Source organism: Myotis nattereri (genome assembly GCF_964212035.1).
Source record: "Myotis nattereri genome assembly, chromosome: 12".
Classification (NCBI taxonomy): domain Eukaryota; kingdom Metazoa; phylum Chordata; class Mammalia; order Chiroptera; family Vespertilionidae; genus Myotis; species Myotis nattereri.
In genome coordinates this window covers 16,715,630-16,847,445 of record NC_138087.1, presented here as the reverse complement: position 1 = coordinate 16,847,445, position 131,816 = coordinate 16,715,630, and the positions used below count along the sequence as shown (strand labels likewise).

The 131,816-nt window shown below is 42.8% G+C and overlaps 1 protein-coding gene and 1 pseudogene across 3 annotated transcripts; one reads left to right on the top strand and one right to left on the bottom strand.

Annotated features, from left to right (window-relative positions):
- Positions 1-19,907: 19,907 nt before the first annotated feature.
- Positions 19,908-129,220, top strand: TEK (TEK receptor tyrosine kinase). Of its 2 annotated transcripts, none has more exons than XM_081103018.1 (23): positions 19,908-20,136; positions 60,925-61,236; positions 69,455-69,565; positions 70,394-70,546; positions 73,995-74,126; positions 74,582-74,722; positions 84,767-84,895; positions 87,541-87,692; positions 90,999-91,143; positions 96,029-96,190; positions 97,985-98,119; positions 102,930-103,217; positions 108,826-109,125; positions 111,099-111,250; positions 112,768-112,978; positions 114,639-114,749; positions 117,318-117,508; positions 118,042-118,155; positions 122,704-122,774; positions 123,690-123,730; positions 124,575-124,671; positions 127,242-127,341; positions 128,170-129,220. In XM_081103018.1, exons 1-23 carry the CDS (start codon positions 20,085-20,087, stop codon positions 128,242-128,244), a joined length of 3,375 nt encoding a protein of 1,124 aa, XP_080959144.1. In that variant the 5' UTR covers positions 19,908-20,084; the 3' UTR covers positions 128,245-129,220. The 2 variants fall into 2 exon arrangements, with proteins under 2 accessions (XP_080959144.1, XP_080959143.1); XM_081103017.1 differs by having other exon boundaries at positions 111,099-111,253.
- LOC308528172 (small ribosomal subunit protein eS17-like) lies at positions 78,820-79,237 on the bottom strand (annotated as a pseudogene). Its single transcript has one exon. The product of its transcript is annotated as a small ribosomal subunit protein eS17-like (transcript).
- Positions 129,221-131,816: the final 2,596 nt, after the last annotated feature.

The following is a 131,816-nucleotide window of genomic DNA, read 5'->3' as shown; positions in this document are numbered from 1 at the left end:
CCTCCAACTAGTCAAAAATATTTTGCAGCCTATATTATATGGTATAACTATTTTATATGATACCATTATAATATTTTCTTTATTTATCCATGCACCTAAATAGTAAACTTTAATTGTCAGAGATTTAAAGAAAATCTCTGGATTATGGGGCTATTCTAAGAAAATCTCTAAACTGAGTCCCCCTGTGGAAAAAAAATCTGTACAGGGGAGAGATTTTTTCCTAGTCTCTCCTTTAGTGCACCTACTTCCCCTGTCAATAAATAGTACATTGAAAAATCTATTTGACTAAGCTCACCTATTATTTAAAATATTTCCATTGGGAACAAATATAAGATTAATGAAGTTCAGACACTTCTTAATAGGGACTGTTTTAACAATGCAATTTTTTTGACCCAGCGAATTATCAAGAATTATTAGTTAACAGTTTTGCTATAGGTTGAATCAGATAGACTTACATGGCAGTCTGCTGCCCCTTGAGCTCTACATGGAGCTCTCCCTGCCCCCTTCCCAGCCACACTCTGGCTTCCCAGGCCTTCCTCTTAACCTCACAGATCTCTGGCACTAACATCAGCAGAGGAAGGAGTGGGGATGGAGGCAAGTGGGTTAAAACAATGGGGAGGGGAAGAAGACAGAGAAGGCAGAGTACCTTGTGACCTTAAAATAACGAGCTGTGTTTTCCTGTGTGTCTGGTGAACTGTCTCCAAAGACAGTTCCAAAAAAGAAGCTGTAAAAATGTTTACAATAAAGGCAACATCCTTGGGCTAGCAGCCTGCCCTACCAGGTTTGCTACTTTGAAGCTCCACACACACTTGAATGTGACAAAAGCAGATTTCATTATATTTGAAAGGTAGGAATGGGGGTGAGATGAGAATCAGATTTACTACTTGAAAACATTGTTTATAACTCATTTTACAATATTTTGAAGTGATTGATAAAAGAGTAGTGTTCCTCCTGATCCCATTTATTACCAAAATTAATCAGGACTTCTCAGTTGAGATAGAAATAAATTTCCAGTTTTGTTGATTCAGAGTGGAATCAACAAATTCTGCTGTGTAGCTCTAGATTTTCCTAAATTTTACACTGAAGCCACAACATAGTGAATAACAAAGAGTGAAAACTTCAATGCAAGCAAGATTTTTAAATGGCCATAGTACATAGAGCAATACCCTCCAAAGATGTCCACATCTCAATCCCCAGAACCTGTGAGTGTTACCTTACAGGCAAAAGAGACATTGCAGATGTATTAAGGATCTTGAGATGGGAAGATTATTCTGGATTATCTGAGTTGGCCCAATGTAATCACCAACACTCCTTTAAAAGGAAGGCAAGAAAGTCAAAGTCAGATAAAATGTGCCAATTAGAAGCACATGTTGGAATGATGCACTTTGAAGATGGAGGAAGGGGCGAGGAGCCAAGAAATGCAGGTGGCCTCTGGACTCTGGGAGAGGAAAGGAAACAGAATCTCCCCTAGAACCTCCAGGAGGATGTTAGCCTAAGGCCGCTCAGAATTCTGACCTCCACAACTACAAGATAATTCATTTGTGTTGCTTTAATCCACTAAATTTGTGGTAACTTACAGTAATGATATATGCAACATATGCCACAACCCTCTGCAATTACATTTTCAGCAATTATAGTTTGTACCTTCAGACTTATTTATCATAATTTCATTGCCAATAACAGGAACTACTAATGGTGTGAAGGCCATGATATGGGGAAAGCAAAATATATCTATATATACACAAGCAACCATACCAGCAAGGAAGGCTGCCTATTTCTACTTATCAAATGTATTCAGCTAATACTTACTGAATAAATAAGTGACCAAAATCAACACAATGCCTGCCCACATGGAGCTTACATTCTAAAGGAGAAGATAGACAAACAAGCAGTACAAATTCACAGGATCATCACTCTTCGTGGTAAATGCAAATACTGACTGATTCTGAAAAATTAAACCAAGTGTCCCTTTGTAAGCCCAACTGTCAAGTTCATGAACCCTTTGCTACTAGATTTTATTTCCAGAGAAGAAGGCAATGAATATTATAGCCTCAATCTAATGGTCTACCTCTAGCCTAATGCCATGTTCTGGCCTACATCCTTGAATAACCTAAGACTGCTGAGTCTTACATTGGCTTCAGCATCTTTATATGAAAGGGTTTTAGGGAATGGTGCTCTCACTGAAAACGTGGCTAGGAGACTTTATCTTAAAGCTCTATTTGAATAGCAAGCACACTATTTATGGAATAGTGATATAGATTAAGGGGTGGAATTCAAAAGCTGCCGCGGGACCACTCTTTGGTACTACCACTTTAAGACAGGTAACTAGAGAGTTGAAGATCTAGTCACTCTCAGGAGAAGCTTGGGAGAAAGTCTAATCCAAATGAAGAGGAAGGTTGAACTCAAGTGAATCAAAAAGCCTAGTTCACTAGAAATATGGAAGGTACAAAGGAAGCTCTATTAGTGAGCCTTTGCATGACTTGGGAGGAGAGCACCTCCCAACAAGATGCGGAAGTATAATCTGTATGCCTGAACCGATTAACCAGTAATTTCCCCAAGAGACATTTAATGGAGCTGTACAGGAAGTTTCATACCACCCATGATCTGGCTGGACAAATTCAAACTCCAAGCAGGAAGTAAGCCTGCATGCAAAAAACAGATTTAAAATTAAGAAACATCCTTTATTCCTTCCTTTCCCTTAATGCTTATATTCAATTCAACAGCAACTTCTAAAACTTTACCTCCAAAATATCACCTGATTAGTCTTTTTAAAAATATTTTATTGATTTTTTACAGAGAGGAAGGGAGAGGGATAGAGAGTTAGAAACATCGATCAGCTGCCTCCTGCACACCCCCTACTGGGCATGTGCCCGCAACCCAGGTACATGCCCTTGACCGGAATCGAACCCGGGACCCTTCAGTCTGCAGGCTGACGCTCTATCCACTGAGCCAAACCAGTCAGGGCTTAGTCTTTTTTTTTTTTCTCATTTCTATTATAATCCCAGTTCAAGCCACCGTTGTATTTTGCTTGGACCTTAACCGAATTCTTGCCTCTCTATAATTCATTCCTTAATACTTTTGATTTTATTGAAAAATATGAAAAGTTCAGTAAATTCAAAGAATTTTACAACACAAGTACTCTCACCACCTGGAATTAGCAGGTTGTTAATGTTTTGTCATTACAGATATGAATGTCACTTCCTATATGATATAAACAGATATTGCAAGTATGGTGATATCTTTGACCCTTTTCTGGTTCCTGTAGCCAAACCTATACCTTAAATTGGTGTTTATCCTTTCAGACTGTTTTTACACTTTTACTCCAGACATGTATTTATAGACAACATATGGGATTGTTTTGTGTCCTTTAAAATTTACATAAATGGTATCATTCTGTACCTTTTTTTCCCACTGAACACTACTTTGTTAAGTTATCCATGTTGATTCTTACAGATCTTTTTTATTCATTTTAATTGCTGCATGGTATTTCACTGGATGAATAAACTACAATTGACTTTTTGCAATTTTCCTACTGACTGACACTTAGGTTGCTTGCACAGACAGAAGCCCCAGTGTGATCTGCAGATCATTTGAGGTACTTTTTACACTGGGGATCCCTTCCCCGTATTCTGCTGTTTGCCCTGAAAACATGGGCTCTGAATGGCCAGGGAACTGTCATCATTCGGGAATACCGCGGGATGTGGTGCAGTGCCCTGGACAGGACCAAACGCTGGAGAGACGGGTCCAATCAGCCTCTCCCTGCAAGAAGAGCATTTGGTTCATCCTCAGAAGTTCCCATTTCCGACCGCTTCCTGAGGCATGTAGCCCTGACCCCCAAGGCTCTCCTGTGCGTCAGGTCCTCTGGGCCCTGCTCCCAGCCAGTCCCTCCAAGGACCTCTGGACACCCCAGGACACCACAGCAAAAACCCTCCTCTGCAGGAGCAAAGAACAGATGCAGTCTTGCCCTGAGCCCCTGTGGAAGCTGAATTTCTTCTTACTGATTTTTTCAAATATGGAATCACCCTGGTGCCATTGTGGAGCAAGAGGTTGGCCTCACTCAGATCACTTTTTGTTTCCAACCAAAACATCTCCTTTTGTGAATTTCCATGGACATCCCCCAGGCTAAGTCCCCCAGGAAGGCACACCTGCTTGGAGCTGGGGGAGCGAGGGAGGCGGGCCGGCCGCCATAAATCTGCCCACTTATAGCAACAAAAATTGCAACATTTTATGTCAGTTTTATAGAAACGACACTTGTACATTACAGTCATGTAGCAATAAGTGTGACATCTTAAAAAAAACACAAACACACACAGAAAACTTCTGGGTAAGTGTTTCAAACAGACACATTCCATTGGGATATGTCCTCTTTTTCAATGATCCTAATTGGCAAGTGGGGTTGGGCAGGGGGTGGGGCAGGGGGGCAGGAGCCTGGGAGAAGAAAGACACTGGAATAGAACTCTGGATCCAAGTTTACTTTCATCAGCAGGCGACTTTCCCCTCCGGAGTGTGCTGTCCCCAAACAGGATGTCTGAGCATCCGGGTGGCACACAAACTGGCTGTCACACTGTTTCTTGCAGTTTCATCGGCTTCTTATTCTTTTGGCTGTTTTGGTGTGCAGCTTGCTGATGTTTGCCAGTTAAACGTTTTCCACTGGTTCTCTGGCAAGGGCTGGAGGAAAGGGGGAGAATCCTGAGGAGAAAAAGGCTAGATGAAAGTGTAGATGATGCTGAGTCCTCCGGCAAGTCCAAATGAAGTCTTGGAAGAATTATTAATTGCTCAATTCACCAAGTTTATAGTGAGCAGAATAAAACACCATCATTTATATAGGCATAAAAAACTTCATAAAACAAATCTCTCAGACATTTATGTTAACAAGCAAACTAATAGAGGCTAGTTAGCATTTAAAAAATTTCTTAATCAGTAATTTCCGTAAGAAATAGGAGCTCTGTACATAGTAGATATATAATAAGATTGACATACTTAAATCTGCACACACTTTAAAAATATGATGAAAGATAAAAATTAGCTAAAAGGAAACTTCAAAATGGTAAAAACCTTAACCATAATGCCTCTTTTCTACAGATTAACAGAAAAAGAGCCTGATTAACTCATGGCCAAGTGAACTCATTAAAAAGGACACTCGTCAAGGGCGGGGGGAAAAAAGGAGACATATGTAATACCCTTTGTAATACTTTAAGCAATAAAACTAAAAAACAAAACAAAACAAAACACTCGTTGGAGCATAATATGCATACCAAAATGTTGTATGTTTGAAATTACTTCAAGAATAAGTCAAACTCTCCTATAAACATGTTTAATTAAACATGAAAATATTTGTTAACATAAGTTTGTCTAGCTATTCTTATTAGCTTGCTTTCACAACACATTGAGAAGCAGAGGTAATGAGAATAGTACCTTGATTTGTTATCAGTTTTATTTTCTTCTTCTATCACAATTACTCTGCTCAAGATGAGAGCATTCTGGGAAAATTGATATATATTTTACTGAAAAATTTGTCATCTTTTTAAAGCACTAAATAGACTTAATTTCGTTTTTAAAAATGTAACAACTCAAACTGAGTGGGTAATGTGTTCATGGAAAGGGAGAGGGGTTCTTCCTCAGTTGCTGGGAGAAATCGGGGGGTGGGGTGGGGAATATAATATTTTTGCAGTAACATTGGGATTGTCTGTCTTCATGAGCTCTCAGTTTGTATAAGCACCAGGCCTGGTCTTTATCAGGTTTCCACTGAAGAGATGGGGATGAAGGTACAGACCAGGCATATCTCCCGGCGTGGGAGTGACTAAGAAGTACCATATCTCTTCTTTTAAGTCTAAATCTTCAAAGGGGTAATGATTAGAGGTTAATTTAAACCATGGAGCCAAGGAAACCCACATACCTAATACCTGCCTGTGAAAGGGACAACTCACAACTTGGTTGCATAATTGGAGGAGAAATAGAATCGTTAGTATCAGAATGAACAAACATCTATACAAACAGTTATACAAGAGCTGCCAAAACTCCAAATGGTTCTTCCCATCATTTGGAGAATTTGTGGAGAAGGGAACCCTGGAAACCCAAAGCTTATCTACCAGCCAAGGAAAGTCAGCACACGCCAGATAGTCATTCCCCCTAACCTGTCCTCTGCTTTCGACTCCATGACGGGGCCTGTGAGTTGTGTACTGTCTATGTTTTGTATTCTGTTATTCCTTCTGTATTTATAGAGAAAACAGAAAAGGAATGCCCCACTGAATTAACTGTTTGATAAATACTATGTAATGTAACCAATCCAGACTTTAGTTCCTCACTTGAACCAAACCACGTAAATAGAAAGACTATAGAACTCAACAACGGAGGCGCCTCTGTTCATAACCCAGCTCTACCACTTACCGTGTGTGTGTTGTCCTGAAAAATGGAACAACTTATCTGCCCCAAATCTCCTTGTTCTTACATTCTTTAACTTAATGATTTCTCTGATGATCTTTCCATGTTTGTTATTTTATTGAAGATATTAGCTTTAAGAGAGCCATGAAATTATTAGACATAGATGGTAGCACTTGTATATATGTGGTTTTAAAACATTAGAGTTGAAAAGCTCCTAGGAAAGTGCTTCAATCCACTTGAGTACACAGCCAGGCATCTGCCTGACCACTGCCTTGAGCTGTGCCGAACTCCCCCCTCCCCCCAAAATGTCCTCCTGCCACGCCCATTTACCTATGTTCTATCACACTTAAAAGCCCGCTTACCTCTCGTCCTCTCTCTGAAGCCTTTTCTGAAAATTTCAGTGATCATTGAACATTCCTAGTAAACAGGACTTAAATTCGCTACGCATTTCCACCCTTAGCCATGTGCTGTATAATATACTGTTTGTTTTACATGCATAACTTATGCTTAAATTATTCATTCTTTTATTTAAATCCTGTAAATATTCATTGACAATCTACCACACACTCTGTGATAGAGGACTTTACTTGAGGAATGTTTCTTTGTAAAATGGAAATTCCTCTTTCAATGTTGTGGGAGATTGAGTAAGATAACATATGTAAGTGTCTGGCTATGTTTTAACATAAATGTCTGTGTTTCTTTCTCTTTTGTAAAAACGTACTTTTTAAAAAAATAAAGTAAGAAAAGGACTGCTTAACTTGTTGTAAAAAAATTAAAGATATCATATCTGTCTCACAAGAATATAACAAAACAAAACAAAACAAAAAAAAGAAAAAAACATATTGTAACTAGCCCTGCCATCTTTATTAGAGTATTGTGGGATCTACTGGGAGATGTCAGCTGAAAAAGTTTTCTAACTTTACAACATTAATATAATTTCATGATCAAATGCTTAGAATACTGGGATAAAAACAGTAAGTAGGCTAATTACCCCCCCCCATCAGTGAACTTGTTTCATATATTTGTTTGTTACATTCTGTATGACATCCTGAGATCACTGTGGCCTTCTAAATAATTTTTAAATATTTGCATACATTAAGATTCACTCTTTGTGCTGTGAAGTTCTATGGGTTTGACAAATAAATGCCTAGTGTCATACATCTAACCGTTACAGTATCACACCGAATTGCTCCCCTGCCCTAAAGATTCCCTGTGCTCCACCTCTCAACAGGCCCTCCAAAACTCCGGACACCACCGATCTTCCCACAGGCTGTAGTTTTGTCTTTTCCAGAATGTCGTATTATTGGAATCATACAGTATGTAGCTGTTTAAGACTGCCATTTTTCATTTTTATTTTTTAAATTATTATTATTATTATTTATTCTTTTTGCAGGGAGGAAGTTTATTTTACTTTCCAAGAGAGGAAAGGGCCGGTGCATTGCTAATCAATAGAGGGCAAGAAACTAAAAGGGGCTCTACTATTGTGTGTGTGTGTGTGTGTGCGCCACAGAATTTTATTATTTTTTTTTTTTTTAATTAAATCTTTATTGTTCAGATTATTACATTTGTTCCTCTTTTTTCCCCCCATAACTCCCCTCCTCCCAGTTCCCACCCCACCATCCGCAATCACTCCCCACCCACTGTCCTCATCCATAGGTGCACGATTTTTGTCCAGTCTCTTCCCGCATCTCCGACACCCCTTTCCCCCCCAAGAATAGTCAGTCCATTCCCTTTCTATGTCCCTGATTCTATTATAATCACCAGTTCATTCTGTTCATCGGATTATTTATTCACTTGATTCTTAGATTCACTTGTTGATAGATGCATATTTGTTGTTCATAATTTGTATCTTTACCTTTTTCTTCCTCTTCCTCTTCTTAAAGGATACCTTTCAGCATTTCATATAATCCTGATTTGGTGGTGATGAACTCCTTTAGCTTTTCCTTATCCGTGAAGCTCTTTATCTGACCTTCAATTCTGAATGATAGCTTTGCTGGATAAAGTAATCTTGGTTGTAGGTTCTTGGCATTCATCACTTTGAATATTTCTTGCCACTCCCTTCTGGCCTGCAAAGTTTCTGTTGAGAAATCAGCTGACAGTCGTATGGGTATTCCCTTGTAGGTAACTGAGTTTCTTTCTCTTGCTGTTTTTAAGATTCTCTCTTTATCTTTTGCTCTTGGCATTTTAATTATGATGTGTCTTGGTGTGGTCCTCTTTGGATTCCTTTTGTTTGGGGTTCTCCGCGCTTCTTGGACCTGTAAGTCCATTTCTTTCACCAGGTGAGGGAAGTTTTCTGTCATTATTTCTTCAAATAGGTTTTTAATATCTTGCTCTCTCTCATCTTCTGGCACCCCTATAATTCTGATGTTGGTACGCCTGAAGCTGTCCCAGAGGCTCCTTACACTATCCTCGCATTTTTGGATTCTTTTTTCATTTTGCTTTTCCGGTTGGGTGTTTTTTGCTTCCTCGCATTTCAAATCATTGACTTGATTCTTGCGCTCCTCTGGTCTGCTGTCGGGAGTCTGTATAATATTCTTTATTTCAGTCAGTGTATGCTTAATTTCTAGTTGATTCCCCAATATAACATCGAGGGTCTCATTAGTTTTCTTGTAGATCTCATTAAGTTTATCGGCGGCTTCTAAACAGTTCTTGAGAGACCTTAAAAGTGTGGTTCTGAACTCTAGATCTTCCATTGACAATTTTGTCCTGTTTCTTTGTCTCCGCATTTTGTTATGCTTCCTTGGTGCACCCCCTAGTGGTCTTTGTTCGTGGTTTTATAGTTAAATCTTGATTGTTGTAGCTAATTCCAGGGAGGGTTTGACCTCCAGGCCAAGTGGCTATGAGAATCAGCTGTGTCTGCAGTGAGAGAACTTCTGTCCTCTAGGGAGGTGCTAATCTGGCGTTTGCCTGAGGCTATCCGGCAAATGCCTCTGTGCAGGGCTTGGGCGGGGCGGGTCGCACAGGATCAATAGGGTGGGCCGGAGAGAGCAGTGATGGCGGCTCTCAGTCCTGTCCCCAGGGGCTCTGCCTCTCTGAGTCCCAGCACCCGCTGCAAAGCTCGGAGAGAAAGCTGCACTCGCTCTGACCGAAGCCAGGCAGTCCCGCTTCTCCCGTTTGAGTCTGGGTCCCTAAAGACTCGCCCGGATCTGGAGCTCAGAGTCTGCGACTCCCTCCCGATTGAAAACGCCAACCGCGCCCTCCGCCGCCAGCCCGCTCCGCGCGCGCACTCCGCACCTCAGAATTTGACTTCAGCACTGCGCCTCCTCTGAGTGTCCGTATGCGTTTCTCTTTCCTCCTAGTTGTAGGACTTCCATTCAGCCAGCGTTCCAGTGGTTTTGGGTGATGTCCGTTCTGTCTTTTAGTTTCACTTTTGAAGTAGTTGTTCAAAGCAGCAAACTCCGGAGTTAACCTATGCCGCCATCTTGGTTCTCCCAGAATTTTATTATTATTATTTTAGTTTTTTTCTTTATTGATTAAGGTATTACATATGTGTCCTTATCCCCCCATTGCCCCCCACCCCACCCCCACACCCACTCATGCACTCACCCCCCTGGTGTCTGTGTCCATTGGTTAGGATTATATGCATGCATACAAGTCCTTTGTTTGATCTCTCCCCCTTACCCCCATAAATTTAAGATTCATCAATATCTATGCGTAGCTTGATAGCTCATCCTCTTTTACTGTTCCATTGTATGGGAGTATCTGAAATACTTTAAAAGTACTGTCCTGTTCTTGTTTCCTGCTTGTAGACTCTTCTCACGTATGTCTGATATTAAAATTAGTCCTTTTTATTTTGACATCTCCTTCTTCCTTAGTAGTCTCTATTTTCTCCAGGTTGCTTTTTTTCTGGCTCTTTTTGTAGACCTCTGTTTTTACATTAAAAGTTTCTCTCAAATATCTGTTTGTTTTGGCTTCTGTGTAAATGCGGGGAACAAAGAAGAAAAAACTACTCACCCATGCAAAAACATGAATGTTTCCAGGGATTTACGCTAAATGAAAGAACCCAGATTCAAAACGCTGTAGATTATATAATTATTTTATATGACATTTAAACAAAGTCCAAACAATAGGGATAGAAAAACACACCAGTGATTGCCAGGGGCTGTTGGTTAAGGGAGGAGATTTACTGCAATGGGGCCCAAGGGAACTCCCGGGTGATGCAAATTGTGGTGATTGGAGTGGTGTTTACACAAAGGTATGCGTTTGTCAAAACTCAAAGGACCTCCTTCCTCTCAAGGATGAGAAAAGGATGAGAAGCCTCCGAGGTCGGAGGAGGTAGACAGCCATCTGAAGACATCAACAAGGCCTGTATGCTCACAAAAAAAATGCTACTCAGAACTTGTTCTTATATCACCTAATTGTCATTGATTAAATGAATATAAAATGATTTTTATATTGTTAAAAAATAACTCATAGGCATTAATGCTGTAAATTTAGAAAACTTTTTCAACGGACATCTCCCAGGAGATCCCACAATACTCTAATAAAGATGGCAGGGCTAGTTACAATATGTTTCTTTTTTTTGTTTTTTGTTATATTCTTGTACACTTAAAAGAGATGCATTTTTGCTTAACCCCTATTACTCCATTAGGGTGGCCACTATTTTTTTAAAAAAAGGAAAATAAGTTTGGTGTGGATGTGGAGAAATTTAAACCCTTGTATACACTATTGGTGGGAATGTAAAACAGTGCAGCTGATAAGTAAAACAGTATGGAGGTTCCTCAAAAAATTCAAAATAGAATTATCATCCAGCAATCTCACTTTTGAAAGCAGTATCTCAATGAGCTATGTGCGTGCCCATGTTTGTTTACAGCAGCTTTATTTTCAATAGCCAAGAGGTGGAAGCAACGCACATGCCCATCAAGTGATGAGTGTACAAAGAAATGGGGTAGATGCACACAATGGAATATTAGGTGGCCTTTAAAAGAATGAAATTCTGTTACAGGCTACCACATGGATGAACCTTAAGGACATTTGCTATGTGAAATCAGCCAGTCACAAATAGACAAATACTGTATGCTATATGATTCCACTTATATGAGGTATGTCAAATAGTCAAACTCATAGAAACATGAAGAAGAATTATGGTTGCCAGAACCAGAGAGGAAGGGTAAATGAGTTGTTCAATCTGTATAGAATTTCAGGTTTGCAAGATAAAAAAGTTCTGGAGATCTGTTGCACAACACTGTGAATATATAGTGTGTCCCCCAAAAATGTATATGCACACTTAGAATAATTATAAAGGCAGTGTTTATTAAAATACATTTCATTTTCAAAATTGGGTTACAGTGTGTATACATTTCTGGGGACAGCCTGTAGCTAACAATACGGAAACATACATTTAAAAATGGTTATGATGGTTAATTTTATGTTATGTGTTTTATACCATAATTTTTAAAGAAGTGGCAGGTTAATTTTACTGGATATAAATTATAGCTCAATAAATCTGACTTTTAACAAAAATGATCAAAACCTTTGTTTTTTAAATTCTTGCTTTTTGCATTAGGACTTTGTAACTCTTTGTATCGAAAGGTGAAGTCTAAAATTAAAAAGCTTTCACTGTCTACAATGTTGTATCAGTTTACCTCAAATGCCATGGAAACTAATTTTGTGCTGTTTCCTTCCTAAAGTTCTTTCACTCAGTAGGTTATTGCTGCTATAAAATTGACGTTATTAATAGCCTCTTCAATCAATTAAAAAATGGAGGCTTGAAGGGTATAGATTTCTTATTTTTGACTTAGTCTTTTCCAAACAAAACGACCTTAATTTTTATACTTTTCCTTCAACCAACATATTTATTAAAATAAAATAAAAAAGGTGAAGTCTATATTTCTACCTTATGGATCTAGTCTTAGCGATGTGACTTAATTTGGTGACCGGAATGTGGAGAAATAATGATGTGCCAGGCTTAGGCCTTGTTAAAACTTAAAGACATTAAAAATGTTGAGTTTATTTGAGCAAAAATCAATTGGAATCAGTCAGCACCAAAGTGATTCAGGATACTTCACCCACAGGAGCTGGGGAGAGGCCTTTATGGGGAAAAGGTGAAAGCAAAGTAAAGAAATTGATTGGCTATAGCTTTAAAGCCCACTTGGCTGTTTGTAGTTGGTTAATCTTAGTGTTTTGCTTTCCTCGCCTTGGGGCAGGTACAGGCTTAGATTTGGGTTGGCTATGTAGGCTGCCAGGGTTTCAGAGCTACGTGAAGCTAGTGGCCTCCACGTTTAATTAGTTTAACAGCCTCAAGAGAACGTGCTCTCTTGGATTTCTGAGCCTGCCATATTAACAAGCCAGGCTAGTTTGCCAGAGGATGAGAAATCTGCGGCTCCTTCAATCTTGTTGCCTCAGAGCCCGAGGCTGAACTCTGTAATGATTGACATGTGAGTGCAGACACATGAGGGAGGCCCGGTGAGATCAGAACTGTGAAGGTGAGCCTGAGCTGCTGGCCCGCAGAGTCCCGAGCTACATACATGTTTGTTGTCTTAGCCACTAAGTTATGGGTTGGTTTGTTGGTCCTGAAAGCTACCTATTGAGAAAAGTTTTCACAGGTAAGTGACATCTGAAATGTATTTTGAAGGATGAATAGGAGTTTCTTTTTTTGCTATTTTTATCTTTTTTTTTTTTTTGAAGGTTTCTTTGGGAGAATGGAGTAGAAATATCCTGAGTCTATTCTGTCTGCACGTTGGTCTCATAGTGATTTTGAGGCAACCTAGTTACTCTTTCCGGTAAGCCATTGAGAGAATAGCACAGGACCAGCTGAAATAAAGTACAGTCCCTGCCTTACAGGGCTTGAGCCAGTCTAAATGGAAAGATGCAGCATGTGCAGAGGAGAAGGAGGAAAGGCATGAGACGTGGTGCCTCCGGGCATAAAGGATCCCAAAGCAGAGACAACTGAAAGTTGCAATGCCAGTACCACCCTTTGGTGTTTAACCACGCAGTGCCCGATTTTATTATTTAACCATCCCTGTTTTGATGCAGTGTTGCCATGCTGGGACTGTGTTATTGTGAGCTTCGAAAGCAGAGACCACATCTTCTATATCTATATCTCTTCCTACTAGAGGCCAGGTGCACGAATTCGTGCATTGGTGGGGTGGTTGGAGGACTGATTGGGGGTGGAGCCAGCCAGAGGGAGTGGACACAGGTGGTTGGCTGGCCAGCCCCGCCCCCTCGGTCAAACTCCTGGTCGAACTCCCGTTCAAACTCCCGGTCGAGGGGAAAATTTGCATATTAGCATCTTATATACTAGAGGCCTGGTGCATGAAATTCGTGCGGGGGGGGGGGGGCGGTCACCTCAGCCCAGCCTGCACCCTATCCAATCTGGGACCCCTTGGGGGAAGTCTGACTGCCAGTTCAGGCCCAATCCGGCAGTCGGACTTCCCTCTCAGAATCTGGGACCACTGGCTTCTAACTGCCCCCCGCTCACCCCCCGCCGGCCTGGTCGCCCCTTACTGTCCCCCCTGCCGGACTAGTTGCCCCCAGCTGCCCCACCCCGCCAGCCTGGTCGCCTCTCACTGTCCTCCTCTGCCGGCCTGGTTGCCCCTCACTGCCCCCCTGCCAGCCTGGTCACCCCCAACTGGTCCCCCCTGAAAGCCTGGTGGCTCCACGCAGCCTGCTGTTCAGTCATTTGGTCGCCCCTCACTAAGCCCCCTGCTGGCCTGGTCGCCCCACACAACCTGTTTGGTCATCTGTTTGGTTGCGATGGTCACTTAGGCTTTTATATAGAGAGATGATAGCTACTAGCACAGTGCTTGTCATTTAGGTGCTAAAAAAAAATGTTTACAGTGAATGGGGTTCAGAGGGGTCAGGTATTTTCTATAGCCCTCAGCTCCACTCCAGATCAGAGTGGGTGTTGCCATTTTCACTGTGATGTCCTGGCTGAAGGCCAAGCCTTAATTTTTGATGACCCTTTCTGCTAGCCACTGTTAAGGACAGCAGGTTGCCAGAAAAGTCCATGCAAGTCCTGGAGAAGCCAGGTATGGTGGCTCTGGGGGTTCAGTGCCCACGGCCATGCAAAAGGCAGAATGCCAGGGCTGCACTGTGGGAAGGCCCACCCCCATCTGTGTGCCTCACCCCCTGGAGACTGAGGATTCTTGGAGTCTGTGTCTTATTGGCCAATGGTGTTTTAAGGTACATCCTACTGCTCTGGGTCAACTGTCTCAAGAATTCCCCTCCCCCCTTGCCCTAACCAGTTTGGCTCAGTGGATAGAGCATTGGCCTGCGGACTGAAGGGTCCCAGGTTTTATTCCGGTCAAGGGCGTGTACCTTGGTTGCGGGCACATCCCCAGTAGGGGGTGTGTAGGAGGCAGCTGATCAATGTTTCTCTCTCATCGATGTTGCTAACTCTCTATCCCTCTCCCTTCCTCTCTGTAAAAAAATCAATAAAATATATTAAAAAAAGAATTTCCCCCAATCTTCTTAAAGTTGTATATATATGCTCATAATTTTTAAAATGTTAATATTTTAGAAAATTATAAAGAAGAAAATAAAATGTAGTCTTCCAACAATCCAGAAATAGTAACTTTAACATTTTGGTGTATATTTGTCATATGTGTGTGTGTGTGTGTGTGTGTGTGTGTATAAGTTTCACTCTATTCAAATGGCATTTTTTTCCAGTCAACAATCTACCATAAACACCTTCTACATCTCCAATGTCAATATGCTTCTAACACGATATTCTGACACTTGACTGTTATTTCATTGTGAACCAGAATATATAGAAAGAATTAATTTTGTTGGCTATTTAGATTGTTTCCACATTTTGATAATTACCCACAATGCTTCTATAAATGTAGACACATCTTTGATTTTGGATTGGAGTGTAACATAAAAGTGGATTTTCTGAGCCAAAGGATGTACATCTCAGACACCAATTATAATAACACTAAAGGCCTGCTGCACAGATTCGTGCACCAGTGGGGTCCCTTGGCCTGGTCTGTGCCCTCTCGCAATCCAGGACCCCTAGGGGGATGTCAGAGGCCTAGTGCATGGATTTGGCCCTATCCCTGCAGGCCAGGCTGAGGGACCCCACCAGTGCACGAATCTGTGCACCGGGCCTCTAGTATACATATAAAATCTTTGGTTAATCTCTTCCCCATCCCCCCTTCCCTCTGAGATTCATCAGTCTGTTCCATGTTTCCATGCCTGTGCATTGGGTGTCTACCCCCGATGGTCAGTACGTGTCATAGTTACTGGTCAAATGGTCAAACGGTTGCACACTTAGCATATTAGCCTTTTATATATATCTATATCGATATCAATAGATATAGATATATAGATTGTGCAAGTTATTTTCCACATCTCTTTACACACATTATTTTCTTATCCACTGAAAATTTTATCAATCCGTTTCCAAAATGTTTGCTTTCTATAGATTGTTTTCATATATAAAGTGTAAGAAAGTAGAGAAAAAAATGAGATATCAGGCAAATGTCTTGCTTGTTTTGTTTGCTTGTTGTTTTTTGTTGTTGTTCTGGTCTCAGTGTGTCCGGCTTCATCGAATTAAACTGAGTAAGCTTGACTCATGAGAAAGCCCTTTGACTTCCCTGCGGGCAAGGCCATGGGGACACCAGAGAGCCGGAGAGTAGCTTTTACTATTTTGGAAGCACATGAGAACTAGTGGCATTTCTCAGTGTCATCAGACTTTTCCATTACCTGTCTAAGTTTCACTTCAAGTACTTTCCTAAGGTCTGGGTACACCCTGTTGGTGTTTATGATTAGTTTCCTGTATTTCTTTTTGTTTACTTTTCTGCATAACATGGTTCAAAGGTAAACTATGAAAAAAAAGAGCCATAAATTAAACTTGTAAAAATTGGAGGCAAAGAGACCAGGGTACTGACACTGCCTCTGCAAGGCACAGCTGGGTGAATCGTTAGTTGTGTGGGGCCTCCTTTCCTTCTTGCAGAGGGGAGATGGGGTTGTGAATGGGGAGGAACGCCAGAGAGCTTTTACTCCATATTTACTTTTGCCAGATACTGTGTATATATTACCTCACTAAGTATCATTTGTCTGCATTTTAAAGATGAGGAATTTGAGGTTCCTAATGTGCATTAAATTGCCAAGGTCATACAGGGAATTAATGACAGCTATAACATGTACTTGGGGTTTGCTTGACTCCAAAGCCTATTCTAGATATGAGTATATGAGTAAGAGTGGGAGTATCTGTATTTACTAGTTTATTAAGCATTTATTTAAGATGTATGTTCCAGACACTGCGCTCAGGTCTGGGAGTTCAGCAGTGACTAAATTAGATATGGTCCCTGGCTCCTGAAGACTGCATCAAGTGGAGGGAAAGAGACATAAAATGATGAAGTTACCGATATATGATTACCACTTGTGATTAGTACAATGAAACAAAAGAGCAGGGTGTTGTGGGAGAAAAACAAGGGAGAACTCATTTGAAAGATGGAAGACATTTCTTAGGCTGAGAACTAGGAGATAACTGGGAGTTAATCAGACAAGGGAGAGAAGACCGTTTCATCTTTTCGAGGTGGATAGAGCAGCGGAGGGTAGAGAGCTGATCCCCCTGGGCCCCAGCAAGGCTCTTTAGGAAATGCAGATGCCCGATGATGGCCACCGCCCGCTTTCTAGAGAAGGGTTGTGGTCATGTCCAAGTATGTGGTATTTCCTTAACATGTTATGTGTTATTAGGGAGAAGTCCTAACAGATGTGGATGCAGCCTCTCCCTTCCCTTGGAAATCCTGGCATGCTATCCAGTGTTGCAACCTCCCAACCTGTTGCCAGTCGGCTCTGCGGCCCTGTGGCCCCACAGTGCATGAAGCTCATACTATTGCTCCGTGACTGGTTCTCTGCGCTCTGACATCCACAGGGCAGAAAGCAGGGCAGCGCAAGTCTGGTCACTTGTGTCCACAAGTCATCTTCACTTTATTCCTGGAAATGATGTGCCAGAGATGCAGATGTCCCAGAGAAAAGGCGCTCAGTCCTTAGACTAGCTGTATAATCCTAGGTTCAGGAAATCCAGCCGTATTTACTAAATGGAAGCAATATTCTGGGTAATAGTGGAAAGGATTACATGGAAGATGAGGTTAAATTACATAGCTCTTTTGAAGAATGGAGACATAAACCGAGCAACATTGCTGAATTACAGAGAGAATGAAACAGAGTCACTTACTCTGGGTAACAGAGAGAGAAAGAACTTGACTAACAATTTTGGGTCAGGAGAGATCTTTCTGTGTGTTGGAGGAGTAATGAAACCGGGCTGCTTTTCTGGCCAATAGGGGGAGGCATCCCAGGCTGCTTTTCTGGCCAATAGGGGGAGGCATCCCAGGCTGCTTTTCTGGCCAATGGGGAGAGGCATCCCAGAATAGGAAGCAAGGTAGTAGTATCTTCAGCCCACAGAACCAGCCAGCAGGAGGGAGTGTGAGCAATGATGACTTCCATGTGTGGACATCAAGCACTAACAGAGGGAGCTGTGCCTGGGGAGGCAGGTACCCTGGGGTTTGATCATTGCCAAGGCCTATCATTGCTGACCCCTGTGGCCTGGGGCCAGTGGACCTTACTGAGTCTCAGCCACCATGTTCTTAAAATAAAGCACACTTGACCCTCCCAGGTTCCCACAGGAACAGAGATGCAAAGCTAGCATCCTTTCTGAACTGCCCAGATGGAAGGACCTAGGAACCAGTGTGCGGATCTGAGAGCGGGACAATCTAGTCATTTAGACTGTGTGCTGTTACAATCAGAAGGGAAATTGGTCACTTCCAGTCTAAAGCCTTCATTTTACAGTTGAGCAACTGAGGCCTGGAGATGGGAAATGCCCTGTCCACAGGCAGGCAGATCGTGGCAGAGCCAGGCCTGGAACCCAGGACCTCCGACTCCCACACTGGTTGTTTACTCCGCCAAACTTAAAGCCATTCGTGGGATCAGAGAATGGCTTTCTGGCAGCAGCTCCTGGGACTGAAATCAGAAACAGACTGGAAAGAATAAAGAAAATGAATTCTGTGAATTAGGCACAGTGCCAGATGTCTTTATGCATGTTTAATTTTTCATTTAACCCTCTCGAAACCCCCACAAATAAGATATTATTGCCATTTTACACCTGCTCACTGAGACTCAAAGGGCTTAAGTATCTTGTCTCAGGCCCCACGTGTGCCTGAGCCCAGCGTTGATCCCAGTGCTGCTGGCAAACTGAGCCTGAACCTTCTACCCCAGCAGATGGGAAGCGTCGTGGGTTCTCAGGATCATTGCTGATGTGATAAAACCTGGGACAGAGATTAGGCCAGGCTAGCAGCATCTGCCTCTCCCGGGCTCAGTAGGAAAAGAGGGCAGGGTGAAGACCAGCGGATCAAGTCACAGCTCAGGTTTTGGAGACATTATCATCTGGATCAATCAAGGGTCTCTGATCTCATTTAAGGGATGGCTATACCAATAGCTCTTTTCCTTTTGGCCTATGTGCTCTCTCTGCTCTGACGAATGATATTTATATCCTGATCTGATCGCTTAGGTTTGGTTTTTACACAGTTTATTTAAAAAATGTTGTGCATAATTTTCTCCTGTCACGCCATTGGTCAATAGCCACAAAATCCCCTCCCATTACTAAAATTCTTCTATGCCAGTGGTTCTCAACCTGGGGGTCGAAGGACCCTTTCACAGGGGTCGCCTAAGACCATCGGAAAACACATATATAATTACATATTGTTTTTGTGATTCATCACTATGCTTTAATTATGTTCAATTTGTAACAATGAAAATACATCCTGCATATCAGATATTTACATTACGATTCATAACAGTAGCAAAATTACAGTTATGAAGTAGCAACGCAAATACTTTTATGGTTGGGGGTCACCACAACATGAGGAACTGTATTAAAGGGTCGTGGCATTAGGAAGGTTGAAAACCACTGTTCTATGCCAAGTTCTTCAAGAAATTAGATCACCTTCAGCTGAATTAGTAATAAAAACAAAAGCCACAGCTAGTCGCAGGGATATCTTTGGGCTCTTGCCCAACAAGTAAATCATCTGTGTGAAGAACACAGGCTAACAATTTTGGACTCTCAGCTCTGTGGCCACACGGCGACATTGACCTCACCGGTAGGTAATTAGCCAGAGTAGCTGCCTTTCGGGTTGTGTTCTCTCATCACGAAACCTTCTTTTCCCAACTCAAAGCACGTGGGCTACAAGGAGAAAACAAAAGCACAAACCGCCCCCCACACCCAGAAGCCCCTTCTGCCAGGGATCCCGAGGGGACCGGGGAGAGCGTTGGAGGCCGAGGAGGGCTGGTCTTCATCGCATACCACAAGTAGGTGGAGGGCTTGTTCTGTTTCCCGCCTATGAGAGGATACCCCTATTGTTCCTGAAAATGCTGACCAGGACCCACACTTCCAACAAAAATTCCTCTACCCCTCCGGCAGCAGCAGAAGCAGCAGCCACAGATAAGTGTTTTGATGAATTGCAAGATGGAGAGGGTTTGCCGTGCCCCCAGCCCTGCTGATACCAAATGCCTTTAAGATACAGCCTTTCCCATCCTAATCTACAAAGGAAACAGGAAAAAGGAACTTAAAACTCCCTGTGCTCAGAGACAGAAATGAGGCTGTTACAGCCTGCTTCTCTACTGTTCCTTCTTGCCTCCGACTTGTAAACAAGACCTAGGAGAACGTGAGAATGGAAAGTCACAAACCTCTGGGTGCTTGAAAGGATCCCCGGGAACCTCATGCACATCTGCGGGACCTGGATGGAGAGACTGGGGGAAGCATGGACTCTTTAGCCGGCTTAGTTCTCTATGGAGTCAGCTTGCTCCTTTCTGGTAAGATTTGGCTTGATTTTATTTTATTTTATTTTATTTTTAATTTAGTATTTTTTTAAACGGTGATTGTGGGCGCTCTCACTATTTCTTAGTGCTGGTTAACAAGAAGCAGCTGTGGCGTGGGCACCGTTTCTCTGTTTAATATGTAACACTCCGTGTAATGCGCGTGAGGACTGAAATGCAAAGTCCTTGTGGCATGAGCTGCCTTTCCCCGAGTTTCTCTTCTGCAAATTGCCTCGTGTGGCCACAGACTCCGTGAGGACAGATAAGGTCACTTTATTTGAAGAGATGTGCTTCCTTGGTACATTATTTGATGGTTCCTCATGAGGGATTGTTTTCTTAATTTAAAAAAAGCAAGAAGAAACCTGGTTTCACCTACTTTGAAGAAATGCATGCTGAGAATTACGGGACCCAGTAGGCAGTGTACACATTTGTCATTTTTAAATGAGAGCAAGAATGCTTTGTCTACAGATTTCATATCTGCATCCTCGTTTATTCAAAGCAGTCAAATTAGTCAAAAGAGCCGTATTGTTTTTTTCTAGTCGTTGGGGTCAGGGAGTTTAGGGCTATATAATTTTTGTTTTGTCTACAATATTTGGCATACAGTCTTGATTGGCCCAATGAAATCAAAGTTTAGGTAGTCACCCAGGTCCCCGGGCGCCAGAGAGCATGGCAGCCTGTTGTGGAGTTCAGGAATGGTTGGCTGGCTGTTTTTAGATTCAGTGCCTGTTGTTTGGACTCTAAATAGTGGTGTGGCCCTGTGGTTTGTGCATCTGCCTGGACAGTGGTATCAAAACTTGAAGTGAAAATAAATCACAACTGTAATCGCCATCAATCTCTCCCCTTCGATTTGGAAGCATCCTAATTATTGTAACGAAAATAGAATTGATCCTGGAAATGAATTTGACAAAATTTGCTGACTTAATGGTGCAGGCTATGTTACATTAAAGCAGGGGTCCTCAAACTACGGCCCGCAGGCCACATGCAAATACAAATATTGTATTTGTTCCCGTTCTGTTTTTTTACTTCAAAATAAGATATGTGCAGTGTGCATAGGAATTTGTTCATAGTTTTTTTTTAAACTTATAGTCCGGCCCTCCAACGGTCTGAGGGACAGTGAACTGGCCCCCTGTTTAAAAAGTTTGAGGACCCCTGCATTAATGGAACTTGATCCAAATATACATAAACATCTGTTATATTATTTTTCTGTATGTTTGAAATCTCAAATATCCAAAAATTAACCCAATAATATAACAGAATTGCATTTAAAGTCATTTGGTTATAGCTCTTCAGTTTGCTTTCAACAACCAGTTATATGGAGGATTCAATAATATTTTTAAAACTAAGAACATGTAGTACAAATTGCTGAAGATGAAAGATGATCTGAGATGGTTTCAATACTTATATAGAAATTGTTCATATTAATATAGAAAAAATGTTGATTTCTTTCTAATAATATGTACCTTTGCGCTAAATAATTATCATCATTCCATTTGGGCTTGCTTCTTCTCTGTGTAACATATTTATCAGTGATGTGAAATCTAGAACTGGTTTACACCAGAGGTTAGAGTAATCTAAGCCCAGGGGTCTACAGTTGCTCTGAGGTACTTTTTAGGTTAAATCTCAATCTCTCTCTCTCTCTCCCTCTCTCTCTCTCTCCCTCCCTCCCTCTCCCTCTCTCTCTCATGCACACGCACGCAAGCAATTGCTTTTATTTACTCTCCTCCCTACCCCCGCCTAAAGTGACCATGTATGGCAATATGGTCTTAGAAAGGCAGTCATAAAATTAAACAAAAAAGTGGCCAAAAGAGTGGCTCCATGTCTAGACCTTAGTTCCCTGAAATCATCACAGACATCAGCAGGGAGAGGCGCAACAGAAGGGTTTCATGATCTTGTTGAAAAGGGAGGGTGACACTAACAAGGCTGGCGTCTGGGGTAGGTCTGTTGTGTTGAATATATATATTTAATACTCACCCGAGGATATTTTTCCATTGATTTTTAAAGAGAGAGGGAGGAAGACAGAGAGAAACATTGATGTGAGAGAACACATTGATTGGTTGCCTCCCGCACATGCCCTGACCAGGGCCCGGGCCAGGGAGAAGCCTGCAACCAATTCCTTGACCAGAATTGAACCCGGGACCCTTTGGTTTGCAGGCTGATGCTCTATCCACTGAGCCAAACCAGCTAGGGCTGAATCTTAACTTACATTCCCAGTCTGTGCCTCAATGATCATGAACACCTAATGCTTGGAAATTATAATAACAACAATCCAGCATGATCATGTCTGTGGGCATGGAATCCATTCTCTAAGCCAAGCTCTGCTGGTAGACTACAGCAATGGGCTTATGGGCTTATCTCTCTAGTCCAGTGGGTTGTTTCTCACTTCTGTTTTTCTGAACAAATAGAACTGAAAAATGATGTCACATTTACCTCAATGAAAGTGCACTGGGTTGCAGATGCTCACCCATACGAGGGCTGGAGGAGGTGTGTCATTTTAATTTTCAGATTTCCCTCAAATCCGCGTAGATTCTGATATACTGCCCTCCCAATTGAGAAGCATGGCCAATTTCAGTTTACAGAGAAGTTCTAATAAACATATCAATTTCTCCCTACTCCCCCATCTTCACCAAACCAGGCTGCCCTCTCTAAAGAGTTGTGTATACAGACAAACAAACTAAATCACTCTTTCTGCTTATCATAGTATGTCCCATGAGATCAACACTGACCCAAGGGGAAGTCTCTGGTGCCATGCCTTCATGCCTCCTTTCTGTCTCATTGGACATTTCAAATAACAACCTGGATTCAGAGATAGTGGCTATTTTGTCTGAGATGGCAGAGGAAATTCAGTTACAGGCGTACCTTGGGGATATTGTGGGCTCATTTCCAGACCACCGCAATAATACGAGTATCGCAATAAAGCGGGTCATAATTTTTTGCTGCTGGAGGGTCTTGTACTCCATTTGTCAAATCGGAACATCTGTGAAGCACAATACAGTGAAATGCAACAAAATGACATATGCCTGTATGAGGCCAGGAAAGTGGTTCCAGATGGAACTGCCTCATTAGGGCTGGTCATGTAAGGCTAATACCAAGTGTGAGTAATCAAGGGTGGAGGTCTGAAGCTAGGATGAGAGACACACCTGGGAATTACTTTCACCGGGAGGAGTTTTGCTTCCTTCACAAATGCTTCCTCCTAAGCATTGTCTTTGTTGGGAGGTCTCTGCATTTCCTTTTCAGCCCTACCCTGGGAGAGCTTCCTGCAAAAGCCTCGCTCTTCTAAGACATCTCTCCAGGAGGAAAAGACACTTCCAAGTCCACCTCAGAAGACCATCTGTGTCCTCTACGGCATTCAGATGGGCGGCCTCCAAAGTTTTCTGACATTATCAATTCGTCTTCTGGGGCCCTTCCCCTAAAAAGACACATGTGTGTGTGTGTGTGTGCTGTGTGTGTCTTATGTCACCTGCTTATGCCCTGTAGATGGCTTATTGGTTAAAGCACAGAATCAGGATTCAAATGGATTTCTCTAGGCTAGAAGAGTGAGCCAAACAAAAAGATACCATTTCAAAATAGATAAATGTCAAGTTATGCAATTGGGTTTATTATGTTCAATGTGAGAGATGTTTGTTAAAAGTTCTAGCTTTAGCAACTTTTGGTGATACGCAAAATTCATAGGAACCAGCACATCCTCTGCTTGCTAAAAAGGTAATACAGTGGGGCCTTGACTTATGAGTGTCCCGACTAACGAGTTTTTTGAGATACCAGCTGTCTCTTGGCCAATTTTTTGCATTGAGTTGATAGAGTAATTTGAGTTAACGAGCTCCTTAACGAGCTCGGTCTCAGAACGAATTAAACTCATAAGTCAAGGCCCCACTGTACATAATCTGTAACAGTTTGCATTAGAAATATAAGGTTTAATTTAGAAATAGTCATCATTCTATCGCTCAGAGCATATCTATTAACAATGAAGACACTGAGAAATTTGACGGTAAACATAGACAAACAAGAAGGTAAGTGCTTTAGAAACCATGTTATATGGAATATTTAGTGAGGGAGAGAGCTGAGTGGCAGTGTTTTTAAGAGTTTCCATATAGAAGACACCATAAATTGACATTGTGTTTTGCCAGATCTAGGATCCAGGGGTGGAGGGAATTGCAGAAAGACAGAGTTTGGCTTTATTGATGAAAACCTTCTAAAACTTCTATTAATATCCCCCCAAGGAGTGAGCTACATACTGGAGAGTGTTCAGGCTTAGGTTGGGTGATCGCTTATTAGGAATATGAAAATATTATGTCGAGTGTGGTGGTTACTACACTGCCATTCACATTCTTTTCATTTTATTGTCTGTCTGTAGCTCTTCTATGATCACTTAGTCTTAGCAGATGGAGAAGTGTTCAGAAAAGCCACCGAGATCTTTGCCCAATTAAACCAAACTGGGTGTGTGTCCTGAATATGGACCCAAATATATAGTCACTTTACACTGAATTTTAAGTCAATATGCCTTTTGTGGAAAAAAAAAAAGCCATATGAACATGTGCTATGATGACTGTCTTTTGAAGCCACTGCTCTATGGTAGAGCTAATCAAAAATGCAGAAGGAGAGAATGGATGCTAAAGTCACAGATCTGGGGTTAAGCCCAAATTGGATGAGCATGGGCAAGTTATTTGATTTTTTCTAAGCCACAGTTTTATCATCTTTTATAGATGAGAGTATTTCCCAGAGTTGTTATAGGCATCAGGTGTGATAATGCATGTACAGTATTTAGCCAGTAGAAACTCACTTAATAAATGAAGTTAGTTTAATCAAAAGAGAAGTGTTGCTGTGAAGCCAATACTAGTTCAAGACTGATCTAATCTTTTCTAAGATGTAGGGGAATCATTTGCTACTCATAGAAGCAGTTTCCTCCTAAAAGACCTCAACAAAATCCAGTCCCTTAAATTTTGTGCTGGTCACTGCCCAGCTGACAAGTCAAAAAATTTGGCCAACTATCTAATGCTTTTCCTCATCTATCCATTCATCCCTCCTCATGGCCTTTCTGCCTCTAACAGGCCCATCTCCACAATATATGTGTTCTTTCCTCTTGGCTCTTGTTCATGCTATGCCATCCATTTGGAAATGACATCCTCCATGCCCATGTTACAAATACAGTTCAACTCAACTTGCCCAAGCCAACTCTTCCTCATGATGTTCTTTTCCTAATTCCGAGTTCTCTTACCACACTGGCTATATCTTTGAGCTCTGGGCACATACTAGTCGACTGAGCCAAATCAGCTTCTAACATCGTTGACAACACATATTACTTCTTTTTATTCTTTATAGTGCTTGTATTTGATGTTCAGTAACCTTTATTGAGTTTATGCCACAGTGAGAAACTTGGTATATGGCACAGTAGACCTGAAATAAAAAGAGAAAGTTGTAGAAAGAGTTTTAGCCACACTGAAACAATAATAATAATAATAATAATAATAACAAAACAATAATAAATCAATTCATATACATTGCAAATGGTATTCATTTATATCTTAAAAGGTTGCCTTATGTTAAGTATTTAATGTAAATAAGGTCAAAACAAAATCCTTTTTCCCCTCTTAGGTATGAAACATAAAAGATATACATATGAAAATGGGTTTAATCAGGACTTTCCTAATGTTAGGTATTGTTAAATACTACCCAAAAGATATACATACTTTTTATTCAATAGACATTTATTGAGTTATTGCCTGCCTATCATTCATTAATCAATGCATTTACTTACCTATTATTTCAGTTAATGAAGACATATTGAGGACTTCTTTGTGCTAAGTACTGTACTGGATGCCAGGAATGCTAAAAAGGAGAGCTTCTCCCTCCTCTCCACCCCCCACTAAACTCACATTTTAGCAGAAAAGATGAATATAGGCAGATGAATTAAATGACATTGTAATAAATGATATAGTAGGAATATATACAAAACCTAGCTTTTCAAGAGCTACAAAAATTTTATTGGCTTATAAAAGTGGAAACTTTTGCCCAGATAGTATGGCTCAGTGATTGAGTGTCGACCTATGAACCAGGTCAGCATTCAATTCCCAGTCAGGGCACATGCGTAGGTTTTAGGCTCAATCCCTAGTGGCATGCAGAATGTAGCTGATCAATGATTTTCCTCTCATCATTGATGTTTCTGTCTCTTCATCTTCTTCCTCTCTGAAATAAATAAAAATATATTTAAAAATTGAAACTTTTAAAATTGAAATTAGAAACTTTCAATTAAATGTCTAAAACACAATGTCAACTTCATTAATTGTTATAGATAACATTAATTTTGATAGTAATGAATATTGCCAAAAATTAGAGCAATTGTAGTATGAGCTACTCATAGACAAATGATTTTAAAACTAAGAAAATAAAAAAGAAAAGGAAGAAAGAACTTTCCATTACAGGGAGCAGGGGGTATGAAATAGGGCAGGCTCCAGGAAGTTGAGTAAGGCTAGAATGTAGGGTGGAGGTGGAGAATCAAGATTGGGGTCAGATTGGGAAGGGTTTTAAGGCCATTTTAGGCAGCTTATACTTCATGCTGTACATGTTGAAATTTGGCATCGTGTTTGTTCTAGCATACCTGATTTATGTCTTGGAACATTCACTCTGATGATAGTATGGAGGATGGATCGACATGGCAGAGACTGTAGGCCTGGGCCAATGTTGCTTCCCAGCCTTTTATTCAGGAAGGCCTGGATGAGGAGGGGGATTGGAAGTGTTTAGGAGATAAAACTCTGGAGGGGCTGGTGATTGATTGCTTGTGGAAGGTTGAGAGAAAGGGGAGAGACTAAACCTTGCTTCAGGATTCTGGTTTGTGTGATGCTGGCGCCATTTAATGTGGTGAAACATGGCAGAAGGGACTGGCTGGAGATGGGCAGAGACGGAGCAAGGACTTATTTTGTACATGTTGACCTTGAGGTTCCATGTAAAGGGAAATATTTAGCAAAATTTGGCTTTCTGGGTCTGATGCTCAGAAGAAGGGGATTGGGCAAGGAATTGAGACATGGAAATTTTGGTTTATGGTAAGTGAAGCCATGGGCATGACTATATACTCAACTTAAGTGAGGGGAAGAGAAGGAGGAGTTAGCTAGGGGTTCTATGAAGAAGCAGTCAGAAAAGTGGTAGGAGAAGCAAATCCAATCAGATTCCTTTCCTGGAATTCTTGAGAATTGTGCTGTGATAACTAAGGAAAGAGAATTTTAAGAAGGGGATAGTAAGGTGGGGGCAGCAGAGTGACAGCCCCAGGGCCTGGCGTGGGGGACCCAGACTGCAGGTGTATTGTCTTACAAACAGCTAGATGCACTGATAATATTCAGAGCCCAAACTGGAAGGGATGTCAGAGGATCAACTGGCAGTGCTCCGAGCCTACAGGAAAGGGAATGTCTAACGTTGCCTCCCTTATTTCTGGAATTTAAAACTGATAACCCAATTCCCACCAGTCTGGCCAGACTATTTCTTTTCTTTCTTTATTTTTAATCCGCACCAGAGGATATGTTTTTATTAATTTTAGAGAGAGAGGGAGAGAAAGAGAGAAATGTTAATGTGAGAGAAACATCGATCCATTGTCTCCCATATGTGCCCTGACCCAGATTGAACCCACAGCCTAGAATGTGCCCTGACTGGCAGTCAAACCCACAACCTTTTTTTTTGGTGCATGGGACAACCATGCAACCGAGCCACCTGGCCAAGGCGAGCCACACTATTCTAACTCACATCACATGTGCAGAAATGATTTTAAGAGTGAACCATCTCTACTTTTGTGTAGATCCCACCCCCACTGCCTCCTTTTGTCCCTTCAGGAATCTGACTACCCTTCTCCCTGTGTCCCTGCCCAAAGACTGCAGGGACAGGTGTGGGCATGTGGGTCAGCCAGATGGAGAGAGTCCTAACTTTTCAGAGCATCTGTTGATTAGAGGGAGCGCGTTCCCACAGCCTGGTGACACGGTGTCTAAGATGGTGTGGGTGTGACACAGAGAGGAGAACATTTCAACATGAGCCAAAGGGACCCGTCAGGCAGCCTGTTGAGGGGATGGTGTGTTGTGCTGTTTGCTCTCTGCTTGTCACAGACCCTTGCCCAGGGCTTGCCAGCGAGGTGTGTGTGTGGTCACACCCATCTCAGTAGATCTGTCAGCTTTCCCGCTTTTGTTAGAGGGTGATATCATGCTTCCTGGGGGGAGCGCTGGAAGACAATGCTCGGCCACTTTCCTCCAGATACAATAGGCGGAGTCAGGAAGGCAGTATTGACATTGCTGGGCTGGGAGGCACTCACTGCTCTGCAGCCGTCAGATGGTGAACCAGCTTAACCTTGGCACACACGGCCTGGGTTGTGCAAGGCGTCTGGCTACAGAGCCAAGGGGACTCCACCCTGCGGACAGGAGTGCGTTAGACATCTGGGAATCTGGGATGGGCTTCCAATTCCCATCCCTGTGTCAAAAACAACCACAAAACAATAATAGTACCAGTAATAACAGAAATAGCTACTACAGATGACTGCCTCTATGTACCAAGTGTTGAATATGATTTTACTCTCTCCCAACAACCTTGCACAATAGGTATTATTATTCTTGTTTTTAAAGATTTTAAAATTGATTTTTAGGGAGAGAAGAAGGGAGAGAGAGAGAGATAGAAATATTCATATGAGAGCAAAACATTGATTGACTGCCTCCTGCCTGCCCACCACTGGGGACGTGGGCATGTGTTCTGACCAGGAATGAAACTGGCAACCTTTCAATGGATGGGCCAATGCTCAACCAATTGAGCCACACCGGCCAAGGCCAAGTTTTAAAATATATGTTGACATCAAGGTTCACACAGGTTAAGTGACTTGCCCGAGGTTGAACTGCAGTAGACATCCTTTATTTTGTACTGCCTGGCACCTCAGTTTATACCTGCTGCCCTGACTCCCCTCCACGTGATTCTGATGGGACTGCGGTCACTGCTCTCACTGTGCGCCATCCATCTGACGACGGCAGTTGGTTCAGAGGGAGGATGCAGGACCCACAGGGTCAGTTAGAGCCTTTCCTGAGAATTTCTGAGCAGAATACTCTCTTTCCTCAATGAGGACACTGTACATCTGGAGCTGCCAGCTTCCGTGGGCACTTGAAGGAAGCTGGTCTTTGGTAGGAAAGACTGAAGGCAGTAGCAGAGAGAACAGGAGCAAGCCAGGCGCTCCGATGTTACTTGAGCACTGGGTTCAGTGGTTTTAGATCAGAGACCCATCCCTGTGTCTTCCAATTAAGCGAGCCAGCACCCTTATTTGCTTGTACTATTTTGAGTTGATTTCCGTCTCTTGAAAGTGAATAGTCCCGAGTGAGCCCATGGCCTCGGTAGAAAATGATGGAGAACAGAGTTGAAGTGAGAATGACCTGACCCCAAATTCTGAGGTCTTTCAAAAGCGTCACTGTGCTGTGTTCTAATTAGTATTTCATGTTCACCTCAGGCTGGTTCCTGGAAATGAGGCTGATGACAGTATTTGTTCATGTGATTACAGGGAAGATCTTAAAAGAGATACCATTTAAAAGTACTTAGTACAGGGCTGGTACATGATGAGCATGAGATAAAAATCAAATGCTCTTAATTATTTGCTTATAAACAAAGCTGGAGACGTATATTGCCTTATGCCAGTCCTATCAAATCATAGATCCATCCCTGAGGGCAGGTGACTCTATATTCTATGCCAGATGGAACTCCCCACTTCCCTTGGTGAAACTCAGCATTGGTACCCTAAGCTTGGCCCTGTCTCAGGGGCAAGGAGAGAGAAGCTTAGAGTTTTGTGTTTTGGGAATTTTGCTAAAAATCTGAAGTATCAGGTGTGTGTGTGTGTGGGGGGGGGGGTCCTACCTGTGGCTCTACCAGCTCACAAAATGGTGCTCCCTACATTTCTCCTGCCAGCCCCTCATTGCCTCTTTTCTCTGGTCCTGACTGACCTGAAGCTGTAGGGTGATTTTTCTTCTGTAGGACCCTAACTCATTTATCCCAAACCTAATTCTTAGTTTTTGACTGTTTACTATAGAATTGTCATTTCCAGGTGGAATGTGCCTCACTTCTGACTAAGCTTATAATTGGATTATTGGACCCATCTTGGAGGGAGGGAGTGTGTGTGTGTGTGTGTGTGTGTGTGTGTGTGTGTGTAACAATAGCTCTGCTCCCATTTCACCACCATCTTTCCACTAATCCCTTCTCTCAATTCCTCTTGTGTCTAGAACCTCTTGAATCCAGAAGGCACTTTCTAATCTTTTGGAGTTGGTTTAAACACCCACCTATTTACTATTTACTGCCACCATTTCAGATCAAAGAGCAGCGGGGAGGAGGTGGTTGGCCGTGGTAAGCAAATTTTCAGGAGCCAGTCTTTGTCTACCTCCCCAGCTCTTGTGATTCTTAGTCCCTCATGCTATGTTGGAGGTGTATTTCAGTCACACCAGGCTCTCTGCAGTTCCCAGACATACACTTTCAAGCCTCCTTGCCCTTGTGTATGCTGTTTCTTCTACCAGGGATGTCCTCTTTACAGTCTCTTCTCCACCTGTCTAACTTACTCATGCTTTGAGGTCTGTATCAGCTGTTATTTCTTCCAAGAAGTCTTCTTTAACCCCTTTAACTTGGGTAAGAGCCCTGCCTCAGCCTGGGTTCTATCAAAAACGTGGCCTGAGGCAAGGGCACCTGTGCAGGTAGATTGTTAGGGTAATGACCCCTGGAGCAAGACTGAGGGACTGGTGAGTAGAACTGTACCTGGATGCGTTATCACGTTGGCCACTGCTACGGATCCAGGTGCTCCAGACCTTCTGAGGAGCCTTAAGAAATGAGACTCAGAACGGTTCACCTGCAAAGGAAGAAAGGCGTTCATTCATTGCTATACTTTGCCTTTATTCAGGTGCTAAAGATGTGTAAGAAGCTAGTGGGTTACTGCTGATGTCCTGTGCCAGAGAAAGTTCTAGGGGAGGGAGTGAGATATACTCGCTGGGGCTCTGGGTGGGCTACTTGAGTTTACATCTGCTCATAGCTGGGGGAGGCCTGCACAGAAGCAACCCCTGCAGAAGCAGCTGGGGTAACAGCTGGGATGGAGAGAGTTGTATTGGTGCCCAAGAGGTGTTGGAAATAGGCACTCTTGTACTCGCCTTTCTCCCAGTACTTAGAAAACTAAATTACAATTTACAGTGTACTTGTTGGTTTTACCAATCAGCTGCATATGGCATATCAATATTCTCAGCACCAGAATAGTATACTGGCTGCTTTAATAAATGGTTTTTCCCTAGATTAAATGTTCTGACCTAGTGCTTCCCTAAGTGTGCTACATAGACTGTTGCTGGCCTGAAGGATGATTTTATGAGGTGCTTGGAAGAATATTTTTTATTATGACATGTATTAGCACATAGCTATAGATATGTGTGTATATGTATCATATCAATCACATAATTTTATGACTATTCTGGCTTAACAGGTTAGAAAAAAAAAGATGAGTGAAGGAGAATGGTTATACAATTTTACAAGTAGCATGTAGACTCAGCAAGAATCATGAAAGTGATGCATAAATCAATGTAGTTTGGGAGACATTGCTATAACTAAATTAGTTAGTCAATCTTTTAAAGACCTTCGTGTGTATGTCCAAATAAAAAATAGAAAAGTAACCTGGCATGTAATTAAAACAATCCTAGTGACATGGACAAAGAGGAAGAGAGTCTCATGGTGATCGACCTATCTCAGATGGCTATCTTCTCCCAGGAAATCTGCAAAGAGGACATTAGTTAATAAATCACAGACAAGATCTAGTTTATCCCTTGGGCATATTGGGCATCCCTCAAAAAAGGCCCAGCAGTTAGCCGGCAAACCAATGAGCAATGCCCACCAGTGGAGGAATGAGTGGGTCAGTTATAGTCATTCATTTAAGCTAACATGTATTGAGCACATTATATGCAGAATCTGCTAGGCAATGGAGTTACAAAGATGGTAAAGAGAGGGACTGACCCCGAGTGGCCTGCAATCTGGTGGTAGAGGAGCTCTGCCCCAATAGAGGCTGACAATAGACTGAGAACATGGGAACTGGAACGAGTAATCCAGGCAGAGAACAGGGTCTCCTCAGGAGGGTGACATTGGAGAAGGATAGTAGGAGTGTGCTTTGTGGAAAATCAGGAGTGGAGATGAGAAGTAGAAGCATTCTTGGCAGAGGGAAGCTTGGAAAATGAGGAACACAAAGTTTTAGGAAGCATTTGTGCAGTGGTTCTGCATGGCAACACTCTAGGCTACACTGAAGGAGGTGGCAGGGGATAAAGCCGGGAAACTGGGTTGGGAAGAAGGAAATTTGGTTGAGGATGGGCTGAGTGGACAGGGACAGAGATACTTCTGGGAGATGTTAGGAGGTGGGATGAAGCTGAGTGAGGGAATGCAATCACCCAAGGGGTAGTTCTGGGAACACCTATATCAGGGGGTAGAAGAAGAGGAAACTGAAGGCATTCAGTGAGGCAAACCAAAGGAACTTTCAACTACATCAAAAATAGCAGAGGAGCGGGTGAGGACAGGGACTAGAGAATTTGGCAATCAGGTGCTGTTGCAAAGCACTTTAGTGGATGGGCAGGGCTGGGGTTGAGTACGTAAGCAGATTTCTTTCTGAGAGATGCCCGGCCGGTTCCTGTATCCTTGTGCTTTTCTGGAAGCTTGGTTCTGGGTGATCTGGTAGGAGAAGGGGTGAGGTCCTCTCTGCTGTTGCTGACTCAGGCATGGGGAGCATGTGCAAAGTTTTGAAGGAAGTTGGGAAGGACCACTTCTACAACAGACATCTCCCCTTCTCCTGGACCTGGTCCCCAAATTCCCTGAATTAGGGCATTATTATAGTTTCACTCATACTTGGTAATGGAGGGAGATGTTTTCATTGGGGAGAGGGGCACACTGTTACCTAGAATAACAGAGTATTAGAACTGCCAGAGACTTAAAAGATGCTCTCTGAAGTGCCTTCACAGAATGCTAACTCCAGGAGAGGCATAGAATCTTTTTAATATCAGGTGCAGCTAATGCACCAGACCTTAAGAAATGCTGATATGATTCACCCTGCCTATTTTACAGAGTCGACACTGAGCCCCAGAGAGTTCAGCCCTTAGCTCAGGCTCACTCAGCTCATTAGAGACCAAGTTTCTTCACTTTAACAGAGAGTGCAGAAGGCAATGTACTAGTGCATTAGAGATGAACTCACATACTGTAGAGTCATTGTATTGGTTAGCTATTGCTCCCCAAACTCAGTGGCTGAACCAGGGTTCATGATCATGCCTTTGGGTCATTCGAGGTCTTATTGGCCTATGCTTAGCACAGTTAGGTGGTATTGCTTCAGGTTACAGCAGCTGGGGCAGCTCTGCTTTTTGCTGCAGGTGTGTGGGTTGTCTGGGTGACTCTGCTCACATGTATTTGATCCTTCCTGGGTCAACATATTACCCACAGTGTATTGTTCTCATGGCGATGTTAGATTGCAGAGGGCTAAGTAGAAACAAACAAGTGAGGTTCTTAAGGCCTAGGCTCAGGACTGCATATTGTCACTCCTAGACATATGTCATGTCCAAAGTCAAGTGCTGGGAAGTATACTCTGCCCGTAATGAGGCCAAAACAAGCGTGTAGATGCAAGGAAGGTTGAAGAATTGGGGCCGACAGTTCAATCAGGGTTAGGGTTGACTTGACACACTGGCCCAGCATCAGCCATTCTCCACCAGCAAAAGGGCTCAAAGGAGTAACCTTCCCAAGAGCCCCCAATTACTCACTTATGAATTCCTTTCTCTCTCTCATAAGTGCATAATGGCTGCAGATGTGAGGCCCCTGGCAGCGTGGCCTTGCTTTGTGCGGCCTGGCCCTCCAGCCCCTTCTCCCTGTGTATCTCACACCCAGAGTCAGCGGCGCTTTTCACACAAACCGTCTGCCAAGAGGTGCCGAACTGGAGCCAAAGCGCAACAGCTGCAGTAGCTCAGCTGCATTCAGAGGCCTCGAGTAATCTCCTCCCAGGCCCAGCTAAGCACAGCCCTGGCCACTGAGTGATTCTCGAGTGCATTAGCCATCGGCAGCGTGTGATTCCAACATGAGTAATACGTGAATTCTGCCAGCTGCTTCTGGAATCAAACAAAAAGCAGTGTTGTTGCCAGCCAGGCAGAGAAATCGCCATGAACTACACCACTGCCTTCCCACAAAAGCTGGGAAGAACCAGCCTTGCAGGCGAACTTCAGCCAGAGGCCCTCTTTTCCTCTTCCAGAGATTGCTTTCTGATGGGACTCAGGGCTGATAACCCTCCCAAGCCCACCTTTTCACTTTAACTAGGCGGTTATGCTCTCAGATGAGTCTGGGCTGGAGTCCCACTCAACAAGGTGAGAGTTGTGTGACCTTGGGCAAGTCATGCCACCTCCCTCTAGATGGGGATAAGAAAGCTGCCCACTACAGAGCTGTGGTGATTGTGTGATATAAGCAGATCAGATGCATAGCAAAGTGCAGATTCATAAAAGATGCGCAGTAAATATTAGCTATCATTATTTCTTAGGTCTCCCTATGCCACTAGAGTTATTGCTCCTACGAGCACACTATCTCCAAGAATCTGTATATGTTATCCTCTTCCACTCGTCCCATTTCAACATATCGCATTCCTCCCCAACCCATTCTATTCTATGAATATTTTTTGAGCTCCTGCCCTGTGCCCAGCCCTGGGTCAGTGGATGAAAGATGAATAAAAACCCTGGGCCGGTAGCTCTGCTGGTTAGAGCATCATCCTGTTCACCAAAACAGTTGTGGGTTCAATTCCTGGTCAGGGCACATATCTAGGTCATGGGTTCCATCCCTGATCAGGGAGCATACGGGAGGCAACTGATGACGTTTTTTTACCTCCCTCTGTCTCTCTCTCTGTGTCAGTCTGTCTCTCCCCCTTCTTCTCTAAAGATCAATAACAACAACAACAACAACATATCTTTGGGCGAGGATTAAAAAAGATGAATAAAATAAAGTCATTGCTGTTAAGTATTTGCTGTTGGAGTATGAGCTGCTGATAGACATAGTAGATTCTTGTTGTTCATAGTAGTTATGTTCTATAAGCCACCAACACAGGGTTCATTTCCTTCAAGTTGCAACATTTTTGTCAGCCGATTAATATGTAACCCACTTTTCTGTGTGTTTCAGCTTAAAGACAAATCATTAAACATAAATCGCTGATTCATTAACACACTCAAGGCTAATAGCACTGTAACTCCTGCCTGAGCAAGGCTTATAACACACATACTTCTTGTAAGGCACCCCCCGCATTCCTGTGCTTAGGAGCATCAGGTAGCCCTCCACACTATACTTGGAGGCCATCTTAAATGGTAAAATGGCCAACAGAAGGCACAGAGAGGTGAAAAAGTGGCACTGACTGTACCGGAAAAGAAGACTGGTTTGCAGCATGAGGGCTGAATAGAGCGATGCCTGGTTTCACCTCAGTTGGTAACATATGTACCTGAGGACCCAGGGCTTCTGTTGCCCGGCATGTGATCCAATGACAGGGAAGTCACCACGAGTATCAGTGTTGGGGTTATAAACAAATTGTAGGCAAATTCTCAGACATGGAATCAACAAATAATGAGGATAGACTGTTTATACAAATGAGTAAACAACTCAGACTGCAATCAAGTTTCCACAGAAGTCAGGGCAAGCACAGGAGCGGGAGAGCTCACTGGGTTCAGCCTGGGGCAATCGGGTTCCTCAGACCCGAGTCAGACTTTCCAGTGCAGGAGGGCATTTCCGACAGACCAGACAGAGGCGGAGCATGGGTGATGCCAGCCCTGCTTCAGCCAGATTAGCCAGGTTGGCGCTGGCAGGTGGAGGATGTCTGCCTCCAGCACCAGACTGGGTAGCCCAGACTCGACTGGGTGCCCTCAGCAGGCCTCTTCTCACCCACATCCATTCAAAAGCAAGACCAGCACTCTGAGATGCCAGACAGGCTTAAGGGATTGTACTCCACAATGTTAGTGAGTAACAAAGTCTTGTTGGGTCAAGGGAGAAGACGACTTGTGTTGGACCATGTGCAAAACTTAGTAAACTCACCAGTAGACACCTCTCTGTTCCTCCGGCTAAGCTCCTCCAGCCCCCAGTCTCCTCACTTCTCCCCCCCTTTCTCTTACTGCCTCTACTATTCCACTTTAATTTAACTTGTGCAAACCATTCTGCAGAACAAAGGCCAGCTCCTTACCTAACCCCCTCTCCCCTGGAATCTTAGCAGGAGCCCTGGATTACTACTCAAGCATGCCTTTCGGGAGTTTGTACTCTACCCTCTATGCCTCACTTCAAGGGGCTCATCGAAGTATTCCCCCAGTGAAACACTTTACCCAGAAGAAGTACAAGGTCCCAGATGAGTTACCACTGCCTATTGCTGCCCTGCCAGTTATTCCTCACAGAATCAGTATTTTCTCATCTTGGATGCATGCCCCATGGCAGGGGTCCTCAAACTTTTTAAACAGGGGGCCAGTGCACTGTCCCTCAGACCGTTGGAGGGTCGGACTATAGTTTAAAAAAAAACAAAACTATGAACAAATTCGTATGCACACAGCGGCGGCAAAAACACCCGGCGGGCAGGATAAATGTTTTCGGCGGGCCACATGTGGCCCGCTGGCCGTAGTTTGAGGACCCCTGCCCCATGGTTTCTGCAGTTTTTACAGAGCCAAGTCCAGGTCCTAGCCACACTAAATATTTGATAAATGAATAGATTTCTGCTAAATTGATGATTTTGGGGAAAGAGGCATCTCTAATGTTTTCCTCCACAAGCTGATGTGTAATACCAATCATTGAGTTTTCTTATATATTTCACAGCAAGGTTTTACAATTTTCATCACATTAAGTTCTAAACAGTTTTCCTAATAATTCTTAGAAAAATCCCCAAATGGTTTTGAAACTTAACAAATCATTATGAATTTTATCTTGAAGAATAAGCAGGAGGAATAGCAAAGAAAATTCTGGGAATAAAACAGTAACATCTTAGGACCAGCTCTACTAGATCTGAGGACAGAGACAATGATGTAACATAGTGGGGGGCAGTCCAAGGGTATGGACACACAGGTCAACGGACTAGAAAGTCCAGAAGCAGGCTGGAGTTTATATAAAATCTTAATATCCCATAAAGGATACAAATCAGTAGGGAAAGGAACAATAGTTCTAGGAAAAGTTATTTTTCTATTTGAAAAAAAGAGAATTGTTTGAAAAGCCTATTTGTTACCTCATACCAAAATATATTGCAAGTGGATTAAAGAGTAAATGTAAACATTTAAACCATCAAAAGAAGATGGAAGTGAATATTTATTGACTTTTCATATGGAGAAGGGCTTTTAAAGTTTAAAAACAATGGAAGAAAGCACAAAATAAAAATCAATACACTTAGCTATATAAATATTTAAACTGTTAATCCAACAATAAGCAAAATTAAAAGGCAAAGAACAAATGAGAAAATGTTGCAATAAATATAGCATGTAAGAGATTAAAGTATTTTTTGAAAGAAGCTCATTGAGATGGAAGGAAAAAAATAAAAATCTCAATAGAAAAAGAGAGGAACAAATAATGCACAAAAGGAGGAAATAAAGGTGGCTAATAAGCGTGTGAAAAAGTTCACGCTCTTCATTAAAATCAAATCAAAATAAGGTACTATTTTTCTGTATCAAACCAGCAATTATTAAAAAACAAGTGAGAATACTCAATAATGCATGGCTGGGGTTAATAAAATGTTCAGTCATATACCTCATACACTATAGCTTTTTAGAGAGAAATTTGGCAATGCAAGGTAAAATTTCTCACTTCTCACTGTGTTTGGATAGGCATGGTCTGGTGTTTAAAGAAGGATTTCATGATAAGGAGATACATTTTAAGATTATTTATATTCTGGTTATCCTAAATAGACCATTACATATAGTATTATTTTGTGTTTTTAGAGATACTTTTTGATGATTATTTTAATTCTTAAATTGTTATCACCTAACAGGATAAAAATAAATATAAAAGGACCCACATTTACCAGGACTACTGTGTAATTTGGGTACATAAAATGTTTTTGACTGTTAACATATTAATTTCTGCACTGTTGTTACAGAAAATAAAGAGATTGCAGATACAGTCTCTTCCTTAGACATATTTATTAGAACATTCGGGTGGCCTCCTGAAGTAAGACTCAGAGCGACAGTGAGAAATGTTTCTTTCACAGTATTCGGTTGATTTTTAAAGTTGGAAACTACTATATGAATTGGAACTCTGGGTAATTATTTCAAATTATGGCATTTGTGTGCTTTAGCATATTTCTCTGGTTGCAAAAATAATTTATGTTCATGTAGAAAAACTTGAATACACAGAAAAAATATTTTAAAAATTCAGTCACCAGAGTTAACCAGACATGCTTCTTAATTATATATAAATATATAACTATATAAATATAGACATTACTTTGAGATTTACTGCCTGCAAACCTGAAGTTCTATAGGTGCTTGTGGAATCAACTGAATGTGTGCAGTTATTTTCTTCTAAGTTGACATTTGAGTATTGCTCCTTTCAAACATTACAATTTTGAAGCTAGCCACACATATATCAGCCATTAGGTTTTAATTTCAAGCACACAGAATAGAGCAAAATTTTGGCTTTTTTTGAGTACATTATACAGTCTTATCACTAAAGTCCATGTAACCTAGTTTTAACACCTTTAGGAGCCAAAATTAGTGGTATGAAAAATTCTGTTTGAAAAATAGGCCTCTGGCTGATTAGTCATATTCAAAAATTCTGAGTCCAGGGATTCTGGACTTCAGTGTGTAGAGCACATGATAATCTTGTTCTCCAATTATGACCTTTGACCAGCAATTTTTAAACCTTTTCATCTCATGGCACACAAAAGCTAATTATTAAAATTTTGCAGCTCACCAAAAAAATATGTTTTTGGCCTACCTGACAAGAAAAATAGGTATAATTTTGATTCATTCACACCAGAGGGCTATTGTTGTGTTGGCTGTTGTCATTTTTTAATTTGTTAATCTAAGGGAAAAGCGGTCAGTGCCCCTGACAAAAAAGTCAGGTATTGCATGTTTTAGAAATTCTTTTGAATTAATTTTTATACATAGGGACAAGTTATAATCCAGTTTCATTCTTCTGCATGTGGCTTTCCAGTTTCCCAGCACCATTTAAGTAAAAATAGTCTTATATTTGCTCCTTTGTCAAACATCTGCCCATATACATGTGGTTTTATATCTGGGCTCTCTATTCTGTCCCACTGAACTCTGTGTCTGTTTCTCTGCCAATACCATGCTGTTTTGATTACCATAGCTCTGTAGTATAATTTGAAATTCAGGTAGCATGATACCTCCAGATTTTTTATTTTTTCTCAAGATTGCTTTGGCTCTTCAGGGTCTTTTGTGGTTTCATACAAATCTGATGATTCTATTTCTTTAAAAAATGACATAGGGAGCATTATACTAAGCAAAATAAGCCAGTCAGAGAAAGATAAATATCACATGACCTCATTTATTTGTGGAATTTAATGAAACATAAACTGATGAACAAAAATAGAGCCAGACAGAGAAGCATCGAACAGACCATAAAACTTCAAAGGGAAGACAGGAGAGGGTAGAGGGGCGGGTAAGAGATCAACCAAAGGACTTATATGCATGCATATAAGCATAACCAATGACATAGACACTAGGGGCATGTGCTAAGGGGTGAGAGTGGCCAGGGAGAGGTCAATGGGGAAAAAAAGAGACATATATAATACTCTATGTAATACTTTAAACAATAAAGAATTTAAAAAAGACATTGGTATTTTGAAGGAGATTGCATTAAATTTGTATATTTCTTTGGGTAATATAATTTTAACTATGTTGATTCTTCCAATCCATGAACATGGTATATTTTTCCATTCTGTTATTTCTTTTTGAATCTCTTTTAATAATGCTTTGTAGTTTTCAGTATATAGGTCTTTCTCAGTCTTTGTTAAGCTTATTCCTCGGTATTTTATTCTTTTGGTTGCAATTACAAAAGGAATTTTTTTTCCATTTCTTTTTCTGACGTTTTATTGATAGTATACAGGAAAGTAATGGATTTTTGTACATTGATTTTGTATCCTGCAACTGAACTGTATTTGTTTATTGTTTCTAGTAAGGCTGTCCTCGGGTTATGTCGGACTTGACACATCATTTCATGGTTACATCGCCATCTCCTATTTACAGTATTTATTAAAAAAAGTTCCGTCATTTCGACGTATGTACATATATGCTTTATGTTTTTTATTATTTATTTACCACAAGTAAAGGTCAGGAATTATCTTTCTTTTAAATATTTTTACTGTTTCATTTCATTACTGCTGTGTATGTGCTCCATGTGAGTGACGTAGGTGCTTATATAGGTGCTTATGTAGGTGGGTTTCGACTTATGATGAAAATTGCGTTACATCACACTGTAGGAATGGATCTCTGACGTAACCTGAGGACCTACTGTAGTTTTTTGGTGGAGTCTGTAGGTTTTTCTATATACAGAATCATGTCGCAAAGAGTGATAGTTTTACTTCTTTCTTCCCTATTTGGCTGCCTTTTATTTCTTTTTCTTGCCTTAATTCAAAATGAATCAAAGATCTAAATCTAATACCCAAAACAATAAGTTACACAGAGGAAAACACAGATACAAAACTTGTATCTATGGAACTTGGTCATAGAAAACATTTTATGAACTTGACCCTAGATGCAAGGGGAGTAAAGGCAAAAAGAAATGAATGGGATTATATTAAACTAAAAAGCTTCTGCATAGCAAAATGAATTGACAACAAAACAAAGAGGCAGCCAACCAAATAGGAGATGATATTTGCAAACAGTAGCTCTGACAAAGGTTTAGTTTCTAAAATGTATAAAGAACTCATAAAATGCATCACCAAAAAAACAAACAACTCAATCAAAAAATGGGCAGAAGCCCTGAACAGACACCTCTCCCAAGAAGACATACAAATAGCCAATAGACATATGAAAAAATGTTCAGTCTCACAAGAAATTAGGGAAATTCAAATCAAAACTACAATGAGATACCACCTCACACCTGTTAGAATCACTATTATTAACAAGAAGAGTAATGACAAGTGTTGAAGAGGCTATGGACGAAGGGGAACGCTCATTCACTGCTGGTGGATTTAGACTGGTACAACCACTATGGAAAACAGTCTGGTGATTCCTCAAAAAATTAGGAATAGAGCTACCATACGATCCAGCAATCCCACTCCCGGGTATATACCCCCCAAAATTGAAGATATGCATTCTCAAAGACATATGCACCCCTATGTTCATTGTAGCATTCACAGTGGACAAGACATGGAAATAACCAAAGTGTTCTGCGATAGAGGACTGGATAAAGAAGATGTGGTACATCTTGACTTTGGGTGGTGGGCACCTGGTGCAATTTACAAATCTTGTAACATAGAAACCCACACCTGAAACCTGTATGATCACATTAATGTCACCCCAATAAATTTAATTTAAATAAAAAATAAAATCAAAAATTTAAAAAAGAAAAGAAATTCTTGTGGCACACAGGTTGAAAATTGCTGCCGTAGACTATAAATGTGTGTCACCCTGAGAGGGAAACTGCCAATTAAAACTTCACAGCCCCTCCTAGAAGTCAAGTCCATCTGAAGACCTGACAGGCTAAGAGAGTGAAGCTTTAGCAACACAGCCCAGAGCGCCGGGCCTGAGAGGGAACCCACCTCTGCGCTTTCAGAAACACGCATGCCGGCTGGGCTCATTTCTTGCCCATGTTTGTGTTGCTTCTCTGGGCTCTTATAACATGAAGCAAAGGGACAGGAAGCGTGTGGAAGAAACGTTTAGAAGGACCCCGGTCCTGCCGCACCATTATTGTGCTGGGCAGTGTTCATCATTAGTTCGCTCTCTGGACCCCATTTTCTATGGGTCTGACGGAAATTCTACAAGAATGTCAGCATTTCTCTGTGATAAACTCTGCACACAGGGTCCCATCTCAGGACAGGCTAGTTGTGATGATTTTACAGGGGAACAACCCCTTTTTCTCTTCATGAGCCTCAGATCTTTAGGGAATCATAAAGCATCATCATCACTGTTTATTGACTTATTATTTGCCCCACACTCTCAACACACCATTCATAAAATTCACAAAATATTTTTTCATATGACTGTAGATCTATACATTCATCCATCTCAGGGAAATGCTTAGAGGTTGGTATCATCACCTCCACTTTCCAGATGGCCAGGCTGAGGCACCGAAGGCTAAGTAACCTGTTAGGGCCCTGTATTACATAGATAATGCGTGGCAGGCCTGGGATGTAGACCCCGGTGACTTGGTTCCCCAGCCCCTGGCCACACACTGCATCTGCTGCTGCTCACTAAGCTTGCCGGCCTTCCAGGTGCAACCTGGTCTGGGACAGGCACAGCCCCAGCTGGGCACCTGCAGACTCCGATGCTTGGACACATCGCCACGATGAAAGGCGCGACTGTAAACCCAAAGCTCAGTGTGCACAGCACAAGCCGCTTGCTTCCCTTCCCAAGAGTTCAATTTTTCAATGTTTATCTTTTTATTCTGTGTGTACAATATCGCCAACCAGAGATAGCCACTGTTAACATTTTCCAGATAAGATTGAATTTGCTATCCCTCCCTGTGGAATTCTAATGTCCTCCTCCAGGTTTCCCCTGGGAATTCCCCAGGGCACTCACATTCTCACGGGTCCGACCCACACTGAGTGCTGACCGAAGTTTTGATTTTATTCAACTTAGACACTCCCTTGCTCACTCCTGCCTGTGTGGTCTCTGTGAACTCGGTGTCACCCTAGACATTCAGCTCAGCCTTTGACGTCAATTAAAAATGAGAATGATACCGATATCTCTACACACAGACAGGCCCACAGGCACAGACAGACACGAAGACACAATCGTAAACACAGAGACACACAGATTTTTTGCAAGCCTAACACACTGAGCAGGTGAGTTGAGACAAGATGGGGTCTATGCTGTGGCAATGCAAACTTCACGTATTAGTCACGTCTGTTTGTTCAAGTGGCAGCTTTCTCTGTCTCGCCGGCTTCCCCTGGGATCATTATTAAGTAAAATAATGGTTAGGTTACTTTACCATAAGTGCTGCCGTACTGCAACAGTCTGACACCCGAGATGGCTTCTAAGTGACTAGCAGGTGTGCAGTGTATCCAGTGTGGGTATGTTGGACAAAGAGACAGTTCACGTCCAGGTGGACTGGAGTGGGATAGCGTGAGATTTCATCACACTACTCAGAGTGGCACACAATCTAATACTTAAGAATTGTTTATTTCTGGGATTTTCCACTTAATGTTTTTAGACCATGGTTAATCATGAGTAACTGAAATCATGGAAAGCAAAACCATTGGTTGGGGATGGGGTGGGGCAGTGGGCTACTGTACTTGATCTGGTTCTCACCCAAAGCAACAGGGATCTACTCCAGGGCTGGAGCAAAACCTAGCTGTTACATTTGTGGATAAATGATATAATTTTACATGATCCTTTATGGGTGATTAAAAGGATTGTCAACAGTAGTTTTGTCTAGCCTGGCTGGTGTGGCTCAGTGGTTGAACATCGACCCGTGAACCAGGAGGTCACAGTTCAATTCCAGGTCAGTGCACATGCCCAGGTTGCAGGCTCGATCCCCAGTAGGGGTCCTGTGGGAGGCAGCCAATCAGTGATTCTCTCTCATCATTGATGTTTCTCTCTTTTTCTCTTCCTTCCTCTCTCTAAAATCAATAAAAAAATTAAAAATATGGTAGTTTTGTCTATACACAATTTTTACCTTACCCACTGATTTTTAAAACCCTGACTCTTATTAAATACGTTGCTGCATTGGTTATACTAAATTTTATTAAATATTGCATGAATGAAGTGGGGAGGGGGGGAATTACATGTTAAGATATAACATTATATATACACCTAAAAGATACATAGATACATATATACATATTTCATAGATAATATATAATATGTATAATCTTATTAAATTCTGTTTGCATTTTAGACTATATCATTCAGAATTTGAGAGAGGTATGATGATATCCCTAACAACTATTGTGGTTCCTCAAAGTCTTTTTGCTTTGACCAATTTTACAAATATATTTGATTCTCTATGATTGGAGCACAATGATGCATAACCACTATTCTTTCATGGTAGAATTTATTTTCTATTAACAGAATTGATTGGCTTTGTTTCATTTCATGACTTCTATCCTGAATTCCACTTTGTCTGAAATCAATATTGTCACTTTTGTTTTCTTTTTCTTCATTCTTTTTTCTTTTTACTTCTTGATAAATTCTTTGCCCATATCTTTGTTTTTTAAGATTTTGTGATTTTGTTTGAAGTCTCCCATAAGCATTAATTAACTTGGAAGTTTTAATTTTTTCTGAGAGTATTTGTTATTCTATAGGTGATTTTAAACATTTATCTCTAAATCATAAAAAATATGTTTAAACTTATCATACTGTTTTATGCTTTGATTTTTAAAAAATGTTCCTACTGCTTCCTTTTAGTTTTTAATTTTTTCCTGCCTTTTGCTTACTTGGCTTATATTTTTATCTTTTCTATTCTTTATGTATACATCCTATTTTTTTATTTTATTAAAATAAGTAAATAAAGGTTACCCTTATGTGTTTTTTAAAAACAACCATATACTCGCCTGAGTATATGGTTTTTTTAATTTTATTAATTTTAAAGAGAGAGGAAGCGGGAGAGAGAGACAGACAGACATTGATGTGAGAGAGGAGACAACATTGATTAGGGAGAGTGGAAGAGAGGGGGTTCTGTACACACAACCTGGGTATGTGCCCTCCAACTAACTGTGCCACCTGGCCAGGGCTATCCTTATGTTTTTTAAAAACACTTTTTAACCCATACTTCTCTGATTATAATAATAAATAGTGAAATCATATTTTGAATATCCATGTACCAGTGAGGAACTCAGTGCACATTAACCTTCTCCCATTCTTCCTTAGATTTCTAAGTCTTTACTACCTCACTATAGAATATGAAATCCAAGTTACTTTTTATAGAACATATTTTCAATTAAGAGAAATTGTTGACATTAAAATATTTTAATAATGAAAATTCATTTTTTTTCCTGTCCAATTCCTTTGGTCTTTGTGGTTATTAGATGCTGATGGTAGATTGATTGGCACAGTAGTTACAGCTTTTCATTTGTTTGTTTGTTTTGTTTTCAGTGGGAAGTTGGGAGAGGCTATCCTAAAGATGTGAGTCAGATGACAATTTAAACCTGAGATACTGACTTCAGTATTAAGAGGATATATTTGCATTTCATGATGTTACTTCAGTATGACCTCACATTTGATATGTCTTAAAGTCCTTTGTTTTCTTAATTCAAAAACAAGTGTAGCCCTACCTGGTTTGGCTCAGTGGGTAGTGTGTCAGCCTGCAGACCGAAAGGTTCTGGGTTGGATTCTGGTCAAGGGCACGTAACTCAGTTTCAGGCATCTCCCCGGCCCGGGCCCTGGTCAGGGCTCGTGCAGGAGGCAACCAATCGATGTGTTTCTCTCACATTGAGGTTTCACTCTGTCTTTCCCCCTCTCTTCCACTCTCCCTAAAAATCAGTGGAAAAAATATCCTCGGGTGAGGATTAAAAAAACAACAACAAAAACCACAAATGTAGTGGGTTTACATTTTCAGTATGACAGACTGCAAATCTGAATTGTGCAAATGTGAATTTATTTTTGAATTGTGCAAAAATAATTAAACACAAATTCCTGTTATCATTGAGATTTGAGCTGGATCTTGGAAGATATTAGACTCGGACAGATAAACACACACAGTATAAGGAAGGGCGGCCTCGGCAGAGGGACCACGTCAGCAATGCCAGGAAAGGAAAGGCTGCGTAGAGCTGGGGGCTAAAGAAACTACAGGCACTAACGTTCTGCAGTTGTTCAAGGGAGAGAAAATGAGGGCGTGAAAAGGAGTTGAAATGACGGTACAGAACTAGAACGGGCAGAATATGGGGATAAATAGTGAGGGAGAGGGAGTTGTTGACAATAAGTTGGAGATTTTAACCTTCTGTTATTGAAAAGGTGAAGGTTTAAGAGACGAGAAAGGGATGATTAAGAGACGATGCTGAGTGCACTCTAGACATACAGCATTTGAGATGTTTATGTAGGTGTCCAGTGGGCATTTTTATAACGCGTGTTTATGGCTGGGAAGAGGGTGGGACTAGAGACCCAGATTTGAAACAGGTGATATCTGAAGTCCTGGGAGTTGGTGAGATCACTGGGAAAGCGGAAGTGGGGTCTTCCGTAGTACTGGTCAGGCCATAGTCACTGGGCTAAAGCCACGGCCGCTTGCTGAGTTTTGGCAAGGAGGGTGGATGGGAAATTGGATCCAAGAGAAAGCTGCTATTTTAGATTCATGGTGTTACACATCGAGGACTCATGCATTACTAGTGGGATGACCAGAATCCTAAGGTAAATGGATACCCAGTGAAACAATGCACACAGAGGATCGAACGTGCCAGCTCTCTCTCGGTCAGGGAAAAAGAAGAGCTACGACGAATTTGAACACTGTCCCGGATGTTTTACATTTAAGGTCTCATTTAGTCATCGCTGTTGCTTATTTTGTCTCAATCAGTTTCCTCATCTGTGATATGGAGATAGAAATGACTAATTCATATGGTTGTTGTGAGATTAAATAAAACAATGCATGTAAAGCATCTGGAAAGTAGTAGATATTAATAAGTTGTAGCTATTATATGACAACTAATAATTTTATTCATGTGTAATTGACACTGCTACTGAAAAACAGAACTAGCAAATACTTGTTGGTAGTGATTTGCAAACGATGCTTCTTTATAGAAACAGCAGCTCTAGGGAGATGCCCAAGGGACTGCTTCAGGGTTGGGAGAGTAGGTACAGAGCTGGGCTCCCATCTGCCTGGCAAGCCACAGAAAGTGTGGTTTTATCTATTTTAGTTATCAGACATCAGTACATATGTTACTTACATAAGGGGATCAACTAGAAAATGAGCATTGCTTGAAATGAGCATAGATCTGAAGGTGCAGGGGAAGGAGCAGTTATCAAACCCAAATAGGGCAGTGACAGGAGAGGACTACCACCAGCCCATGGCTTCTGTAGATGGCGCAGCAGGGAGGGAGCTAGGAGAATAAAAACCCTGTCTACACCCTCCTCCCACCTTATCTCCTGGGGCGTCTATTAGCTGAACCCGAGTGGACATGGACAGCCTCCCTGGACCCCAGGGCTGGGTGGAGGAGTTTGGAGAGCAGCTAGAGAGGGGGACATCTCATCAAAATGTAGAGGAAAACCCAAGAATAGCCTGGCCTTGAAACGGAGACTGTGCGGCTGTTAAATCTGTCTACTAAATTTGACTTAAAAGTGGACCTGGCCCCTGCCCAGACTGTCTCAAACATTGAATGAAATTGCCTCCTGGCTTTCATGTTTTTGGACTGCTTTCCCTCAAGTGACGGCCCAGACAGGCGCTGTTTCCTTGCTGCCGATGAGTCTGAGTAAATCTTACACTGACTACTTGGGATGATAAAGGAGCAGTTGCTCTCATAAGCCCCTGGAGTGATAAACTGCCCAGCAGCTGCTGTACATAGGACCACGGCCGGTTCCACTGCCATACCTTTTAGGTACCACATCTCTGCAGTCCAGTCCGTTGGACACAGCCCCTGACCTGTGGCACCTGGGAGGCTTCTCAGGGTGTGTGAGAGTGAGCCAGTTGAATGAACATGGACAAAGAAGTGTGGGAGGAGGACAATGTGAGATGGAGGATAGCTCATGCAGACATTCTGAGGACACTTCCTTAGGAAAAGCTCCCAACATGTTGGGAATGAGGTCATTGCCACTGGAATGAGTGTGGGGCCTGGCAAGGGCCCAAAGGGATTACAGTAACGATGGCACTCAGGGTTTCTCAAGAACCCTTTCCTAACAAGGACACATGGATTAGCTCCTCTTGGGACATTCAGGTCTGCAGTTTGATGGGGGAAACTGGGAAACTGACATAAGGTGTAGTTGGAATTCCACCTGCCAAATGTATCTGTACTTTGGAAGTAAGTATACAGAATTTTTTTAAACACAGGGGAGGGAATATGGCCAGACAATTGTTTTCCAAATGGGTGGTTTCTAATCATGGAAATAGAGCACATGAGGCCTGGAGGACAACAGGTTCCAGAATTGTGCACAAGGAATTGATGCGAGGCCTCTTCTGCTACAAAGTTAAGAGTGTAATCCCAGTGGTGAGCCAGAGGGGCTGATGCTTCTGAGCAGCTACTGTCCTATTTCAGAACAAAGAGCAGCAAAGTGTAAGAACGGTGCTTTTATAGACAACTGGAGGCCCGGTGCATGAGTTTGTGCATGGGTGGAGTCCTTCGGCCTGTGGTAGGGCCGGCCGGCTAGGGGGAGGAACTATAGAGGTTGGCCTGCCTACCCCTGATGATCAGGGCTGATGGGGGGGAAAATGGTGGGGGGAGGGGGAGGAGCCATGGGAGGTTGGCTGTGGGAGTGCACTGCCCCTTGGTGGTGAGCGTGCATCATAGCGACTGGTCAACCAGTTGTTCTGGTAATTCGGTTATAACGGTCACTTGGGCTTTTATATATATAGATGATGACAGTGTGAGGAAGGGTTCTGGCCCAGTGACACATGCGGCAGGGATGGGGCAGGATGGGGGTCAGCTTTGGGGTAGGTATGAGGTCCCCTTGAGGGTCAGCTGGCAAAGGCCTGTGGAGCAAGGGCTTATGATCATCTCTGAGGAACCCTTAACCCCCAAGGCTGCCGGCCCTCCACCACGCTCCTGTGAAACTTCTCTTCCAGAGTCAGTGCATGTGCAGGGGCAGGTTTCCTGTCAAGGTCAGTCCTGAAAGAGAGGGGGAGAAATCAAAGGACCTCGGAAGGAAACAGGGACTCTCCCTTACCTGGAGGTGGGCCTGTTTCCTGCCCATGTGGGTTTGAAGTATGAGGGCAGGTAGGCACAGAGCAGGACACAAAGCCATCAGCAGTTCTTCCTTCTGTGGGTGCCTTAGTTCCAGGACGACTTCAGAACCACCCATCCTCTGGGGCGGATGCAGACCACTGTCACATAGATTCACTTCATCCAACTGGCTCCATGCTGAGGTCATTCAAATAGTGCTTCACACACAAGTCCATGACTTAGATGTTATTCCCCCATTTTACAGATGAGGAAAGGGAGACAGAACTTCAAGACCAAAGCTCTTAACTAAGCCACTGTTGCCTTGATGGCACCAGGTGATTAGTAATTCACAAAATAGTCACCTGGGCTTAAGGTATGTTACTTTCAATGACTGTTGAATTCCTTCAGTTCGACTTAAGCATAGTGGCCACATGCACAGTCTATCAGACATGGTGCTTGGAGCTGAGGAGTTGAAGATGAATAAGGCCGAGCCTTTTTTTCAGGGAGCTCCCTGTCTAGGGAAGGAGATGGACATGTCAGTCATTAATTAGAATGCTGCCATTAGGTGGATTAGTTGTATATGCTGTTCTAAAATTTAAAAATCCATATTTTAAAATTACAAAAGAAATCCAATACTAGGTCTATAGAGCAATAAGTGAACATCACATTTTCCTTATCCATCCCGATGCCTAAGCCTGGCAATGTCATTAGCCAGAGGTACCACTGAGATCGGGTTGGTGTGCGGCTGCTGTAGTGGTTACTCATGTGGTTTTAATTAGGATTTTCCTAGTGGCTAATGATGTTGATCATTTTTCTGTGTGCTTATTTGCCATCTATATATGTATCTCTGGTGAACTGTCTCAACTCTTTTGTACATTTAAAATAATTGAGTTGTTTTTCTTACTGTTGAGTTCTGAAGGTTTTTTTTAATATTTGTAGAATACAAGTTATCACATATGTGATTTGAAAATATTTACTCCCAGTCTATAGTTTGTATTTTAATTTTAACAGTATCTTTCATAGATCAAGGTTTAAAATTTTGATAAAATATAATTTACCAATACTTTTTCTTTATGTACACTTTGATGTCATAGGTGAGAACCGCAACATTATGAAAACTGTTCTCTTATATTCCAGAAGTTTTATATTTTAACATTTTACATGATTGATTTTCAGTTAATTTTTGTATAAGGTAGAAGGTTTTAGTTCAGGATTCATTTTGTTTTTGCACATGGAGGTCCAATATCATTTGCAGAAAAGACCAACTTTCTTCACTCAATTATTGGAAGATATGTGCTTGATATGAATTGGTATAACATCAGTAATAATTTATTTGTTAAAAGAATGGGTTTAAAAAAGTCTGCCTAAATTAGAACCTCAGTCTATTACTAATTATCTATGTGACAACGCCCAAGTGCTCAACCTCTCTTTGCCTTGGTAGTTGTGGTACCTATTCCATAAGGTTGTTATGAGTATTGAGTGAGTTATTATGTGTAACACATTTGAGGCAGTGCCCAATGTATAATAAGTGATGGATTAAGGCTAGATTTTATGTAACTTCATAATTACTGTAGATATTGCAAACACGTCCTATAAATGCATCTCCAACAAATATTGTGAACATTTGCTTTTAATCTACTACAGTTGACCATTTGTATTTCTTCCTCTGTGAACTGCCACTAATAATTGATTTATAAAATTTATTTATAGCTTATACAGAATAACTCTAAGTTTTACAAATAGCAATTTGGCTATTTTACATATCTGCCAGCAATAGATATTATGACCCTCTCTATTTTTGCCAATTTGATAGACAAATACTGAGATGTCTATTTAATTTGTATTTTGGGATTTGTAGTTAGGTTAATTACCTTTTCATATGCTTACTAATGTATCAGTTAGATTTTTTTTTCTTAATCCTCACTTGAGGATATTTTTTCTATTGATTTTCAGAGAGAATGGAAGAGAGAGGGAAAGACAGATAGAAACATCGATGTAAGAGAGACACATGGATTGGTTGCCTCCTGCATGATCTCCGACCAGGACCAGGGCCAGGAAGGAGCCTGCTACTGAGGTACATGCCATTGACCAGAATCAAACCTGAGACGCTTCAGTCCATGGGCCGATGCTCTATCCATTGAGCCAACCCAGCTAGGGCTATCAGTTAGCTTTTGCTTAGTAACAAATCATCCTAAAACAATGGTAAAACAACAAACATATATTATATCTTACTAGAGGCCTAGTGCACGGATTCGTGCACAGATGGGTTCCCACAGTCTGGCCTGCGCCCTCTTGCAATCTGGGACCCCTCAGGGGATGTTGGAGAGCTGGTTTTGGCCTGATCCCTGTCGGCCAGGCCAAGGGACCCCACCGTGCATGAATCTATGCACCGGGCCTCTAGTATGCATATAAGATCTTTGGTTAATCTCTTCTCGCCCTCCCCCCTCTTCCTTCTGAGATTCATCAGTCTATTCCATGTTTCCATGCCTGTGGTTTCCAATCCTGCATTGAGCATCTGGCTCCCTGGTGGTCAGTGCACATCATAGCTACTGGTTGGCTGGTTGGCCAGTTGGCCGGTCACTTAGACTTTTATATATATAGATGGTTTTGTAGCTCAGCTGAAAGTTCTTTGGTCCAGCCTAGATTGGCTGATCTCTGTGGTCAGCTCATGGCTAGGCTGGAGCTGGATGGTCTAGTATGGGTTACTCACACATCTGACAGTTGGCCTATTGGACCTCAGCTGGAATGTCTGTGTCTACTCCATTTGGTCTCTCATCCTCTAGTATGTATTGCAGGCATTTCTCATGGTGGTTTCAGGATTCCATAGAACAGCAAGAAGGCAAATCCAGTGGGAAAGCACTTTTAAAGCCCCCATTTGTGTCACATTTGCTAATGTTTCATTAATAAAGGATAGTCCAATGGCCAAGCCTAGCTTCAAAAGATGAAGAAGTAAAGTCATGTACTCAATGAAATAAAATGCAAACTATTGTAACCATTCTCCCTCTCCCCCATCCACAGCAGTTGGGTATTTTTGTTTCTTCCTCTGTGAATTCCATGGATTTATTGATTTATATAATTTATTTATATATTATATATGTTAACTCTCTAAGTTTTACATATAACAGTATTTTCCCACTTGGTTGGCTAACTTAATTGATATAATCTTTCGCCATGTAGAAGTTTGGGGCATTTTTTGTGTGAAATTTGTCAGTGTTTTTCTTTATGGCATGAGTGTATTCATGCCTTTGGGTGATCACACTATAAGCTTCTTGAAGGCAGAAGCCATATTTTATTTTATTCTTCACCCAAAGAATGCAGCATGTAGCCCACTTTATAGTACTTATGAAACAATTACTGAATCAATTAATTCATTGAAGGCCAGCTTAATTGCTCATTCATTTATTTATGTTTATTCATTCATCATTATTCATTGAAAACCTGTTATCTGCCAGGCATTGTGCTAATTGTTAGAGATACAATAATGGGCAAAAGGCAAAATTGATTTCTCTCATGGTGCTTAGAATGAAGGCTAGTGGGTAGTAATGGAACTTAACATCAGTGAGTCATGGGCTCAAATTCCATCTTTCTACTGTGTGACCTTGGACTTATTACTGAACATCCCTGAATTTCAGGGTTGTTTTTTTTTTAACCCATAGAATGGAATATAAATACATTCAAGTGGACAATGTTTGTAATAATATATACCATCTACCATGGTATATATTACATAGTATATAACATACCATGTTAGCTTTCTTCCCTTCGTGGTATAATCTGAGGCCCTCTAGGAAGGCTAGCCCGCTTCCTTTGTCATGCTCCTCTTAGCAACTATCATGATCCTGAACTTCTTCCATCATGGACTCACTGCTTTCGTTTGCTCTTCTAATAGTTCTCAGTGGATCGTCACTTTAAGCTATTCTTGGTTTTCATGCAAGCAAATCAATCAGATTGCCTTCTCTGTTGCGAGGTGAAGATCAGGACCCGGGAGTTAAAGAAATTGTCTGACTCTGTCTTGGAGGATGGAGACATTTGGTTGTCGGAGTGCGTGTGCACATCTCTGGGAAGCGGAAGGGCAGCTGGGAACTTGGCAGGTGAATAAATCAGGAGAAGAGCCCAGAAAGAGGAGGTGGCCTGGCTCCACATACAGCTTCCTCTCACACCTGGTACATATTCTGACCCTGGAGGAACATGGTCCAATTAGAGAGCACCCCTCTCCCTGGTAAAATGGCCAGGAAAGCTTAGAAGGCAGCAGTGTAAGGCTTGGGGGGACTTGTGACTTCATTTCCGGACGTTCCCCATCTCTCTGTCTTGTACCCTTTTCAGCTTTTCGGTTGCCTCTCCTCAGTGTCTTTCTTTCCTTGCCCCAGTTGCTATCAAGCTCCAGGATTCTTCAGGAACCATCCTGCCAGATTTGTAAATATTCCAAATTCCCTCACATTAAACATTTTTTCCATTTATACTGCTACCCTGGGGTGACGGAAAGGGCTCGGGAGAGAAATTGGCACTTGAACGCTGGCTTTGCCACCATCCTTTGTGTGACCATTGGCCAGTCTCTTTCCTAGGGTCTCCATTTGCCCTCTATAAAGTCTGAGACTTGTACTGAGCAATCTCTAAGAATCTTTCCAGTTTAAATAGTCCCTGATCTGATGGTACCATGCTGCCTCCAGTCCCACCTCACAGAATGGAGTGTGCATGTAAGGGTACATGTGTGCTTTATAGTTAGTGAGGTCCCACTGTGTGGACCTTCTGTCTATTTCCTTGAAATAAAAAGTTTCCTGCCAACTGACCAGAACCAATTCTAACTAGAACATGTGTTATTTATCCTGGATGGAAAATTTCTGGTGTTCGGAGGTGGGGAGAGGATGCCATTTCCTCCAGCACACAGACAGTCCTAGTTGGCTGGGAGGCAGGGATGGGAAATGGGCATGTTCTTTGGGCAACTGGCTTGGCACAACTCCTGGGCGAGAACAGTTTGTTGCTAGAGAGACACAGCCTATTCACATCGCGGATGTCCTTGTTTAACTCCAAACTCCTAACTATGCAATCAGAAGTTAGCAACTTCCTTTAGTTATTTCCAATCTTGTGCATTTTGGTATCATCTTGTTAATTGCCCAGTATCTTCTTGGAAGGAAACTTGAGGATGAAGTTATTGCTCAGAGACTTACTCCATACATAAAAGGACCAGGGAGAACAGCCACACAACATAAAGATTGAAGCTTTGGAAGCATGCCTGGGGACCGGGTTTCTTCAGGGGAGACAAGAAGGCAGAGAAGAAGCTAAAAGTATTCCAACATAGGGTTGACATACAGAAATGGCTCCCATAGTTCTTAGGGTTCCAATAAAAAGAAATTAATGACAACTTTAGGGTAAAATTAAGAAAGAATATTCTAGAAGGGAGTCCTATTAGACTCTTATTCATTTTCAAAACGCTTCTCAGTAGTACTTCTTGGGGGAAGACTTTTCTGACCATCTCCTCATAGCCCTTTCTTTCTGCCTGGGTAACTCCAACTCTCCCGCAGGCCAGATGTCACTTCCTCAGGGAGACTTGCCTGACCCACAAACCCTCTGCCCACTTTAACCAAGTCTGATTAAGTTCACAGTTATGTTATTCCACAGCACCTTGGAATTCTCTCTCATGGTACCTATTATGGTTCCAGTGTTATATTTATTTATGTGCTTAGTTTTCCATGTGTGTCTTTCACATGTGCCTGTAAGCTACATGAAGGATGAGATCATATCTGTTTTATTCAGTGCTCTGTCTCCAGGGCCAAAAGCAGTACCTACCACATGGGAGGTAGTCAATATACCTGTTTAGTAAAGGGATGAAAGGACATATAAATGACTTAATGAGAGTTGTTGTTGTTTTAATTAAAGAGAATTTTCCTTTTGGACCATATAAGCAAACAACTAAACTAAATCCAAATAATTTCACACAATATTTGGGGTTGTCTTTGCTTCTTTGGCTCATTACTTAGGGGTTTGGTTGCAGAAATACTTTTGGCTAAGACCCTTTCAGTTTCTTGCCCAACCCTTGATTTCAAAAATACTTTTGGCCAGGGTAGTGTTCATTTAAAATATTTAAAACGTAAAGATATCTACTGCTATTATAAAGGTGGAGTGACCAAGAATACCCTTTAAAACATTTTAAACATAGTCAATATCAGACTTCCAAGAAACCATACAGACAGTTGTTCTGAAGACCTGTGATCTTATTCCAAACACATAGCATTGAAACTCCATACAACACTACAGTTCTCAGTCGATAAGAAGCACAATGAAATAGCCTCACTATGCGATATTTAACTTGCTTTTTCCTCTTAGCCTGCCAGCACTTTGAAAAGCAGGAAGCTGGGTTCATCAGAGCTTGACTACCTGCAGCGGTGCTGAACTTGGATGTGGGAAGAGAAGGCTGATTGCAATAAGCATGCTGTGCTGCAGTGAAATGTAGTTTCACTGATATTTATATTCATCCATTCGTGTTTTTCATCTGTAAAAAAAAAAGTAGTAAAAGTGATAACCTTGGAGGTTTTATATGTTGTTATTTAAGCAAAATAATTTCCCCCTAAATGAAAACAATGTGAAGCCCAAATGTAAAAAAGAGATGGAAGTTGAGCAACTCAGTGAGCGGGTGCATGTGGGTGCCCGGAATCTGTTTTTCATTTCACCTCCACCATTCTAAAACACTCTTTCGAAAATGAGAAATAACTCCTTGAAAAATATAAATGCAAATACAAGATTTAAACACTATTTTGAATGCACAACAATGTGATTTAGTGAGAAAATATTACTGTAAGGATTAGATGCTGATCACAAAAGAAATATAATTAACAAAATGGCATTTTAGGGTATTGTTATGCCTCAATTGTAATGAACAGTCATTTGTTAACTTGGCAAATGCCTTGCCACCAGGGCAAGTATTTCCTTGTAAACAAGGCACATCTCATGCAAAGTATTGGAAAGTGTTTACTGGATCATTGCTGAGGAAAAGTATTATGAATCCCCAAAACATATAAGAAGTATGAAATTCAATATGCATCTTACTTTTACTTATAGCAAACTCAGCCTTGATGATAGACATGAAAATTGCACTAATCAATGGATTTTATCAGAACCCCTCAGACTATGGCTGTGATGAAAGAAGTCAGTGAGACTGGAGAGAATAATACTGTCATGCAAGAAAAGGTATTAGGCACAGGGACTGATACTGGTGTGAGCCCAGAGGGGATCTGTCTTCGGCAAGTATTCTTAGGAAACTGTCCCTAATAGCAGATTCTTTATGTGGCACCTGCCATGCAATTGCAGTCAGAGAACTCTTTTAAGAAGCCACAGGCCATAGCTACACCCATTGCAATAGGGCCTCTATTTTCTTTAAAAAGTGGAATGTGGCCACCGTCCTTTTTAACCCATGTTTTAAAATTTTTTCAACATTGTGGAATGACATCATATTTCTTATTATTAGTCCAAAGAAGAGAGAAAGAGAAAATGCATTATTTGGATGCAATCTAAGGAGATTTGGAGTGGATGTAGGGATAAATGTTGAGAGACATATATTTCTGTGGCTCTTGATTTCCTTCCGAGTGTGCCTTTTAAAATATATATGTATATATAATTAATTTCAGAGAGGAAGGGAAAGGGAGAGAGAGAAAGAGATAGAAACATCAATGGTGAGAGAGAATCATTGATTGGCTGCCTTCTGTATGTCCCTTACTGGGGATTGAGCCCACAACCCGGGCATGTGCCCTTGACTGGAATCAAACCCGGGATCCTTCAGTCTGCAGGCCAACGCTCTATCCACTGAGGCAAACCAGCTAGGTCTAAGTGTGCCTTTTAAAGTGATGGGCAATGACGTTTACATTTTTACATTTAATTTTTATGTGTAGGTAATATTAAAATGGTTCAAAAGCCAGCATACATGTGTATACAGTGGAAAGCTGTCCTCCCATCATTGTCCCCCAGCTGCCCAGTTCTCTCCTAAAGGATCACCCTTGTTCTTAGTTTTATGTATCACCTTCCATAAATTATTTAGGCATATACATGTACAAATATGGATTCTTATTTTAGGAAAACTAAGTTGATGGGTTTTAGATCTGCCCTAGGAATCTGGTAAGGATTTCTTCTCATATCCACAGCTCACATACAATATCTTTTTGGCATTTTATTGTAAACGGCATTACAAAGGACAGAGGACTCACTGATGGAAGGGGACTTCCTATAACTGGCATAAGGATAATCAAGTGTTGTCAAATCCAGACTCGTGAATGCACAATTTCCCTAGCACGGGAAGTAAAAGGAGAGAAGTAGGAGGAGCAAGAGGAAAACGAAACCAGATCAATACCTAGAAACAATTGACAGATGAAGTGTGGTTGTCTTTTCAAATCAACGGCTTGTTCTATTATTTCCTAAAGTCATTAAATAAACCATGGCCAGTGCCAATGCAGTTCAATGAGTTCAGAGCAGATCCCTTGGTTTTGGCAAGCTGGCCCTAGAAATGGGGCTGGTAAAACCCGAGCTGAGAGAATCAGTGTTTCCTTCCTCTTGATGACTCTCTCCCTGGGAGCACGCCTGGAATGAGTGAGTGTAGGAGGCAGGGCTAGATTTGCATGTGGAAAGGAGCTATGCTCTGGCATTATTTTGGCAGGCTGTAATTCTGCTAGGTGTCCTAGCTCATTCTCTCTTACAACGTTTTTCTTATAACTTCTGTTCTCTCTCTTAGGATCTTAAGGTTACCAGTGAGGTTGAAAGCAAGCTAGGTGCTTCCAAGTCAGTCTTGGAATCCCATTCATTCTATTCAAGATTTCTTTCCTCAATCCCATGTATTGAGTTAACAGTACAAGAAATGAAACTCGTATAAATTCTTCCTAATTAATCAGATAAAAATTAACTCCCAGTAGACTCATCCTCAAAACCTCACTGCGTACATCAAACATTGGCAAATTGCCATGAAAACAAATTGTATGAGGACTTCATAGCAGGCACAATGCTTGGCATAGGTTGGCATTCCTAAAAGGTCTGGAAAATGAATTCCAGTGAGCTCAAATGCTCACCAACTATTGATCAACTTTCTATTATATTTTATAAAAACTGTAACATTTGCTTTTCCCCTATAAACTTATTATCAAAACAGTCTTTTGAATATGGGCAAGCAAGTCCATTTAGATTCAGCAGAGCTTTTAAAATATATATATTTTTTTATTGATTTCAAGGAGGAAGGGAGAGGGGGAGAGAGATAGAAACATCAACAATGAGAAACAATCATTGATTGGCTGCTTCCTGCATGACCTCTACTGGGGATCGAGCCTGCAACCTTGGCATGCACCCTTGAGCAGAACTGTACACAGGACCGTTCAGTCCACAGGCTGGTGTTCTATCCACTGAGCAAAATTGGCTAGGGCAGCATTTTCATTTTTAACCTTATTGTTCTAGAAATGAGAGCCAAGTGAATAGGTAGACATGAATCAGACAGGTCTGCAGTAAAATTTGTCCATTCATCCACCCACCCATCCATCCATCTAACAAATACATCCAAGTTATCTATATGCTGAGACTAAGCAGGATATTCCTACATAAATCCATGTGAACAAAACAGCTTCAATACTCATCTTCATGAAAATTACCTTCTAGGAGAAGAGAGAGTAAATAAAATATTCACACATTATGATAATCTTTATGAAACAAACAAAAAGCTGAATTAGAGGCTAATGGGATGAGAATGTGGAGATGTGTGTGTTTTTTTTTAATATATTTCATTGATTTCCTACAGAGAGGAAGGGAGAGAGATAGCTAGAAACATCAATGAGAGAGAAACATCGATCAGCTGCCTCCTGCACACCCCCTGGGGATGTGCCCACAACCCAGGCACATGCCCTCGACTGGAATCGAACCTGGGACCTTTCAGTCTGCAGGCCGACGCTCTATCCACTGAGCCAAACCGGTTTTGGCGAGAATGTGGAGATGTTATAGATAAGGCCGATAGAGAAGCCATCTATGAGAAAGGCACTTAAGCTGAGACCCAAAGGATGGCATCAGTTAGCCATGCAGAGTGCAGAATAGTATTGTAGGCACGGGGATCAGCATGTACAAAGACTTTGAGGCAGGAAAGGGTATGGTGTATCCAAGAACTGAAAGACATCGGAGAATTTCAGCTCTGACTTTAACAGCTGGAGAAGATAGAATAAGTTACTCAATTTTTTGAGGCTTCATTTCTTCATATTTAAAAATAAGGTAATGGTACATATTTCACAGGATTGTTGAGAAAATTTAATGAGTAGTTGATGGGCTAACAGGTACCTTACTTAAATCACTTTACAAGGCACACAAAGGTCTCTGAGACTCCAGTTGGTCCTCATCACCCAATGTGCTTGACCTCCTATTCATGCAGTTTTGGGAATCAACCATCACTGGAGCCAGAGAACATCCTCAATCTCTGATATTTCCATGTTCTCCAACAAGAGGAGAGAATAGGCACAGATTCTAATTGTTCATCTTAGAAATGCTAGAAATCAAAACAGGAGGGAGGGGGGATAGAGAAAGTGAAATGATGTGCTTCATCATTTATAGGATAAAATTTGAAGGTCATGTTTTTACATTTGGGAAGCATTGAGTTTTGAGACTAGGTATTTAGGAAACAGAATAAAGAAAACGGAAATAATGGTCATTGTGTCCCATCTACAATAGACACTGTACTGGGCAAGTTATGTACTTTCTCTCATTTAATCTTCACAAGGATCCTACAAGACAGGTCTTTGTGGTCTTGTTTAAAAAATGGCACAGCCTGGCTGGTGTGGCTCAGTGGTTGAGTGTCAACCTAGGAACCAGGAGGTCAAGGTTCCACACCAGGTCAGGACACATGCCCAGGTTGCAGGCTCGATCCCAGTAGGGGATATGCAGGAGGCAGCCAAGCAATGATTCTCTATCATTATTAATGTTTCTATCTTTCTCTCCCTTTCCCTTCCTCTCTGTAATCAATAAAAATATAAAAATGACACAAATGAACCTCAGAGGGAAATGAAAATTTCACTCAGTCCCTGTCTTATCTTTGGAATTTAATGTGGAATTGGGCAATTCTTGGGTAATGATGAGAATCTTAAAGTGAGCATACAGTGCACAAGGGTGGGCAAAGTAGATTTATAGTTGTTCATGTGGAAAATAATACAATAATAAATTAATAATACAAGAATAAAGTCTGTGTTTTGTATATTCACAACTGTAAACCTACTTGTATCTAGCTGATATATTTCTTTAGAAAACTTTGTTGTTATGGCAGTACCACATTATCATTAATTAATAATTAATGATAATTATAATTAATGACAATAATGCCATTATCATGACTTTATCTCAACTCAACAGCATTGATTGAGTACCTCACTCATGTCTCAGGCACTACAATGGGTAGAGATATATAGTGCAGAACTTGTTTTGGAGAATGGAATAAACTGACAGTTCATTGCAGCTCGAGTGTGCAGTGGTGCAGGAGTGGTTAGCAGGGCTGAGGTGATGCCATGCTAAAGAGTTTTGGATTCTGTCCTATGGCAGACAGGCACCTGATCAGAGTAGCATTTTAGAAGGACTGCTCACATGGCTATTTTTATTTTATATATATGTATTTTTTGCTGATAGTATTATAGATATCTCCCATTTCCCCCCCTTCCCAGGCCCGACTCACGCCCCGGGTCTTCACTACCCTATTGCCCTTGTCCATGAGCTATGCATATAAGTATATAAGTTCTTTGGTTTACCTCTTCTCATCCCCCCAACCGCACATCGAGGTATGTCAGTCTGGAACAGACCCACATGGCTACTTTTAGACACGACTTTTAAGCAGCAGTTTATCCTGTGGGCCATGGTAATAACCTTCCTCTTACATTATGCTCCCTGTTTCCTTTTAGGCACAGTGGACGGTGCCATGGACCTGATCTTGATCAATTCCCTACCTCTTGTGTCTGACGCTGAAACATCCCTCACCTGCATCGCCTCTGGATGGCGCCCCCATGAGCCCCTCACCATAGGAAGAGACTTTGAAGCCTTAATGAACCAGCACCAGGATCCACTGGAAGTTACTCAAGATGTGAGCAGAGAATGGGCGAAAACAGTCATTTGGAAGAGAGAGAAGGCTAGTAAAATCAACGGTGCTTACTTCTGCGAAGGGCGAGTTCGAGGAGAGGCAATAAAGATACGCACCATGAAGATGCGCCAACAAGGTAAGATGTCCCTTAGTTGGGGGCACGTGAGACCCACTGAGACACAAACACACCTTTTGTGTTGGCAGCTGCTCACTCAGGGGCTGGTATGAGCTGCCTGGGCATAGCTTCAGGACCTTGTCTGCCTTTTTCCAAACATTGCTATCTCTAGTACACCAAGCATCAGAGAGAAACGAGACCGTCCAGGCCAACTTCCTCACATTCAACCCCATTCACTAGACATTGTGCATAAGATGAAGTGAAATATATGTTCTACAAGGGGATTCGCAGCCCTATGGAAAAAAATGAGCATGTTACATGCATGTAATGTAAAAGTCACAGCAATGAAGTCAGCTGTGCACTGCCAGATGGTTGGCTATTTTGAGCTTTCTCATTGACTTTTTTACTTGATTCTTTATTTTATTTATTTTTGCTTTCCCTTAAATATTCTTAACAGAAGCTAATGTTTTCAGGGGGGAAAGATGGTAAAGATAAAAAACTGAAAATGGAAACATCTATCAAAAACAGAACCTAATTGGTTATGGGTGTGTCAGTTATCTACTGCCACAGGGATGCTGGGCAACACAACCACAGGCCACAGAGGCATGCGACCATAAGCACTTATTGCTTGTGGGTGTGATTAGGTGGCTCTGCTGATCTGGACTGGATTTTCTCACACGTATGGATGTTGTCTGGCTGGCAGCTCATTAGGCTGGCCTTGGTTGGGCCAGCTTGACTCTGTTCCACATGCGTATGAAGCTAGATATGGTCTCATGGGCATGGCAAACGTGCAAGAGAACAAGTGGAAACCTAGTGTCAGTATTATTCATTCTCAATTCTGCCTCATTTTATTGCTCCAAGCCGAGCCTAAATCAGATGGGAGGGCACTGCCCAGTGACATGGTGAAGAGTTGTGGCTACACAGAGGGATGAAGAACTGGGCCTTCTTTGCAGGCTGCCATTCTTGGAAAAAGATGAGGACTTAATTTTAGAAGTGGAGTGCCCAGGCCCAGCTCACAGCACACCAGGACTATGAAGGAGGATACTGAGAGCCTTCTGCAAGGGAGGCTGCGCCTCACAAGGCAGTGAGGTGATGGAAGTGGGTCCTAGGCTCAGTCTGTAGGGCAGCCGGCCACACGGATGGCAGTTGGGAGGCGATGGTGCTATCGCACTCTTGAATGATTGTGTTCTGCCCTAAGGCTCCCAGGACCAGACAGGCAGCTAGACTCCTGCATTTCTAACAAGGTCTCAGGTGAGAAGATTCTCCTGGGAGAGACCACACTTTGAAGGGTACAGTAGGAGCCCAGCTGGGGTTCACCTGATAACATTGCTTTGACTTTGCTAATGTGGTAGTTAAAAGATTTGAAGGCAGTAAGCTCATTCTAAGGTCAAACGTGATGAAACCATTATTCATTACAAATGATGGAAAAGGTTTCTTAGCAAAACTGTTATGTTCCCCTTTGACTGACACCAGGGCGAGTGGGAAAAGTGCGCAGCAGACATTCCCAGGAATGCAGCTCCCGGTGAGGGAAGAGAGGTTGCACAAAGGGATGTGAGGTGTGCCAAAGCTAGCAAGGTGAAAAGTCACCTCTATTATGTTTCACATGTGACATTTGGGATTCCACTTGGATAGAGAGTTATGTCCTTCTGCTGACATTTTCACATTCTGAATGAAGACAATCTGAGACTTGTGCCCTCATGGGTTCACAGGAATGAAATGTGAAGTGCCACCGTGCCCTTTCTGGGTGTCCTGGGATTGTCCTTGCCAGTGTGTAAATAAGAACCCGTAGAGCATGTTAGACCAGAACAATAGGAGTCAAAAGCCAACTGTAATGGTCCCTCCAAACAGAGTCCAGGTCAGCATAGATAGAGAGGGCACATTCAGCGAAATGAGGCGCCGGCAGGCTTGGATAGTGAGAAACAGCTGAGAGAAGATGGTTTTTAGATTCATATTCACCTGAGTGTTAATTCATTCTCCAACTCTTACTAGCTGTGTGGGCTTAGGAACATATTTAACCTCTGTAAGTCTCATGTTCCATCATCTGTGGAATAGTCATAATAATATCTTCAAAATTGTCTTTAAGTTTTAAATAAGGTGGTATATGCAAGAAGCCAGTTCCATGAGTGCACTTAAAATAAGATATGATGCCCTAGCCGGTCTGGCTCAGTGGCTAGAGCGTCAGCCTGTGGACTGAAGGGGCCCGGGTTCAATTCTGGTCAAGGGCACATGCCTGGGTTGTGGGCTTGATCCCTAGTAGGGGGCGCGCAGGAGGCAGCCGATCAATGATTCTCTCTCATCATTGATGTTTCAATCTCTCTTTCCTTCTCTTTTCCTCTCTAAAATCAATAAAAATATAATTTTTAAAAAATTAAAATAAGATATGAGTTGCACAGTGGATGTGTTCTAAAAGGCTTGTCTAAAGGAGTCATTGCAGAGTGCTTTACATAGTAATGACAGCAGCAGTCTGTAAATGGTGGGAATGGATTTGATGCCAAGTGATCGGATTTCAGAGCCGGTATTTCTGGCCACCGCATGACCCTTTGTGTATCACTCTCAGTGTCCACCTCTCTCTCCCCCTCATCCTGAGCACTTGTTTTATGAAGTACAACCACTCCAACAGAAACCCTACAGAACAACGCAGGGCACAGCGTAGAGGTACAGGAGTGGAAGTCACTATAGGTGGGTTTGAGCTCAGCTCTGCAACTGAGTGATATGACCCAGGGCAAGTTACTTAATTGAAATAATAGTTTCCTCATTTGAAAAAACAAGTGAGGATAGAGACTGAACTACATACACTCAAGAGTCAAATGAGATCATCAACGTTATCCGGCTCACAGTAAATGTTCAATAATTATCACCATTATGGTTCCTTGGGATAAGCAGTAATTTAGTGGGGCTATTAATTTTCCCACTTGTGAAAATTTTTAATATCGTCTACTTAACATAATTGTGGAGGTTTATATAAAATAGAAAAATAGGCAGTACTTTCCTGTATTTTAGTAATAACAGCTCAGGCCGTTGAACTGATTCTGTTTCTCTTGTTGACCATCCAACAGCTGAAATATGATGTGAGGAAAGTGATATCCTTCATAGTGAATCAGGAAAACCTCCAAAACTCTGTCTTCATGACACTATCAATTCCCTGGTACAACATCGTGGGAACCGCAAGTGCCTGCCCAGGGACACAGCAGGGTAGCATAAACACCGATACAGTCCTGCCTGCTGCTGACTCCTGCATCTGGGAGGAAGTGGAAAATCCATTTGAGATGTGCCAAAACATGGCTTAAATTGGCTCTCGTACTCCAAATGGCCAACCTGTTTTTATCAATGGCATCATCCAAAAAAGTCAAAAGCAGTTTATTCAGACCTTGCTGGCGATTTCATTTGAGAGTGGGGAGGTAGATATGAAATTTGAGACATTTTCACAAGCAAACATCTGTTTGGGTGTTCCATCAGAAGAAACACAGGTGATTTTTCTTCCTTATTTTCCTTTGAGAAATAGCTGGATTTAAGGACATCAAACTTTCCACACATGATTTGGGAAGTTGGAAGAGGTGAGCCGTTTTTACCTAAATAACGCAAATGAACATGTTGAAAGCATAAGGGAAGTAGGAAGATTTGAAATGAGATTCATTCATTTATTCTTTCATTCCACAAGTATTATTCAGCCTCTATTTGTGCCACACACGGGAGATGCAATGATGTTAACACTTCCCAAGTACTTACTATTTATATTTATTGCTGTAAAATCTAGTCTTTACCAAATGCTTATCTCGTGAGGACTATTATGACCCCATATTAATAGGTGAGGCTTGTAGCTATTATAACTTAGGTACATTTGCACACCTGGTTCTCATTGTTGGACCGGGGATGGTTAACACAGGCCTGACCCCAGAGGCCAGGCCCCGCCCACCTTGTGCTGCCTTCCATGGACCTGCCCTCCTGGAGCTCAGGCTAGTAGGGGCACTACCATAGCAGTGGCACTGTAACGGGAATGCAGTTATGATGGCACTTCACCTGGATCCCAGGGGCGGTGTCAGGCCCCTGGAAAAAGTGACAGCTAAGTGAAGACTGAGCCCTGGCCAATGGTGCTCAGTTGGTTGGAGCATTGTGCCACTCACCGAAAGGTTGAGGGTTTGATTCCCGGTCAGCGGACATACCTAGGTTGTAGATTGCATCCATGGTCAGGGCTTGAGCAGGAGACAACTGATCGAAGTTTCATTCTCACATTGATGTCTTTCTCTCTCTCTCTCTCTCTCTCTCTCTCTCTCTCTCTCTCTCTCTCTCTCCCTCCCCCCCTTCGTCTCTCTAAAACAAATTAAAAAAAATAAAATAAATGAAGACTGAATGAAAAGGAGTTGGTGAGACATAGAGGAAATGAAGGAGCAGAGAGAAAGGAAGTTCACCACTTAGACGTGAATGATCACACAGTCTGTTTGAAGAACTTCATATATTTCAGAATGGAGGCCAACCCGGATGCAGGCCTGGAGTATGATGAGGCTGGAGAGCTGGGGTTGGGGAACAAGTGTGGACATCTTGAGATTGTGTGTTAACTTTCACACTTACTCAAAGTTAGGAGGCCTTGAGTAAGGGACTTAGTTACCCTTAACTCTGTCTCCCATGTCGGCAAATTGGATATCCTGTTTGCACATGGCTTTTGTGAAGTTATACAGAACTAGAGGCCCAGTGCTCTGCGTGCTGCTGGGGGACCTCCCTTCCCTGGGCTGCCTGCTGCCGGCGGGGGCCTCCCTTCCTGCGGTTATCCAGCTGGCCCTGCCCTCTGGTCGAACTCCCAGTCGAGGAGACAATTTGCATATTAGGCTTTTATTATATAGGATAATAATGAACATAAAAGTACATCTTATTTCTCTTAGTCTTTAACTCTCATTAAAGGAGACAACTGAAAATTTTTTCAATTATTTTTCAACCTTGAGGAACATTTTTGTTATGCCACCTATTTTTCTTCTCCAGCCCTTTAAGGAACAGTGAACTGTGTTTTTAGTTAAGTTCTGCCCGTTAAGGGGCTCATCCCAGTGACCCTGCAGCTCCTCCTCTTGCCCAGGCCTCAGCAGTCTCCTTTAAGACAAGGTGCTGGGACCTGAAGTCTTTTGAGTACTAACCTCTGAAAGATCTCTTCCATGAACTTGCTGTGTGATCTTGGACAGGTTGCAGAACCTCTGTGTATCTTAATCTCTTCATTTGTAAGAGTAGGATAATGGTAGTAGCCATCTCACAGAGACATTATGAAAATTCAATCTGTGTCAAGTCCTCAGCACAGTGCCTGGTGGCAGTAGGCACAGTTCAAAGGTGCTCATTGTTTTTATGATCCAGTCAAGGCCCACGGGATCAGCCTGTGTGCACCATGGAGAAGCTGGGCTCCTGGGTCATCAGCCTGGAGATGTGGGTGCAGGAGGTGCCAGGCTGGGCAGCCATGGGACTCTGGTGTGGCTGTGTTCCTACCTGAGGGAACGGGGAGCTCAGAGAGCATAAGATCTGGAACAATAGCCACAGCGTGGGGAGAAAGAGAAGCTGTCTTGGGGTTGAGTGTAGTGGGGAGTCTTGGTTCCTTTTCAGAAACAATGCTGGGCGAGAAGTCCCATGGTCAGCTAAACAGTCAGGGGCAGAAAATATAAACAAACCACAGAGAAAGGAACCAACATAAAGTGGTTGGAAAAATTATCCCAGGAGCCCAGGAGCTTGCCGCAGAGAGCGATTTACACACGCGAGGACTGCAGAATGAAGCGCCTTGTCAGTGTGGGTGGGCGCCCACCAGAGCCCCCCCCCCCCCCCGCCCCCAGGGCCTGTTCAGGTTGGTTCATGTCAGTCCGGTAGAGAAAGTCACTACTCAAGTGCATATTACAAAAGTCAGCACAGCAGTGCTGCTGTTTATTTATGTTTGGGAAGGATACTGACTTCTTCTAAGCACCCGGGGGCTTGGCATACATCATTTAATATTTTGAACAACCTTTTAAGGTAAACATTTTTACTTCCAAATTATAGATGAGGACACTGTGGTGTTCAGAGGTTAAGTAGGTTGCTCACAGAGGCCCAGTGAGTGGCAGAGGGTAGTCTCAAGCCAGGACTGTCTTATCCCAGGGCTCACAGGCCCTTTGACCTGCACTATTCTCCTGTCTGCACCAAGGCACCCATGTGGGAGTCCTGGCTGGGCACTGGGCCTTGGTCAGCGGGCACAACAAGCAGATAAACCCAAAGCCCGGATCCCCAGCCTGGGTTAAAGCCATCTTCTGCCCTGAAGGGCAGCTCTCTGAGCTCTTGATCAGCTTCTCAAGCCTCCCATCCAAAAGCCACTCTGTGGAGATTCAGACATTAGGTAGAGGGTGTTTTGCACTGATTTCTATTTTAGGTGGATTCTAGTCAGAGAATTTGATTCTTCATTATTTACAGAGATGTGCTTTATGGCTTAATAGCAGGCAGTATGCTTCAAAATAGCCTGTATTCAGAAGCTACCTACAGGGGTCCATGAATATCCAACAGACCTTAAATCATGTTATTCAAATCTTTGTCTTCACTGACTTTTGGTCCATTTGATTTGTCAGTTGTTGAACATTTCCTCAATGCTTGTGGACTTGGCACTTTCTTTGTTTAATTGTCAGTTTTTGTTTTGTGGGTTTTGAAGTTCTGCTGTTAGAGGCGTATGCAAGTTCAGGGTTATTTAACCCACCTGGTGGATTGTGTCTTTTTCTCATCATGTAAAGGCCATCTTGATCCCTAAAATTTTGTTTTGGCATCTGAATAGATTTTTCTTCTGATATAAATATTGCAATATCAAGCTTCTTTTAGTTATTAGTGCAGTATATGTTATTCTGTCCCTTTATTCTCAGTTTTATATGCCATTACACTAAATGTGTAGTTAATGGAAAGAGCATATATTTACATATTTATAACTATTAAATTTATTCTGAGGATCTCTGGCTTTTAACATTTTATTATGTCTTTTCTGCATGCCGTGATTTTTCTTTGTGATTTGTTCTCCTTTTATGTCCCTGTTTGCTTTCATTCTCCCTGCCCTCTGTATTTAGGAAAGTTGTAAATATTCTGTTTCTCTTCTTTTAGTGGTTATCCTTACATATTTTATGTTGGCCTACTTTCCATGTCAGTTATACCTCAATAAGGCTGGAACTTTAAAAATTGGCTTAACTTGAAGCCTAGAATTAATTCCCCCTTATTCTGTAGTTGTGGTTCTCTGCAGATTATGGTGTAAGTTAAAGGAACTCAGGAACTGTTGTAGCTGGGAGATGACAAGATTTTGTTCACACATCTTGTCCCATAAATCAAGGAGCTCAGGCAATGCTTTGTTCCAAATTTAGCAAAGAGACAGAAGTTTCCAAAATTATTTTATAAACCAAATCCACAATAACTTCTCCAGTTTCATCTTAATACTCCAGTCTCATAATTATGTCAGCTCATATATATCTAACTAAAGGGTAGAAGGCAAGATGTTGGGTCTTTGTCTTATTCTTTAATATTCCAATATTTACACCATCCATAAGTGCAACATTGTACTGAATCCATTGGAGAAATGCTTCGGGCATTCTAAAGCAATGAGAATCATTTGGAGCAACAACAACCTGAAAGGACCAAGGGAAAAGCCATTTATCTGGCCATTCATATTCTATTCCACTTTGAGGAAATTTGCTAAGGATTGGAGAAGGAGGGCTAGTTCATCTTTAATATCAGGTTTTGGTTTGGTAATAGGTATTAATCAATACAAGGTCCTCACCTCCCCAGCTAGTTGCATGAAAAAATGTACGTATGGATGTTGTGTGTATATATTTACATTTTTACAGAGGAAATAACCATTCCTTTCATCAGATTCTTAAAAAATGATATAACCTTAAGAAACCCATCAGCTACCGCTGTTGTTGTTTTTTTAAAATATATTTTATTGATTTTTTTACAGAGAGGAAGGGAGAGGGTTAGAGAGTTAGAAACATCGATGAGAGAGAAACATTAATCAGCTGCCTCCTGCACACTCCCCACTGGAGATGTGCCCGCACCCAAGGTACATGCCCTTGACCGGAATCAAACCTGGGACCTTTCAGTCCGCAGGCCGATGCTCTATCCACTGAGCCAAACCGGTTATGGCAACTGCTGTTTTGAATACCATGAAAAACCAGCTGACTGCTGCCCAGTGCCAGCCCTCACAGTCGGAAGTTCGAACGGTGGAGAAAATATGCAACCTCATTTTCTCCTTTGTCTTCTCTCTCTCTCTTAAAAGCTTCCTTCCTACCATCTACTTTAACCTTGACCGTGGACAGGGGAGATAACGTGAACATATCTTTCAAAAAGGTGTTGATTAAAGAAGAAGACGCAGTGATTTACAAGAATGGTGAGTCTGTGTTTTGCTTCCTTTCAGCACCATGGTGTGAGCACACAACACATTGGGGCATTATCTTACTGCAGTCTTAGAAGCAGATGTTGGAAGTAAAGCTAATATGAAGCGAGCTAACCAAATTATATGATAGAAGCTCTCTTAGGAGATGTGTTTGGTGACTTAATCAAGTAAGTTCGAGATTCATAGACATAAGTGAATATGCGGTATGAATTATAAATGTACAATAAGCACCATCGTGATGTGATAAGTGGGGTTCCAAATTCTGCCGTATAAAATGTCTGCTTGTTTGATTGCAAAGTTAATAAAGTGCTCAGCATGAGCCTGGAGAGCCACTGGCAATCGCCCTGGGGGGCCTTAACTGTGCAATCCAAATCCATCTCCGTCCAACTGCGGTTTGGCACCACTTGGTGGCGAAGACCTGGTCCAGCTGAAATATTGCTGGGGATTATTCTGAGTTCTGTGGATGGATAAGACGTCCAGATTGGAGTAGTGATTCTAGGTATCTTCAGGTTAATTGATTAGTTGACATTTCCCACCCAGATTTGCCTGCTTACCTGCAGCAGATAAGAACTTTAGCCTCCCCACATCATGTGTTTGGCAGTAGATTCCATAGACGAATAGGCTATCTGCTCTATCACCAGACCTTTCTCCACTGTTGGGAGTGCATTGAGCTCAGCCTTTTCATTCTTCTCCTACACTCAATATGCTAGCGAGAGCACATTTTCTATCGGGTTATGGAAGGCTGATCAAGTAGAGGAGCCAGACAAGGAAATAAGAGTGTTTGAGAGTGACCCTTTATTCTCTTCTCTTCTCCTTTATCAGGTTCCTTCATCCACTCAGTGCCCAGGCACGAAGTACCTGATATTTTAGAAGTGCACCTGCCTCACGCTCAGCCCCAGGATGCTGGGGTGTACTCGGCCAGGTACATAGGAGGAAACCTCTTCACCTCGGCCTTCACCAGGCTCATAGTCCGGAGTAAGTGATTGAGAGGCCACTGTCTGTGATGGCATAGTCGTTAGGATTTTTATTTGCAAGTAAACTGACTCTGGCACCTAAACCAAAACCAGGGATTGGTTGGAAGTATACTAAGGGCTCTTAGAAAATTGATGGAAAAGCCAACAAGCAACTTTTCAGAAAAGATAGGCTCCAGGGAAGATCTGGGGCTCAGCACTGGTGGGGAAGAGTAGACTTTCTCTCTAGGATGCCACCTACCATTTCCCTAACTTAAATTCAGTGACATTTCTTTTACTTCCAAGTTTTGAATTCCCATGATAAAGAATAAAATTGGTGTCACATATGTCAGATGTCTATTTGCTTGGACCAACGAGATATAGACAAAGGTGGAGCCACATACTCCGGTACAGGCACTGGGACCTCACACTTGAATAGCAGCACCACTCCCATGAAAAGGGGGAATCGTGACCTGGTCAGTCTCCTGAGAGGTATCCTAAGGGGGTGAGGTGGGCCTGCTGGGCTGCTCTAATATCTGGTTAAACGTCAAGTCTCCTGTAAATCCCACAATTTGCAGATCATTTAACTCTCAAGTGTGATTTCTGTTTTCAGGTTTGAAAAGTGCAAGAGTTAGAACTAGTGAAAACCACCCTTCACCCCATTATAACTATCAAAGTGGGAAATAACCATCATCAGTAGTTTTTACACAAAAATTGACCTGTAGGAAGCAACAAATTGGCCCTGAATCTTCCCCAGCTATGTCAGGTATTCATGATATCAACACATTACGGGCTGATCACGAGCATTCTCGTGTTTTCATATGATACAGTGTTTTACATAAATGTTAAAGGCACGCCTTAAAATTAAATACCCATTGCATTTTGAAGTTATTTATTACATGTTCTTACAAGCTAATATCTTTTTAAAGTATGATACTTTGTAGAACGTTTTTTGTACTCGTTCAATAGAAACTTATCTGGCCACTGGGTAAAGCTAGCAATAAAACTACTGGTGCGCAATGTGTTAAGTACTCAGACTTCAGGTCTAAATACTTGGGATGCTTTGTCATTCCTCTAATAATTGGGATCTCTAACTCATAAAGAGTATTTTGCTTTGCATGATATTCATTCATTCACTCATTCAGCAAATAGTGTTGATTTTAACTGTGTTAGGCATTTTATTGGTGTCGAGAATACAAGAATCATAAGATCAGCCACTGTTCCTTAGCTAATTACCAAATAGAGTGGCTACATACATAAATAGATATTGCAATATGACAATAGACTTATGAAAAGTGTGGTTCATCTAGTTTGTGCAGGTAAAATCCCTCTTATTCCACTACACTCATGGAGAGTCTGAATGGCAAGGACACAATTTAGATTCATTTCTTAGATGGTTTCTCCCCAGGCTGATACAGCACCATATACCTCGGTGCTCAGAGTCTGGGTTAAACGGGCAGATTTTCCAGCAATGTCAGAAACCTCAGATATTGACACAAGGTAAAAATTTTAAAGCTTCTAGAAAACAACTCAGCACAGACTAGAATTTAAAATTCACCTGAACTTTTAAGATAAGGCAAAAGACTTCAAGCACATTTTGATCTTCAAGTTGTCTCTTTCTCAGATCGCTGGGAGCACATGTCTATTCTCTTTTGCTCTTAGGGAGTGTAGTTCAGTGAACCTGCTTTAGCATCACTGCCAATATCTAAACTCATGCTAAGAAATGTGGGTTGGGATACAGTCATCGCATTTAAAAGTATTTCCCCCAAGATGACCTCTCTGATGTTTAGGCACTCGAAGGCGTTGGTCCACCTCTCCTGACTGTAGGGTGCTTCTCTCCAGGATGAATGGAGCCTAGGAAGAGTCAGTGCTTAAAGCCCGTGTAGTAAAAATCACGCTGCTTATGTGTACAGGGTTTATTTTTAGTATAAGTTCTCTCCCGGACAAAAGATTCCCCACAAGCATTAAGTTTACAGGGTTTCTCTCTGTAGGCCGTGAATCCGTGGTTTCCTAAAGTACAAAACCGTGAGGCTTGTGAAGAAAAGAGCAAAGCCTGGTTGCATACTCACTGCTTTTCAGCAAACTCTTCTCCCGACTGCTCCATCCCCAGTCATTCCCTCGAGCTTTATTCTCTCCTCCTTCCCAGGATTCCGTGCAAAGCGGGACAGGTCTAGTGTTCGGTGTCAAACTAGAGACATAGTTTAATGGGACAGGAAGCCTATTTTCATTTCCAGTTTTTTCCATCATTAGTCTTCACTGTCCACATAGCCTGTGGTCAGGCTCTTAAGAAATCGCTAATTGTGCAGAATAATTTTCCCCTTTCTACACTAAGGCATGTAAATATTAGCTTTGAGACATTTTGTAGCTCTATCTAGTAAGTGGAAGCCTGAAGGAAAAGGTCTGTGTTGACAGTCTTCCTGATTATTTTAGAGAAAATACTGATAACCAGGAATTCTTGCCAAAGAAATTACAAGGTTACATTGGCTATAGGCACAGGTCCAAGCTTCACCATCATGAAAATAACATTCAGGGACCAAGAACACAGAAGAAAAATTAAATAAAATTTAATTTTATTTAATAAAATAAAATTTAAAATCCAACACCCCCATATACGTCAGTAGGTATCCTTAGACCTAATTAACAATCTAAAGTCACCAAGTGCTGGAGAGAAGTAGCCAAGAAATATGAATTCAGAAGCATTTGACCATCCTTGTACTTTAGGTTTGTGTATCTTGTTTCACTTTGTATTTTTTCTGCCTGGAAAATGAGTGGATGCTACTAGCGTCTGCTTCCCCTTCGGGTCACATCCCTTCTCCACATTATACCAGAGGTTCTCAAACTCAGGCTTGTATCAGAATCACCTGGGAGACTTGTTAAGTTTCGATTGCTAGACCACCACCACAGTTTCTCATCAGGAGGTCGTGTGTGGGAGCCTGAGATTTGCATGACTAACAGGTGATGGAGATACTGCTGATTCAGGACCACACTTTGGAAATCACTGTTCTAGGCTCTAACCACACCTGCAGCTCTGCCAGCACGTGGTGCTCTCTTCTTGGCCTCGCCTTCACCTGGAACACACACTGCAGTCCTATCTTCCTTGCTACTTAGGTCAAGCATGTCAAACTCGCAGTCCACGGGCCGCATGCCTCGTTTCTTTGGCCTGTGTTAGCCTTTGAGTTTGACATGCTTGACTTAGGTGGTGCTGCAGATTCCGCTCACATACCACCTCCTCTGGGAAGTCTTCCTTTATGCCCTCTTCCATCCCCAAGACAGAATTAGGTACTTTTTGTCTTTGTTCCTATCATTATTTTCTGTTAACATATCTATTTCCCACATTAAACTATTAGCCTTTAAAGAGCAAAGATTGTATTTTGTTTATATTCATTCACTCGGGTCCTCTAAAATGACCGGCATGTAGCAGGTTTGTTATCAATGTGCGTTACTCACCACAGCCTTGTTTTCCTTAATGAAAGGATGCGAGGCTCAGAAGTGGGGACCTGAGTGTAACCGTGTCTGCACTGCCTGTGTGAACAATGGTGTCTGCCATGAAGACACTGGGGAATGCATTTGCCCTCCTGGGTTTATGGGGAGAACATGTGAGAAGGGTAAGTCAAGAGTACTTGATGTGTTGTGGATTGAAAAAGATGCCATTGGATCTAGAATTTTATATGTGGACAGAGTTGGGAATGGAAGTTAAATGGCCTCTGCTAGGCATACAGTACCTTTGTGTGAGTTAGAAAAAGGTGCCCTTTCCTAAGAGCTTTTATTGCCAACTACTGGGAAGTTTCATTACATAAACGGATCTGCAATGTCTGTGATGCGAATGCACCCCCTAGGTGTGTGCTGTGCACAGCCTGCATAATTGTGGGTGTGACTCTGAGATCCTCTCTGTGGGGCACTTTCATGGTCTATAAAATGTATGTTCACCCTGCCCGTACCACAGCTGAGATTGGATTATTTTCCATGTTCAGTGGTCTAGGAGAGACCCTTTAAGAGAAGAATTATGCATTTCAAAGGGTTGTATGCTTGACTCTGAATCACCTTTTTCTCTCCCCAAAAGCTTGCGAACGGCACACATTTGGCAGAACTTGTAAGGAACAGTGTAGTGGACCAGAGGGATGCAAGTCCTACGTGTTCTGCCTCCCGGACCCCTATGGGTGCTCCTGTGCCACCGGCTGGAAGAGCCTGCAGTGCAATGAAGGTATGCTCCCCGCCCCCCGCCCCGGCCCCTGCACAGGAAGAGTTCTGGCAGGGACACAAGGAGGTCTGGCTTGCTGAGCAACAAAGTTTGAATCACAGATGATTTATTGAAAGTTAATTACCTTTCATATGAAGACTCTGGACCTCATAGAAAGTGCTTCTCATACACCTCACCTGGGATCTTATTAAAACAGTCTGATTTCATGGGTCTGGGCTGGGCCCGGAGGTTCTGCCTTTCTAACAAGCTCCCACACGTGCCGATGCTGTTGGTTTTCAGACCACACTTGACGTTGGAATGTCACTGGGTGCATCATAAATATCAGCACTTTCAGGTCAGATCCAGACTGGATTTGGTGTGTGGTAATTGAGAGTGTTGTGATCTAATCTTCTGTGGACATTACTCACACAGTCCTCACTTCAGCTACTCTAAGACCCCCTCTGCCCTTTCTAACGTATACTTTCCCGTTCGATAAGCTACAAAGCTATGTGTTTCCCATCTCCTTTCCAGTGTGTGTTTCATATCTCCTGCAACACAGTAGTAGCTTCACATGAACCTGCAGCCAAATATGCCAGATCTTTACTAATGAACATTAGTGGAGTGAATTGGCCAGAGCTGAAAGGGTTTTCAGTATTTACCTCACAAAGCCAGCTTTTTGCACATCTGGCACTATTGGGAGTTAGGATGGGGCCCCCAGCAACCTGAAAACAATGTCCTAGGGGTGAGCAGTTCAGTAAAAATATAGGCAAGACACATCTGTAATTGAAAGTTTTCTAGTAGTCACATTTAAAAAGTAAAAACAACAAGCAAAATCATTTTAATATTTCATTTAACTCAATATGCCAAAATATTTCAAGAAGTAACCAATAGAAAAAAGTTTTAATGAGATAGTTTTCATTCCTTTTTCACACTAAGTCTTTGAAATCTCAATTTGGACTAGCTATATTTTAAGTGCTCAGTGGCCATGCATGTCTAGTGGCTACCATATTGAACAGCACAGCGTTAGGGACTTGGAATAAGAGGGCAAAGAGGAGAGTTACACAAAAGCAAGCTGCAGCTGCTGCAAACCACTCAAGTCCCTGTAGATGTTGTATCTGCCCCCGTGGAACACAGAGGGGGCCACAGCAGTGAAGGAATCTTACCTGGTCTGTGAGATGTGCACCTTAAAGCAAAAGGTGCCCCCCAGGTGGGGGCAGATCCAGTTCCCTTAAAAAAAAGAATATTATAAAACTATGCAAATTAAAAAAACACATATGTGTGTATGTAAACACTGCCAGAACCCCGGGAGGGGTGCGTGCATGTTAGGAGTCTAGAATATAAGCCTCATCAGCTTCATAGTGAATGTGTCTCTAGATTCAGGTTTATAAGAATATGCATATTGACTCATCCCAGCCATGCCAGGCTCAAGAAATCACTATGATTTTATGAACTGGAAATTTCTAGTGTTCTCCCCCCAGACTCCTTCCTAAGACCTCCAATCACCCATGTGCTAGCTAGACTCTTTGATATTGTCCCTTAGGTCCCTGCGACACTAATCATTTCTTTCTAACATTTCCACTGTGTTCTTCAGACTGGATATCTATTGGTCGAACTTAAAATTCATTGACTCTCTCTTCTGTTATCTCCACTCTGCTGCTAAGTCCACATAGTAACATTTCCTATTTCAGTTGTCTAGTTCTAGAATGGTTTTTTTGTTATTAAAATATTTTTATTCAACTTATTGGGCTGACCTTGGTTAATAAAATTATATAGATTTCAGGTGTCTAATTCTATAATACATCATTCAAATATTGTATTGTGTGTTCATCACTCAAGTGAAGTCTCCTTCCATCATCATTTATCACTCCTGTACCCTCTTCTATCTCCCCCATATACCCTCCTTCCATTCCCAGTGGTAAATCACTATACTGTTGACTGTATCTATGATTGGTTTTTGTTTATTTTGCTTAATTCCTTCATTTTTTCACCCAGTCCCCCAGCACCCCACCCCTCCAAAACCTGTCAGTCTGCTTTCTGTATCTACAAGTCTATTTCTATTTTGCTTGTTTATTAATTTTGTTCATTAGATTTTTACATATAAGTGAAATCATATGGTATTTGTCTTTCTCTGATTGGCTTCTTTCACTTAGTGTAATACTCTCCTGGTCCATCCATGGTGTTGCAAAAGGTAAAATTTCCTTCTTTTTTATGGCCAAGTAGTATTCTATTGTGTAAATGTACTACAGCATTTTTGTTGTTAATGCTCACCAGAGGATATTTTTTCATTGATTTTTAGAGAGAGTGGAAGGGAGGGAAGGGGTGTGTGTGTGGGGGTGGGGGGGAGAGAAACATCGATATGAGAGAGACACACCTTGATTGGTTGCCTCCAGCATATGCCCCTTGGGGCTGGGGAACAAACCTGCAACCCAGGTAGGAGCCATGATCAAGAATCAAACCCACGACCTTTTGGTGTGTGGACTAATGCTCTATCACTGAGCCACACTGGCCAGGGCAGTACTGCAGCTTTTTTATCTATTCTTTACTGATGGACACTTGGGCTGCTTCCAAATCATGACTATTGTAAATAATGCTGCAATGAACATAGGGGTGCATATATTCTTTTGAATCAGTGTTTTGAGTTTCTTTGGATATATTTCCAGAGGTGAAATTGCTGAATCATAAGGCAGTCCCATTTTTAATGTTTTGAGGTGACTTGATACTGCTCAACAGTGTATGAGGATTCTCTTTTCTCCACATCTTCACCAACACTTGTTGTTTGTTCATTTATTGATGATAGCCATTCTGACAGGTGTGAGGTGATAACTCATTGTGGTATTAATTTGCATCATTGCTTTGATGATTAGTGACATTGAACATATGTTCAGTGTCTATTGTCCATCTGTATTTCCTCTTTGGAGAAGTCTCTATTCAGGTCCTTTGTCCATTTTTTAATTGCACTTTTTGTTGAGTTGTATAATTTTTGTATTATCAGATATATCATTAGCAAATATGTTCTTCCATTCAGTGGTTTATCTTTTCATTTTCTTGCTGGTTTCCTTTGCTGTGCAAAAACATTTTAGTTTGATGTAGTTCAATTGTTTATTTTTTCTTTTGATTCTCTTGCCTGAGTAGGCATACCAGAAAAAATATTTCTATGAAAAATGTCTGAGATTTTACTGCCTATGTTTTCTCCTATGATTTTTATGGTTTTGAGACTTATCTTTAATCCATTTTGAGTTTATTCTTGTGGATTGTGTTCACACTTATCTCCAATTTTCTCAGTGCCGTTTATTGAATAGACTATCTTTGTATATTTTTGTCTCTTTTGTTGAATATTAATTGACCATAAAGGCAAGGGTTTGTTGCTGGACTCTCTTTTCTGTTCCATTGACTTATATCTGTTTTTATGCCAGTGTCATGCTGTTTTGATTACTATGACCTTGTATAATTTGATATCAGATAATGTGATTCTTCAAACTTTTTCTTTCTCAAGATTGCTGTGGCTATTTCTGGTCTTTTGTAATTCCATATAAATGTTTGGACTATTTGTTCTAGTTCTGTGAAATATGCCATTGGTGTCTTGATAGGAATTGCAGTCAACCTGTAGATGGTTTGGGGTAGTATGGACATTTTAATGATGTTAATTCTTCCCATTCATGAACATGGTATATGCTTCCACTTATTTGGATCTTCTTCACTTTCTTTTTTACAGTGTCTTATAATTTTATGAATTCTTTCCTAGGTATTTTATTAGTTTTTGAAGCAATTGTGAATGGGATTATTTTCATAGTTTCTCTTTCTGATAGCTCATTATTGGTGTATAAAAATGAAACAATATCTAGATATTTATTTTGTATCCTGTTACTTTACTGAATTCATTTATGAGTTTTAGTAGTTTTTTGTGGGTTTTTTTGGTGGAGTCTTTAGAACAAGGGTGGGGAACATCTGGCCTGTGGGCTGTATAAGGCCCATAAAATCATTCGGTCTGGCCCTATCAAAGCATTAGGGGTGAGTTATTAAATGTTTGACCAAATAAAGCAGGCTAATTTTTTTAAGTTTATAATCTTTTTTTTAAAAGATTGTCCATGGTTTATTGATAATATTACAACATAGAAAAATATTCAAACTGTGTCACATGGTGTTTTGAAATTCATCCCAACTGTAGACTGAGGCACGTGCAGGTTGGACAGACTGCCCAAGTCCAAGAGCTTCAGCATTTCCTTAGTGTCAGGGTCAACTTCAATGATCTCCTGAGCCAGGGCGGAGACCTCAGGGACATAGTTATCCTCTTCTCCCTCTCCCTCTCCCTCTCCCTCTCCTGCAGCTTGATGGAGATGCCTCTCACGGGCCTCTCTGAATCTGCTTCATCAGACGGGTGACATAGCCCCCCATCTTGTTTCAGAGCTTCTTGCTGGGATTAATGGCGACCTCCTCGCTTACGCACTTATTGGTGTTGAAGTCGTTGCCCAGGCGTGTGTAGTACTTCTCGATGATGACCTGGGCCGCCTTCTTCACGGTTTTGGTGCGAACGCAGCCCATGTTGGCGGGTCCCTAGTGAAAGAGGAAACCAAGTTGATAATTTTGTATGGGCTGTGAAGGATGTTATAAATATCCAAAAGGCCCTTGGCAGAAAAAGGTTCCCCATCCCTGCGCTAGGGTTTTTACATACAGTATCATGTCATTTGCAAATAATGACAGTTGTACTTCTTCCTTTCCGTGGTTTCATGTATCTTTTGTATTTTTTTAGGCTCTATTGCATTTATTTCTGCTCTGATCTTTACTATTTCCTTCCTTCTACTCACTTTGGGCTTTGTTTGTTTATTCTTTTTCAAGTTCCATTAAGTATAAATTTGGATTGCTTATTTGAGGTTTTTCTTATGTTGAGGAAGGCCTGTAATGCTGTGAAATTTCCTACTAGGATTGCTTTCACTGTGTCCCATACATTTTGGATTGTTGTGTTCACATTTTCATTTGTTTCAAGGTATCTTTTGATTTCTTCCTTGACCTCATTGTTGACCATTCATTGTTTACTAATGTTTAGCTTCCATGTCTTTGTGTGTTTTTCAGTTTTTTTCTTGTTATTGATTTCTAGCTCCATACTATTATGGTCAGAGAAGATGCTTGGTATGATTTCAATCTGAGACTTGTTTTGTGTCCTAACATGTGGTCTATCTTACAAAAGGTTACATGTGCGCTTGAAGAGAATGTATATTCTGCTGCTTTGGGGTGAAATGCTCTGATGATATCAATTAAATCTATCTGATCTAGTGTGTCATTTAAGGCGACTGTTTTCTTGTTGATTTTCTGTCTGGAAGAACTATCCATTTATATCAATGAGGTGTTATAATCCCCTACTGTATTGCTGTTAATCTCTTCCTTTATGTTCATCAAGATTTGCTTTATATGTTGAGGTGCTCCTATGTTGGGTGCATAAACGTTTACATCCTCTTGTTGGATTTATTATTATCTAGTGTCCTTCTTTGTTTCTTATCATAGCCTTTGTTTTAAAGCCTATTTTGTCAGATATAAATATTTCTACCCCAGCTTTTATTTCCTTTCCATTTGCATGAAATATCTTTTTTTCCGTCTCTTTATTTTAGTTTGTGTGTATCTTTCATTCCGAGTTGAGTCTCTTGTAGACAGCATATAAATGGGTTTTGTTTTCTTATCCATTTTGCTATCCTATGTCTTTTGATTGGATCATTTAAGCCATTTACATTTGAAATGATTATTGCTAGGTATGTATTTATTGTGATTTTATTCTTTTTATTTTTTTAAATATATTTTATTGATTTTTTTACAGAGAGGAAGGGAGAGAGATAGAAAGTTAGAAACATCGATGAGAGAGAAACATCGATCAGCTGCCTCCTGCACATCTCCTACTGGGGATATGCCCGCAACCCAGGTACATGCCCTTGACCGGAATCGAACCTGGGACCTTTCAGTCCGCAGGCCGACGCTCTATCCACTGAGCCAAACCAGTTTCGGTGATTTTATTCTTTTTTATTTATTGTTGGCACTATTACAGATGTCCCTCATTCCCTCCTCCTCCCTTTAAACACCTCCACACATCCCCACCCACTCTGCATTTGGTCATCACCACATTGCTCATGGTCTGTGTCCATGAGCTATGCATATATGTTCTTTGGCTAATCCCTTCACCTTCTTTCATCCAGTCTCTCCTCATCCCCTCCCCTCTAACCTCTGTCAATCTGCTTCATGTGTCCATGCCTCTGGTTCTATTTTGTTCATCAGTTTATCTTGTTCATTAGATTCCACATATAAGTGAGATCATATGGTATTTGTCTTTCTCCGTCTGGCTTATTTTGCTTTACATAATAATCCCTAGGTCCATCCATGCTGTCTTAAAAGGTAAAGGTTCCTTCTTTTTTACAGTTGTATAGTATTCTACTGTGTAAATGTACCACAGCTATTTTGTCTATTCATCTTCTCATGGGCACTTGGGCTGTTTCCAGACTGTGGCTATTGTAAATAATGCTGCTATGAACACAGGGGTGCATATATTTCTCCTGTTCTTTCATTTGGACGCATGTTTCTTCATCTCCCCATTTTGGTGCCTCTTTGTGTTTGTTCGTATGTATTAGTTAGAGCTGTTATGATTCGCAGTCTTGGTAGAATGGTCTTATGTAGTAGGTGTCCCATGGGACTCAGTGTTGTATTCTCCTTGATTACCTGATCTTGGTGCTCCAGAAATGTCTCTTGTGTGGGTTTTGTGGGTCCTCCTGCTGTAATTGAGTCTTTATTGCTATTGGCCCATTCACCTGTGGGGTTGACCCTCAGGCTGGCTGACTGAAGACTGACCCCGACCACACTATAAAGGTTGTTATGCAGGTGCTGCCCACATGAAGCGGAATTCGCTTCAGCAGGGTCTGGTGCCTGCCAAGATCTCCCTTTGGATTGGCTGCTTGCGAAGCTAATTGGATCTTGTTCTGATATTGTCTGAAGCTGGCCAGTGTGTTGGCTCTGGGCCTTTTGGTAGGGACTCTGGTCCAGGCCAATATCAGGTGCTGCCTGTGGCCCTGGGCAACCTGTTTGGAGCTACAAAATGATGCACAGTTTGTGGCTACCTCTGCATATATTCTGATTGGTGTTTCAGAATTCTTAGGATATATTCCCATGCTGTTCCCCACAGTGGCTGCACCAGTCTGCATTCCCGCCAGCAGTGCACAGGGTTCCCTTTCCCCCACATTTTCACTAGCACTTGTTGTTTGTTGTATTATTGATGGAACATTTAAACCATTTACATTTGAAGTGATTACTGCTAGGTTTGTATTCTGAGAGGTGTAAGGTGATATCTCCTTGTGCTTAGGGTTAGGGCTGCCTCTGCTGTGTGCAGAAAGGAGCCAGCTGTGCACCAAGGCTGGCTTTTACCAGAACTGGGCCTGGTGGCAGGTCAACGAAAGTCCCAAGGCACCCTAAGATCTGCCCTGCTTGCCGGCTGCCTGCTAGCTCAGTCACTGCAAGGGCCTCTGGCAGTACTCAAGTTGCATGAGTTCAGTTCTCCAGGTAGTCACCAGGTAGGGGTGAGTGGTATTCACCAGATTGATACAGGTTCAAACTCATTGCCAGTCCTGGGTCTGAGGTCACTCAGCAAATTTTCCAGGGCATACCTAGTCTAGCTGTCACCCACTAGGTGCTCACACACCTTTGTGGTGGGGGTGGTCTCATGGAGTCATCACGGTGAGGCCAGCAGAGTTCATCAGGCCCAGATAGACCAAGATTTGGCCTCATGAAGAGAGGGCTCTGCACTAGTTGGGTGTGTGAGGGAAATGGCTTCTGTCCTAGAGCCACTCAGCTCAGTCAGCCAGGAGCCGGAGCTCAATAGGGCAAGGTCGCTGGAAATCAGGATGATGGGGCTGTTTAATTTCCTATGATGTGGAGGTATTGTTCAGTGTTGGGGGAAGGCAGGAGAAGTGATGCCCACCACAAAGCCACACAACTCAGTCTGTCTCAGATTTTGTCCAGACCTCAGCAGGGCAGGGCCTACCATGAGTTGAGAGGGTGTGGCCACCTGTAGTCCACAGGGTGGGGCTAGAGGATCTCCCATCAGGGGAGGTACCAGTTAGTTTCATGGGAAAGTGGGGGGAGTAGCCCTGCCCCAAAGCCATACCACTCAGTACTGACACCCCTGTAGTTTCCCAGACCTCTACACTCTGGCCTAGGCAGCTGACTCCAGTGCAGGCAGCAGACTCCTTACTGGGGTATGACCTCTGCAGGGTGGGGGGACAGGGAGCCCAAGTGTGGGGTTATTGTATTCCCCTAGGCCCATGGTCGGCAAACTGCGGCTCACGAGCCACATGCGGCTCTTTGGCCCCTTGAGTGTGGCTCTTCCTAAGCCTTAGGAGTACCCTAATTAAGTTAATAACAATGTACCTACCTATATAGTTTAAGTTTAAAAAATTTGCCTCTCAAAAGAAATTTTAATCGTACTGTTGATATCTGGCTCTGTTGACTAATGAGTTTGCCAACCACTGCCCTAGGCTAATGCCATAAGGAGGGGAGTGCTCCACCATACGAGACAGATGGTGTCTGTGGTGCAGCAGAGTTATTCAACACAGGGTTCTGGGCAGTTGTCCTCCAGGTGTTCTCCCCAGAGCCATAAACCCCAGCTCTCCTCCCACAACTCCAGCCTGCTCTGATCTCCCTCCGCCTGAGCCCAGGGTGAGTGGCTGTGAATGAGATTTTGTGTGTTGGCTCTTTGGGAGGATGCCTGGTCTCTAGTAGACACTGTAGCTCCCTGGAAGACAATCCCCACCGATTTTAACAGCCAGGTTTTATGTTGGTGTCTCTTCCCAGCTCTGGTGCTCTGGGCTATGGAGCCCGGCATGGAGTTGAAACCCCACACTCCTCAGGGAGAACCTTTGCAGCTGAGGTAGCCCTCCAGCCTCTCAGCCACTGCCCATGGGTGTGGGGGACAGCCTTTTTTGTGTCTCCACCCTTCCTACCAGTCTTGATGTAGCTTTTTCGGAAAATCCTTGGTTAGAAGACTTCTGTTTCACTAGTCTTCAGTTGGTTATTTAGGTTGATTGTTCTGTATTTTTGTTGTGATTCTAGTTTGGTCCTGGGAGGAGGTGAGTGTAACATTCACCTAGTCTGCTGCCATCTTGGATCCTCTTTTGGCTATTTTTTATAGTTTCTATGTCTATGCTGAGATTTCTCATTGTTTCATTTGTTGTGAGCATATTTTCCTTGATCTCACTGAACATAATGATTACAGTTGCTTTACAATTTTTGTCTACCATTTCTAACATCTTTGATAATTTGGCCTCATGAAGTTATCAAGGTTGGTCTTTGTTTATTTTTTCTTATGTTGAGTAATTTGGACTTGTATCTTGGACACTGTAAATGTTACATTGTGGAGACTATATTCCTTTGAGGAGTTTTGACTTCATTTTAGCAAACTATTAACTTGGTAGGACTAAAACGGAAAACTCTGACTCTTAGTCATCAGCTCAAACTCAGTTCAGTTCTTTTATTCTTAGCTAGGCAGCTTTGAATCTGCACTTAACATGAGTGGTTCAGGGACCAGCCAAAGATTTGGGAGTTTGCCTTTCTTGCTCTCCCTTTCTAGATTTTTCCCTCTCACTTTCCAATGGCCATGGTTGTCCTGACTGTGTCTTCTTGTTCTTCAGGTCAGTAAACTACAGGTTTTCTTTGGAGTTTAGTTTCCTTACTTGGTATCCACTGTACCCAGCCATTAGACTAAAAGCTTAAAAATGGGAAACACCTGATTCCCATCTTCCAAATTTTAATTCCTCCTTTAGAATCTGGCTGGTTCCAACTCCCACTCTGCATTGCTTTCAAGTAGTTTTTTAAAAAAATATAGTTATTATTTATAAGAAGGGTGACCTGGTAAGAGCTTGTTCAACTCTCATAGAAGCAGAATTTCCTAACCTCTTAAGTTCCTGGTAATTCAGATAAACAATGCAGATAAGTCACATACTACTTGAAATGAGTTGATTGGAGAGAAAATGAAACTAGCCACCTACAGCCTAAATGTTTTCCTTCTCCTGTTTCAGCACTGGTTTTTCATGTCTCTGTTTACAGCATGCCAGCCTGGGTATTATGGGCCAGACTGTAAGCTCAGGTGCAGGTGCACCAATGGGGAGATCTGTGATCGCTTCCAAGGATGCCTCTGCTCTCCAGAACGCCAAGGGCTCCAGTGTGAGAAAGAAGGTAAAGCAAGGTAACACTGTAGTCATAGCAACGTTCAGCACATCTGAACCAAGCTTTCTGGAATCATTCTTGCCCCCAAAGCCCAAAATTCTCAAACCAATTCTGTTTCCATCTAAAAGTTGGACCTAGGTTTTAAAGGAAAGCTTTCTGATTCTTTTCAATGGACCTTTATACTGGCTCTCATCCTTTCTTTTTCTTTCTTTTTCTAGAAATAAATCATGTGCTCTTTATAGCACATTAAGTGATAACTGGCCAGCTGACAGCTCTGCCTATCTCTTCTGCTCCCTTCTCTGGGACCAGCCTTTTCTCTAGATATACACAACAGGGAAAAACTACTTTAGAGGGATTTAGACAAAGGATTTTTTAAAAAAGATATAAAAAATAGAAAAGATTACCCTCAGAATGAAATGGTAAGTAATTCTAGTTCAGAAATTACCTGGAACAGAGGTAAGCAAACACTGAGCCATAAACCATAGCTGCTCCACTATTTTTTTAACATCTTTATTGAGATATAATTTTTATACCTTAAATTTATTCCCTTAAAGTTATTCAATGGCTTTTAGTATATTTACGGAGTCGTGCGACCATTGCCATAATTTAAGTGTAGCATATTTCCATCATTCCAGAAGAAATCTTGTACCTGTTAGCAGTAACTCTCATTCTTCCCTCCTTCCAGCCCCTGGTGACTATTAACTTTCTGTCTGTACAAATTTGCTTATTCTTGACTGGTTATACCAGGTATACTATAAGTGAGATCATACAGTATATGGTCTTTTGTGGCTGGCTTTTTCACTTATCATACTGTTTTTGAGTTTTATCTGTGTTGTAGCATATACCGGTACTTCATTCCTTCTTAATTGCCCCTCCATCTGTTGTCATAAAGAAAACTATTGGACCACAGCCACACCCATTTGTTTATAAGATATGGTGTATGGCTGCTTTTACACAAGTTGAATAGTTACCACTGAGAACAGATACGGGGGAAATACCAACAGTTGTTTTCTCAAAGGCTTTAGCTTGTCAGCTTTATACTTTCCCTTCTGTCCCCAGCGTTTGGACGTTGTTACAGGGCAGGAACCTGGGAGGGTCTAGCTAGGGAAGGAAATGCTCTGGAGCTACTAGAGGAATGGATTGAAATGGAGAACTAAGAAGCTTTAGGAGTTGAATTTTACTCCTTCCTTTCTGTTCTCAGGCTGATGTTGCAAAAAGTGTGAGAAATCTCAGCCCTAGATCCAGACCCTCAGCTTCCAGAGAGCAGCCCCCTTTCATTAACACACACCCTCCCACCCTGCACCTGCACATCCACCCTCACCTGCATCCAACTGCAGCAAATGCAAGGGACAGTGAAAGAAAGAAATTGTTTAGAAGTGTCAAAGCACTTTTTAAAATTCCTACATAAGGAACTACTTAAGCTGAAAAATTTAATGAGCTTTCTAACCTCTCCAAGTCTACAGATATGTCAAGGACTTAGCTCTGTAGTCATAGGCCCTTTTGTCTCCTGCTCCACACACTTCACCTGTTTCTTTCTAGGCCTGAGAACTAGGATATCAATATAAAATGTCACTATTGACGTGTTTACCATGATCCCACCTCTCCCACCACCGAGATGAAGCAGCATATGAGTGATGACTGCTCTTGGGCGCCTCCATCTCCTCGTAAAGAATGGGTTGAACTGTTTTCAACCACGTCTCGCATTTAATTACAAGTGGTCCAAGGTTCTCTAAGATCCTAGAGTTCAGAATAAAGCTGTTATATTTCAGGATTGTTCATTCTCTACTCTGCAGGTATTAGGCAAGGAATCCTGATGTCTTTGTTGTAACCAGAGGCATATTTTCTTCTTTCAATATTAGAAGCAACATTTTTTTTTGATTTGGCTGTTGACTATACTTTGATCTGGGGAGGGTTATATGTTGCTTTACTTCTTGCATATAACTCTGCCTATTATTTTATTTATATTTTTAATCCTCATCCGAGGATATTTTTCCATTGATTTTTAGAGAGAGTGGGAGAGAGAGGGGAATATAGAGAGAAAGGCACATTAATTGGTTGCCTCCTGCATGCGCCGGGACGTGCAATCGAGGTACGTGCCCTTGAATGGAATCGAATCCATGACCCTTTGGTCTGCAGGCTGACACTCTATCCACTGAGCCAAATTGGCTAGGGCAAAATCTGCCTATTATTAATTACCTGCCACTTGCAGACTTCCCAGTCAATGAGACATCTCTCACATATCCAAACCAATGTTCCTGGTGTTGATCAGCAGAATCATGCAGTTGTTTGCTGAATGGAAGAACTAGTTTTTTGTTCTTACAAAAATTCTCTTAAATAGCAAGAAAGAGGCTGAAAAGTAAGGGCAGGGGATGTATATCACTGGTGCACTGAGGTAGCCCAGCATTATGGTGAACAGTGTGGGCTCTGGATCATCAAGATCTGAGTTTGAATCTGGGCTCTGAGCCTCCCACTCATCATCTATAAAGTGAGCACCACAATAGGACCCACCTCACAAGTTTTTATGTTATGAGAAAAAAAATATAATATTTGGAAAGTTCTTTCCTGGGTGTGACCTGCTAAATGGAAGCTACTTTTATTACTACTATTGCCGTCGTGTTAAAGATTGGATTTCACAGTGCTGTTTTCTTATCCAGGCAGGCCAAGGATGACCCCAAAGATAGAGGACTTGCCAGATGACATAGAAGTAAACAGTGGTAAATTTAACCCCATCTGCAAAGCGTCTGGCTGGCCACTGCCTGCTAATGAAGAAATGACCCTGGTGAAGCCAGACGGGACAGTGCTCCATGTAAGAGTTATTCTTTTTTAAAAAATATTTTATTGAATTTTTACAGAGAGGAAGGGAGAGGGATAGAGAGTTAGAAACATCGATGAGAGAGACACATCGATCAGCTGCCTCCTGGGGATGTGCCCGCAGCCAACGTATACCTGGGATCTTTCAGTCTGCAGGCTGACGCTCTATCCACTGAGCCAAACCAGTTAGGACATAAGAGTTATTCTTTTTTTTTTTTTTTTTTTTTTTAATTAAATCTTTATTGTTCAGATTATTACATTTGTTCCTCTTTTTTCCCCCCATAACTCCCCTCCTCCCAGTTCCCGCCCCACCATCCGCAATCACTCCCCACCCACTGTCCTCATCCATAGGTGCACGATTTTTGTCCAGTCTCTTCCCGCATCTCCGACACCCCTTTCTCCCCCAAGAATAGTCAGTCCATTCCCTTTCTATGTCCCTCATTCTATTATAATCACCAGTTCATTCTGTTCATCGGATTATTTATTCACTTGATTCTTAGATTCACTTGTTGATAGATGCATATTTGTTGTTCATAATTTGTATCTTTACCTTTTTCTTCCTCTTCCTCTTCTTAAAGGATACCTTTCAGCATTTCATATAATCCTGATTTGGTGGTGATGAACTCCTTTAGCTTTTCCTTATCTGTGAAGCTCTTTATCTGACCTTCAATTCTGAATGATAGCTTTGCTGGATAAAGTAATCTTGGTTGTAGGTTCTTGGTATTCATCACTTTGAATATTTCTTGCCACTCCCTTCTGGCCTGCAAAGTTTCTGTTGAGAAATCAGCTGACAGTCGTATGGGTATTCCCTTGTAGGTAACTGAGTTTCTTTCTCTTGCTGTTTTTAAGATTCTCTCTTTATCTTTTGCTCTTGGCATTTTAATGATGATGTGTCTTGGTGTGGTCCTCTTTGGATTCCTTTTGTTTGGGGTTCTCCGCGCTTCTTGGACCTGTAAGTCCATTTCTTTCACCAGGTGAGGGAAGTTTTCTGTCATTATTTCTTCAAATAGGTTTTTAATATCTTGCTCTCTCTCATCTTCTGGCACCCCTATAATTCTGATGTTGGTACGCCTGAAGCTGTCCCAGAGGCTCCTTACACTATCCTCGCATTTTTGGATTCTTTTTTCATTTTGCTTTTCCGGTTGGGTGTTTTTTGCTTCCTCGCATTTCAAATCATTGACTTGATTCTTGCGCTCCTCTGTTCTGCTGTCGGGAGTCTGTATAATATTCTTTATTTCAGTCAGTGTATGCTTAATTTCTAGTTGATTCCCCAATATAACATCGAGGGTCTCATTAGTTTTCTTGTAGATCTCATTAAGTTTATCGGCGGCTTCTAAACAGTTCTTGAGAGACCTTAAAAGTGTGGTTCTGAACTCTAGATCTTCCATTGACAATTTTGTCCTGTTTCTTTGTCTCCGCATTTTGTTATGCTTTCTTGGTGCACCCCCTAGTGGTCTTTGTGCGCAGTCTTATAGTTAAATCTTGTAGCTAATTCCAGGGAGGGTTTGACCTCCAGGCCAAGTGGCTATGAGAATCAGCTGTGTCAGCAGTGAGAGAACTTCTGTCCTCTAGGGAGGTGCTAATCTAGCCTTTGCCTGAGGCTATCTGGCAAATGCCTCTGTGCAGGGCTTGGGCGAGGCAGGTCGCACAGGATCAATAGGGTGGGCCGGAGAGAGCAGTGATGGCGGCTCTCAGTCCTGTCCCCAGGGGCTCTGCCTCTCTGAGTCCCAGCACCCGCTGCAAAGCTCGGAGAGAAAGCTGCACTCACTCTGACCGAAGCCAGGCAGTCCCGCTTCTCCCGTTTGAGTCTGGGTCCCTAAAGACTTGCCGGATCTGGAGCTCAGAGTCTGCGACTCCCTCCCGATTGAAAACGCCAACCGCGCCCTCCGCCGCCAGCCCGCTCCGCGCACTCCGCACCTCAGAATTTGACTTCAGCACTGCGCCTCCTCTGAGTGTCCGTATGCGTTTCTCTTTCCTCCTAGTTGTAGCACTTCCATTCAGCCAGCGTTCCAGTGGTTCTGGGTGATGTCCGTTCTGTCTTTTAGTTTCACTTTTGAAGTAGTTGTTCAAAGCAGCAAACTCCGGCGTTAACCTATGCCGCCATCTTGGTTCTCCAAGAGTTATTCTTAATCTGCCCTCCTGACATCACTAGATACTTTCAGTGTAGTAGTCACCCCGCCCAAGGCTGGATTCCACTTAGGGCTTGCATCCCCCAGGCTAGGATGCTGTTAACTTTGACTCCGGACAGACCTGTTCCCACATCTGTGGTTCAGAAGCCAGGATCCACAGAATCCCTGAGGTCGGGAGGCATTCCTCGGGCCTCCCTGCCCTTCCATCTCCCCTCACTGATGGTGCTCACCGCTGGCTACGGTGCTATGGCAGCTGTTCTTCTTTGCTGGAAAGGACCAAGCTACTTTTTCCATACCTTTCCCCTTTCTCTCCCAACATCCCAAATTTCCCTGTGTCACAAATGATCCCCAGGATGTTGGTGTATTTTCTTAGCTAATTTTTTAAGAAACAGTGATCTTTTATGTCTCTCAAAGATGACTGAAAATAACTTACCAGGAAGGCAGTGACCTCTCAGGGACGTGGCTATGTACGCGCACAGAACACGCCATTGCCAATGTCCACACGCCAGATGCTCCTGATCCCACTCAAACAACCCGTTAGGTAGTAGAAGCCAATGGACAGCTTCCCAGCTCTGGTTGGCCTTTCCACAAGGTCATGGGAGCAACAGCTACTACCTAGTGAGGGCCAACCAGACGATCCGCCTTCTAACTGAGCATCACCTGTCCCTTTCTGCAGAAGTGGGAACTGGGTGGGTGAAGTTTAATAACCAAGGAACTGGGCACAAGTGGCAGAGCCAGTATGTGGACTCAGAGCCCTGGCTTTTCCCACAAGACCACACTTGACAGCCCTCACACCCTTTGGGAAGCCATGGTATCCTCTCACCCTGCCATCTCTGTATTGGACCAGAAAGCAGCAAGTGTTGCCAGAAGCAATGTAAGAGGAATTAGACCGCTTGCTTGTAACTATTTACCCCACACGCCCAAACACACAAATACAACCAGCAGGATCTGTGAGGGCGTCAATCCAATATAAACTCTTGGGGCTACTACAATAGCGTTGGAAACGGGCCAGTGATTATACAAGCCTTGCATTGAACTTCTTAATCTCTCCTAGAAAACTTCTTATTAAACAATGAGACGGGGTCAGTGTTATGAACCTTTGTGTTTACGCCTCCCTGGAAGCTTTGATTTTTTATTTATTTATTTATTTTTCTTGTATTTGACCTTTCCAGCCAAAAGACTTTAACCACACGGGTCACCTGTCAGTGGCCACCTTCACCATCCACCGGCTGCTGCCCCCTGACTCGGGAGTCTGGGTCTGCAGTGTGAACACCGTGGCCGGGATGGTGGAAAAGCCTTTCAACATTTCTGTGAAAGGTAAGCTAAGCTCCGCGTCCAGGGGAAGAGCTTGTATCCTTGAAGCTTTGTTTATGTTTCGCTGGGTGTTGCTTCCAGATAGGAATGTTATCTGACCGCTAAAATGTCTTTTTGGATCTTTCCCAGGATACTAACTCTTTACAGTTTTGTTTTGTTTTTATGTGCAGGAAAATGGAAAGGAAGGGTTGAGTATATGACCTTCGGGGTCACGTAGCCCAGGCATTGATTTTTGTCCCTATTATCTAGTCACTGTGTGTGTGCCCCTGGGAAAATGAATTAGCCTCTCCCAGTCTTCTTTTTGTGTGTGTGTGAATGAAGCTTAGTTTACCTACATTTCTGGCTTATTGCGAAGGTTTACTAGATATATAAAACACTCGGGATTGTGTCTGGTACAAAGTGTCTGGTCATGTTTATATTTAATCAAAAGCTTCATCATTGTTGTGACTTCTGACTTCCTACTCATTAGTGTAAAGATTACTTGGAAATTTTTGAGAATTATGCTACTGAATGAACATGAATGATTTTTTTTTTCACATATTCAGCGTTGTATTTCTTCTGCTACAAATTTGCCTTTCAAAATGCAAATTAATCTATGGGGGTGTATGTACAGTTGTAGCTTGACGAGAAGAAATAAAGTGATGGCAAATCCCAGGTAGGTTGGCTGGTATACATGGATACAACAAGGAGTCTTAAATATGGAAGTTACTTATGAGTCCATTTAGACAAAAGTACCCAACACTCTTAGTATATATTCTTGGAAAGGTAGTGAGATAACTGTTTCACCACCTGCTTCATCTTATTTAATCTTTATAAGAAACTTATGCACTAGATATTGTTATCCCCACATTACCAGCCAGGAACCAGGCTCAGAGATTTAGCTAACTTGTCTAAGATAGTACGTCTGCTAAGCAATGAATCTTAACTTTGAATCTGGGTTTCCTGATTCCAAACCCTTCACCATTTTGCTTTCTGAGTCTCTTGAATTACAGACGAGGAAGCAAGATGACCAAAGTTGATTTCTATTTGACTCACTCCATTACTTGATTAGGAATCTTTGGGAGAACCGAGAGGTAATTTCTATAAATGAAATGAATGTAAACATAATCTTTTATTGTTAAAAGGCAATACCATAAACAGAGCCTCATAGATTTGGATTCTCTGCCCAGAGAATCCATGTAAACCACCTCAGAATTCTCAGTATTTTTTGGATTACTGGACAAATCCCAAATCTGATTTACTTGGAGTAATCACATTGTCAAAACAATGTCTACGTCAGACATGTTCTTGGAAGAAAGAAAACAATATACAAACAAGGCAAATTATATCATTGTTTAAGCTTCTTGTCATGTTTGTTATCCAGGGAAAATAAAAATAAGAATGATTAAAAAAACAAACCACATTGCTAAGATTCAGGCGAATCTTATTTTAATGAGAGACATAGCACATGACGTCAGTGCAAGGACGCATCTCTAGTTCCAAGTCACTGGTGCCTCGTCACTGCCATGTTGATGGACTTCCATAAAATGGGAACAGCCGTTGGGTAAAGTTGTCAGTGTCTTTAACCGGAGTATTTGTAGAAAAAGATACTAGGCTTTATTACCAGAGGACAAATGGGTACGACGACTCTGGCAAACTGGCACTATGTGCTAAAGCTAATCCTACACTTACCCTGTGACCTGGCCATTTTACTCCAAGGTATATGCTCAAAAGACATGTGTGCATATGTTCAAAACAGACATCTGCAAGAACGTTCCAAGCAGTTTTATTCAGAATAGCCCCAAACCAAAATTAACCCAAATGCCATCACGTTGGAAGGGATAAGTAGGTTGTGGAGCATTCATGTGTATTCCTTTGCTAGGGCTGCTGTAACAAAGGACCATCGACTGGAGCCTTAAAAGACAAAAATTGATTTCCTCACAGTTCTGGAGCCTGGAAGTCCAAGATCCAGGTGCCAGCAGAGTTGGTTCCTTCCGAGGCCTCTCCCTTAGGCTTGTAGCTTCCCTATGCATGTGTGTGCATCCTCATTTAATGTTTTTATGAGGACAATAGTCATATTGGATTAGGAACTACCCTAATAACCTCATTTTCTCTTAATTACCTTCTTAAAGACTTATCTCTAAACACAGTTACATTCTGAGGTGCTGGGGTTTAAGACCTCAATATATGAATTTGGGGGGAATGCAGTTCATTCATAACAGTGGAAAACTAAACAATAATAAAAAAAATCCTGCCACATTATGGATGAGACATAATAATGGGCAAAAGAAAGCACATGCTTACGATTCTATTCTCCTAAAGTTAAAGAACAGGCATAACTAATCTATACTCACAGAAGTTAGGATGGCAGTTCCCTATCGGCTGGGAAGGGACATAAGGTGCTTGGTGCTTTTCGGGGGCGGGGGCGGGGAGGGGGGCTGGAAATATTCTCTATCTCAGTCTGGGTAGTGGTTACAAGGGTGTATACATAGGTAAAGTCCTTGAGCTAAATACACTTAAGATTTTTGCACTTTACAATATGTATATATCTGTAAGAATGATTAGAAGACAAAAAACAAAATGATAAATTACTAAAAGGAAGCTTTTGGAGTAATTTTCTTACCCTTGTAGAGTTATCTCTTTTACAAGAGACTGGCACTAATAACTATATTAACATGCATTTCGATGATTTAAACAAACAGGTGGTCCTATGTGATCATACGAGGGAAGTATGACTTAGTGAATGAATTTACTCACTCTTTTCAGAGTGCTCTCTTCAGAAACTGATGTAAGAAAATGTGTATTCTGACTTACCGGACTTAACACTGGCATAGCCACCTTGGCAGGGCATCCTGTTCAGTTAGGCTTCTTGCTGCTTTATTATCCTGACCTTAGGCAACCTACTCCTCAGTCTTTATTTAGTCAGCCAATAGCATTGGCAAAGGACTATATGTTCTAGGCTGGGAATATAGCAATAATACAAGGGGGGCGGGGAAAGCCCTCTCATTACGGAGCTTTCATTCCCATAGAGAGATATAAACAATGAACAAATAAATAAGTAAAATGTCTAGTTTGCTGAGATGCTAAGTGCCATGGAGAAGATTAAAGCCGAAATGGGGCCAAAGAATGCTGGGGCCAGGCCGGAAAGGTGACTCATCTAAAATGGGGTAGGATTCCCTGATAAAATGATATTGATCAAAGACTTGAAGGTCATTTTTACAGATGGTGAGTCAAAACATTAAGACCGAGAGATAAAGTTATTGAACATTGTAATGTCCCCTGAAATCTTAAAGAGTCTACATTATATAATACACACTCTTGTGGAGAAAATAAAACAACAATTGTGCATTTCTAAGAAGGTCAGGCTAACAGAGCTACAGAACTCACTGGAAATTCAGTTGACAAACAGTGATTCAGCCCCTGGTGAACAAACCTACATGGTCTGTTTAGAGTCTACTGCAGTGTTTTACAACTTTTTTAAAAATCATTATTCATTACGGAGTCCTCTTAGAAATTGTTTCCCAAAACTCTACGCCCATCACTATAAAATGTTAATTAACATCACAGATGTACTGCCTATCTGTTTAAGTACTGTGGCTCTTCACAAGGCCACAAGCCATTGTAATAGTTTATCCCAAGAATTTTCACCTCCTTGGTGGGGTGCTATTGTCCCCACTGAGAATACATGATCTTTGAGAGATGGGGAGATTATGCTGGGTTATCCAGATGGATCCACTCTAATCACATGAGTCCTTAAAAGCAAAGAACTTTTCCTGGCTCTAGTCAGAAAGATATATTACAATACAGGGAGGGTCAGAGAGATGCAACCTGCTGACTTTGAAGCTGGAGGAAGGGGCCGGGAGAAGAGGAATGTAGGTAGTTTCTAAACGTTGGAAAGAATAAGGAAAAATTCTCCTGTAGAGCCTCCAGAAAGAACACAGTCCTGCTAACACCTTGGCGTTAGCCCCGTGAGACCCCTGTCTGACTTCTGACCTTCAGAACTGTTAGACAATGATTGTGTTGTTTTCAGAAACCCCTCCCCCGACAAAAGAGAGAGAAGATACATAGTCTAGTGCAGTGATGGCGAACCTTTTGAGCTTGGTGTGGCAGCATTTTGAAAAACCCTAACTTAACTCTGGTGCCGTGTCACATATAGAAATTTTTTGATATTTGCAACCATAGTAAAACAAAGACTTATGTTTTGATATTTATTTTATATATTTAAATGCCATTTAACAAAAAAAAATCAACCAAAAACATGAGTTCGCATGTCATAGGTTTGCCATCACTGGTCTAGTGGGAAGATCGACATCAAATAATCACACAAAATCACCAAGAATAGTAAGTCCTGAAAATTATAATGAAGCAAAAGTAGAAGTTCTGTGAAAGCCTAGGATAGCCTTTGTGAAGAAGTCACTTTGGAGGTCAGAGTTGAATAATGGGTAAGAGTTAACTGGAGAAGAGTGGGAGGTGGAGCATTCCTTCCCGAAAACGATGAAAAGGAGCTTGCTGCTGCTTTGTTAGTTGGGTGAACTGAACGTTAGTCCGTGGGACTGGAGGGTATTGGGTGAGGAGAAGAGGAGGCTGGAGAGGAGGCAGGGACTCATTCGTGCCAGGCCTGGCAGGTCATGGTACACATTTTAGGCTTTATTCTAGATGTAATGGGAATCCATTGAAGGGTCTTGAGCAGAGGAGTTGTCATATTTTAAGAAGGTGCTTTGTAGATAAGGGGTTGGAGAGGCAATAGCTAAGTGGGGAGATCACAGAGCAGTTGATTTCATGGCATCTGAGCAGAGAGCTCTGAGAGGGTGTTGTTGGAAATGTAAAGGCACTCACCCTCTCCCCCACCTAAGAATAACGATAAAACCCCAAATCTAAGAACTAATCTGATTGCTGAATTTGTGTTTAGTTCTTCCAAAGCCCCTGAATGCCCCCAACGTGATTGACATCGGACATAACTGTGCTGTCATCAACATCAGCTCTGAGCCTTACTTTGGGGATGGACCAATCACATTCAAGAAGCTTCTCTACAAACCTGTCAATCATTATGAGGCTTGGCGCCACATTCAAGGTAAGGTTTGTAGAGGAAGGTTCCCGCTGGAGATGTACCAGGAAGGAAAACTCTCCCCCAACACCGAAGCCCCTCTCCTGGCTCAGCCCTCTTCCCCTTGGTGCTGGCTGTAGCAGAGGGTTTAGTTTCAGAGTTTTCAGGATAGAGTGCGGGGCCCTCTGAATTCGGGGTCAACTTTCTGAAAGTCGGGGTGTGCTATGGAACACGGAACAGATTGCATCGGGAGTGACTGTCTATATCCGTGTTTCTTTTTCAGGCTTCTCTGGCTCTCCAGCCCTGTTTTTAGTTACTCTGTCTGGGTTGGTCATGGTGAAAGATCCATGTTTATGCCATAAATTTGATAACAGGAAATTCCAGGGTTTACTGAAAAGACAAAGAGACCGAATCTGCTTAAATTCGAGGGTGATTGTTGCTGCTATATTAAGTTGTTTGTTCTTGTTCTCATTTGAGTCTTGCCCTGTCCTGCAGGCTCCGAAAGCACAGAGATTGTGAGAGGAATTTGGGCCTGAAAAGTTTACCTTGTGGCAGACTGAAAGGCAGCGGGGGGTGGGGGGGGGGGTGGGGGGGGGTGGGGTGGGGCACAAAGTACATGCTCCTCCCCCAACTCCCTGAAAGAAAAAATAATTCCACAAAGTGTGATCAAATGTCAAAAGTTCATAAAAACACTGTTAATGAATTAGTTAAATTTCTTTTGAAGCACACATTAGAGTTCTGTTTGTTGCATGACGATGTATAATCACCATTTTTGAAAAGGAAGCTGAGCACTGTCTATTGGCGCCGCTGCTTTCATTGTGCCATCCTGCAGAGAAAGCTGGGGGGGGGGGGTCGTGCTGCAGGCAGCACACACCCTCCACCGGCACCCACCCCACACGGGTGCCTGCGCCTTCTGGAAAGGGCAAGGAAGTTACAAAAAAGGAGAAGAAAAGGAGGGGCAGGGGTTAGTGCTACTAGGTGATCTGGGTTTGCTGAATAAAGTCATGGGATTAGTACTGAACTCTTCACGTTCTATTGTAGACTCAGCTCAAATTCAATATCTGAGCAACGTAAGGCTGAATTGTGGGGTGGCTATTTCCAGCACCGATGCCTAGATCTTATTAAAAGCATGGTGGTAAAAATTCATCGTCTCTTTTTACAAGTAGACATCCAAAACATGGTCTTCTAAGGACTCTTAGGCACAGCCCACTTTTTCCTTACTGGCTGGAAATTCATCGTCTGGCGAGGCAAGATCTCCCTTCGCAGGGTCTGTGGAGAAGGAGGCTGGCCAAAGCCCACTGCTCAGGAGCAAGCAGCCCGCACACTTGTGAATGGATCTGGGCACCCAGACCCTTCCTTTGTAATGATGTGGGCCAAGCCACCTCCAGTCATTGTGAGCAAACCCTGAGATTTCTCCTCTGGAAGCTTGCCTGTACTGGAAAACAGTCGAAATTAAGTTCTTTATGTTATTCTAAATTGAGGTTTTCTCCCCTAAATCGGATTGGTATTCCATAGAGTTGAAGATTGGTGTGATTTTAGAATTTTACTCTACACAGGAAAAGACTAGAGCGGAAATGATTACGCGGCGCAGAGATACCTCTATTACTGTACACACACTGCAACCTGGAGTTTTCCTTTGAGAAGCCGTATGTCCCTTATATTAGGAATGGTGAGGCCCTGAAGATGGAACTGCCCCTCCATTTCACTAAGACATTGTGCTTTTAAAGGCCAAACAGTAGTTCCCATCCCAGTCGCAACCTGCCAGGTGAGAGAACGTAAAAGGATGCCAACCTAAGTTTCCTGCACTTTCCCTCTCCTCAGTGACAAGTGAGATTGTTACACTCAGCTCTCTGAAACCTCGGACAGAATACGAGCTCTGCGTGCAGCTGGTCCGGCGCGGAGAGGGCGGGGAAGGCCATCCTGGACCCGTGCGACGGTTCACCACCGCTTCCATCGGTCAGTTGGAGCAAACCGCGTTTATGCACCAGCCGGGAGGGAGGGGGAGGAAGGGGAAGGAGGAAGGAAGACCAGGAAGGGTGGTGGTGGGTGAGTGGGTGGGTGGGGATGGAGGTGGAAGGAGTTCGCTTTTGAATGGGTGGGAAAGTGACAGGAAGGGTAGCAACTCGGAGCCAAACCGGCCCTTTATTTGGGCTGCTCGCTGCTCTGTCCCCCTGGGGGAGGGGGCCGGTGGCAAGCCACGGGGCCCAGAAGGAAGCAGATGAGCCTTCAGGAAGGCGAGACCTCCCTCAGGAGTTGCAATGTACTTAGCAGCAGCTGAGGGGGCCCTGGCTGCTGAGTCCTACCAACGGTTTCCTGTTTCCATCTTCAGGGCCCCGGCCAGGCTCCTGCCACATACATGCTTCAGAAATCAAGTTTGTTTACTTTTGAGAAAATTTAATTTTTTCAAAGTAATGCAGGCACACAGTTAAAACATCAAATCAAATAAAAGGCTTTTATCTAAAGAACAGCAGACCCCACCCCCCCACCCCCACCTCCTGGTCCTGCTTCCGATGGGCAGCTGCTTTTACCTCCGGAAGCTGTTTCTTAGAGCCTACACCTCCCTGTTTCTAAATCAGTGGTTCTGACTCCCATCAGAATCACCCCCAGAGCTCACGAACACGGATCTCTGGGCCCCACCCCAGAGTTTCCGATTCAAGGGTTTGGGATGGGGAGTGCAGCTCAAGAGTTTGCTCTTCTGGAAAGTGTGCAAGTGGTGCTGGTCCTGGGGCCATGCGATCTAAGTCAGGGGTGGGGAACATCTGGCCCAGGGGCCGTGTAAGACCCGAGAAATCATTTGGTCTGGCCCTGCCAAGGCATTAAGGGTGAGTTAATTAAATGTTTGACCAAATATAGCAGGCTAATTTTTAAGCTGATAATTGTGCATGTCTCATGAATGATGTTATAAATATCCAAATGGCCATTAACAGAAAAAAGGTTCCCCACCCCTGATAAGTAATTCATGCAGCAATATTTCTCTTTATTGTTGAGAGAAAGAGAAGGGGGGGGGGGAGAGATTTATTGTTCTCTTTATTTGTGCATTCATTGGTTGATTCTGGTATGTGCCCCGACTGGGGATCAAACCCACAACCTTGGTGCATCAGGAGGACACTCTAACCAACTGAGCTACTCAACCAGGGTGCAGTATTTCTTGATTAACCAACGTTAATCACTACCTGTTGGCCTTATGTTGTGTTAATTGAAGCCCTTACATGTCAGAGGTTTCCTTGAGGCTAACTGGGGCTCCAGCTTTCTGCTACCCAGGAGTCCTCCTCTGAAATGCTGGAGTGACCCCTTGAAAAGCTCTTTTCCAGTGGTCACGGTGCAGAACCATCTGTGCCTATCTCCTGGTCAGTGAAAAGTAGAGTCTCAGAGTGGTTAATAACTTGCCCATGGTGATGTACCTGATGCAGCACCACACTGGATTTTCAGATCTACTGTTTTTGTTTCTCCAATTATTATTGTTGTTTTTACCTAGGAGCTCAAGGCACCATTTCTTTATCCCATTTGATAAAGTTGCCTACTTTTAGTCCATTTGCTAAAGGCAGGAGGATAGAGAGCGATTTAGTGAGAAACTAGGAGGAACTTGTAGTTCTCTTGCAGGGTTGTGCAGCCCTAACAGAGACCCCCCACTCCACACACCCCACCTCGTTTCCATTTGACCAGCAGCATCTTGAAAGAGCCAAACAGGGCTCCAGAGCTCCTCTGGCGCTTTGCACACGTAAGACATGGTTTCCTGGGAACCCACCAGGCAGTGAACACAAGAAGGTAACAGCAGAAACTCTTCAAGTTAGATGACAAAGGGACCTCTGTGATCAAAGGGCTCCCTGGCATATACTCAGGTTGACATGACTCAGCCTTCGGAATATGTTCCAGCCAGGATGGACTCAGAGGTTTCTTGGAATATTTCAAAGTAGTTTTCAAGGGTAGGCGGGCAGGGAATTTTTGAAGGCTCTGTTCCCATCATTTGAATTTTGCTGATGCTTGTTTTTTAATTCATCTGGCAGCTGCACAATTTGTGATTGTGTTGATGGATTGATGGAACACGTGGTACAGAGGACAAGTAGGGAGGGGTGAAGGGTAAGCCATGCCCCTGAAGGAAAGGAAAGGGGGAATGGCCATTTCACGAGTTACTCCTCTGTACCAGGCACAGGCTTAGAAGGTGTACAGGTGTCTCCAAGCATCAAGCTCCTGTCTGCTTGGTGATTGTAGGTCCGTCTAACCACTCTGGGGGGCTTATTTTGGAACTTAAGCTTTCAAGATGAGCACAAGGAGTTGGCGTAATCTCCTCTCCCCTCCCAAGTTGCAGAGTTTGTAGAGAAAGGGCCAGTAAGAATGTTGCATGGTGTCAGGCAAGCTGCAGGCCCTGCTTGCTGGTTCTCTCTAGTCTGAGAGCAGCCAGAGCTGATGGTGAGAGCCGCTCTCCCAGTGACGGGAGACAGACCTTCCCTCTCACTTCTAACCAACAGAGCAGTGTTTCTCAGCCTTTTACTTTTAATTTTTAAATTATTGCCCCCCCGAAGGAGATTTTAGATATTTTTTGTTCTTAGGAAAAATGACTATTATGTCCCAACGTCTCCCCTGCCATAAATTTTTAAAATGTTTTTTTAAAAATATATCCTTATTGATTTCAGAGAGGAAGAGAGAGGGAGAGAGAGATAGAAACATCAATGATGAAAGAGAATCATTGATCAGCTACCTCCTGCAAGCTCCCTACTGGGGATGGAGCCTGCAACCCAGGCATGTGCCCTGAGTGGGAATTGAATCGTGACCTCCTGGTTCATAGGTTGACACTCAACCACCGAGCCACCTCGGCCAGGCCCTGCCATGAATTTTAATACAGTAAATCTGTTTGTAGTGTAACGTGGCCCTTCATAAACCATGGTAATATCTAAGATTTTATCACACCCTAAGAACCAGTTTTTGCCCCCTTCGGGACAATAATAAATACATGAATTAGAGGATCTCTATTCTATGTTTTGAAAATAATTTATATCGGAAACTTAAAAATCAATTTAGTATTGTTAACTGAAAACACACAGATTCCTCTTCTTTCCACTGACACATGATAAGACATTTTAAGAAGGAACGGGGTGGGGAGGAAGGGAGAGAAGGAGGTCATGATGATGGAGCATCTAGCGCATTCTAAGCATTTTCAATCCATTTTCTCATTTATTCCTCCCGAGTCTGGAAGATGGGTATTTTCTTTCTTTTTTTTTTTTATATATTTTATTGATTTTTTACAGAGAGGAAGGGAGAGAGATAGAGAGTTTGAAACATCGATGAGAGAGAAACATCGATCAGCTGCCTCCTGCACATCCCCCAGTGGGGATATGCCCGCAACCCAGGTACATGCCCTTGACCGGAATCGAACCCGGGACCCTTCAGTCCGCAGGCCGACGCTCTATCCACTGAGCCAAACCGGTTTCGGCGAAGATGGGTATTTTCATTTTGGGTTACATGTGAACTTGGAGAGGGTGTCAGTTTTCCCAAGGTCACAAGACTAAAGTGGCATGCTCTTGTCTCTTTGATTTCAAAACCCACGCTGTTTCCATTCTCTCGCCTCTCTGGTGGTGGCCCAGGTTCTTGTGGGTGGTCATGGCTGGGCAGCATGTGCTGGGAGCCCTTGCCTTTGTGTGATCAGAGCAGGGCTAGCCTGGCCCTGCCACCACAGCTGCTATGTCTGAAATGCTCCCTGCTGAGAGGAAGTATAGTAATCCTCAAATTGCTTTAAAGTCTGTTGCTCAAAATGGTAAGAGAAATACTCACCTACAAACCCACAAACTTGGCAAATCCACTGTTTTCATGTTTAGCAGTTTCCTTCCTATCTATCACCAGTTGCAGACATGGCTTTTTCAAAGTTGCAATAGACTTTTTAAAAAATATATATTTTATTGATTTTTTACAGAGAGGGAGAGGGATAGAGAGTTAGAAACATCGATGAGAGAGAAACATTGACCAGCTGCCTCCTGCACACCCCCTACTGGGGATGTGCCCGCAACCAAGGTACATGCCCTTGACCGGAATCGAACCTTGGACCTTTCAGTCCGTAGGCCGACACTCTGTCCACTGAGCCAAACCAGTTAGGGCACAATGAGACTTTTTTCTCATGTATTATAAATATTTTTATTGGGTTTTCATACTTTTCCCAGTTATCTATTTTAATCCATTGGATGGATTTTCATAATTTATTAAAGCATTTTCCTGTTTTAAGCATTTAGATTTCTTTTAATATTTTGCTATTATAAATAATGTTATAATGAACATCTTCATGCACATAGGTTTCATCTTCCTTTGGATTCTTTTTTAAAATTTATTGATTTTTTTGGGGGGGGGAGGGAGGGAGGGAGGGGGAGAGAGAGAGAGAGAGAGACAAACAGACATCAATTGGGTATATTGGGACGGTGCTCTAACCAACTGAGCTAGCTGGCCAGGGCTGGATTACTTCTTTAGGGTAAATCCCTGGGAGTCGTTATTATAGGGCCAAAGTATGTGTAATTTCTAGGGCTCTTGAAAATATTCCCAAATTGTTCTCCAAATGGGTTGTAGTCCTGTATTACAATTACCCAATCTACTATTAGAATTTTTTCAAGGTTTTCTATTTTGGTAGGAAAATAGTATTGCATGGCTGCTAGCTTGTGTTTATGTGGCAGCTTGTGAAATTGTAGTATATTATTCGAGGAGCCAAGGTTATTCTGTCCAGCTGCCCCTTGGGCTGTTGGTAACCTGTACCCTGTATAAAAATAATGATCTTTGTGGTTTCCCCCAGGTCTCCCTCCTCCAAGCGGCCTCAGTCTCCTACCGAAAAGTCAGACCACTCTAAATTTGACCTGGCAACCAATATCTCCAAACTCAGAAGATGACTTTTATGTGGAAGTTGAGAGGAGGTCTGTGCAGATGAATAGTGATCAGCAGAATATTAAAGTGCCAGGCAACTTGACGTCTGTGTTACTTAACAATCTACACCCCAGGGAGCAGTACATAGTGCGAGCCAGAGTCAATACCAAGGCCCAGGGGGAATGGAGTGAAGACCTCACCGCTTGGACCCTTAGTGACAGTAAGTGACTCCTGCTGCCCCAGTCGTCCCGATTGACTTTTTTAAAAATATGTATTTTTTATTGATTTCAGGGAGGAAGGGAGAGGAAGAGAGAGATGAGGGAATCATTGATTGGCCACCTCCTGCACGCCCCACACTGGGGATTGAGCCCACAATCTGGGCATATGCCCTGACTGGAAATCAAACCATGACCTCCTGGTTCATAGGTCAATGCTCAACCACTGAGCCACACTGGCCCGGCTTGAATGACTTTTGATCACTTAGCAACCCTCACTTCCTGATGTTTCTTAGAAACCATAAAAGCCAGTTAGTTGTGAATGGAGGCTAATCAGTATCCTGAAACAAATAAGACATCTCCATGTAAATGGATTTGCAGTAATTCAGGCAGGACTGTGCTAAAATTTACCTTTCCTTGGAATGGAATGATTTGTTGAATAAATTAATACCATGAATAAGATTTTCTAAAGCTCATTAAATCTGCCATAGGACAGCTTTCAGGACCATCATGTATCTATATGTACATAGATGGTGATTAATTATAGATGGGTTTTCCCTAATCATAAAAGTTAAATAACTCTGCTTGACAAATATTCTTAACAAATAATTCTTAAGAGCTACAATATATATATATATATAATTTGAAAGTAAGAACATGAGTTTTCTTTCAAAATATCGTGCAAATTAGGCTTTTCTTAATTTCAGATTGGTCATTTAAAAATGAGTTGCAACTTCTTGGGTTTCTTTGTGGCATTGGAAGCTTTTTCATCATTAAGCAGAGAGATCTGTTGTAATTCAGGGCTTTAGAACGATGTCTGTGCATTGGGGGCCTTGAGCGGTCAGATATTTCTTGGCCACAGTAGCGACCACTTCAGTCAGGATGTCCGAGGCCTCTCCTGCGAGGGCCTCTGCTCCTCAGTAACAGGTCTGGCACCTGGCTCAGTGCTTCTCTTGTATCAGTGGTGTGGGCAGCTCAACGGTTTTGTCAGTGTTCAGGGAGTCTCCATAATTTTTTACAAATTCTGTGAAATTTAAAAATGACACTGCAGTGCAGAGAATAATACAACAAATACATCCCTACCACCCACAAGTAACAATTGATAATATTTAGTCATGTTTGCTTTCAGCTTTTTTGTTGATTTGTGAAACTAATAACAAAAGACAGATATACCAAATCCCCTTTGACCATCATCCCTACTCTAATTCTATTCTCCTCTCCCCAGAGACAACAAGATTATGTGTTTGTTATGTACCTTCCTCTCAATGTTGTAGGATTTTTTTTAAATATATTTTATTGATTTTTTACAAAGAGGAAGGGAGAGAGATAGAGAGTTAGAAACACCGATGAGAGAGAAACATCGATCAGCTGCCTCCTGCACACCTCCTCCTGGGGATGTGCCCACAACCAAGGTACATGCCCTTGACCAGAATCAAACCTGGGACCTTTCAGTCCGCAAGCCGACTCTCTATCCACTGAGCCAAACCGGTTTTGGCTCAATGTTGTAGGATTTTAATACATTCTATATATCCATAACATACATAGGCCTACATATTATTCTTTATCTTGCTCTTTTGAATAAACATTATTTTACCTGTCCATGTTCATTTGCTTAGATCTGACTTATGCTTTTTTAACTTCTGCATAATAGTTTACATTAAAATTGGGCATTTTGGAGCCATTTAGGTTTCCTCTTGTTTGATATATTTGTTGATATATCAACAACTTTGCCCATGGGCTTGTTATCTTCTTTTACTAATTTGTTAAAGTTGTTTATATAATTTGGATACTAATCTTGTTACATACATTGAAAATATAGTCTCCTAATCTATTTATGTTCACCTTGTTTGTGGTGTTTTTTACGCTGCACACAGTTTACATGTAATCTGACCTGTCCATAGTTGCCTTTGTGGTTTGTACTTTTTGGTTTTGAAATTATTCCCTACACCAAGGTAAATATAGTCTCTATGTTTTTTCCAGTAGTTGTAGTGTTGTTGTTTTTTTTCACATTTAGGTCTTTATGATATAGGGATGTTATTTGGGGATAGAGTGTAAGTATTTTAATTTTTTAAATTTCAATCGTATTTATTCACATATGGCAAGCCGGTGGTCCCAATGCCATGTATTGAACAGTCCCACTAGTGACTTGTGATGCTTTCTGTCTCTGACACCCAGTTCTCACACTGGTTTTGCTTCTGTTTCTGGGCACTCGGTTCTCTCTTCCGCTGACCTGTGTGTTTGTTCCTGTACCGTTTCCACCTGTTTAAATTACTATGGATTTATTAAATGTTTTGATAATTGTAGGGTGAATCATTATTTCCTTTTTCAACATTGTCTTAGATGTTCGTTCACTATTCTGTGTAAATTTTACCCTAGTTAGAATTATATACTATCAAATCGCATTGTAATTATCGTATTTATAGAATGAAATAAAAACTAGCTAGTAATCCCTGAAAGAGGACTTGCCTTGTGTGGAATTTGATAGGGGTGAGGGTAGGGATTATGCTGTTGCTGGAGATGCTGACATTGGCAGGGTAGGAGCCGGTCCCTACAGGGTCAGGAAATTAGGGCAAGGAGGATATGGATGAGAACGTTTCAGTCTTATCTGATATATTTGTTAATATGCTATGTTGTCATTGGCTGATGTTGCATATAGGTTGTTCAGAAGCCAAATTAATGTTTCTAATTTAAAGTTTATGTTGGTGCTCACCCTAGCAATTCCATCTGGACCATATGAAAGGAGTGAAATGAATTAGATGTGGCATATGGCCCCACACATATGGGAAAAATAACAAATGTGTGTAATGTGTCCCTGTATATGTATGTAGAGTATATCACTTAACACTTTCATGACTTTATGAGGAAATTAGAATAGGAATTGTCATCACATTTAACAGACAGGGAATCTGACACTCAGAGGAGGGAAAGTAAGTGGACCAGGCTTCTACAGCTCAAAACTCAGGGCCTTTAGGATTCTAATGAGCGTTTCTATGTTTTCTTTATTTACTTTGCTAAACCATGCTACTGATTTGTCTCTTTGGATGGGCAACCCACTGCTTCAAAGCAAGATTGGTTATTGGAGAATTTTCCTCAGCAACTTCTAAATTGTTCATAATCTGGTTAGCCTTTCCTAAAGTATCTTATTTTATTTTAAATTTTACATTCGAGTTGGCATTAAACATTATATTAGTTTCAGGTGTATTGCATAGTGGTTAGACATTTACATAATTTATAGAGTGATCCCTCCCAGTAAGTCTAGTACCCATCTGACACCATACATAATTATTACCAAATGTTGACTATACTAGTATTTCCTATGCTGTATTTTACATCCCCATAACTATTTTGTAATTATTGATTTGTACTTCTTAATCCCTTCACCTTTTTCACCCAATCTCCCCAACCTCCTCCCATCTGGCAACCATCAGTTTATTCTCTGTATCTATGATTCTGTTTCTATTTTTTTCATTTATTTTTTTCTTTAGATTCCACTTATAAGTGAAATTATAAATACTTATAAGTATTTATCCTAAAGTGTTTCAGAATCTACTTTATAGTCACTGGGAAATCTGCTAAAATGTAGATTACTGGGCTCAGACTCACTGAATCTTAATCAGAGGTTCACTAAGTGAGCCCAAGACTTCTCTCAGGCATCATGCAAATTTATTTATGACTTTTAATTGGCACCAAAATATAGTCATTATTCTTCCAGCAGGTGTTTTCAAGGTACTGCTTCTTTTGGTGACAGACTTAGAATACCGCTGGTTTAAGAACTTGATTTTTTTTTTGAGGCACAACTAATACAAATACTAAATATGTGGTCATAGTAATCTGAAAATGTTAATATTCCTACTACTCTGTCATCCCTTGTGGGAGGAAGGTTATTTTACATTTTTGCAAAGATTTACAAAAAGCTTGGTACCGGATGCAAAGGAAGTTAAGACATATTGCTGATTAATTAATTGTGATCTTGAATAATTTACCACCTGTTAGACATAGAAAATGACAATCAGATTTGGAAGGCTCAAAATCTACCACCCAATTCTCATAAAATGCCACAGTTACTTAAGAGTATGACATGAGGAATCAACATCAGGGAGAGAGGAAATTTGGAAAGGATAAAATCTCTGAGGATACAAAATAGAAAAGATGTACATCAAAACACTTCTTGAAGGTTCTCGTTTGCTTATAAACCATAACTTTTATATGGAGTGAAATGGCCTGGCTCTACTACTTGCATACTAGGACCAGTATACGTCCCTTATATTTTGAAGTCTCAGTTCTCTTGCTGCTAAAATTGGGATAATTAAAATCTCAGCACTGGTTACCTGTGCCGAGCCAGCTCAGGCAACGGTTCCACAAGCCTGAGCGAGGGTGGCGAAGGATCAAGAAAAGACAAAGAGAATAAGCTGTGTCTAGGGGATCTCCTGTGCCTGGCTGAGGCCACAGAGAGAGACCCAGAGGCAAGCTGAGCCTTTATTTTGTAGCCAGAGGTAAACAAGGTAGTGGTCACCACAGTTACAATGTTCTTGTGAGCTTCACTTGTTTTGGCAGCACTTGCTGCACCTCCCACAGCCCATTAGCTACCTAGGAAGGATCTAGGGAGCATCATAAGGTCAAGCCTAATTATGCTAAGAGGACTGTGCCCTCTAAGCTGGGACTTGTTTGTGGCTTTGCCAACAGGTCAGGTCAGTCCGAGGCTTAACCCTATAGCCGCGCCCTACAGTTACCTACCTGCCTGTGTGGTTTTAGGGTCAAGGGAGCGCATGCACACGGAAGCACCTTGTAAACAGCCGAACAAAGGGAAGGCACAGTTCATATCAAGGGCAAGACCTTCTTTCCTTGAGTCAGAGAGTTTCAGGCTTTGAAGAGTCAGAGTTCCCTTCTGGCCTGTGCTTGTCTTTGTCTGAAAGGAGCTGGAGGGGGCCTGCAGGAAGGACTCTGCATGTCATCTTCACATCTGGAAAACCTCAGAGTCTCTCTCTCATCCTCCCAGGACCCTAATGGAACAGTCTATCTCTTTCCCCCACATCTCGATTGCAGTTTGTTTACAAAGTGCTTAATACATTGTCTTATGTGTACACTGACCTGCTACTGCTCCCTAAATGCATTAGGGCAAGGACGGGTCCTACGGGACAGTGGCTGGTTATAGACTATGGCATCAGATTGCCAGGAGTTCAATTCTATTTATTCTCCTTAATAGCTGTGTGACCTTCGCCAAGTCACTTAACCTCTCTGGGCCTCAACACTTGTGGTAAGAATGTTGTGAAGATAAAATGAGTGACTATGTTGAAGAGCCTATATAAATGCCAGGTCTCGTAATCTTTCCATTCTCCCCAGAATCAAGAACAGTATAATATAGAATTTTGGATTAACAGAATTTCCAAGGCCTTCATTTAGTGTAAGGACGATGAACATGCGATATATGTGTTGTTATTTTCCCATGTTGTGTTACTCCATCAAATCTGCATGGTGTCCACTACCAATTGTTTGGACTTAACTTCTGAGAAAACACCTCTTAGCCATTCTCAGTTTATGAGCTGACATTAACTAAATCTAAGAGATGGTATTTAAGTGAAATAATATTATTATTTTTATTTTTTAAATTTCTAGTTCTCCCTCCTCAACCCGAAAACATCAAGATTTCCAACATCACAGACTCTTCAGCCATGATTTCTTGGACAGTCGTGGACGGCTATTCTATTTCTTCTATTATCATCCGTTACAAGGTTCGGGGCAAGAATGAAGACCAGCACATCGATGTGAAGATCAAGAATGTCACCATCACCCGCTATCAGCTCAAGGGCCTAGAACCCCAAACACCTTACCAGGTGGACATTTTTGCAGAGAACAACATAGGGTCAAGCAACCCAACCTCTTCGCATGAGCTGACAACTCTCTCCAAGTCTCAAGGTTGGTAGAGCGGATAGGATCGAGAATTATTTCAGAAGAGGATCAGAGAGCTCCTCTGTCTTAAGATATTTAGCCCATATTTGTGTCATGGGGCATAATTCATTTGTCCTAATAGGCTTCCCTATCTCTAGATAGGTCCTTTAAGTGAAAATGCCCCCTGGGAAGACTCCCCTGCTGCTCCATTGCCTTTTATTAAACCTTAGACTGTATTAGCCTATCAGCATTCCGCATCCAGCAGCAGAAGCTCTGAGGAATATGACCTTGAGGAAGACTGTGGAACCTGTTAGTGAAGGCAGAACTGTGAGGTGATGGCTGCGGGAGGCTCAGAGAACCACACTCCATTCTTTCTCAAAATGAACTGCTCTTTTAGCCTGGGTGACACTATGCTATTCTGAGTTTTCTCCTACTTTTTGGATCAGGTTATTATGCCTACACGTCTGCCACTAACCCTTCGCACAGAGAGACTGAGCTCTTTGAGATCGAGAGATCCCTCAGTCCCAGGGGTTGTGACGGATAAAGCCTGTGAATGTAATTAAGTGAACAAAGGTGGGGGCTGGGGGGGGGGGGGGCGGAGGCACAGCGTGTGGACGGCCTTCCCTTTGCAGTTTATCGGAAATCACACTTCCTAGTTCTCTGTATTTGTGACACGCGCAAAGAGACTGAGATAGAAGGAATGGTGATTTCTGAAAATTTAGCATTTGGAATAGAGTTTATTTTTACAGAAAATCTTATAGCACTAAACCCTTCTTGCTTTCTTCAGGGTTACTTAGGGCTTAAAAAATAAGATCAAACAGGCTGTGTTTTCAATGCTGATTCTCTGGAACATTTTTGAAATGTCAGAGGAATGATGAATCTATCAACTATAGAAAATTACAGTTTTCCGGTCACATCCTTAACAAATGCATAATTTTTATAGCTGCTTGTGTTTTAGTAAAATGCATACAAGCTACACATAAAATACAAGCAGAAAAATTAAACAAGGCATAACAAACACCCCTCACCCCTCCATTCCGGACATTTCTTTACACACATGCACAGAGATAGAAGGAAAGTGATATGATTGCAAAAGAATCCTGTAAGAAGATGGGGCATGCCCTACATGCTATTTTTCATAAAAATACATGGAATTTAATTTTGTTTGAATTTAAATAAGGGACAGAAGTGGCAGGATTAGACCTTAGTCTTTAATAGCTTATTTTACTTGAGCCCTAAGTTTAATAGTTTTTCTCTTCCCTCCCTCCCTCGTTCCTTTCTTCCTCCTTTCCTTTCTTCTCCCAGTGGTACCTTCAGGTTTTCTCCACCCACTTTTTAAAATCACAACAAGGTATCTTATTACCGACTCTAAGCTCGTAGCATCTTGAAGCTTTTCCGAGTGGGGGAATGTGCGGGGAGGTTAGTCCCTTTCCAAAGTCACGCATCTAGTCAGCCATTCTCACTGCTGTTTGACCATGCGCATCAGCTGGGGCCTCCACTCGCAAGTAAAACTTGAACAAATGACGACTAATGATGAGTAGTACATTGCCATTTAAAAAACATATTTGCACTTTTTTTTTTTTAAGGATCTTAAGACAACCCCATGAATCAGACTCATCTCCGTTGAGTTTCAGAAAATAAATGAGTAGCCCTAGGTCACATAGCAATTCGTTGGCTTAGAGTAGTGGTTCTCAACCTTCCTAATGCCGCGACACTTTAATACAGTTCCTCATGTGTGGTGACCCCCAATTTCATTGTTACAAATTGAACATAATTAAAGCATAGTGATGAATCACAAAAACAATATGTAATTATATATGTGTTTTCCGATGGTCTTAGGCGACCCCTGTGAAAGGGTCGTTCGACCCCCAAAGGGGTCGCGACCCACAGGTTGAGAACCGCTGGCTTAGAGTCTCATTCCACCGCGACTTCTCCCCAGGTGGCCTGGGCCGCTCTCTGTCTGCACTAACCCCGCTGCGTGTCCTGTGTCCCCCACACAGCGCCAGTGGAGCTCGGCGGCGGGAAGATGCTGCTCATCGCCATCCTGGGCTCAGCGGGCATGACCTGCCTGACGGTGCTCTTGGCCTTCCTCATCATGCTGCAGCTGAAGAGGGCGACCGTCCAGAGGAGGATGGCCCAGGCCTTCCAAAACGTGGTAGTGTCTCCTTCCCACCAGCTCGCCAGCGCAGGGCCACACACATGCAGACGCTTCCCTTCACACACGTGCACCAGGCACTTTTCTTGTACACACGTCCCTGAGGCGAGTCTCGCCTTCTCTTTGGCTTCCATTATTGAATGGGAGATGATAGCACAACCATAGGGTTTCCTGTCCAAAAGGGGACAATTTTGAGAGCAAAAGAGGTTGCTCTTCATACTTAAGCAGGATACCAGGCCTCAGGCCGGACTGTCACCCTGCCAACATCAGATGTATGATCATCCGAGGGATAAGTCACCGGAGAGAGTAATCTTGCAATATAAAGAACCGGACACCTTTGGTAAGGAAGGACCTGAGGGCAAGCAGACCTCAGTGTGACAGGTTTTCCCCACATCTTTCCATTTCCAGTTCCCATGTCCTACGTCAGGTATCTCCCTCAATCCCACCATGCCTCATGTATGTAAGGATGATGTACACGTGTGCCTCTCCTCCTCCCGCGTACCCTTCGGTCTGCAGTCACAGTGCAGGCCCGTGGCACCGCCTCTCCTTCATCTAGAAGTTTTGACCAGTAGTAGCGAAGGTCTACAAAGTCGCGCTTCACCAGCAGGCATGCGTTGGAGTCCTTTGGGATGCCACAGCCTGAACGTCACTCTAGATTGTGGTTTGAGGCCCTGTAAGATTAATTTGCACCCAACTTTGATGATTCTGTACATGAACCCTTGAGTGCAATGGCGCGTTCCCAGTGAGGTGTATCTTGCTGTGCTCATGTCCCAAGATTCCGCTCGGTGGGGGACAGGGGAGCTGCGTGATCTGACTCGGAGTCGCTCAACTCAGGCTGTCACTGGGGAGGCAGGACCAGCAAGGGGAATGGCGCTGCTGGAGCGCGTCACGACGCCGTGAGCAACTACTTAAACTCGGAGAAAAGGAACCGTGTTGGGCTTTGCTCTAGGCCTCAGTCACCCTGCAGCCAGTCTGCTCCACCGTGGGCCTGGGAGATTCTAAGCTTTAAGACAAATGGGAGAGAGGAAGGGAGGGATGAAGGGAGGGAGGACCCAGAATGGACCAAGGTGATGCTAGGAAGACTCTCCATGTCCTGTGACTGCCCCAGAGAGAATCTTTGAGTTGCTTTCCAAGTCAGGACTGAACACTTGCTCATCCCACAGCAGAGTGTAATGAGTGTACATACTCAGGTGTAGATAGCTCCGGGATGTGCCATGCCATGGCAGACAGACTGTTACTCTGCTTCCCTCGCTCTGTGCAGACATGGTTAATCAGCTGTCGCATGCTTCCGTGCAGGCACTGCTAATCGGCTGTGGCATGCTTCCCCACCGAGGCCTGGAGTTGTGCCCAGGCTGCTCTGTGGACAGCCAGCTCACCAAAATGGGTTTGTTAGGTAACACCCATTTCCACCTCCATTCTAGAATCAGATTTCTTTGTTTACCTGGTGTGGCTACAACCTTAGAATTATTTTTAAAAAACCCTGACATGACACCATGAAAACAATATCTTTCCAGAGGGAAGAGCCAGCTGTGCAGTTCAACTCAGGAACCCTGGCCCTGAACAGGAAGGCCAAGAACAACCCGGACCCCACCATTTACCCAGTGCTCGACTGGAATGACATCAAGTTTCAAGATGTGATCGGGGAGGGGAACTTTGGCCAGGTTCTCAAGGCGCGGATCAAGAAGGACGGGTTGCGGATGGACGCTGCCATCAAGAGGATGAAAGGTCAGTGCGTGGCCAGGTCGCGTCAGCACTTCAGCAGGGTGGGGAGAAAGCTGGGCTTCCTGTCGCAGCTTCCCTCTGTGGTCTTGCATTCTTTAAGCAAAACATTGGCACCATGTCAGGGGCAGCTGTTCCGAGCAACTGGAGGTGAGGTTTCCTTTGAGGTCAGCCCGTGATAGGGTCAGGATGTAAACGTGAAGATGAGCTATTTAAACACACTGTCTTGGTTCCTTGGGACATGAGAGCACATGCCCGGGTTGTGGGCTCGGTCTCTAGTGAGGGGCGTGCAGGAGGCAGCCGATCAATGATTCTCTCCTATCATTGATGTTTCTATGTCTCTCTCCCTCTTCCTTCCTCTCTAAAAATCGATAAACATATATTTTAAAAAAAGAAAACAAACAAAACCAAATAAACAAAATATTAACTATGCTTACAGAAAGTAATGCTTCAGTGCACATGTGTGTGCGTGCACACACACACACACACACACACACACACCTGCTTAGCAGCCTGGAATCCCTTTTTTGTTTTGCTGCCTTAGTCACAGGGAGTTTGGGGAGCAGTAAGGATAGTGAGGGAGAGAGGGTACTTGTAAGATCAGTTTTTGTTGGGGTCTGACCTGAGCCTAACTGTCTACGTCATGCCCGTGTGAAGAGGTGAAATAGCTTAATAGCCCCAGGGTGTGCAATTTCTGCAGGGAGGTGACACATCCAAACGGGGGACACCCTCCCTATAAAGAATGTTACATCTGAAATGCTCCCAAGGCACCGACCCACGGGCTGCTGTGGTGCATGTGGACAGGGATCGCCTGCTCGTTAGTCTTACAGGATCCTTAGCCCAAACGACACAGGGCCGTCATTTTCATGCACACAGACACCAGCACCCTGCTCTTTCTCTAAACACAGTGACCGCACACTGTCACTGACTCGAGGCTGATCTGTTTGGGCATCGATCCATGGGCCTTCCGCCCAGCCTGCTGGTGCCTGGTGATGCCCACCTCTGCTCCAGGTGCCAGTGGAGAGACAGGGCGACAAGAGATGAATGGAAGTCAGCTTCTATCCTACCAAGCAGCTTCTATCAAAAAGTCATTGGGATTTGAGTTTTTGCGCAGGTCTGGCTTGTGGAAAAGCAGTTAAAATCATGAGCAAAGTGAAGTGTGTGCGTTATTGGTGACGTTTCAATGAAACGTGGCCCTATGCCTCCCTCAGCACGTCTGCCTCGGGGTGGAGCTAGAGCTGGAAGAGCTGGAGTCCAGAAGTGGAGGCAGCTCCATCCCCCCTGAGGCCTCTCCCTGGGCATCTGACAACAAATAACAAACAAGAACATGTTAGTGCAGTGAGTCTCAACCAGAGCTGATCTTTCCCCTGGGAGGCAGTTGGCAATGCCTGGGTACATTTTTGGTTGGGATACTGGTATCTAGTGAGTAGAAGCTAGACATGCTGTGAGGCATCCTACTATGTGCAGGACAGCGCCTACAACACCAGTACCAGCCCCAAGTGTCAGCAGCGACACTACTCTTCCTTCGCACCATCTCTGATTTCTCCACGGTTTTCTAGATCTATTGGTGGCCGAGTGCACTCGAGGGCCCCAGGGAGGAGGAGGGGCCAGTTGTTTCTGAAGAGGAATGACGGACAGGGATCCTAACTCTTGACCTTCTTCCCAGAATATGCCTCCAAAGATGACCACAGGGACTTCGCGGGAGAACTGGAGGTCCTTTGTAAACTGGGACACCACCCGAACATCATCAATCTCCTGGGAGCGTGTGAACATCGTGGTGAGATGCTCTTTCCTGTCTTTCCTGACAGGCTTTTTTTTCTTTTTTTTTAACAGGCAAATTCCACATTGAAATTAGGAAAGAGAATAACCTTAGGTTACAGTTTCAATCTGAAGGACTAGCCTCGTTTATAGACTGTGCCGAGGTTTGGCATCTTTTTGGAGGTAGGAGCGAAGGCGGGATCATTTGCCCTCTGGTGTGGTTCAGCCATTTCCACCCAAAGGCATCCCTGGCTCCCACACGCCCTGTGCGCTCTTATCCAGAAGTTTGCTCAGCTATCTCTGCCGGAGCTCTCGGTCCTAGGCAGAGCGAAGGCCTTGGTTCTGGTTAACTATCTTCTCAGTTCCTACCAGTCCCATGCAGCTGAGGTTCTGGATGTCAAATCCATGAATGCCAACAATCTGTACTATGTAAGCATTTGATAATACTTAGGGCAAATAATCATCATAATAATGAGCTTTATTATTTTCTCAACTTGTACAATTTCCTGTACAATGACATCGGAGCTTGACAACTACCCTATGTTGCACATACTCTTAAGGTTCAACCTACATTATTGATTCATGTATTTACTGAGCGCTTCTGTCGAGTATGTAATATATTATTAATTTAAATGTTTATTGAGAGACACCTCTGCATGCCACCTGGGTTGGTGGTTCGGAATCTATGCTTACACTCAGTTTCTCGTGGAAAAGTTTTCTCCTACAAAAAAGCTCCACAGAGTAATTATTTACAAACTTGACAACCTCTTGTTGACTTTGCAGCACATAACCAACAATGGAAAAGAGACTATTTCCTTTTCCTCAATTTATTAAACTAAAAATACCGGTGAGGCAGACAATACATCACTCTGCAATCTAATAGGGTGTCATTCTGAAAGTCAGAGCATGTCCCTTACGTTAGAGAATGGAGTAATGACATTTATTTTTGAGCCACTTCCTGAAAACAGTCATCAGCATGGGCAACAGTAAATGAAAGTTAAAAAAAAATAACCAACAACAGAAAAATATATCTTTTTCAATTTTGCTCTGTTGTCACATTACGACAGGGGTGGGGAATGTCCGGCCCTCGGGCCGTAAAAGGCCCACGAAATCATTTGGTCTGGCCCTGCCAAGGCATTGAGGGTGAATTAATTAAATGTTTGACCAAATATAGCAGGCTAATTTTTAAGTAGATAATTTCGTATGGTCCGTGAATTATGTTATAAATGTCCAAATGGCCCTTGGCAGAAAAAAGGTTCCTCCCCCCTGCATTAGGGTGTAATTGATTGGTTCTTAAGATTTATATTTCAGTAAAGAAGTGAGAAAGCATATTCATACCAGGAACTATGTATACCTTTCCTTACAGTCAACAGGATTCAGTGCTAGAAAATTTTTTTATTTTGGCCAGAAATTTAATTTCTTAGAATACCTTTTAAGTTCAAAATCATTCCACATTTTAAATTTAGTTATATCAAAGATATTAGCCCTAAAAAGATAGTAAAACCACTCTAACTTTTCACTGGCTCTAAAGATCAATGTTTTATCAAAAAATATTGTTTTTTATTAAAAGAAAAATAACCAATTAAATAAAAAATAAGACAATGGACCATAATGTGTTCTAAAAACCATTGTTTTATTTGTGTTTTTTTCTGGTCTCTTCAAGCAAAATGCAACCTCTGCCACTGGGCTCTGCAGCCCGATGACTGGCAGTAAGGGGACTTGGTGTGGGTTTTAGGCAGGAGCAGAAGGTTGGGGAGAGTAAGCTACTAGCTGTGGGTGCTTCTGCTGTGGATATTTAATCATTGTTTGGTTGTCTTTATTTGTTTTTCTAAATAACCTCAAGAATAGTAGAGACACATTGAAATAACATGGCTGGCTCATATTAGGTTCTCAACCAGTACTCAATAAAAAAATAAAAGATGAATTGGTCCTAGCTGGTTTGGCTCAGTGGATAGAGTGTTGGCCCGCAAACTGAAGAGTTCCAGGTTTGATTCCAGTCAAGGCACGTACCTCAGTTGCAGGCTCAACCCCCATCCCTGGTTGGGGTGCGTGGGGGAGACAACCAATCGATGTGAATGTCTCACATTTCTCTCTCTCTCTTCCTTCCCCCCCCCTCCCTCCCTCCCTCCCTCCCTCCCCCACTCCCCATCTTTACCCCTCTCATTCTCTCTAAAAAAAAATCAATGAAAAAATATCCTTGGGTGAGGATTGACAAAAAATAAATAAACAAAAAAAGATGATGTGGACTGGCTGCCTTACATGCCCTGGAAACAAATGCTTTGATTTCCCGAGACTGTTACTACTGAGTAGGTGGAAGCGTTCAGGAAGCTGCCCTGTTAGTCCGCGTTTGGTGGGAAAGGGGAGGGGCGGGAAGAGGGGCACCTTGGTCTCTAGGCACTCTTCAAGTATGGCAGGAGGTATCGCTTCTCATCCTGCTGTCCCAGCAGTACCGAGGTTGGTCCCACTAGATATGTTACTTGTAGATGACAAGTTTCAGAAGCAACTTCCGAGGGCCATAGCACATCTCAGAAATTTCGAGCTTTTTAGGCCCCCTGGTAATGGACTTCCCTTCTCCCTTTCCCCACAGGCTACCTGTACCTGGCCATCGAGTATGCCCCCCACGGCAACCTCCTGGACTTCCTGCGCAAGAGCCGCGTGCTGGAGACTGACCCGGCCTTTGCCATCGCCAACAGCACTGCCTCCACGCTGTCCTCCCAGCAGCTGCTCCACTTTGCTGCAGATGTGGCCCGGGGCATGGACTACTTGAGCCAAAAACAGGTTTGTCACGAGGAACCTTGCTTGGGACATCTTTCCTTGGAAATGCTCTCTAGAATAAGTTTAAATTTGTACATTTTTTCCCCAGTCAACCTCTCTAATTCCTCTTACAATCTCCCTAATTTTAGTCTCCTTGTTAAGATTCCATCTATTTATATAGGTGTTAACGCTCAGCACGGGCAATATATTTATCTAGTGAATATCACCATATGTATTCGGTGAAGTTCCTTAACGCGTCTTAGCCCAAATAATGCTCATAGCAGAGGACTTACATGGCAACAGGGAGATTTAATGACCTGGTTCCCCCCGCCCCCCCACCCCCCGAAATACGTCTCCCAAGATTTGGTGGAATCCACTGAGGGCTTTAGGGAGCAACTTCAAGGGAACTGGATTCTGGTGACATTTAAAAACCCATTTTCATCCTAACCTCTCATCGCTAGTTCCCAAAGTGCTGGCCCCCAGGGCATGGTACTAACAACATGACTTGAAAAAGCAAAGATGATGCTGGAAATACATGATGTTTTTTGGAATTTCAGTTTATCCACAGGGATCTGGCTGCCAGGAACATCTTAGTTGGTGAAAACTATGTAGCCAAAATAGCCGATTTTGGATTGTCCCGCGGTCAAGAAGTTTATGTGAAAAAGACGATGGTGAGTTCCAAACAGACCCACTAACGCCCTTCCCAAGGCGCCTTCCCGCCCTGATGTTGCTGCTCTAAGGCCACTGCTCTGCGGTGACCGACGCGTCTACCGTGGACCCCAGGAGATACGCCCCTGGCCCCGCAAACGTCCTTTCTAAGATTTGATTCCTAACATGACTGGAGGATCCAAACTACCAGCAAAAAAGCCACTAGCACAGGTGGCTGGGTCCTCGCTCACATGAGCCTCGCAGTGCAGGGCTCAGCTCTGGATCCGGCCAGACCCTGTGCGAGGAGCTCCCACAATCTCCTTCCACGCACAGCAAACATGGGAGGGGCAAAAAAAGACACTGAGCATATTTTCCAAATATAAGGAAGGTCAATTAATGAGGTTCCTAAATCACACAGAGCCCCAGGGAGAAACTCGGGACTTCCAAAGGCCCACAGATTCACCTCTTTGCAAAAAGCTCCCCACGCCCCCTTCAAGCCCAAACCAATCAAATTCACGTTCACCTAATGAGACCCATTCTCCCAAATAGTAATATTTATTTGTGTCCGATCCTGGGAAAAGCTAACCACAGTGTTAGCAGAAGTGAGAAGTTGGACCTCATTCTGCTTTTGTTGCCCACCCTGGAATCAGAAAGCCCTGGAAATGCCACATCCCTGGGTATTTGTACTGTGCCAGTGTTTTCGATGAAGGGGTTTTTGACCCCCGCCCTCCTACTCCCCAGAATAGAAATCAGGGTAGAAAGAGAAACAGATTCAAAGGGGGTTTACTGAAACAAGGTGGGGGAACAGAGAAAGGGAGGCGCTTACACATCAAGGGAGCACCCGCTGATGAAGAATATGGCTCCCCGGCTGCTGAGGGCCTGGCTTAGGGCTGGGCTCTCCATGCAGGCCCCTGGAGACTTCTTTGTTCTCCAGGTAAGCCCCCTCCCGTGGGCTGGCCCTGACTGGCGCAGGGGCAGACACACTGGCTTGGGGAGTGCCTGAAGAGAACCCTGAGTCTTAGCTGGGAGAGGCTCAGAAAGTACCTGAAGAGCATTCTGCTGTCTTCCGGGAGGCTCAGCGGTCTCCCCAGCAGCATGCCACCACCCCTGCTTCCCCTGAGGCTGGGCTGCGGGGTTCGGGGTGACGGTTCCCGTTGTCCTTGCATGTGCTTGCGGGGTCACTCAGTGGCTAGCTAGCTCTCCCTTTTCCAGGCCTGATGAGCACTGCCCGGGCTTGGCGCTCCTGGGACGGCTCCGGTTTTCCTGTGATACAGAGGCTGTTTGTACTGGGGGCTCCCCAATTGCCTCCACAAGGCTCAGGTTTCAGAGTTTATCCTCCAACGCAGGCTTCCTTTCTTTTCAATGCGCTTATTTTAGGGGCTGACAAGATAACACAGAAACAAGATTCAAGAATGCTTTGAAAAGGAAATGGCCTGTAGTTCACCACCGTGACACTTTTTTTCTATTTTTTACTTATTGCCTCCCACAAGCATCCATGTCCTCAGTTACAGTCACAGTGAACGGAGCCACTTCGGACCTTCCCACTCCCTTTCTTGTTCAGGGTTTGAAGTGGGGTCCCTTAGAGACACCACCCAACCTGTCACCTTCTGAACCCACAGGGGCCTCCCTGAGGGGTAGCTCCCTAAGCTTTTCAGAATTTGTCCCTCTCAAAGCAGATGTTTCTCTGCTGGGCTTGTCTCTAAGGTAGCAGGACCCACCACCCACTGCTCCACTTCCCCCCTCCCCATCCTGTGCCACCTGGAAGTCTCCGTCTCCCTCACAGAATCCCTTTCCTCGCTTCGCTCCTGCATTTGGGTGCCGTGGTCCCTCGATGAGGGGTGGAGGGATGAGTACAAGTTATCCCACAACCTACTCACTTTATTTGGATGCTCTCAGATGTCCAAGAAAATTGCTGGTTTGCTTGGTATTTCATAAAGAGCAGGGATTTGTGTAGTCTTGGGGAGGTTAGAGGAATTCTTAAAGGAACAGAGCACTGTTTGAGGCTTAACTCTATTTCCTAATGGCAGGGCAGTGTTCCCTGGTGGCATGGGGTCTGTGGAGGAAGGAAGCAGCGGAAAGGAGAAGGGATTGGAGAGGCTGGCAAGGTCCTTGCAAGAAGGGTGCAATGTAGAAAGACACCACCGGAGGGCAGAGTGGCTACTTTCTCTGGCCCATTTAGGTCAGATTTTCAACTTGCACTTTAGAACCAGCTGGGGAGCTTTTTAAAAATACAGATGCGGAACCCTGCTGCTTAGATATGCTGACTTAGTTGTTCTGCATCAGTGTGTGTGTGTGTGTGTGTGTGTGTGTGTGTTTAAAAAAAATCCCAGGTAATTCTCATATAGGAAGTGTTGCCAACTAATGTACTAAGTGACATGGGTTTTATTTTCATTGACTAACATATGCTTTCCCTCATAATTGATTTTTTTTTTTTACTACAATGTTTTGTGCTTTGTGTTAAGTTTGGAGGCAAAATAAGTCATACACAGTCTCCACCTTCAAAGAGCTCACAGGTAAACACATAATGAGCAAGTGTCATCATTAACACATGCTGAGAGGCAGGAAAGCACATCCCATGGGACACAGAGGACTCACAGCCAGGTGAGCCTATGGAAAATCACGGAAGGCTTCCTGGAGGAGGCTGAGTGTTGCAGTGGCTATTAGGTAGATAGCAGAGATGTGGGAATGGATTCGATGATCTGGAGGTGCAGGATGTCTAAAAGCCTAGAGGCAAAGGGAAGTGTGAGGCATTTTGGAATTAGGTAATTCATTATGGCTGGAGTGTCGTGCTGAAAAGAGAGTTAAAAATTCAAGGTTGGAGGAGGAAGAAGGGATAAGGTCTTCTTGAAAAACCTTGAATTCCAGCTAAGGATTCGGGATTCAACTAAGGATTTGGGATGTTGGGACAATAGGGACATGGAGAAATTTTAAGGAAAGGAACCACGTGGCTGTTATTTGCCATTTAGAGTGACACTCTGCTTGTGGTGTGGAGAACAGGCCCTTAGGGAGAGGAGGGTGCCATCCGGTAAAAGGTGACGGTGGCCTGACCCTCGGTGATAGCAGTGGGGACAGATAGCTGTGGACAGATCTGAAACAGGTGAAAAAATGAAAAGTGCACAAGGAAATTAGTAATTAGGAGGTATGAGGTCAGAAGCCACCAGGGAAGAGAAAGCAAAGACAGAACAGAGAATATAGGAACTATTTCCAGTCCTTAGCTTTGCTGGGGGGAGAGAACTAGACTAGCAGGTAGGGATGTGGGTGGGGTGGGTGTACTATGAAGGGAGGTGGGAATGTTGAGAGTACTGAAGATGTAGATGTGACAAAGGACAGACACTTCTATAGCTGAGCCTCAAAGTATGAAATTCCTATTCAGGATTTATGAGCAGAAAGAGCTTCACAAAGACCTGGGAGAGAACTGAGCTTGCAGGCATGATCCTGGGCAGCGCTGAGCTCATGGGTGGGTGGTCTGGGAGGACGCTTGCTCCAGTGTCAAGGGGCTGAGGAAGAGCCCCTAAAAGACTCCTGACTCTGTCCCACCCAGTGAATGTGGCTGAAATGCCACAGTCAGCACCTGGATAGATCCCTGGCACAGGTATCTCTCTCTCAATAGGTGCATAGGATCCCTGGTTGGGTGGATAGGAAGGGAGCCCCAAATCAGAGAAAAATTAAGGAAACTAGGAATAAAACTCAAACGTCACACTCCCCAATGTCTAGTCCACATCTAATTTTTCCAAGACTGGACTCAATAAGCCAGAAAATGGGGATAGCCTAGAGGGCCAGGCCCCCAAAGGGTGAATGAGTGTGTCTCACCCCACCTCCAAACCCGTGTAAACCTTGAGGTCCTTCCCTCTGCTGGTGGTACATCTGCACCCCGCTCCTTGTGGCCTGCCATGCTCTCCCCTCCCCCGTCTACCTGAGCCGCCTACACATCTCAGAACCAAGTCCAAGTCCCCTCCTCTGGCAACTCTTCCCCCACCTCCTGCGCCGCCTTCGCCTTCCCACATTACAATTTCAGTCTCGGTTTCTATGCCGTCTCCCCTTTCAAACCTCTGAGTGTCTGTGAGAGCCACAAATTGAATAAAAGAATGGCCCTGGGCGGTGTAGCTCAGTGGTCAAGGGCATGTACCTGGGTTGCAGGTTTGATCCCCAGCTCCGGTTGGGGTGCGTGTGGAAGGCAGCCAATCAATGTGTCTCTCTCACATTAATGTTTCTATCTCTCCCCTCTCTCCCACTCTCTTTACAAATCAATGGGAAAAATAGCATTGGGTGAGGATTAATGAAAAAAAATGAAATGAAAGGAATAAGTGACTACAAGTACACACATACAGGCACACCCATTTTAGTTCAGTAGGCCCCCTGGAGGTAAGTAGAACTTACATTATTTGCAGGTCTTTGAATTTGAAATCAGACTTGTAGGCGGAACATATTCAAACAATAGCTCCTGAGCCATCATTCCTTGTGTCTTTGGAGCTCACATAGGGCTCCCTGGGAGTGAGTGAGCACCACCTTGGGGAAGCCAGCCTCGTGAAGGGTCCTTTTGATCTAAGTGCATCTCTCTTTGTTCTCTGCAGGGGCGGCTCCCAGTGCGCTGGATGGCGATCGAGTCCCTCAATTACAGTGTCTACACAACCAACAGTGACGTGTGAGTACGCCTTGCATCTCTCCGGGAGCAAAGCTACTCAGTACATAAAATCATAGACTAAATGGAGCCAGAGTGGCAGTGTCCGGGGAAAGTCATGGAGGGAGGCCTGGGTTTCCTTCTGCTGGTCAAGGACAGACCTCGTGGCCAAGGCTTGATGTCCAGAGAAGGAAGGGGCTCGCCGGCCCCCCTCCGGGGCTCCACTTCCAGACTGAGCTTGGTGCCTGAGACCCAGATAGCTGCTGAGGGTCAGGGCTGGCCAGAGGGTCGCCCGGAAGACCACCTCCCTTGCGGGCTGCAGTGACAAGGCTCGGGCTGATGGTAGAAGGAAGGGGTGGGATTGAGACTTAGACCATCTTACCGACATGCCCTATTTTCAGGAGGAAAAACTAAGGCTGTGAGGGTTGAGGGGACTTGTTCAGGGGGTTTTCTTATGCCGGAGTTGAGGAGGAGGCTGGCAATTACTGTAGCCTCACTGTGTGCAGGGCGCCTTTGAGGCGTTATCTCACATCATGTCTGCATAGCTCAGAGGTAGAAGTTGGCATCCCCACTTTCCGAATCATATACGAAGAGGCCTGAGGGTGCAGTAACTTATCCCAGGTTGCATGAGCAGCAGGTGGCGGAGGTGGGATTTAATGCCAATTTGGCCTAGAATTTGACCAGCTTCCCATAGCACCACCTGTACTCTCTGCCTGAAGTAAGTGGGGCTCCGGCCGGACCGACCATTTCCCTGTTACAATCCTCCCCCAGACCTAGGAGGAGAGAAGCACATGCTGTGTGCACGGGCCCGTCCCACTGAGCAGACACTTAGCACTCTCTCTTCGGAGGGAGGGTCAGCCCTCCTGGCTGTGGGGCAGACGATGACGGCTTTTGAGCTTTAAGGATGCTGATGATTTCTCTCCCATTTCCCGTCTGCAGATGGTCCTACGGAGTGTTACTGTGGGAGATCGTGAGCCTAGGTGAGTATCTGGGTGTGTCCCCCAGTGCCCCTCACTGTGGACCCCACAGGGACCATCTGTATGCGGTGCCACCAGATGTCACTTGGAAACAGAGCCGTGTGGGTTTCCACGTGTGAGTGGGTTTTAGTCCCATGTTTCTCCATATCTGATGTCACGCGTAATTGTAACAACCTGGTGGCCGTGAACTTTGTTATAGGTTAATTGTCCCCGCTTGTGCAAAGGTGTCAGAGAGCTCTTCCAAGTTTATTTCCACAACGTCAAGGTGGTATGATGTAGTCGAGTAAAAAAATCACATTTTGAAGGCTACTGAATAGCCTGTGAGAGTGTGCATGCCCCCAAAAATAAATTGCACATTCATCATGACCCCAGTTTTAAATATTATACTTTAAAAGACTGGAAGGACTACACAGAAGGGTAATAAAAGCTATTGTATTTTTATTCTTCATACTTTTCTATATTTTCTAAGTTTTCTACAACTGTGTATGCTTTTAGACTTAAAATTAGACAGGAGCTATTGTAGAGTAGATAAAGCAAGAATCATGTAATGTAACTACTTCCAGTTAGGAAAAGGATACACCTTGTTGATACGATGGGTGTGCTGTGTGCGACAGACTTGGAAAGCAGTAGCGCTGTGAGGTAGGACGTGGATCTTTGCACTGTGGTGCCGTCCATAGCTCAAGGCCAGCTTTGATTGTGGTGGGTGTGCTCAGAGAGGAAGGTCATGCTGGGTGTGCACCCTGACACACTCTTCCTTCTCCCAGTCTCTTGGCTTCTGAGCCCCTGGGCAGAAGACTTTGGCTTCTGCACAGGAGGGGCTGAGGGCACGATGTTTCCTGTCTTCCAGGCGGCACCCCCTACTGCGGGATGACGTGTGCAGAGCTCTACGAGAAGCTGCCGCAGGGCTACAGACTGGAGAAGCCCCTGAACTGTGACGATGAGGTGTAAGTCAGGCCTGTCCTACGGCCATTTATCTTCACCTCCCTGCTGCCTGTTTCGTGGGTAGACAGACTCCAGTGAGAGGATTAGCTCACTCCTGCACATATACATATACCTTCATGCACGCACACACTCATGGAAGTCAAAAAGAGCAGTGATAATGGGCTCTTGTGCAATGGCATTGCTGGTTGTGCAATGGCAGGGAGGAGGAGTGTCGCAGGCATGGAAATCCAGGAGGAACTGAGGGAGACAGTTCTTGGGAAGGCTGAAGATGAGGTCAGCAAAAGCAGAAAAGATCCGAAAGTGATGACATTATTCACAAATAAGTGTATGCAATCTTGAGATGAACTCTGGGGATAGAATTTCAGAGCTGTTACATTAAGGAAGATGGATTTTTCTTCATGGGATTTCGCTTCTATAAAGATTACTTCCCACAGTAAAAATTACTCCGGGGGGGAAGAATGATGAACGTTAGTGATAGTGGAATTCCCACAGCTTAGCTGAGGGAGAAGCTGCGTAACCGGCGTAATTTGAAGAGTGGAAGGCTCTAGGTGGAATAAATAATTTGTCTAAGCTGAGCCACTTCCAAGAGTGAAAGAGGGTGTAATTAGGTTCCCGGCACAAAAGACACAACCTCTTCCGTCCTGGGCAGACCTTGTGGTATGTGAACCATCTCTGGACCAAGTCTCCAAAATGCCACCTTTTGAGATTCATCCCATGAGGAGTGAGCTTTCTCAGTTGTTATGAAACTTCTGTTAAAGTACAAACTGTTCTAGAATCCTTGACACCCAAGGCCAATGGCGGAGAGTCTGTGCACATTAGGTTCCCGGAGGCACTTGTTCAGCATGTGAAATCTTGAACCCCACTCCCAGGCATTGGTTCAGAGGGTCTCGTGCGGGTCCCTAGAATCTGCATCCTGATAATGCAGGTAGTTCTGGCCACATCTGAGAAAGCACTGCCTTCGACCATGCTTCCCACGGTATGTTTATGGAACATGCAAGACGTTGATAAATAACACAGGGAGAAAGGAATTCGGGGGTCAGTTATACTGGTATTTGGGAAGTGTGTGCTAAACCTGGTTAAACAGGTTTTTTGTTTGCTTGTTTTTAAAAATATATATGTATGTATATTCTTTATTGATTTCAGAAAGAAACATCAATGATGAGACAGAATCATTGATCAGTTGCCTCCTGCACACCCCCCACTGAGATCCAGCCCACAACCCGGGCATGTGCTCTGACCAGGAATCAAACTGTGACCTCCTGGTTCATAGGTGTCGGGGCTGACCAGCAGCCCCTGAATGATGGATGAACAGATTACTCAGATACAGTTTGTCTGTACAAGAGAGGGCTAAGGGGCTTCTGGCTTTAGTAGCCAGAGCAGCCTCATTTGCCTGCCTCGTTAGGCCTTTATTGGAATTTTTTTTTTCAAGGTCCCAGCACAGTGGGTCAGGGTGACAGCCCTCCTCCCACCTGGCAGAAGGCCCGCTTTCTTGCTGTGTCCTCACATAGCAGATGGGGTGGGGAAGATAGAATAGGAGTGAGGAAGCGGAATTTTTATCTTTAGATACAATCAGTAGGGTAAGTAATCTTGGGAGGACACATGTATTTACATTGTCCTCTAGGCAAGGGCATCCAGGGATTAAACATAAGGATTCCAGTAAACACCCCGGGGTCTGCACATGCATAGACTTGTTTGGAAAGGTCAAGGAATAATTAGGGCACTGCCTTTGACACTCCCCTAAGTCTCCCCTAAGTGGGAATTCCGATAAACAGGGCAGGCGGCCTTCCACACACTTCCCTTTTATCAGAATGTCTTCCTTACAAACTTTCCAACCAAGTCTCTTGTGCTCCCCAACACAAAGATCGATGCTCAACCACTAAGCCACACCAGCCAGGCTGTTTGCTTGTTTTTAATGGCAGGATTTCTCAAGATTTTACTAGCTGGTCCCTAAGAGCAGTGGTTCTCAACCTTCTGGCCCTTTAAATACAGTTCCTCATGTTGTGACCCAACCATAAAATTATTTTTGTTGCTACTTCATAACTGTAATGTTGCTACTGTTATGAATCCTAAATATCTGATATGCAGGATGGTCTTAGGCGACCCCTGTGAAAGGGTCGTTCAACCCCCAGAGGGGTCGCGACCCACAGGTTGAGAACCGCTGCCTAAGAGGGATATGCAGAAGTGGCAATTTTGCACACTTACTTGAGCTTGAAGCCATTTTTAAAAAAATGAAACACTAATACTTTGAGAGATGAAGTATTCCAAGAAAAATGCTGCCCTGGAGACATAACTCAATTCTTTCCAGAAGATCAGAAGAGCTGAGGCCAAGATCCCCAGGCATGGTACCCAGGGTGGGCGTCAGATCTGCGGGGAGAGGAAAGGGCTTGGCTAGGGAGGCGGGAGGCCTGGTAGGATCTTCCCAGTGTTGTACCTCTATCTCCTGCTGCCTAAGCTTAATGACCGGGGGTTGCAGGGCCACATTCTCTTCTGTTATTTCCATGCTCTGCACCTGGCCAGGCCCAGGACTGCAGCACAGGCACTGAGTTAACCCTTTAACTCTTCGTTTTCAAAGGTATGATCTAATGAGACAGTGTTGGAGGGAGAAGCCATACGAGAGGCCCTCATTTGCCCAGATTCTGGTGTCCTTAAACCGGATGTTAGAAGAACGAAAGGTGAGTATGGAGTTCAACGAGGGGCTCTTTCATTGGAATTCCTCATGTGCCCAGTGTGGCGAATAAAAAAAGTCTGATGCGATTTAACAAGTTCTTCTGGGCACAGCCCTAGGTATTATAGGGACACAAAAGATGTGGCCCCCAACCTTGAGAAGTTGCAGTTTGGGAGGAGATAAGATCTCTATACAAGATACAGTCACACACAGAACAACATATAAAATTAGCCTATTTGAGTTAGAAGGAATCTTAAATCTTATCAGCTTGGCCCTTTAATTTTATAGACAAGGAAACAGACTCAGAGGTGAAGGTGACTTGCCCAAGGGCACACAGCAGGTAACACCAGAGCATGGTCTGCAGGTTACTAGGAGGAGGGTCAAGAATTCTATAAACATTTCTAGAAGGTAGCTGGCTCTATGTATCTGGAGTTTAAAAGATGAATCTAAGTCAGGGAGATAGATTTTGACAGTCATCAAAACCCAAGTGGTGATTAAACCAGAACGAGATGCGGGTTTGATGACACGGGTGCTGTGAAAGTGAGAAGTGGGCAGAGGCCGGGGCCTTAGCAGCCGGAACACTTCAGGAGGGACCAGTGAGAGACAATGAGAAAGGGAAGCTCAGAAACGGGGCAAGTGAGAGGAACATTTACTGGCCGGAGTCACAGGGTACACACAGTCCAGAAAGAAAGCTGTCCAATACAAAAGGAACCGAGGACAGAAAAGGGCCCCCCAAATACCTGGTGTTTGAATGGAAACAAGCAAAGGACAGCGGAGAGTTGCTGTAACTGCCCCCGTGGAGGCGGCTGCCTCTGAGCCACTCTTGTTCTTCCAGACCTACGTGAATACCACGCTGTATGAGAAGTTTACCTACGCAGGGATCGACTGCTCTGCTGAAGAAGCGGCCTAGGGCAGGCCTCCACCGTCTGTGTATTCTGTCGCCCCTTCACGGGCACCAGAGGCCCTTGACAGCCAAGACAGCAAGCGAGCCTGTGCCAAGGGAGGAGACGGAGAACAGTGGAGTGTGTGTACTGCTGGATGTCTGGCACTTTCACACGAAGACCCGTGTGTGAAGCTACAGCACACTCTGACTCTACCTAGAACTGTACATACTGTTTTGAGTAAGAATGGGCTGAACTCAGAATGCCCGTTTGTGGTTTCATATGCAATAATATATTTTTCTAAATATGTGGGTTTTAAAGACAGGTGTGAAAATACAATGACTGTAATGCAATAACTCATTATTGTCCTAGATATTTTTGATATTTACCTTTGTATTGAATGTTCTAAAATGTCTTGCTGTATAGAAGTAAAATATTGTTAACAAACCTAACACTGACCCTGAGAGCACAGGTAAGAAAAGTGTGAGAATTGTAGGAGTCTTCATGGGACATGGGTTAACATTAAAGAGACGGAAAAGTCCAGGTGATGACATGTAAAGCAGATTCTCCTGTCTCTAAGGCTTCTCACTCACCGGTAGCAGCCATCCAATTTCACAGTCATTTGACAACATGCTTACGTGTTACCAGTGCCCATCAGTCTGTCCAGAACATTAACATCTAAAAATAGACTTAAGTCTCATTCCTTACATGCCTAAAACCTTTTGACATGTATAAATAAGTTTGAAAGATAAATGAATGGGATTTGGTTTTAGTTTCTCTGGTAACATTGATTGTGTATTTGAAGACATTAAAATAGGAAGCCTGGAGTTACATTTGGGAGACATGTGACATTTATCATGTCAAATTAACATACTTAATGCATTGCACATTGTAAAAACTTTGTTTTGACCCATTGTATGTTTACTGTTTATACTGTAGGCACATGTTACACTGAGATCATATAGTAAGTGAATAAATGTCTTGCCTACCCACTGTTTTGTCCAGCAATGTGTCTCATAAGTATTTCCAAATGTCTGCATTGTACTTTATAGAAAAACACCTTAAATCGTCATTCTCTAACTTTTCAGTAACATGCCTGTAGAGCAGTTGCTGGAATTCTCCATTTGGCATGGTATGTGAAGCTCACAGATTGGAACTGTCTTCCAGAATGTTCTGTCTAGTCCGTGTTCTTGTACCAGAGCAGCACCCCACTGGTAGTGGTCCAATGAGAACCCAGGGCTTAGTGCTGGATTCCCTTCTAATTGTGCGAGGATGCTAAACAGTCAACATACCGCCTAAAGTTCCATGTTCCTGCCATCTAACCCACTGTATGCATTCAGCAGCAAGGACAAGGAAACTGAGCTTACCCAAAGGATCTTCATTCACAATGGCATATTTAAGGGGAGACAGAGGAAAAAGCAAGACTGCTGGTAGGCCACTGATTTAACCAGTAAGTGGAACCTCGAATGAAGAGCCATTGAAAATACGTCTAAATACAGTTGACCCTTGAACAACATGGTGGGCGATCAGGGGTGCCAACTACCTCTGTAGTTAAAAATCCACGTATATAATATTTGACTTCCCCCCAAATAAATAATCTACTGTCAACCTGAGGCCTTACTGATAACATAAACAGTCAATGAACACATAGTACATATGTATTAATACTGTATTCTTACAATAAAGTAAGCTAGAGAAAGTTTAAGAATTAAGAAAATCATAAGGAAGGAAAAATACATTTATAGTCTTTGTTTTAAAAAACAAAACTCTATGTGTAAGTGGACCCATGCAATTCAAACCCCTGTTGTTCAAGAGTCAACTGCATACAACAGTTCCTTTTGCTTTTTACCCAAATTATGTAGTTTGTAAAGATACTCCTGGTTTCTCTTGGTTTGCATATACACGGAATTGGAAAAGAATAAGGTGATCTGAAAATGCAGATATTTTTGCATATGGTTTCAGAATGCACAAGAAGGTATTTTCCCTATTATAGTTGGGTTTTATCTATTTAAAATAATTAAAAATTACATCACTATGACTTTATCTCACATCAAGTATATGACAAAAGAGATGGCTAAGTACTTATGGTAGCAAGAAAAAGGTATTCAGTGATAATTAAGAAATTCTTGTAAATTCAAAATAACCACGCAGCAAACCTGAGGTATGCTTCCTGAGGGCATATCACAGCCAACTATCAGAAGGTGACTAATTCCCTTTGGTGCCAAGGCCACACCACACATCCCTCTGTGACTCATCTACACCATGTCAAAGAAACCTCTGTAGCCTTGTAGCATGATACCAGATTAACATTGAAGATCATGGACTTCTACTCAAAGGGAAATTGTCAAATTGAATAAAGCCATTTAGTTTCCACATTACCAAAGAGCAATTAAGAAAGAAAGAACCTCCTCAAAGAGATTAGACACTTGAGGTATTGGGAATATAGATTAGAACTCACTATGTTTAAAGAGCCATAGGATACTTCCTTTAAAAAGAAAACCAGTCCTGGCCGATTTAACTCAGTGGTTTGAATGCAAGTCCACAGGCCAAAGGGTCACGGGTTCATTCCTGGTCAAGAGAACATACCTTGATTGCAGGATCATCCCTTCCCTGGGTAGAAGGAGGTAACCAAACAACATTGATATTTCTCTCTCTCTCTCCCTCCCTTCCTCCCTCCAGCTCTCTCTAAAAAAAAGTCAAATCCTCTGGTGAGGATTAAAAAAAAAAATCAGCGAATTGTTGATAAAATCAAGTAACAGAATGTAAGATGGGAAACATAAGAATCTTAGAAGAATCCACAGGCAGCAAACTATCAGACATATGTCGTAGCAATATCTTTACTGATACAGCTCCTAGACCAGTGATGGCAAACCTTCTGAGCTGGCGTGTCAGCATTTTGAAAAACCCTAACTTAACTCTGGTGCCGTGTCACATATAGAAATTTTTTGATATTTGCAACCATAGTGAAACAAAGACTTATATTTTTGATATTTATTTTATAGATTTAAATGCCATTTAACAAAGAAAAAATCAACCAAAAAAATGAGTTCACGTGTCACCTCTGACACGCATGTCATAGGTTCACCATCACTGTCCTAGGGCAATGGAAACTAAGGCAAAAATAAACAAATGGGACTATATCAAAATTAAAAAGCTTCTGCACAGCAAAATAAACCATCAACAAAACAATGAGAAAGCCCACTGCGTGGGAGAACATATTTGCCAATGTTATATCCGATAAGGATCTAATCTCCAAAAGTTGTAGGAACTCATACATCTTAACAAAAGGAAGATAAACAATCCAATCAACAAAATGGGCAAATGACCTAAGTAGACACTTTTCGAAAGTGGACATATAGAAGGCCAAGAGACATATGAAAACATGCTCAAAGTCACTAATCATCTGAGAGATGCAAATCTAAACAACAATGAGGTGCCATTTCACACCTGTCAGAATGGCTATCATCAACAAATGACAAGTACTGGCGAAGATGTGGAGATAAAGGAACCCTTGTGCACTGCTGGTGGGAAGGCAGACTGGTGCAGCCACTGTGGAAAACAGTATGGAGTTTCCTCAAAAAATTAAAAATAGAACTCCCAC

Excerpts from the sequence above, each read along its gene's own strand:
- TEK (XM_081103017.1), top strand. The coding sequence starts at position 20,085 with ATGGACTCTTTAGCCGGCTTAGTTCTCTATGGAGTCAGCTTGCTCCTT. Across the intron at positions 69,566-70,393 it reads CGCAGTGATTTACAAGAATG|GTTCCTTCATCCACTCAGTG; the intron begins GTGAGTCTGTGT and ends CTCCTTTATCAG. Across the intron at positions 96,191-97,984 it reads GGCTTGGCGCCACATTCAAG|TGACAAGTGAGATTGTTACA; the intron begins GTAAGGTTTGTA and ends CCCTCTCCTCAG.